Source organism: Bactrocera tryoni, chromosome 1, assembly GCF_016617805.1.
Source record: "Bactrocera tryoni isolate S06 chromosome 1, CSIRO_BtryS06_freeze2, whole genome shotgun sequence".
Classification (NCBI taxonomy): domain Eukaryota; kingdom Metazoa; phylum Arthropoda; class Insecta; order Diptera; family Tephritidae; genus Bactrocera; species Bactrocera tryoni.
Window position 1 is genome coordinate 6854556 of NC_052499.1, and position 144179 is coordinate 6998734.

At 36.7% G+C, this 144179-nt stretch overlaps 1 protein-coding gene across 2 annotated transcripts; it reads left to right on the forward strand.

Annotated features, from left to right (window-relative positions):
• The first annotated feature begins 30793 nt into the window (after positions 1–30793).
• Positions 30794–97615, forward strand: LOC120782526. 2 transcript variants are annotated; one of them, XM_040114836.1, is made up of 8 exons: positions 30794–31179; positions 60394–60430; positions 80301–80389; positions 89857–90062; positions 90129–90606; positions 90665–91332; positions 95680–96453; positions 96522–97615. In XM_040114836.1, the coding sequence occupies exons 1-8, from the start codon at positions 30912–30914 to the stop codon at positions 97377–97379; spliced, it is 3378 nt and encodes a 1125-aa protein (XP_039970770.1). In that variant the 5' UTR covers positions 30794–30911; the 3' UTR covers positions 97380–97615. The 2 variants fall into 2 exon arrangements, with proteins under 2 accessions (XP_039970770.1, XP_039970771.1); XM_040114837.1 differs by lacking the exon at positions 30794–31179 and adding an exon at positions 40620–41076.
• Positions 97616–144179: the final 46564 nt, after the last annotated feature.

Genomic DNA, 144179 nt, shown 5'->3' on the forward strand with positions numbered 1-144179 from the left:
TTGTAGGCAATAAAACCCTTTCAGCGCGCACAAAAGTATGCCGAAATGTCTTTATAGATAGGATATGGAATAACCAATTGTTTTTTTTTTACATTTTGGGTGAGCGCAAGCAACGCCCGAAAGTGAGACTTGTTAGTGACGGGCGGGGGCGGTTAGAGAAGGCAAAGCGTATTTTACAATCGGCTATGCAGTGAAGGCGCTGTGGAGATGGACTTGTTCGGTCGCCGCCGCGTGCTACGGATACCATAATCAAATCGCTGACAGCTCATACAAGCGGAATGGCACTTTTATTACGCAATCGCCCATTGTGTGCATTTTGTCGTACAAATAAGCGTCGAGCATAACACGGTCCGACGGCTGCGGCGCTGTGACGCATAGAAATTGAGTCATTCGCGAAAGCAGCGAAAGGCGGAGAATATGCATAGAACACAACACTATCGGCATACAAAAATCGAATTATGTCAGTGCAAAGGAAAGGTTGAGGCAAACACACACACACACACGCATGACATGCATACTTACCTCGTGTGTGTGGCTGTGTAGCACGCTTTTACGACCATTGGTGTGGCAGAGCGCTCAAAATTTAAAAAAATGCTCTGTAAGTGCGTTGTTGTGAGGAAGCAACAACAACGTGAAGTCAACGTGTGCGTGCGAGTTGGATTGTATTGAAATCAGCACCAAATATGACAGCAGGAAACGTTAATAAATGTTGCCATTTTATTGCAGCGGCCTTTTAGGCGCAGCAGCAGGCAGACGTTGTCAGTTTTCAGATTCGCTTTTTAGCAGCGTTTATTTAAAATGTCGGTAAGGGTATTTGAGATTTATGGTGGATATTTGGTGTGCAGCAGCTGTTGCTAGTCATTTGTTGTGTTGTTGTAACAACAACAAGTCATCCACTGGAAATACACATGTCTTGAGCTGAATGTATATGCATACTTGAGGGTGTAAATGTGCGAAGCAATTTCGCAAAAATAAAAACGCCATTACGTTTGTAAAAATTGTGTTTCTATTGTTAGTTTCCGGAATATCAATTGGTTCTCTAAAGGAGTTTTATTTGCCTTGTCCGTTAGGAGTGGGTTAATCTAATAGAAACACACATAAAATTGGCTGGTTTTAGTGTCTTCCGCTTTATGTTACATATTTTTGCAAATCAATTTCAGTTTTTTGAGTTCACATATGCTTATTAGTGTATAAAAATATTCCTTTCAATTACTTTCTTCAATTATCTGGTTTGTTCTCTGAATTCTTATTATCTTAGAAAGTAGAAAAATTATACCCAATCTCAAGAAAATATGATTTCTCTACTTTCCAGCGAATTTCGCGAAACGATCTAGACCACCAGAATTGTTGTACATATGTTCGTGAATTGGGCTGAGCAAAAACTTGGTGCTTTCGCAACATGTTGCTACGGAGTGAAAGAGTTTTGTTCACCTAAATATTTAAATGTTCAGGCTGACGGCATACTTTCTCTATTTTAATATATCCTCTTCCTTTTCCTGAGCTCAGATCGCCTGTAAATTATTTTTACTTTAATAATTATTATTTACCTTTAGTTTCTGATGGGTTTCATCTTGTAATGATTTTTTTTTTTGGTTTCAAAAAAAGCTACCTTGATCTGAAATGAGTTTTCGGAGAGAGTAAACTCGACACGTTACTAATTTAACAACTGTGTTTGCGCTTTACGGTATTAACCAGTTAAGCGAAAGTTACAGGGTAACTATATATAATATAGACTTTTCACCGACTTTGATCTCTCATATGAACAGTGCATGCTGTAACAATACATGGTAAGCACAGTTATTATATTGTTTTTAATAATATCATCATTTTTAAACCTTATAGAATATCGAGACCTACAACTCCTCCAACATTTTTACACGTTTTTACAAAATAAGAGATCTGCAAATCAAAATTGCTGCATCTTAACGACAAAGTTCATTATTGACTTCCAATTCTTTCGTTTGCTATGCACACAATCCATCACTTGGCAGGCGTGCGAGTGGAAAGTGAAATAAAAGTCGCGAACTTACGCGCTCAACGCCACACAAATACCCCCACGCCCACACACATATCTCGCTGCGAGATGAAAAGTTTAGCGTCTTGGTATGAAATCCGATATTTTTAAAAGTCTTAAATGTGAAAATAATATGAGTTTGTGTGTATGTGTACGTGTGCGTTTGAAAATTCACCTCGGTTTGATATCATACACCAATGTTGGTGGCGCTCACAGTGAAGGCATTTTGGGTAAGTGGGTCACGGCGAAGTTGGTTTAATTGAAGAATTTGCTAAAGGCATTTTCCATTTCTTAATTAAATTAATTTGTATACAAAGAAAAATGTAGCATAAATGCAGTTACATGCACACATACATAAACACATATACATATATATACATATATTTTTATGTATATTTATTTATATTACATTGCTGTATTCGACAGAGCGTGCTTGTGAGTGGAAGTTCAAAGGAAAATATGGATAGGCAAAAATCCGCACCTTGGCGAGGGAATGCAACCATGCCTGGAGACGAGCGGTTAATAACGACATTCACGTGGACATATTCGTTGATTTAACAATGAAATATGGAAAATAATCTGTAATTTCATTTTAAATGTCTAAAATCGTTACACAATTGGGCCGAAACGCCGTTGTTGAGATGTGTTAACAACTCTAATTCTTTTGAGTGGAATATGTAGAGCTCTGGTTACTGATATCCGCTATAGATCTGTTGATTCAAAAATAATACATGGACCACATTTATGTGATCTGTGCGAATTCACTTTTATAGCTAAATTTCCTAAAACCTCAAGTACAAAAAGGAACGAAAAGTGCAATGCCGATTTTCTTGAGGTTCCAACCACTTTTGTCCGATTAAATTTTACAATTCCTTAGTGCGAATTTCTAACCTTTTTCCTGAGTTCTGACTTTTCGAGAGAAAGGTTCTGTGCAAGATTTATGGTCTGAGATATACGACGACATTGACATAGTTCAGCGAATTAAAAGACGGCGGCTACGATGGCTAAGTCGTATCTGCCGAATGGACAAAATACTCTAGCTCTAAAGGAATTCGACGCAGTACCCGGAAAAGGAGACTTCCACTCTGATGGAAAGACGAGGTAGAGAAGGACCTGGCTCCCCTTGAAATCTCCAATTGGCGCCACATCGCGAAAAGAAGATACGACTGGCGCACTATTGTTGACTCGGCGGTATCTACGCCAGAAAAGAAGCAGAAGATCTATTCTTTAATAGGCGAGAATTCGGGTTTTTCTCTCATTGTGGGTTAATATAAGAGCTGATCTGATCACGGCTTGCACAAGAACACATAAATGTGTGCTCTGAGATCTTCGTTCTTATTTGAGTTTAAGTTGATTACAGTCCTGTTGATCAACAGCAAGCTTAAATAAATGTTGTAGCTTAGGAAAACCAAGGATTCCAGCGAGTCTTTTGTGTGACAGATGAAGAACGTAGTACTTTTGTTAACCTTTTGAGGTAACTCTTTGCAAACCCTTGCTTATATCAAAAAGAGGTCAGTCTAATACAAAATCTCTAAGGTCTTTGCTCTTCTTGAGTAGCAGTCCGGCTGTGAGACTCACCTCTTTGCTATTCCCATGATAGTTGGGTCTATATAACCGTATGGAATTCGCTTTAAGTCAAGAAGACAGCATTCTCCAAAACTCTTTAAAAATTTTGTTTGCCTTTGAATTCACACAAGTTCTAGTTGGTAAATAGAAGTATAAGTTAGTTCTAATTATACCCTCTAATTAAATAAATACAAGTATAAGTTCTAATTAATTAGTTACCACTTTACTAATTCCATTTAATATTTCCTTAAGTAAACTTTGCCACACGCTTCTGGAAGAACAATACTGCGCATAAGTCAAATATAGGGCAAATATAGTGGCAACAGTGTTGCACTTGTACGAAAGAGCAATAAGTGCAATGCAGGTCACATGACCCAGAACGAGCATGCAACTATGCAACTCTTAGTAACCAGCTCAACTACACACATTACCAGTGAGGGATTAAGCAGTGCAGAGCATGCTGAAAGGCAGCAATATGAGTGTTTGTGCATGTATGTATGTGCGGGCGTGTGTCGGCTGTGCTTGTTGCAGCGCGCCAGAAATTTCAGAATGCAGCTAACAGCAGTAAAAGCATAAATGCTTTGTTGGTACGAAAATATGATGGTAATGAAAAGGTTTTAAAATTTTAGCCATAAACTTCGGGTGCTGGCGCTGCTGGGAAAAATATTAAAACCCATGAGACGAATTTTACAGCCACACAGTTGGTTACTGTGCCATTTCATAACAGATTTCGTTATTTTTGATTTGGTTTGGGAACTTGCTGATGGTTCTTTATTTTTCACGTATAAAAGTGAATAGAGCAGGGGGCTTTCGGCCACAGCGAATTAATAATTAACTCATAAAATTAAAGATTCGTTTTACGCTAATCTGTGGAACACAAAGTTCGACTCTTGGTTTTTAAGTCACGACTTGAACATGCTTTGTCAAATGAATACAGTATGTCTAGATAAAGAAGCTTGGGAGATTACAGATCCCATGTTGAATAGAATATAGTTTAAATGAGGTTGCCTATTATGTCCTCTTTTCTATTACACAAACTCAGAAAGGCCCATTACTCTAAGGAATTCTAGGAACTTCGTTGGTGTTATTGGGGTGTTGTGATCCCTATCCGTACTATATACATATATACGAATCCAAAGGTCTTAAGCCCCCGTCTGCAGATTCATGTGTAATTTACAATCAAGTGCTCAGGAAAGGTTTATCATGCTTGTAAAACCTTGCTAGGTTATAACCTCCCATTAACTTATTATTTTCTTTCCACCTTTGTCCTCCGTACGGAGCAGCTCCTTATGGTGTGGGACTCCTTTATGACCCGGGAGTTAAACTACGAATACACAGTGCCTAACTTAAAGACTGTTCAGTAGTTCTGGGCTCCAACATGACTTCAAGTTTTAAAGTCTCAGAAGCTCATACGAATGCTGGTCTTTGAAGCTTCGAAAGTTGAAGTTCTATCGAAGTCCGCGATGCCCAAGCAACCGCTTCATAAGTAACAATCGGTCGGTAAACGATTATGGTATACATCCATCTTATGATGCTTGGCTTAGAGCCCTAAGCGTCTGCATACCATGAGTTCTTTTGTGGCCTTATATAGTGTTAGTTCCAGCTGTCTGTTGCTTGCCGCCAAGAGTTAGGCTTCTTAAGCTTGTCAGGAAACTTCTTTTGGCAAAAGGGACTCCGGTTGATTTTGACAAATTAATATTTAAACCAGTGGTATTGCTTCATCCAGGATTGAGCTTCTTTTTTAATACAAAGGAGAGTGAGTATTCTCCGATTCTCCTCTTGCCATTATAAAAATGTTATCAGTTACTCTTGACACCGAATCCCACGACTTGTGAGCAGATCAAGAAACCGTTATGCAATAAATATTGACTTTTTTTTAAATTTATTGTAAGCTTGTGAACTTTACAGGCGATTTGTAAAAAAGTAGCAGTAAAAAACTCGAGAAAGAAAGTGTGAGTTAGAGCGATACAGAGAAAGAGTTGGAAGTGGAATACAATTTTGGGTCCAAAGAAAATAAGATTATGTACAGGGGGTGTCCTAAAAACGCATTGATTTTTTATATCGTCTATAAGAATGTTCTTTTCACATCTTCACTCTGGTTACGACTAATGCCTGAGTTATCATAAGTTTCAGTTTCGGAGATAAAAAATTAGCACATAGTGATAGATCAGGTGAACATGGAAAGTAGTTGATGAGAGGAAATCTAGATTTTGGTCGTTATTTAAATCTCCAGGAATATTTTTAAATCGTGTAAACTTATATTTTGGCTTGAATTGCTTCACTATTAACTCAAGTCGGCAAATGGTTGCATATTTCAAAGTTTTTGCAAAATAAAATAGCTTTCAAATATTTAATTTTGAAAGCATTTTTTTATTGGCCACAATGTATTACATTTCATCTTTTTATAGAACATGGCAACACCATGTCAGCAAGTCAGCTGTGCCTGGTTTGCAAAGAACGCTGAAACAAATACGAAACAAAACGGAACAGTGACTATATAGTCAAGAGTTAGGCTCGAGGAGGCATGCTGATATTATATAGGACTTCTTCTTCTTTACTGGCGTATACACTGCTTACGAGGTTATAGACGAGCTAACAATAGCGCGCCAACCGTTTCTTCTTTGCAATGTGGCGCCAGCTTGAGACTCCAAGCGAAGCCAAGTCTTTCTCCGTCTGGTCTTTCCAACGGCGTGGAGATCTTCCTCTTTCTCTGTTTCCCTCGGCGGGTACTGCGTCGAATACTTTCAAATCTGGAGTGTTTTCATCGATGCCGACGACATGACTTAAGCAGCAACCACCAAATTTTTATACTCATTTTTGCTTCCTAAATATTTTGTTTTCCATTTTTAATGATTTTTGTATATTTTAATTAAAAGCATATACATATTCTTTACTTAAAAAACGAAGTCTTTACTTGTAGACATAAACTGCATATAATTTCTAGTGATGATAGTGCCATCTTTGCTTAATGCTCCGTGCAATTTCAATTTGGCCAGCAATTAGTTCGCTTTTGTAATTTCCGGTATAGAAGTTAAACAGTCTATCCGGTGTAACTGCTTCTGGCAGGCCTTTATCATTTTGCGACGATACTTTACACTGTTTTTGCCAAACAGTTACGAAATAAATTGTCCCGCGCACAGCACTCACTAGTGAAGACTGCCTCCAACCACACGAAAACGAAAATTTCATCAGACATATTATTACCTTCAACAATTTCCAGCCAATGCGCCAGATAAGGAGGAATTCAAAGCTAAGTAAACTACGCGCATAAGCTTATTTTCAGCGCATCGCAGTCGGCAGTACTTCGCCTTTGAGTGCTTAACGCAACAATTTCCGCTGCTTCTCAAAGAAAGCAAGCACTTAATTGCAATTAAGACTACTTGTTCGATGCATTTTTCGCATTTCCACATCTTTCCCATTCATCCACTCCGCTTAGCGCTGCGTGGTATAGTGGAGCGCGCGCGCGATGGTAGCGCGATTCTCGGTTGGTTCTTTTTAAACTGTTGTATCTTTCAGTAACTCGAGGTTTTCGTACGGTTGGCGCAAATAGCGTTCAAGGCAACATTGCATTCACTGCGACGCACCGTACCACCAACCGACCAACCGACCGAGCGGCCAACCGTCACTGAACAGCGAAACAAATAATGCCGAGTAATTGAGTTGGGCGGCTGGGTTGGTGTGGCGGAGTGGCTGGTTGTGTGCGGTAGCGGGTGCAACAGCTGCCACTGAATGGCTGTGTAAATGCTTGTCGCTGTGTGGGCACTTCGTTAGGAGTCTGAATGATGAGCTTCATGGTCGCTGCGAGCGTTTTTCCAGCAGGCTTTGCAGTCGTCACTTGTTGCCCGCCATCAGCTGCTGTTGTTGCACGCCTTTTCATCCACATTGATTTTGCTGCATCTCATCTATATACACGCATATTCACTCGCCTTGCAACATGCTTTAGCGCTTTCGCTTGATTGACACGCTGACTGACAAATTAATTGGATTCGTGGCAAAGGCGTAAATTTTGTTACTACATAGTCCAAGAAACGACTAAAACAGCTGCAAAAACAACAGCGATCACAACAACAAGCGCCTAGCAACAAAATGCCGGTAAATTACGATGTTTAGCTAACGGTGTATTTGATTTTTACCTTCCTTGTTGTTGTTTTTTTTCTATTTGCCTTTCGCCGTAAAGCATACAAATACGCCACTTGCCACTTGTTACCGTTATGTTCGTGTTTTTATTCAATGCTACGCGCATGAATTCGGCGTAAATTTGCCAATTCGCGTTTTCCAATTAATTGAAATACCTAAATCTAATTAAACATTGAGCTTATTTCGTATTTTTACGCTTGTTTAGCAAGAATAATTAAAGGCTAAAAAATATAAATTATTTCACGTCTACGTCGATATGCAGCTGAGATTAAAAACAAAATGGCCGAGCAACCTTTGGGCTATTTGTGTTTCCATTTCAAGTGCTCTCGTTATTCACACTCAGATACATACATACATACATACATGCCTAGACATATACGCACAAACAATTTTTAATTGAATACTCAATGAAATCGAAATTTGCGATAATTTAAAAATAATTGAAATGTTACATACCCTTAAGCAATTACATCTGTACAGGTAGGGTTTACACACAATTTTTGGTCTATGAAGGGGTTACAAAGGTTTCCTCGAGTAAACAGTATTTTTTAAAAAAATTTTTCTCCAATAAACATGCACTAATAACAAATAAATTCTGAAATTTTTGGAAAAAAATATTTTAAACTCGGCCACTTCCGGTGACCCCACGGAAAAAAGGGTTAAGGGAGTTCATAAGCTCAAGTTATTACCTGTTTTTATCCGGACCTTGGTATATCCATCAGGGCTGTCTTCAATGTTTCTCTTACTATATTACCTATTGGCTACTAAAACATGTGTTTCGAAACGGTCAGCTGTTGGAAAAAATTATAGCTCATCGTAAATTTCATCAGAAAACTCGAAAAAATTATTTGTGACAAAGGTCTGCATACACAAGTTATGGTCTTTGTCTTTACCCACAACATAGGCTCATAATTTTTTTCTGTAGGAATCCCACCTCAGATCGCCCGCAAATTATTTTGCCCTTAATGCTTGTTATTTTATCTATCATCTCCGATGGGTTTCATCTTACTTTGAGTTTTTTGCAGCCTGGTCTAAATACTAATCAGTGGAATCAATGGGCCTTCGTTTCTGTTCTGCATTCTCATCGAACGGTTTGGGATCTTAGTAAAATGTTAGGCCAGGGAGTTTTCATAATTTTTCTTGCATCTTTTAACTACTTGAAACATCTAGCATATCTTTTGAGACATTCACAGTAAAATGGAGAATGGTGTCAAAAGTTTTATAAATCAATTGATGTTTTCGAGTCCCTTAAACTTTTGTTCTTTGGGTGAGAATTGGCAAAATAGTAAGGAAAACGAGTCTGGGTTTTATGCTCTAGTAAAGTAAGAACTATCTTCTTATCTTATCTTGCCGCGACCTTCCCTTCCCCTCAAGCTATGAACCAAAAATATCCTTTTTCAGTAGATCACTTCAGATACTATACTTGCTTAATGTCAGGTTATATCCAGTACTTACAATTTAGAAGCTTTATATCATCGACAGGGTTGTAACATTATGGGATCCAAAATCATTGAAAGTAAAATTAAGCTATTTCAACATTAATAAATTTCACTTATATATAGTAATTAACACTTCAAACCATTTTCAATAAATTTTTCGAAACCATTGCATTAGTAATATACCCATCAAAGAATATACAATTCTAAGTCTACCCATTTTTAGAATAAAATCATTCAAAACGGTCAACTATACTCATATATTTACCTATATATTGACATACTTGTATACTACGTGACAAGTTCACATAAAATTTCACACATTTTCAATATGTTTGCCAAATTTAATTTTACGTGCAGGCATCAAAGGCAGTAAAGGGTGACTGCGTCTGAGTGCAGCGGTGACAGGTGAGTGTTGGCGAGACATGAATATTTGGGTTAAAGACATATACATATGTACGTTTGCTAATATATATTAGTATATAGTATTTGTAACAAATTTTTGCTAATTCATGGAATTGTACTATATTAATTTACGAGGGCGCCATGATAACAATTTAGGGTATAAAGGATATTTCTCAGCATTGCCTCCTTTTACCTTGAACCCAGCCAAACTGCAATTTCTTTGCTCCATCTGCATGCCTGCAAAGTTAGCCGCCACTGTCAATAACCTCAAACAAACAAAACAAGTAGCACGGAGCCAAATCTAAATATGAATGGGGCAGCATACCCTAGCCGTATCGACGATGGAAGTCGGTGAGTCGGTGCGCTTTTAAGGGTACAGTAATTTTTCTTTAACAAATGAGTCTGTTTTTCTTCAATTCGGAGACGAATCAAATATAATAACTTGCATTACTCTTTTTCACCTAGTTGAAATAGATGCAACTTATGAGTCCCAGAAAAAGATGGGAGTACCTTTTCGGCACACATAACATTCTTCGCCTTTTTTGAAACAAGTCATTCAGATAATCTCTACTATTTTAACTGTTTCTCAAGTGTATCTTAGTACAATCTGATGGAGTTTCTAAGCGCAATTCCGAAGGGGTCGACATAATCTAGAGGACCTATATTCGCTTAAAAATTGCATCCGATTGTACTAAGATACCGTCAGACACTATCGTGATGTGGGTTTTCATGCAAGCTGTGACTCATATGATTTTTTTGTCAAGTTATCCTCCGTGGTAGTTTAGAAAAAACGGCGTGGGACGTTGTTGAGCTCGCTAAACCAAATTTAAGTGAAGGAGAAATATCAACGTATACAGCATCCCGGAGCTTTCCAGAAACAAGGGAACTCCTATATTTATGATGGATTGTTGTACTCATAGGAAGTACCTATCGGACTTCCCTGGAACATAAATGTTCATATTTACCTATGTACAACTGAAGTAGCTCACATACACTTGAGTAGTAAACACCTACATATAATTCACATATTCAAAAAGCTTGCACCGAATAAACTCTGCCGATGGCTATCTAGAATTTAGCAAATGAAGACAGCGTTATGCGTTCACTTTGGGTTTGTTTTGTCTAGGCAAAAACCAGACGTTACTGTTGCTTTGTTGTTGTCTTGTTTTTGCTGAGCAATTATAATTTAAACGTTATTTAAGCTTGTTATGGTGCAAGTAATTGTGTTGATTCGACTTTGACCTTGAACGCCTTCAAGTCATCAACACAGCCTTTTGCAACATTTCGCTGTCATCGTTTGGCAGATTCTTCGTCCGGCAGTCAGATAAAGTAATGCTTAAACATGTATATACACACTTGTATTTTTCTCCAGTGAGATTAGCTTTTTTCTGAAACAACAACAATTGACAAGTCGTTACTAAGTAGTGGTGGGTGATCGGCACATTGTATTGGTTGTAGTTTAAGTGGAGTGTTGTTATTAGTAATTAATGCGAGGCTTAGCAAATTAGCTTACTCGAAGTATTTATTTTTTACTTCTGTTATTTATAAGTATGCTTAAATTATGCGCTGTTTGTGTTGCTTACAGTAACTTAAAATATTCTTCTCGACCAAAAAGTGGAATTAAGTCACGAACAAATGTTCGCGCGATTACCGGTACTTTTCACCATTTTCGACGTGGATTATCTCAGCCGCAGTGCATAGATGAACTTAATTAAAATTTTGGCGATGAAGCTCCATCAATGGCCAGTGTTTACTGATGATATGGTGATTTTAATCGAGGTCATATATCATTCAAAGGCGAATTTCGGGAAGGTCGCCTAAAATTAGTTGTTGTTCCGGAAACTATTGGTGTTGTGCACAAACTGTTATTGCAAGATCGACCTATTGTTGATTGAGAAAGCTATGGACGTTAGTAAGACTAGCAAACATTCAATATTGCATGAAAACTTGACTGTCGAAAATATTTGTTCACGTTGGATCCCACAGCATTTGTCGATCGCTCAAAGGCTTGTATCGATTGGTCGAGAGAAGTGTTAAAACATGGAAGATGGCCCAATAATTCCACTTAGAATAGTGAATTTATAGTGGTACAGAACAATTTGTAGCCAGCCGTATTTAAAAAATCTGGAAAATCTGCCACCTAAAATGGTTCAATCTTAACTATGATAATGTGAGCTCTCAATAATGGACTGAAACAATTGCATTTTTGATAACTTAAAACATCGATTTGATGAGTTATCCACCGTATAGTCCTGAATTAGGACTGTTTTCCGTACGAAAAAGATAAACCAATACTATAGGTCAACGTTTTTCGACACCTGCAAAGGTGGTTGATGCATTCAGAACGCATGTTTTTGATATATAGTACCTCAAAAAACTTAGATTATTTTTAAAAGAGAATTAAGCAAAAAAAAAAATCAATTTTTTGAAGCTTCTAAATCAGGCTCCCCCCTTAAGTGGTAAGGTTCGGGTTGGCTGTCATCGAAGTCATCTAACGATAAACCCAGGAACCGTGCTGTTATGACGAGTTCGGATAATAGGGTGGTTAGAGTCGGTGACTCATTGCACGCTGGACATATATTTGGTGTGTCGGAGTCGATTTTGGATAAATAGGACCTGATTATTGATAAGTACACCTACTACAGTATATAGAGGGAAGTTGGCCTGGGGTTACTCTAGACTTTTGGGGCTAACCAAAGTCTTTGTCTGCAATGGAACAAGGAAATACTACAAGTTCTCAATAGATATTTGAAGCCATGCCCGTCTATATACGCGAACTAGTTCGTTCGACGAGATATTCTCACGAAATTTAGTATAGGTTTTTGTTTATTGATGCGACTGTCGAAGAAATTATTCAAATTAAATATAATCAAGTGCCTATTTAAAAAGTGTTTGAATATTGTGGAGATGGCTTCACTATATTTGGAATGGGTCATTGTCTAAGACAATAGTGCAATCTGCGAAGAAATTGTTCAGATCGAGTCACTATAGCATATATCTGCCATACAAACCGATCAAAGTCAAGTTCTTCTAAGGAATCTTTTGATCTTGTGAAGGATATCTTAGCTGGCGAGGGGAGTGGCTTAAAAACTAGTTCAATTATAACTTTCTTTTATAAATCGAATATTTGGAATATTTTGTAGACAATAATGCTTCAATTTATTAATAAATATTTCTTTAAAACATTTCCCCTCTGTTGATGTTCAGCTACTTTTTATTGCAACATTTGGAACTCCCTTGCTGCACAATAAAAACAACAAAAACATAACATAAAGTATCAATAAACGGCTTTACAGTTATTTTTCGCTCATACGTTGCTGCCATTTTTAAAGCGTTAAATTATTACAAGCAAGTGTTGAATGGAACCATTCGATTTGCTCGGATTGGCAATTTTACAAGCATAATTCCGGGCGCAGACCGACTTGAACTGGCAGACGAACAGCGAAGACAACGCAAATCGAATAAAGTAAACGAAATTAAGTATTGTAAAATAAAATTTTATGGTCCTATTTATACTTCCTTTCGTTTTTTTTCCGCTTCACTTTCGCACCAAATTGAATTCGGCTACATTGTATGGCTGCGCAGGAAATGCGCGCGTATGTGTGTGCTTTTATGCTTCGTTGTGTGTGTGTGTGCATGTGAGTGAGCAAGTCAACATGCTTGACGCCTTCAATAGCAAGTCAAATGCACTTTACGTAAAAGCAACAACAATTGCGCTGAGTTTACTTTGCACAACAGATGTTGCAAGCAGCTCGTCGCTACCACGAATTGTGGCAATTCAGCGCAGGAGCGAAAGGTTTTTGTGGACAGTCGGCGTGGCAATTGTTGTACGATTGTTGCTACATATGTGAGTATATGTATGTGTTCGTAAACAGTTGTGCGTGTATTTGTGTGTGTGTGTCATTGCAAGTCTGAGTCTTGCTACAGAAACAAATGACAGTGACAGCTGTTTACACTTCCGCTAATACACAACTATACCTTTTAAATGTACAATATGTGTGGATATGTTGTGTGCATGTGTGTGTGTGCGATTGGCGTGCATGTTTAGTGCTTACATTTATACTCGCTTGTACCTCAACAACAAATACTGGCAAGTGCCAATTTGATGTGGCAATCAAAATCGAATGAAATCCAATCAATATCTGCTTACTTATACTCACACATACACTCACGCACCTATGTACCTTTCCACACGCACGCACAAACACGCTCCATTGCCCACTCTGTGGTCCTTTCATAGCCAGTTTGACTTGATTTCACCTCAACGGTGTTGGTGCTTTAATCCTGGCGAAGTTCGCGCTCAGTGATTTTCCGTGCGCCTCATATGGTGGGCCCGTTCTTCCCTTTGTCCCTTTCCGTGCGCTTTCGTAACTGTCATTTTGTTTATGCCGAAATGGCATTGAAGTACGCTTTTCGAGGTTAAGGTTCGTCACATCTGTGATGAAGTGCCATGTGCTTATGTGCCAGCATAAGCTCAATTAAGCGTATACACGTATATACTCACCCACGCACACATTCAAATATGAATTTTGACCGAGAATCTGTTTGTTATGTCTGTCATTTAGTGCTATGAGTATTTAAGATTCGTTCTAAAAATAGGCTTTTTGTGTTGGAGATGCTAGAATTGCTTAGAAAATATTTTATAAATACCAAGTCTTCAATTTCAATTGTTCTGAAGGATGGGCTTAGAAGTGGTACACTTGTTAGCCTTGTTTGCCTAGTCCTTCAGTTTTTGAGATATCGATCGGAGGTTTTGCATACACCACTTTTTTCAAGAGAAACTGTTTGTTTGTTGGAGCCATCGATATCGGACCACTATAAAATGTAGCTGCCTTACAAACTGATTGATCAAAGTTCTTCCAAGGAATCTTTTGTATTTGTGAACAGTTTCGGTGCAACCGGGGTTAACATGTTGTCCTGTTTTTATACTCTTAATGACGAACTTAAGGCTACTTTCTCAGTTAGGCTAACAGCATCTGTCAGTTCTATTAAAAAAACGTTCTTTACCGAAAGAAGGAATCTTGGTTAAGTTTATCAGAACTTAACTAACAAATGGTTGCTAACCAAACATTGAGAACATGGCTCTTAAGATGTGGAATTTTACTAAAAACTATAATTACAGTTGAACTTTCCTAATTCAAATCGAAAAAAATCGAGTTATGGCAGGAAATTTCTAAACAATGTGAATACTGTTGCTAATTCAAGAGTTCGAGTTATGGAAAACTTCGAGTTATAGAAGTTTGAGTTATGGATGTTCAACTGTATTATATTTTTTTGGGGATTGTGAATACATGCGTATGTTTAGAAATATGTACAGTGAAATATTCCATAAACAGACACTGACGAACCAGCCTTTCAGTCCAATTATTAGAGTTGTCCGCTTAATAGATTGTACTTAATAATTATCAACAAATTGTGGGACCGGTCAATATGTTAATGGAGAAGTAAGCTTAATAGAGCGTCCACTTAATAAAGCGTTCATTTAATGCAGCTTTCACTGTACTTATTTTTTATCAAAATAAAAACTGAACGATCGGCGTGACACCGCTCACTTTTAGGTGAGATCACATACGGCCGTTGATAGCTAATTAGAAACGCTCACTTTTTTGTAGATGGCTGATGAGTATAATGATAAAAAGTTTTGATATACCGTTATTTATATTCCTAAAAGTCTTGCATTGTTCGTGTTACTCTATTTAATACTAAATTCACTCCCTTTTGTAGTTGTGAAGTTAAAGTTCTTTTAATTTCTTCTCAAATAGTAAATGCGTTACGATATAGACGGTGCATTAAGTGCGACAGCTAATTAGAAACAGTTGTTTAAAGAATTAAAATTCCTCAAGGTGTTAATTTTTGTTAATAATATTATTGATTTCTGGTAAGGGTTTATTTCGAAGTTGTGGTTTAAAATATAAACATGTATTATTGAAGCTTTTTAATGAGCAAACGCTGCAGCTGTACACCAACCCTTCGCAGCTACAGTTTTGACCTTCGTCGGTCTAGAAAGATGTGCAAAGAAATTTCGAATAAGGTTAAATGCTGAAACAATTTTTTTTTGAAAGCCCTTAAGAATATACAGAATTTTAAAACTATTTTCAATTTTGCACGCAAACAAAAAATCCGAAAAACTTCAACAGAAAAATATCGCAGAACTAACACTATCTCCCGAAGCGAACCAAAAATAGAGTTCCACTGACATTCTACGTTAAATGCAAGATGAATATAATGGCCAACTATTCAAGAAAACAATTTCCCGGTGTTTGGTCGTATCTGGACTTCACGGCAGGAAAGCACGCAGGAACCCACTTCTGACTAAATATCGTAGAAACGACGCGTAGGCTTTGCCAACTATAATTGGTGTTGGAAAACAAATCAATGTAGTTATGTCGTTGGGAACGATGTAACAAAAATTAATCGCTTAGGTCCTGATGGTCGAAGGTATATTCGCCGTCCAATAATTCAATAATTTGATCCTCGCTATGTTCTACGCGTAGTTGAGTATAGTGAAGGATCAATCATGTTGTGGGAATTTTTTGCCTGGAATGGTGTTGGTCCATTCATAAGATTAATGGAATTTTAAACAAGAAGAAATGCGTCGACATCCTAAACAATGCCATGTTGCCATGAGCTGAGGAACATTTGCCTGTTGTAAGGAAGATAACAATTCAAAGCATACGTCTAAGTTGACACAAACATTTTTTAATGAAAATTCTATCAATGTTTTGGATTGGGAATTGTCCAGCCCAGACATAAACCCTATAGAACATCTCTGGGTGATGTAAAAAAAGCGATACGCTCCAAAAATATCCCAAATATTGATGTTTTTTGCGATGAAATTAGAAGGGCATGGCAAGCTACACCATTGGTGCGCTGTCAGAATCTTATAACGTACATTTGGAATCGATGTGAAGCAATATTAAAGTAAAAGAGATAACAAACAAAATACTAACTGAAAATAAGCAAGTTTTTGTAATATCATTATTTTTTGTTGATAAAATATTGAGATCAGGCCGACTGATTTCAACCAAATTAAGTACGTGCGAAATGGAGCGAAATCGGACTGCAACCATGCCTACATCCCATGTAACACAATTTTAAATCCCATTTGATTATTTCACTTTCTAGTACACAAATCAAGCCTAAATTGATATAACGGGTTAAACTTTCCACGTTATGACCAAAAATTGTTAAAATCCAATCAAAACTTTGCAAGCCACCAAATAGCAGAAAAAGGGACTCCGGTATCGATAGTTGTCTTTTGACTAAAATATCGGTCTATATATGGTATATACATTTGAAATTCATATCCTCTCCTGGTAATACAAGGAGCGTTCCAAAGTAAACAGGACTTTTTGAATCTAGCGCCCCTTGGTGGCGCCATCTACATATATGTCGACTGTTGCGTTAGAATCTGCTATCTTTATCGATTGTCCAGTGAGAATTTCATGACATTTTATAAATTGGAAGTGAGGTTATTGCGTTTTAAGTGTCAGTATGTTTGTGTTATCGGTGCGATTTTGTTTTAAAATTGGTAAAACTTTTACCGAAACGTTTCAATTGATGAAACAAGTTTATGGCGGTGATAGTCTATCCCGTAGCAGAGGGCATGAGTGGTTTCAACGTTTTCAAAGTGGTCGTGAAAACACAAATGACGACCAACATGTGGGCCAATCAAAATTCGTGACCACCGGAAATTCCATCGAAACTGTGCGAAATCATCATTGGAATTCATGAAAATGGAATTAAACATCTCTAAAACATCGATTTATCGCATTTTGACCAAACATTTGGGCTTACGAAAGGTGTGTGCACGGTTTGTGCCGCACAAATTGACTGACGATCAGAAATTGCTCAGAATTCAACATTCGAAGGATATCATTGAAGAGGTTTATTTCACCAAAAATCACATTTTAACCATTAACCACTCCCCGTATTCACTTGATATGGTACCGTGTGACTTCTTCCTTTTCGGAAAAATGGAATTGCCCATGAAAAGAAAGCGTTTTGCAGACGCAGAGGCAATTAAAAAGGCTTGCACCGGCATACTGGCGGCCATACCGGCCAACGAGCCAAAACGCTTGTTCATCATGCTTTTGGACCGTGCAAAAAGCTGTACTGAAGCAGAAGGAGACTATTTTGAATAAAATAAATTGATTTTGCCTAAAAAACTATTTTTGTTTTACTTTGAAAACCACCTTGTAGTATCTGTGTGTATGAAAAATGGTTTGGAAACTATCAATACTTCCCTGTGCCACCCATACACTTGATATAGAGATTTTCAACTTCCGTGTGACTTTGCACCGCATATAGACCAATATGTGAGTTATCTCAATAAAAATGAGAAAGCGTGTTCATAACTTATCAGTGTATCTTGTGCCTAAATATAAAAAAATGTGGGAAAACTTGACCCAGCTCCTATAAATTAAATATCAAAATTTTCGAACATCTGCTTGACTTTACTCCATATGATTGGTGGTTGTATGTGAGATACGTTAATGAAATTCAGGGAATATTTTTTTAGTCTGTTGCATGTTATTAGTATATGTTACCGGCAAAAATAGATTAAATCGGATCAAAACTATCCCAATTCCGAAATTTTCCTGATGCTTGTAAGTTGCAAGAACATAAAATCTTCGGTTACACCCGAACTTAGCCCTTCTTTACTTCAATTTATTAAAAATGCATATATTTCATATATAGTCCTCTTCACAAAATAGCAAATTATTAAAAAAATTATATATTAAATTAAATAAAATTATATATAAAATTATATACAACTGCTTGAACCACTCAGTGCTGTTGTTGATGTTGTTTTTGTTGTACAAAAATATTGGTTATTGCTCTAAAAAATGGTAAGTAGTTGGCACACTACTGCGTATACGTGATGTCTGCTGTATCAGTTTTCAATTTGTATGCAAAATAACATTTAAAAAATCCAAATATTTCCTTTAACCGCTCAGTCAGATGGACAACTAGCTTGGAATTGAGTGGCTTAAATGAAACAAAAAAGCACAAAAAAGTGTGTATGTGGCATTATTTAATTGATAGTCAGATTGCTGTATGACCAAAATAGTCGTAAACGAAAGTGCACATTCATATAGTTACAAACATTTGTGATTACATACAGAAATAGCTATATTTGGGCAAAAACAGCCGCACAAAATTGTTTGTTATCATAATTTTCCTCTTTTCTGGCACGCTGCCAAGTGAATTGTATGTGAAAGCTCAATGTTTAAATACAAAAACTACAAGTAAACAAAAAAAAAATGTACGATATAATATACTTTGAACTGATGCGGCATGTAAACAATATATTGCTATAAGTGGCGAGTGAAAACTTGTTGTTTAGGCGCACAAAGTTGTTTGCGTCCATAAATCCATGCAAATGTTGTCACTGCTAAAATTATTGTGTTGTGATTGGAGCAAGTAATATATGTATAGTAAATAAATAAACAGGCGAACAATGTGTACGCTAATATTTTCGCTTATTTTAGTATTTTTTAGCATGCAATATGAGTATGAATGCTATTGGCCCGCTGTGTAATTTACGCCCTAAATTTAGCATGAAATCATTTTGTATGCTATTAATGGCAGGTATGCTAATTGTATTGCGGAAATTAAGAAAATCATTGTCATTCATATTTACTGTAACGGTGTATGAAAGTTAATTGCCGCCATATTTTACGTAAATTAATAAACATAAATGAATTAAGTGCAAGCGAAAACTTGCAAAAGTACGCCTATCACACAGATATGCACATACACAAGCAATATGTGCTCGTGCTGTCACTAGCGTATGCTGTCGTGTGTGTGTGTGTGTCGGCAGTTGAATTAATATTCACAGCTGGCCATATGTGCGCATTTGCGTTTTTCCGCACATTACGGCACTGATTAATTTGCATTGAAATTTCGCGCACAATTTTTGTTTTCAATACTTTTCCACGTGAGTGCTCCGGGCCATTCAAGTGCTAGCAAGCATATGAAAAAAATTCCACCAAATGCCAATGGAAATGCGGTCGTCATCACCCTAACGCGCTCAGCCAGTTTTCCATGCAAACTCTCTGCTTTCCAACTTTCCTTCGGTCTCTTAGTGCTTGCGCTCTTTGTTGCTCAGCGTTTGCCTGTCATGCTCTTTAAAGTAAAATACACGAGGTATGTTATGTGATGGACGCTTTGTATTTACTTCTGAGAGCTTTTGATGTTTGACATAGCAATTTCCAGCCAAAAAGCTTGCCTTTTATTACTGCACATTTTTGCCGTTTGTTTTTGAAATTTGTTGTTAGTGGTTTATAAAATGTGAGAAGGTACTAAACATTTTGAAGATCTCAGCTAAAAAGTATGCTATATTTTGAACTTAACTATGGCATTTCTGTACATAAACGAATCGTTCTGCACTGCGTTCGTATAAGGGTACAGTGGACGTATGCATTTCTTTGGCGACAAATGTAGTGTTGTTTTCTTATACATATCAATACATTTGAAAATGAAAATTATAAATGTTGTATCATTTGTTTTCGATTATAAGCACACAAAAATTACACTATTTATTAAAGGCGCACTAATAATCAATGCTACCACTGCGTATACGTGACCTATCGTTTATTAATTTGAAAGTCGGAAATATGACTGCTGGCACTTTTATGAAAATATTCTTCAATTGTTCAACTAGGCCGTGCGTAAGCATGTAATGCTACTGCTTATATGACAAAATGTGGGTGAAGTGGGTGTGGTTGTTTGAAAAAGTAAATGGGTGTGTTGATCAAAATAGCATTCTTTAGCAGAAATATTTTTTCTTATAACGATGAGAAGCGTTTGGAGAAGGTCCATAAATACATAATTATTCCTGGAAATTATTTCTCGGAAAAAAAAATATTTGGAGCAATTTTTTTCTTTAAGATGTTTAACGTCGATTCTAGGAATACAAAGCTTATTGAATATGATGCTTCATCTCCTCTGGAAGCGGTTAGATGCATACTGAATATTCTGAATTCACGCCACATCGGTTTGTTGTTTATCTAAACCAAACATACCGATAAATAAAATAAGTTTTCCGTTGTAAGAAGGAAAAATATATAGTATGTGCTACTGCCTGCCCATAAAGGGCTGACTTTAGAAAATATTTATGCTGAACAGAGTATATTCAGTTTGCCACGAAATTTGTAACACTCGAAGTGCGAGTAGAACTGAATTGAGCTAGCCCTTCAGTTTTTGAGATATCGTCTAGTAAATTTGGACTTGTCTCTTTCTCTCAGAAATTCTCCCAGAATTGCCGATATCGAGTCACAATGCTATATGCTATATATGCTAAGCTATACAAGCTGAACGATCAAAATCAAGTTCTTGTTAGGAAATCTTTTTTATTTGATGATATATGTATATTCACCAAATTAAAAAAAATATATATTGTCAGACAATGCTACAATATCTGTGGAAATTTTGCAGATCTTGCCATATCATATAGCTGCCATATAAACTGAATGATCAAAATCAGGTCCTTATATGACCACTTCTTTATTTGTGAAAAGTATTCTGCAACTTATGGAAGCATTTTGTCGCTCAAATAAATATTTTTTTACCATAAATTTATCTTGCAAATAACATCTTAAGTATTGTTGGCATTGGTAAGTCATAGCTAGTTAATTGGCACAGATTACTGACTTTGTGTAACCAAACCAAAAAAAAATATCAATATAGTCATCCCCAGTGACCTGGAACTTCAGAAGACAAACTCACTTTTTCTCGCACTTTCGTACTTCGTATCTTTAAATTGATGCCTTCACCCAAAGTAAGGCTTGTTACAACTTCCTCGTTAACATTGCCTACCTAGTTATTTAAGTGACTGATTATCCTTTAGCGTACTAAAAACTAGCAATGTCCTTCACCATTGAACATAAAGGTGAATCCTAATAATGCCTTCGGCATGTAAACCACATCAATCACATAGGGAATTTGAATATTTCCATTACGTTTTTTGATTATGTACGTACTCATTAAGCTAAAAAAAAACATGTTATGTTGTGCGAAATGCTATGTTAGATTTACAGAAAATTACATGATTGCTAAAAGTTGTTTCAGTTTAAGGTAAAATTTTACTTAGAAATTGACTAAAGTCCACTGAACCTAAATGTTAAAAACATATGCCTGCTTGGAAAGCTAGTTTCATATAAAACCCTCTATGAATTTCCATATCTCTAAAAAGATCTGGTACTAAACCTGCCACATATAGACCTCTTCAATAAAAACTGCGCAGCAAAATCGGCGGGACGACTACTGGCTGCAGAAGAATTTACGCACAAAATTTGGGCATAGTTCGTAGGTAATGGCGGTTGGGTCAACACTGACTACATGACCTCACTTTGCAACTGGGGAATGACGTTCAGTTAAATATAGAAAAATATGCCTGGCGAAAATCTATGTTAGCTACACACAACACTCTAAACATTTATACTGATGGCTCGAAAATTAACGATGGAGTTGGTGCGGGAATATACTGTCCAGAGTTAAGTATAAGGCAACATTTTAAGTTGCCGGATTACTCGCAGAGCTGACCTCTAATGCACCTGCAGGATTACATCTATGTATACAGCCAAGCAGCATTCAAGGCAGTAACCCCGTATCGCATATCGGCCAGAATTGTCTTGGGAAGCAGGACAGCAGTGGAAGGTGTTGCCAGGAGTAAGCAACTTAACTTCTTGTGGGTGCCAGACTGCAAAAGCATCGAGGGCAATGAAATAGTGGAGGAGACTGCCAAGAATAGTGTGCGTCTAACATCCGAAAACGTCATAAATATTGAAAAACCCATGCATTGTTTATACGACGATCTTGACAGAAACATGCCAATTAAAATCTAAGCCCGATGGAACGAGTTACCTGTGTGCAAAATTGCCAAAAGGTAGATCGGAAGGACACAAAGTTCCTATTGGCACTCGATAGAAGAGACTGTAGGAACATGATGGGAATACTAACTGGCCACTGTCTGGTAGCGACATACGCCCATAGGATGGGGCTGACAGATCGAGATGACTCCAGGAAATGTCCAGAGCAGGGCATCAGGGAAACAATGCAGCATCTTTTGTGCACTTGGCCCGCATTGGCAAGACTACACTGTAACCATCTGGTACACTGGAGGAAGTATCTATAGTGAGACTGCAGAGCCTGTTAAAATTCGCGCAGGCATTCTGAACGATAATTACTCCTCTTGGACTTAGCAACTAAACTCCATCTGGTAACTCAAAGGACCAAACTAGTCTATGCGTGGCTTATTGGCTTACCAGATTAACCTAAATTAACATACTAAACCCCACAAGGCTTAGCCCTATATTTTGGTGCTTTAGTCATTGTAAACATACAAAGCTTTTCTAACATTGATTATGCAACGTACAAACTGTCCTATAAATTAAAATTTACGTGCTCACTTGAACTTGAGCTCCAATGCATTAACTATATTATTTCAAGTGCTGTGTTTAAAGAAGAAGTAGGCGTTCATCATTTTCTCATTGCATTAAACTTACAATAATTTTAATTAAATCTTAACTATTACAAGTTACATTTAAACGGCTCACGTTTAGAAGAAAAACAATTTCTTTGCAATACAAAAATTGTAAAATCAAACAACAACTACATGCACACATCCTTTCAACTTTTTCTATCTTCTTTTTGCAGACTTTCACTATCAACTTGTTTAAGGTGACACTAACTGCATGCACGTGCGTGTACATGTATATGTGATGAGTGTGTATATGTGTTGGAGTGTGCGTGTATAGATTTCCTTCTAGGCGCACTTGTTAGTTACTTGCATAAATTAAAGTGTCTGAAACATTTTCTGTTAGACAACTATTTAAACATTTTATTATTATGTTGCTACGTAACGGTAGATGTGAACTTTTGCCGTGCAACAGAACAACAAAATACTGTTGCTTACACTATCAGAGTTTACAAAGTTAGTCTGGTTACCTTACATGGAAGCTGAGTTGAGGTTTTGCAATTTATGCTCACAAATAACTTCATAGACATACACATACACATACACAGAGGTGTTCCAATGGATGTGTGTGTGCAAAGTGTAAGATTAGCTTGTAGATATACAGTTATTAAGCTTGAACTTAGAACTTTAACTACTAAAATTGGTCGATGTTCTTTGAAAGGATTTAAATTGTGTTTAATGAAAGACAAAAACGGAATATTGCCAATATATGGCATGTATTATGTGGATGGGTTAGACATTTGCTTTTCGAATATTAGAGAAAAGGTTAGTAACTTTCGATAAAAGCAATGAATTGTATTTGTTGAAGTGTAGAAAGAAGGTTCGTGAGCTTAAGCATTGTAAAAATGGTGATTTATTTCACAATTTAGTTACATTTCGGCTAGAACTGTTGCTCCAACTTTTTTAACTCATCTGAAAATGGTTTTTGGGAAATCTTCAACACGTCAATAAAATAAAGGAATTGGTGCTTGCTTATCGACGATTAACAACCAGAGATCTTATTGGCATTATTGGAATATCGGAAGGATCAGTGAAATCCATTTCGAAAGCTTGTTTGGGTCTAAGAAAAGTGAAAGTACGATTGATTTCTAAATCGCTGAATTTTTTCGAAAAACATATTCGCGTTAACGTCTGTAAAACAATGCTTTCGAACTACCAGGATGTCATGAAATGTATTATTACTGGTGATAAGTCTTGGATCTATGCTTACGACCCGGAAACAGACGATCAATCGGCCAAATATCTTGGCAAAGGTGGGCCGAAGCTGAGAAAAATCATACGTATTCAAATCTGTAGAATAAAATGGATTTCAAAGCAGTTCATGACATAAGTCGACTAAATTGACAGTGGCGACGGCAGAGGTCTGCGTAGGTGTGTTATCATGGTGGAAGAGTACTTATTCCTTCGGGCCGTTTTGGCATTAAATAGACGGAAAAAATCGGTATATCGGAGCTCTGTGACCGTTTTGCACTTCAAAAATCCGTTTTTTACACTCTGGAAAACATAAGAAAAAACAAAATAAATTACAACTCATTTGTTATTTTGATCCTATCTATGTAATAAGACTCAAATACCTTCTCGGTTTCAAAATGTAGGCAAAAGTTACAACTCCTTAATAATGAGAATAACGCTGTTGGAGTCACCTACGCAACATACTTCTATATACTTGTAGGTATCTCAATTTTTTCGATGAAATAACTCTTGCAGGCTGATTGGACCTCTCAGTATTTAATACACATGGGATGTCTTACAATGTATTGACATTATCCAAGTAGACATAAACTTTATAGAGTCCATTAAATTATATATAATATTTTAAGATTTTCTTGATTTTGTTAAGGACTCTTTAAATTAGTCAATTAACTTCTTAATTTAGTTAAGTGTCTCAAAAATATAGTCCACTAGTTCCTAAATTGCGTTAATTAACTCCATGATTTAGTCAATTAAGGTCTTAATTTGGTTACTTAAATCTTAATTTAGTAAATTCCCTAAATAAATTAACTAACTTTTTAATTTGGTTAATTTACTCCATCATAAGGCAATTAGCTTTTCGGTTAATTTACTCCATAATTTAGTAAATTAATTTCTTAATTTGGTTAATTAATTAAATTTTTTAATTTTGTTAATTAACTCTCAAATTTCGTCTATAACCTGCTTAACTCGGTTAATTGACTTCTTAATTTAGTAATTTAGTTGCATAATTTAGTTAATTGGCTCGTTGATTGAGTCAATTGATTCAATAATTTTGTTAATTAACCTCCTAACTTGGTTTTGTTAATTTACTCCTTAATTTACCTAGTTAGTCAATTTAATACTTAATTTGGTGAATTAACTCCTTTATTTAGTTAATTGACTCCCAAATTTAGTCAATTAACTTCTTAATTTAGTAATTTAGTTATTTAATTTCGTTAATTGGCTCGTTGATGTAGTCAACAAATTCATTATTTTGTTTAAATAATTTCTTAATTTGGGCAATTAGTTATAAGCTGTTACTAATGCCAATATCTTTAATGTTTAAAACACGTCAATGAGGTTCAAATCATGTATATGGTAGCTCAAGTGTCGATGAAGCTTCGAGCATCGAAAGACGCTTACATAATAAACACTCAATTCTTTGCTTGTTAAATACTCATATAGTTCCGTAAAATGCCCATTGAATCTACTTGTGTATTTAACGTTTAATTTTTTTGAATTCTTTCCGAAAAATCTTCATTTGATGACCTCAATTAATATTACTATTATTTACTGCTAATATTTTAAGGTTTTAATCGACTATTAAATTTGAATTTCATTAGTATCCATTATGTCGAAAGAATGCAAATTTTCCAGCTGAACTGTTCGATCGAAAAAAGTTTCACTTTCATCTACAAAATACAATTTAGTTGTACAGTCCTCTGGTATACAGATTTGTAGGTATTTGTGCGTGTCAATTCCACTACGTGCCACAAATGTATTTTTTGTGGTTATTTAACAAGAATACCCGTGATTTAATTTAAGCAATAAATTCCAGATTGTTGCCAAAGTGCACTTTACTGCATGCAGCACGTAAACTTGTACATTGTAGGATAGTGAAAGTGAGGGAGAGAGAGAGAGAGAGGGTCGAAGTGAAAAACAAATATACCAGAAAAAGTGAGCTTGAAGTACAAAAAAATCGCCAGTTGCAGGAGGGGGAGAAGGGTAAGTGAAATTACTTTCGAACACGACACGCACACCTGTTGCAACATTTGCGCCAAAGAATCGCTGCATTTCGGATTGCTACCCTCTAGTACCTTCTGCCTTACCGTGCCGTCTACACACACCTACACATATATACGCGATTAGCCCGTACAAACTTGCATACACGACGAGTACGAGCACTCGTGCTTTGCACCAGGGGCAACTACAAGTCAGTTGGGGTAAATAGAAACCAATAAATCAAAATTATTTGTAAGTGAAGAGCGAAATGACTCGAAGTGTTGCCACTTTTTCCTATGGCTAGCACTTGCTACCCCCCACGTTAACGCTATGCTGGCGCTGCAACGCAGCCACCAATGCAGCTTGTTAATATTTTAGTTTTTGTTGTTGTTTCATTTTGTTCTGCTTTTACTTTTCATTTTTTCGCTTATTGACGGCTCGAGTTACAATTTTATTATGCTCGTTGTTGTTGTTGTGTTTTTTGTTGCTGCAGACAAGTGGAAAATTGTTGCAAATGCATGACTGAAAAAGTTCAGAAATAAAGTGTTGCTGCGAAGAAAAAGCTACCCAAGAAATGATTGAGCGTTTTCGCCGTCGCGGCATGAGGGAGGAGCGTCAAAATTTGTTGCAAATTGAATTAAATTGATAATTGATGAGGGGTAGCGGGCATGCCATGATGTTGCATGCAAGCAGCAAGTGTTGGCTGGAGTGTCGCTTACAGTGACTTGCCGGCTGACAAAGTGCTAATAAGTTGAAGCGCGCGCAATCGTCTGGCGTACGTTTGATGACGGGTCGCTTTTCGAGCGCTGACAGCGGATTTCAACTTTTTAATAATGCACGAGTTTATGGTAAATAATGTTGTGAAGCACATATATGTTAAATATACATTTATACAGTAATGCGATTATGACCTCAAATAAATATACGTATGTTCCGCTTAAATTGTTGCGTATACGCCATGCTGTGCTTTGATTGAATTTTGCTCTCGCGTCTTTATTTTAGCTGCATGCTTTGCTTTTGGTTTTAGTGCAGCATAAAGCATGCAAATATAATCAATAAATCTAAATAAGCATTCTTGGTAGCCTCACCAAACAAAATACAGGTCCTCCGCTTCCTTGGGTTATGCTGAGTATAATACATAAAATTTGTATATTATATAAACACATCATCTTCGCATATATTTGCATACAGAGGCGTGTAAGGAAATTATTTTAAGGGGACTCCATTTCATATATCAATCCAATACTATAGGGGATTATTATAGACCAGTGAGCTTTGTTAACTCTGATCGCAATGTTCTTTTCGGAAAACTTTGGAAACTAAGATAAGAATACGTTTGTTTGTATTATACTTAAATTTTGTTGGCTTTTGAGTTCAAGTGGGTAATGAAGTTCTTTTTGCTTGCCACTCTATGTCATAAACATAAGTCAATGACTCATAAGGTCCTCTAAAATATTTGGTATAAGTAAAGCCTATGTTAAAATTTTCCTCCTCTTTACATTAATACCAGATACTTTTGCTTTTATTTTTGCTGAAAATTACTTTTAACAAATCATATTTTTTCGATATTAGTTTTCCTGAAATGCTGCTAGACTTACGTCACTATTCTAAGTTTTCGTTTTGAAGCTTAGAATAATGGAAACGCGCTCTATTCGAAGAGGAAAATGTTAATTTATCCCACTAAATATTGCTTAAAATGAACCTTATGCATGGTGCTTCTTCTTTGAGTTGCTATAAAACTTGTAACATGTTTTTTTGATTTATTTGAAATTAACCCGGAATAAATATTGGGTAGTCGAAAAAGTCTTTTCGTATTTTGTGTGTAGATGTCGTTGCAGTCGTATATCTGCAGTGCTAAAAATCACATTGTGTCATACTATATAGTAATGGAAAGGTAAGATTTAAAGCTTCTTTTGACTAAACTAAAATTAAATTCAGGGAAGTTGAAAAAAAAGTTACAGCCTTTCAAAAATTTGTGAAAATAATGAAGAAATTCGCTATATTTTGAATTTTTTGTATAAAAAGAAAAGAATTCCACGCAAGCCACCAAAGAAATTTGTGAAGTTTACGGAGACGATGAATTGCTGAAATAATGTCTCTAGCGGAAAAATGGCAAAAAGTTGAAGTTTGATTAGAAATACGAAAAGACTTCTTCGACTATCCAGTATTTAACAGTTGCTAATCGCTTTCCCTTGATGTTTAAGTTCCATTTATATAATAGGTTGTCAAAAAAGTCTTGCGGTATTTTCGCTAGTTGGCGCTGAAAGCGCGTAGTTCTAATTTTATTCGTCGCATCGGGTCATGCTATACCTTTTTGGAAAGCTCATTTCACGCGCTAACACGTCGTTTCTTTTAAGTCGTTCGTGAGTTATAGCGTCGCAAACATGGAGCAAAATAAAGAGAAAATACGGCATATTTTACAGTACTACTACGATAAAGGCAAAAAATGCATCTCAAGCCGCCAATAAAATTTGTGCAGTTTATGGACCCGATACAGTTTCCATTTCCACCGCACAACGATGGTTTCAACGTTTTCGTTCTAGTGTAGAGGTGGTCGAAGATGCGCCACTCTCCGGAAGGCCTGTCGTCGAAAATTGCGATAAAATCACTCAATTGGTCAAAAGAGACCGCATAGTAGCAGTCGTAGCATCGGTCAAGAGCTGGGCATGAGTCATCAAAAATTCATTTCGATTTCAATAAAAAAATAAAAAAAATTTAATAAAAATACCGCAAGACTTTTTTGACAACCCATAATTTAAATGTTTTCAACATCATTGTTTAGCTTTTTACGCAAGGATATTCATTCCTCAATCTCCCAAAAGCCAAACGCCCCTAATCCCCCATTATAAATACATACGTCGCCTGCACACTAGCATGCCGCTGCATCCGGCTTGTATATGTACGTAATATCTTTGCTTACTTCCATATGGACTTTCACAAATATTTACATATCTTGCTGGATTCCAATATGCGAGCTAATCGTTTCAATAACATCAATGGCATTCACTTGCGCGTGTATATTATATGTGTGTTCGTATATTTACCTAAGACGGCGCATACTCACTACTATATACATGCCGTGCCATACTGTTCTTGTGCACATCTTAACACACACACACACTCTTGAGCTGTGCCTCCTTCGATCGTTTTCCGCTTAGGTGGAGTCCTTATGCACTTTAAGTGCCTTTGAATGCCAGCATCATTGTAATCGCCAACGGCGGCGTCGTCAACATCGGCATACTTGCAGCCAACGCTCCAGTCCTGCTACTCCCTGTTCGATTTCACGTCCTCCCTGCGCCATCACAATATCGTTAGGTCTATTCAGCTATACAAAGTAATTTTGTCTAGTCGCCGTGTGGCAGTTAGCTGAAGGGCTCATGCAACAACTGCAACATGCGTCAGCTTTGCTGAGTGAAATGCGGGCGGCTGTGGGTGTATGGCGGAAAATTGGCGCTAAATAGCTTTTCGATAGATACTCGTTGAAAAGATGTACAAATCGTATGAGCGTGTGTGTGTGTGTGTGAATGGATTATCGCAAGCTCGAGTTGCCACCTTAAGTGTAATTAAGTAAATAGTCGTTTATGTGGTAATACTTGCAGTATTTTATTTATGAAGCTTAGATTTCGCGTCTGCAGTTGTTAGATTTACGCTAAAATCTTCGTTAAAAGGAGTGTTCTGCAATATTTTATTTTGCACACATTCTTTTCTGCTCGAAAAGCTGTTCATTTGTCGGCATCGGCGATATCGCGTCACTATAGTGTAATAGAAACAAGTGTTTGCATAGAAGATTCTCTAATTTGAAGAGTATTAGTATTATTGCCTAAGGAAATTATCTCCGAAGAAACTATTCAGATCGGATCATTATAACATATAGCTGGCTTACAAACTGAACGACTGTATTTCTTGTAAGGAATCTTTTGTATTTGTGAGGGGTATTTTAGCTTCGGTGCAACCAAATTTAACGGAATGAGAATTACGCTAGCTGATATAAATTCCTAGATTCTTGCAGCTTAAGATGCCATTCGCGATTGTGTTAAAGTCACTTAAATTGTGCGACTGTAAGGGAATTTAAGTTTTTCATGCAACATGGCAACCCTGCTAATGCTATTTAATTTCCACTTCATTGTGCCAAAACAGCGATACAACTAAGTAAGGCACACGCACACACAAACGACACGCGAACCGAACTTTAAGCTGCAGCGCTACTGTGTAAGACAACGTGTAACCCGCACACCAGCAACCATACATACAGTTGGCCCACCCCCCACATACACATACCGAGAACGGTGCCAACGACACCAGCTGCCTTAGCATAGCCACGCTGTAAGGCAACATGCAACAGCACAAATCCAACGGCGGCAAGCGCCAACGCATGCAACGCGGGTGTGTTTTCATCTCAAACTACAATTAAATGCACAAATACGCCTAAACACGAGCATTTAGCCTACACGTGTGCGCGCGCCCACACGCCTATATGCGTGCATATGCCTATATACATGCATGCATGCACAATTCACTGTGCGCCCACAGTTTCGGAACGCTTTGTAGCAGTTTACAAGCGGTGCGCTAATGGTCGGCCGCACGGTCGCTCGGTCGGTCGATTGTTATTGTTTCGCCTGCGTGTCTGTGTTCAGTGCATTCGTGCAATGCTTGTTAGCCAACATATTTCTTTGTTGCAATTCGAGTTGCCAGTGAAATGTTGCCGGCTGGCCGCCTAGAACGTTGCGCGCCATCGTCTCGGTCTACAGCCGCCTCCGCCGCCGCTGCTGCCTCAGCCACGGGCGATTGCAACTTCGGTGCGCTTTGGTGGTTCTGGTGGTCGACGCTACACTTTGCCGCCATACTTGATGCGCTGCGGCCGGCCAGTGAGCGGCGTTTACGTTTGCGCCAACGTCAGCGCGCACGCCAGCGGCAGCGTCATCAAGGGCGCCAGCATTGTCTCTCAATTAAGTCCGCCATATGCAGTAAGTTACAAATTGCTGGCGCTTTATTAGGTTATTATTGTTGGTAGTAGACCGGTCATTGCCGCTGCGGCGCGTACGCCACTTCAAAACGACTCCACTGCGCGTTGCACTGCCAAGTAAGTGAAGAGTGTTTGCGCGTTGTTTTGTTTGCCGCCAGTGCTTTGTCGCCTTTGTCGTTATCGCTGTCGTTGCCGTCGAGAATCGACGTTATCGACTCGCAATTTTCCGCCTGCAGTTTTCCAGTTGAATTTCCATTTTCAATTTTCAGTTTCGGTTTTGGTTTCGGTTTCGTTGAATCGCTGGCGCATTACACGCTTGAATGCTTCGTCCGTCCAATTGACGTGTAACGGAATTTCGCTGTCATATGCTATGTTTGCTTCACATACGGCCACGCTGCGTTTTTGTGTCTAATTCGTGCGCGCAGTGCGTTTAGTAGATGTCGTCGAACTGTGCGCGTGTGGTGAGTTGTTGTTTCAAAACGCTTCAATTTGTTCGCGTTTATATGACGCTCGTGTTCTTTTATTACTCTGCGTAAATAAACTGTGTATCCGGCTGAATATACTTGCAGATAAAACGTGTGATTTACGGCTATAATTTTGGTTTGATTTTTAAACTCGAAATATTTGCGAAATGCATTCATCGATTTGTATATATTCGGATGTGCGTGCGTATGTGTTAGTTGATATTAGTATTTGCATTGTTTTATCAAAATATACAAGCGTTCACGCCAATAAGCTGAGTCACAACGGAATTTTCAACCATTGTCGGTTATTTGGCTTGTATCGCATAGCATCACATCGCATCGCATCACTTCAAACGCTCAAAATCAACGACTTCCTGTTTGTTCTCTAAACATCGGCTGCATCGTAAATGTTTTAATAACAGAAAAAGTATGACACAGTCGTCTCGTCACCGCTATTGTTGTTGCTGTTGTGTATCATATATTTTTTGTATGATTTCTGACATTCGTGCTAAGTTTAGGTTTCGTCATTGCTGGGGATCGTCACCATCCGAACAAATGGCGGCCACAAAAATTCAAAATAAATTACATCTGAAAAGTACGGTATGACCTCACCTACCTTTAATTAAAACTTCTCATGAAAGTAATTTTCAAACAGCGCTTTTAAAGGGTAAACGTAAATATAACTAACAGCTGGTACTTCGCTGGAAGTTTTGACGAAGTTCTACTCTTAATTGATGTATATTATTTCATAAAAAGTGGCATTAGAACAGAGCTTTAGCAAATTGCACTTTTTTGTTCCAAAATTGTTAGATTACCCACCGATTTTTGAATAGACATTACCCTTCTACATACATTCCTCGTTTTTGTGCAGCATTTGGGAGACATTTTTAAGGCCTAGTACTTTTGGTTCCGTTGGATCGGAAAGTTCGAGTAGTTTTGCAACTGAAACGAAAAATTGCTTTATACAACTTGAACCGCCCGTTTTTGGTGCTAAAAATGCTCTATGTATACCCTTTACTCTCGTTTCATACACACCGAGACCTTTTGAGAAAATGAGAGGAAGATGTGTAGTTGCTCAGAGAACATCACTGCTTCTATAACAGATCATTTTAGGCCAGAGGGTGCTTATTGAATTTCAAATCAGAGTTTAATTCTTAAATGCCCTGAGACAGTTTGAAGCAAGCAAAGTAAGGTGTCTAGTTGCTGAGATGGAGCGTTTTGCACTAGCATGTGCTAATTGAGGAACCAGCCGTCTCCTTCGCTAGAATTTGTATTGTTATCGTCCGTATTCTCATATGAATCATATATTGGAACATGACGAGTGCTTAAAACAACGCGAATTTTCATTGAGAAAGGTCTTCAACTTTCACCTTGCTTCTTGCTTCTTATTAGCATATATGCGTGTATACTATACTTTATTTCTACAAATTTGTAATATACTTTATAATTTTTTATTTAAAAACCAAGAATTGGCATTTATTCATAAAGAAAATAAATATTTAAGTTAGAGTCAACCGGAAAATTTTGAAACTTACTCGCGACATTTAAATGGTTTTGCTGAAACAGACAATTTATTATCTTGCATCCTACATTGTATTCTTGCCATTAGTTATTAACGAAAAATAAATAAATAAAAACTATACGGTTGCGTTGGTTAAAAGCATTGCTTAGTCAGCAAAGTACCATTTTGTTTATTTTCTTAAAGACACGAGTATTAATGTTTCGAAATTGTTTTCCCGCTTGGCTACCTGCGCTGCATTTTGTCATTCTAAAATATTGCATAAATAAATACAAATGCCCAATAAATCTTCAATAGCTGCAGTGTCTGGTATTTTCAAGTCTAAAATGGGCAGCTGACAAACATATGAGTCTAAAATATACAAATTGCATTCTTTAGTATATATAGTACTTATAGATAAATAAATTTCCAAATATTTTTCCTAAACAATTTCTACTGAGAATTACATCTTAGGAGCCCAAAGATGATTAAGTAGACCCCAGCGTTCCAGTATTGTTGCCGAAATGCATTGAAATATGCAGATAAGAAGAAATAATAGGTATATTTAGCTTGTGTCCTTGAATCCAGCACAATCTTCGCAATGACAGTAAAAATTAATTTTTTTAACTGTAGGCTTAACTCAACTCCTTCTTTTTGGCTCCAAGCCGGAATTGATGTTTTTTATTTTAATTTGAAAGCAAACTAAATAATGAAGAGCTCTTTGTAAGTAAGTAGCTAAGATTTGTTGTATACCGAAAAGCAAAACTTTTGACATCTAAAGCGCATGCAGCAGTCGATTCCTCACCTCTATGCACGTTAAGTTTGGGCCCTGCTCTTTTGTCGAAAATTTAGTTATGAGTACCACAACAAAGTTTTACAGTTGATTTGAATATATGAGAGTATGTGTATGATAATAAAGTGTTGCAACTGTTTGCCATTTTGGCTCCAATTGATTATACCAGTTTATGTGGTTTGTACCAGTAGCTTGTTCGATTCATTCCTCTTGTGTACGGTTAATGTGAATGTAATAAGATATTGGATATCTCAGTAAAGTTAAGTAACCGTGTGCTTTCTGTCTACATTTGTTTATACCAGTTCAAGGGGCTTAGACCAGCTGTTTGTTCGTTTCATTATTCTTCAAAAATTCAAAAATTTAGTAGTGCTTTCTAAATGTTTGAAACTTCATATCTTCGTGCTATTCTCTTACAGTCTCCGTGAAAAAGCCGTTTCTAATGTCGCTGAATAAAACACTAGGATCACTCGTATTTCCGATCTGATGATTGTCTTATGCCACATGTGTGAGAAATGTGACACTATTTATTTCTCAAATTCACAATGAGGAAATATTGCGAATATATTTTTCTATAATATACTCTCCTTTCGGTGCAATACCCGAAAGGCATGTGAAAATACATCCATATTGCGTTTTACTTTAAAAATTATTGTATTTTATATTTATTGCCGTTTATAAATGAGCATTTAATTCCTTTGTTTTTATATTGCTTTTTTCTGTTGCGAACGTTTAAAATTTAATTAGGACTATTTAATGCGGTCGCAATTCAATTTGGCAGCCGAAATATGAGCAACCATTAAAAATTTTCCACGAGCACATGAATCGTTAACACTAAGTGCGTGGCAATGGAGTTATGAGCCGTTGAATGGGTTTTTGATTGGTTTGTAATTTGCATAAACATGCAAAGGAATTGCTGTAATTTAGGGAAACGAATATAACTTATTGCACCTTTGTTTCAAGGTTATGTACTAATTCTGATAATCGATAATGGAAATGAATGGCACAAATACGAAAATATGTGCTCTATTTTATAGGATAAGCCGTCTAGTATTATGTAAGATTAGTGTGTTTGGCGTAAGCACCCATAGAGGATCTTTTGATGGTGTTTTTCAATTATATACAATAAATTAATCAAATCGTTTTGATAACTAGAATTTTCTATTATTTACGCTTTTGGAAGGATATATGTATGTATACAATCTTCTCACATAATTTATGCGATTTTTCTGGTTTTTATTTCACAAATAGAAGTAGTTTCACTTAAAATGTTGGTTCCTTTATTAGTAAAATGTTGAAGACATTTTTTTAGATAAAAAAGTTAGAAAGATTAAGTTTAGGTAAAACTTTCAGTGCTTCAGTAACTCTGAGTTTGATTTGATATTTATTTAGACATGTAAATTATATTTAAGGGAGTGTTCTGCCACAGCAGACAATAATGTGGCCAATTTTTTGCTAATTGTGTTGCCTGATTTCGTTGTAAAATTGGATTATTTGTCTATAAACACAAAGTGATAGAGTTGAAAGCATGCTAAGATTATATTTGGTTGTTGACGGTTGGTTAAAAAGGGAAGCGCCGATCGCCAGACCGCAGACGGTCGCACTTAGGCTATCATTGTGAACGCGTGTGCTAACCAAATCAAGCTTTATCTAGCAACTCAGTGGGTGAAGATTATATGTTATGGTAGCGTTTACACCAAACAGGAAAACTAATCGATAAACTCGAGTTTGTGAAAAAACTTGAAGGCACTTCTTACAATGCTTCGAACTATTTAGAGATACTAGTATTTTTTAACATTCAGTTTCTAACATTAAAATTTCTAAAATTAATGTTAATTAAGTGCAATGAGGATCGGCATGTCAATGGTTGCGATAATAGCCACATCTTTCGTCTTTTAGCGTATTTTTATTATTGCACGCGTATTTAGTTATGCACGTTTATTAAGTGTTTAAAGTTGGCTGTGTTTATGCAAAATTCTTTTCGCACATTTCTTCAAATTAAGCTCACATATTCGCACAATAGCTGGAGTGAAAGAAATAAGAGAAAACTGAATGAAATGCTCACATTTTCCAAGCGCTTAAAGCGTATACGAGATTTTGCGCAAACAAAATCCATAGAAATTAAAAGCGACTAAAAAACACGCTCACAAACAAAATAAAAACAGAACAAGAGAAATGCATGAATAATAAATATATTGCCATAGTAGAGAAAACATAAGTGAAAGCGAAAACATTTTCAAAGCAATCGAATTCAAGTGAAATGAACTCAAATGGACGCGCAAAGCGAGTGGAACGAACCAACAGAACGATAGGGCAAGGTAGCGGCGATATGGTAGTGGAAAATCATTGGCTGTTGCCGGTGCAATAAACAAAATTAAAGCCAAAATATACATACGTTCCTCAGTCTGTGAGTATGTAGCAGTATGCAGGCAATATGACTATGAATATATTAGGGTGGTCCGTTGGTGAGGAGAAAATAGAATTTGCTGACTCCCTACAGTGTGTCTATCAAACCTAAGAGACTTATGCAAGTTTACAGTTGAAAATATTTTTTGGAGTGTTGCCACCTGTTTGGAAATTTAAAAATGTTATTGTTAATTTGTTGATACTAGTGAAATGTTTCGTTGTGAGCAGCGAATTAGAAATACTTACTTAAAAAAGTTAAACTATTTTTAATAGCGTTACCACCTGTTAATAATTGTTATGATCAATAAAACACTGCATATACATACATATATACGAGCAACCGAATAAATAGATAAAAGAAAAAATTTCTGTCAGAACTATTTATCTTTGTTATACAATTTTTTTTAAAGCTTTGCCACCTGTTATTAATTTCTGCCAGAGTTATTTATCGATGTTATACTATTTTTTTAAAGGTTGTTGGCATTTGATAAGATTAATAAAGTATCCACATATGAGCATCAAAATAAATAAGAAACAGAATTTTTTTGTTTGGCCATTATTTACCAATGAGGGTTGCCACCTGTTAGAAAATTTTTTGTTGTTATAGGCTTCGCGGTCGGTAACAAATATCTAGTGAAAGCAACTTAAAATTGTTATCAAAATTTTTTTTCTGTTTCGGTCTACCCTAAGCCAAAAACATATTTGTAAAGAACAGAGGAACAAGAAGAAGAAAAAAATTCCTGGATGAGTGATTCGTCTACAAAAGAAATAGGCTGAAAAAACATTTCACTTCGACCAACTGACTGACTGACTGAGTGACTGATTGACAAGCCGGCAGACGGACGCCCAGTAAATGTCAGTCAAGTGGGCTTGATATTTGTATTATATTGAAGATACATTGAAATGGAAAAATAACAGCCTCGGTGGGCGCAGATCAACGCCAACAGACGATCAGTGACGGATAAGTGAAAATGCCAAACGCGTAATGAGTTTGACGGCTGCAAGCTTTGCAATTAAGAATAATAAAAAAAGTACAGTAAACACTGCCTAAACGCCATTGTTGGAAATGAAGAATTTGCAATAAATTCTGGCATACTTGAAAGTATACACACGCAGTTAGACAAAGTGTCTGCTAATGATAAAACTTACGAACACTAATAATAACTAATAATACCAACAACAACCGAAGCAATGACAGCAAGTGGCAAAACTCGCGAATGCTGCTTAGTAAACAACATTACAACAGCGCCCAAGCAGCGCACAGAAGATATACCGTGTGGCACTGGTTGGGGGTCATTCGGTGTTGGGCGCAGTTGGGCCAACGCGTTCATTGGCTTTAGTGGCTGTCAGCCAGTGCGCGCACAGCTGATTGAGTTCATGTGGCGCGGAAGGTTTACGAGCGCGCGCTTCTGTGTGTGCGTGCTTGCGGTGGCGTTCATATATTATATAATGTTGTCGGGTCGATGTTGCGCCATGTATGGGTTGCTGTCAGCGCTATTAAAGCCCCCCTGTCTCCGACACCTTTGTGTGCCGCCCATGCGCTGCCAATACAAATCGATAGGAATTAACGAATTCGTTCGAAATTTTCAATTTTTCAAAACAAAAAAAAAGTAAAATAAACGCGCACACACAAGAGAATCCAAAACAAAGAAAAGTGTGTAAAAGAAAACGGTATAGAAAAAGCACAAGACGACGCGCCAAGCAATGGCGGCGAGTTGGAGAGTCGCGGGAAAGGGGCGCGCTAAACGCGCTGAACGCGCATTGTTAACGCTTTGCGACGCTGAAGTAACGAGCGCACTACGCGCCACAACTAGACACAAACGCCATTCAACACCACAGCCGAGAGCAGTGCACGCGTCAGCAAGTTTGTTTGTTGACGAAGCACCCACCGTATGGTGACTGCCAATATCAGTGGTATCGGCCAAATCGATGGCGACAGCACTGGCGTTGCAGTGTGCTATTGATGTTGAATTTGATGATGCCGTCACCCGCGTTGTGGTGACGATGACTACAGCAACAACACGAAAACATAACAGCAGCAATAGTGGCAGTGCAGTGACAGCAACAGCATCGACGACGGCGACTGTGACGGCACCAAGCGGATTCCGGCTTAACTAACTGCCGGGCAGCGGTGCTCTAAATACGCGAGTGACACGCGATGCAAGCTGGAAAAGTGCATTGATTAATTGAGAAAATTGTGTAGCAAGTTTTTTAGTGAATTACCAAAGAATTGTGCAATAAGTACGTTATCGTGCGAGAGCTAGAGCGCTGCCATGAAAAGTCTTGAAGAATAATTAAAAATATTTGTTATAGAAAATTCAATAAAATTCATGTGTGTGTGTATAACAACATTAATATTGGGTAATGAAATTGGAGTGGCGTTCAGTGAAAAAATTTCAATTGAAATTCCTTGCAAATCCATTAAAAAAATTAAAAGAAAAATTTAAAAAAAAAGAAGTTAATTGTGTGAAACATATAAATATAGTTAGTGTCATATGATGTGCTTTCAGCTTTTTGCCGTGTCACCAATTTAATTTGAAAAACTCATAATATTCGCTGTTATAAGAAATTCGCTTTTTAATAAGGAAGCTGCAGTTTTAAATTAACAAGCCAATTACGAGTGATTGTGAAGTGAACTTTTTTTATTAACGCCTCGTGAAATAAAAATTCTATAAAAAGTAAAAAAAATAATGTCAATGTAATAAAATAATATATATTAGCTTAAATTAAAATAAAATTTAATAAACTAAAATAAAGTGAAAGGAGATGAAATAAAAATATAATAAAATAAGTTAAAATAAAATAAAAGTATGAAAGCCATAGCAACGTTCTTTAAAATGAAGTGAAAGCGGGTTATGCTGTTATATATAAGAACTCCCTTTTTATTGGCATAAACCATTTCAATATTACACAATTTAGCCGGTCAATTTATAAAGCAGAGACCAGATAAATCAAAATAAATGTACTGTGAACCATCACCTGTCTTAAAAAATTAATGTTGCTAAAAAAATTTGTAAGAATTTTTTCATATCCGTAAAGCTCTTCCACGTATTTAAGGCATTGAGATTGTGAGATCGTAACATTTTTGTGGTCTTCGGCGATTCTCACCAACTACTTTAGTCACTAAGAGAAGAAATAATTTTCCAGCTTTTTGTTGTTATTGTTAATTTTGAGACATTTTATATGTTTCAAAATATTTTTCAGTATGTTGCATATGCTTTTACAGTTTTCTGCGGATAAAAGTCCGTGTGCCTCCATTTCTTTAAGCAGCTTCAGTCTTCGTTAAAGAGAAGAGTCTCGAGAAACAAAACGGAGTTCTGATTAAGTTGAGATATATACTTGCATGTACTTATATTAGGCTGGGTCAAAAAACGAATTATTTTTTTTTGCTACTTACTGTAAAAAATGGTTTTGCAGTAAATTTCTTACAAATTTATGAGTTCTCAGATTTACAGAAATTTTTTTCTTCATTGAGTTATGAATTTCTTTGGAAAAATATGCTATTTGTGTGCTAGGTATTTTAGATCTTCAAAGTTTTGCTTCAGTTACAGTCGATTAGCAGGATTTCAGAAACCGCTTACTGCACGCTTCTTATTTTTTATGTAGAAAAAATAAAGCCAGTCCGAGTCCAAAATAGTTTTTATATAATATTTTTAGATCAAAAAAATAAAAAATTATGTTTAACAAAATTAAGAAAAAACTTACAGATCTATAATTATATATTTTTTAGAAACTCCGCAAAGCTAAACGAGCTGAGTTTTATAAAAAAATATCTTCAAAAACTACAAAAAATATTTTGATGAAGCTCAATTGCTTGGAAAATAGTTAATGAAAAAAAAAACTATATAAAAAAGTGAGAAAATAATAAAAATTCTCAGTGTAATCTAAAGCAAAAACATTAAAAAACAGGAAAGTAAATAAATATTAATTTAAAATAAAAAAAATTTAGAGGAAATGTGAGAATTGATCGCTAAGAATTGGAAAGTTAATTGTGTGTGTAAGTTAATGCTTTAATCCAAAAAAGCATGCAAAATATTTAATTAAAATATTTAGAAATAAAGATATTTTTTTAATAAATATGTACGATATTAAATAATATACAATTTCCTAATTACAAACCAAAAAATAAGTGAACTTTAATTATAATAATGAGCTCTAATTATAACAAAAAAGTACGCAGTAAAAAATTAATAATAAATAAATTTCAAAAAAAATACGTTATTAAAGAACTTAAGTTGCAAACAGGCTGCTTAAATTCTGTGAATTGTTATTTAACAACACATTGTGTAAAAAAATTAAAAGCTGTGATGTGTGGTTATTGAAGTGATGCGATCACGCGATGTATGTAGGTGTTTAAAACATCATTTGCGAATTCAATTAATGTTATAAAATTTAAAATGTTTTCATGCAATTAATCCCAAGTGAGGTGACAGCCTAACACAATTGATTGTTTAACTAAGTGACATACAAAAATATATACCTACATATATGTAAAGTGCCGCCCACATACGCTCGCCCCTTGGAGTGCAAACACTTCACACAGCGCAACAGCGGGGACACACGGTGGCGACAAAGCGGACGACGCGGCATAGCGGAGCGACAGTTGGTGGTGAAAACGTGTCATGCATTGGCTCGATGGCAGCATTTCGCTGGATGAAAATTTAATTAGTGGACGCGTCAGCGGCGGCAGTAACGGTGAAAATAGCGACAGCAATCAAAGTAAAACATCATTGAAAGCAAGTAGGTTGCGTTGCGCGTCGGTGACATTTTAGGGGTGCCGATTGTGTAACGAACTCCCTCCACGCATTGTGGGTTTTGCATTTCAATTTCGATTTCGTTTTCGATTTCAATTACACTCAACTTATTTACATATGTAACACTTGTTTACATGCCATTTTCAAATGTGTACATATGTATGCCGATATGTGCGTGCATTTGTAATGACAATGCAAATTGCCAGCGTAGCGAACTCACGTCTATTCGACTTTGTATATAATTTAAATATATATGCCATGTGTATGGTTTTTAGAGCGGGTTGATTTAGCGGAAGCCAGAAAAAAAACGAGAAAATCGTACGGATCATTCTGAACCACTTTGCCTGAGAAACTATGAGTTTAAAGCTTGTTTCGAGCCAGCGATTTCGAAAGTTAAGGTTTTTAGTGATCATAAAGTTTTTTGTCCATTTTTGAGACATCGTTTGCATCGGACAACTATATCACATATCTTCCGCACAACCGAATATTAATAAATATTATTTAAACTTCGCCTTAAAAATCGCTGGCTCGAAACTGGTTTTAGACCCATAGTCCCTTAGGCTAAATTTTTCAGAATAATCCGTAGAACATTTCTCGCATACGCAATTTTATGAACAAAAACGACCCGCCGTAATGATTTTCCAGTTTATTTCATAAAATCTGTTCAGGTAATTTAGCGTCAGTTTGCAATGCTCTACTCTGCGTGTGCTATTTAACGGAATATGCCGCCTGATATCCTGCGAGTATTTATCTGATTGTCCCATCGATAAAATATGAAAATTTATGGCAGTTGTTGCGTACTTGCTATGTGTGTGTGTAAATCATTTATGCATAGATAAGTTCTTCCAGAAAAAAGTCATCAATTAATAAATAAAATATAATTAAATTCATTATGTGAAAATAATTAAATATTAAATAATTAAAATCGTTATACATGAATTGTTAAATAACAAGAGCGGTGACTTACTAACTTTACTTTTTCAAAAAATATACGTTTACATTTCACCAACAAAATATACTTATATCAATTAGCAAACAGAAGATGTAATTATCTTCATTAATTCATATGACCTGGCGGCATGCTAACAACACGGCTGAACACGAAGTTGCTATAAAGCGAGGCTCAACTTCGTCTTCTCAATGTGATTCCGATTCTCAAAAAGTTTAATCATATTGAAATAATTGAGAGTTAAGAGATACAAATATTGATACTTTTCCTTTTCTTACTCATGAAATTTACCGCTTTTGATTGCTGTTATTAATTCACATACATCACATCACTGAAATCACATCACCTTATTCATATGCTATAAGCTCAAGCATAAATGTTATTGTTTTACTACACTATTGCTTATACAAAGTGATTCATATCAATTCATTATAGCCCAACGCATCTTTTTACCAATCACAAAGTTTTATTGAAAAATATGACATCACCACATGACATAATATCACATCGCATTTATTTTTAAAGCAATTCTATTATTCCCTATTCAAAAGCACGTCAACTTCACATCAAATAGTTTAAGTTATAACAAAACATTGCCACATCGTATCGTTTAAGTCGTAGTAGTATCGAAAAATGTCACATCACCACATAACATAATATCACTTCTCATTCATTTTTAAAGCAATTCTATTATTCCCTATTCAAAAGCCCGTCAATTTTGATTTGAAGTAAATCGTTTAAATTATATCACATCATTACCATTGCATCAGATCGTTTAAATCATGGCATGTCAAATCATCACATCTTATTTAAATATAAAGCAATTTGCTTATTCTCTTTTCATTTAAAAGCATGCCATCTTCGTATCAGTTCCTTTAAATTATATCACGTAATTTCCACATCTCATCGTTTAAATAATAACGAAAAATGTCACATCACCACTTGACATAATATCACCTCTCAATTCAAAAATCAATTGCTTATTCCCTTTTCGTTTTAAAAGCACGTCAACTTCACATCAGATCGTTTGAATTATATCACATCCACATCATATGGTTTAAATCATAGCAAGTGAAATCATCATATCACATCTACGAAATCAGATTTTCCACAATATATCAATCTAATTTGTTTTACATAATTTCTTTAAAAAAATTAAATCAATTCACACAATCTTCATTTTCTACCCCATATCTTTGTATCATAAGGTATTATACATACCTTAACCCCACATCACAACTCTCAACTGATATTTTTCTACAATTCGATTATGATATAAAAGGTACGCTCTGTGTATCTTTTCTACAATTTTTCTAATTAACAACTTATATTACTTCCTCTTGCCATTGTCAAACGTTCAACACATTACTCATTCACATAATATTAAAGCATTTTGTCACTTCATCATCAGCAGATCGAAATCATATTATCTCGCAGTATTATATCATAGGACATTAACTTAAATTAATAAAAATTTTGTCAAATTGTAATATAAAACATCATTTACCTTCTTCCAACACATGATATCACATCACGCAAATAACATTCACCTTTAGCGCATCACATCATAGTTTGCTAACTTATGTATATCAAATTCCAATATAACGACACATCATTAAGAGAGTTTTTATAGTTTTACAAGTTATTTGTTATAAATTATAACATCACTCATTTTTCCTTTCAACAAAACTCATTAAGACAGCACATCACAAATCACATGCGACTCATATGATATTTTTCATACCATTTCCAAATATACAAACTATTACTAATTACGTTTTTATTCAATGTATGCATCACAAATCACACTCAAGTTTAATATAATGCAAATGAAATCATTCAAATTACATCATATGATGTCAATCACAACACAGCGTCTGATATCACATCATACCTATAATGACATTATCTTATATCGTTTTAAATAAAATAACATCACTTCATGCCATCTCAAAAGGCTCATCATAATCTTATCACTTCACATAAGATATCTCACACGCTTTCTAATGTGATAATCTCACAACAGGTGACATAATAACACACGAACTAAAAGTATTTTGAAAGTAAGTGAGAATATTTATGGAATTCATATGTGCACAATGTTGCGCTCATGCATCAAATCGTCTATTGAAGTGCTTTTTCCAGTTAAAATCAACTGAATTGTTTTAAACTGACTACAATGTGCAATGAAATACAGTTAAATATTTATAATGTATTTTATAATTAGAAATTGCGTTAGGTGCTGCGCAACCGTTGTACTCACACGTTGCCACACTAAATGAAAAAAAAAACGTAATAATATCATTGCTTTTGCTTTTTGTTTGCTTAAATACACACCAACATCATATTGTGCTCATTTATAAAACAATCAAGTCGCGCCTTTGATATGCGTTCGAGTATGAAAGGCAATTGTTCGGTTATTTAAAGATCTTTCAAGTGAACATTTAATTAGGAATATTCAATTTTAAATGAAATAAAACGTTCGTTGAATAACTTTAAAAAGCCAAACAAAAAATTAATAATTAATGAAGCAATGACTTGTGAGCTAAAATGTGCACGTGAATACATATTTATATATGAGATTTAATATATATTTATGTATATGTATATGTGTATGTGCGTGCCTGCGTGCATGTACTGCACATTATATTTGTCGTAAATAAGTATACGAAAGTCAATAAAATATTTATATTGTTTTGCTTTGTCAGACACAGGGTGCATTCTCAGTGTCTCTTGAAATGATTGAGCTGGCGTGAAAGTGTTGTGATACGCCAATATTTGCATTATACTATTTTTCCATTTCAAAAAATGCTTTCGCATAGTTTCAAAAACCAACAGAAATATATAAATCTCAAGCAAAACTTTCTTACTAGAACTAATTTAGTTAAAATGTCTCACCCTGTACTTTACAAGTCGAAATATGTTGCTCTTAGTTCGAACATCTTCTCGCCGATTCCCCAGGCCGCATTGAATTAAGTACCATTTCCGTGCTTTAATGAAACAATAATTTTTTTCTTTTCATTATTCTTTCTTTTCTGTGTACTTACCGGTTCCAACATACATACATATAAATATATATAAGCACGAGCAACCACACAAATGCGTGGAATATTTCAATGGATATTTTTATTTGGCCATAACGCATATTGATCGAAATATTTATTTACATAAGCTGTTTGCAAAAAACCAAAAACAAAAAAAAAAAAATAAATAAATAAATGTAAATAAAATTGTGCTCTGTTAAGCCTCTAGAATTTGATAATTTTATTTTTATGGTTTACCGAAAATTGGTATATTATTTTTGTTTGCTTTTTCCCAATAACGTTTTTCACACGCGATTACTTTTTTTTATATGCGCCGCGTTTGTTCTGTGTGATTTGAAGGATTTGATGAGTTGAGTTGAAGGTTTAAGGTGAAAAAAATTGGTGAATTTGTGTTTATTGTTTTACGTAGTGTTTAAAATTGGCTGTGACTTTGACCACAAGATTCATGTAGACAATATAATTCTGTTTTGCAGGCATCTGCTTGGAATATTTGGAAGATTAGTAGCAGCGATACTTTGGCACAGCTGCCGCAAGGCGATATTTAGCCTTCTGCAGAGGAATTTATATGTTTTTAGATAGATCGCAAAGGTCGTAAAATATATCCGAGGCCAAAAAGTCAAAATTTAGCCTTCTGAAAAAAATCATATGCTCTTAGACAGGTCACGAAGACCTTTTTCAATAAAGTATACCCCTTACACAATGTTTATATAACTTAATTTTCTCTTGTTAGCTAGCTATATTCTCCATTTTCATTATAATTATCGCTCAAATTTATAGTCCTCTTGTTGGTTTAACCACACACCACTCTTGATCAGGAACTTGTTTTTAGTTACAAAAATGTTTCAGCTTTGTTTCAAAAATATATTTATATTAGTATAAGGTTGTCAATTATCTCCCTTCCGCTTTTTTGCTCTTTATTCAATGCTTTATAAAAAGTGTTACAGTGATCGGATTTAGTTCAAATATGCGCCGTTTCGTTCGATAATCTGTTTCCATCTAGACGGCAACTTCATAGCACCCCCCTCGTAGAAGCCCCCTTCTTATTTGCGAAGTACTCGGACAGCCACTTTTCACAAGCATCTTTTGAGTTAAACTTTACACCAACAAGGGCCATCGCCATGGACAGGAACAGGTGGTAATCACTTGACGCTGGTGGATGTGATAAAACCTTCCATCCGACCTCCCGTAGCTTCTGACGAGTCATCAACGAAGTGTGTGGTCTAGCGTTGTCCTGGTGGAACACTACACCCTTCCTGTTGGACAATTCTGAACGCTTCTGATCGATCGCCGGTTTCAATCGGTCCAGTTGTTCGCAGTAGATGGTAGAGTTAAGCGTCTGTCTATATGGGAGCAGCTCATAGTGGATGATTCCTTTCCAATCCCACCAAACACACAGCAAAACCTTCCTGGCCGTCAATCCCGGCTTGGCCACTGTTTGGGATGATTCACCGGCCTTCGACCACGATCGTTTTCGCTTGATATGGTCATATGTGATCCATTTTTCGTCACTTCAAAAATCGGTCGAGTTCGTTCCGTTTCAGCAGCATTTCGCCGGCGTTGATTCATTCCAGAAGGTTAATCTCACGGAACGTTTCTCTAGCGGATTTACTTTCAACGAAAGAAAACTTCATGTTTACACGTCTATAACTATTGAACGCAATATCCAAACTAATCATGCAAAGCGTCGTTTTGTAGGTTATGCCAAGACCTTTCAAAGATGTATAGTATTGCCAGATACGAGCTCTTTAGCGCTTTGTATATAGCCACGAATTTCAAACGACAAAAAGGCGGAAGGGGGATATTTGACAACCTGATTCACCAAATATATGAGAGTATCGAATCGAACAACCAGCTGATATAAGTAAATCACACAAAATGGTATAAGCAACTATAAGTTCATTGTTTTGTATTTTATCATGCACAACATCAAAAATGACAGTTTGTGTAATATATTTGCGAATTTCACAGTTGCTGGAGTTGGCACCCACCATTCAACAATTACTGACTTTTCAAAATGCCCTCGTAATGAGAAAATACATACATAGCTAAACTCTACACCATTCAACATCCGTGTGTTATTCAATTGTAGGAAAATCCAAATCGCAAAAATCGGTTTACGTACAAGTATATCACACCTTCTCAATCAGTGTTTAGTCTATTTATTTAGCGGCTACAATTGTTTTTCGCGAACAATAAAAACTTTCCCAAATTCCCAAGCATTATAATGATTCATTGCATTTTTTATTTATTTCTGGCTTAATAGCGCTATTCGCACGTTTTCGTAAATATTTACAATAAAATTCGATAGGTTAGTGTGGAAGTTAAATAATTGCTTAAAATAAAAAAGTAATAATCCACAAAAATTTGCGAAAATAATTCAAAAGAATTTCAACGCTGAGTTGAAACCGCCGCAAAGCTATATTTGGCCGTACAAAGCGCGCATCTCAGGTTTCCAAAAAAAAAAAAGAAAAATTGGAAAAGTTTTGTATTTCACGAAATTTTCACTCCAGCAATCGGTGTCAATTATTTGGTATTTACATGCGAAATTATGTGTGTACTATGTATGTATATAGCGCTCCTTTACACCGCTGCTGTGGTGTTGATGACTACTCAATCATTTCTTGTGTGTTATTTATTCAATTAATTTGTTTTTGTACACATGCCTGTGTGTGCAAGTGTGTGTAATGAATGTGGTCCGTCACTCCTAAAATAGTTTATTTTACATTTTTTTGGTCACTTTGTGTTTGTTTATTAGACTTTCGGCGCGTCACAGCCCGGCGGTGTGGTCGCGTTGCAAGCGTTTCGTCGCTCTTTCTGAATTCGTATGCATTCCGTTCTAGGTGCAGGCGAAAATCGATTTTGATTTTTGACACATTAAAAAATGCGTTTAAATATAAACATGGCACACAAAAACAGCCAGTACTTTGAGTAGCGGAGAAGAGAGGCGCTTGAGTGTGCGACCAAATAATTACTTTGTAGTCAGTTGGGTACACTGAGTGAAATATTCAGGTGTATACGGACAACTTTAAAAATAAAAATAAATTATTAGGTGCATGATGGCGAGACGTTCTTCGAAGAGGACTCTGGCGTTTTTGATACTAGCAACCGGAAGTCACACGCCAAGCCTTTTCAAGTCGACTACATGCGCTAGGAATGCTTCAAACCAACAAATAAGTGCTGGATGACAACGTTTGACCTCACGTTTCCAAACCCTTTAAAACCTACCTGGAAGTGTTTAAATGGGATGTCCTTCCCCTTTCGCCATATTCCCAAGATATTGTACCGTACGCTTATTATTTGTTCCGTTCTCTGTCACATGGTCTGGCTCATAATTAGTTCTACTCACAAGACGACGAAGAAAAATGGCTTGATTCTTGCATAGCATCACAAGATGAACGATTTTCCTGTAATGATTTTCGAGCTTTGCCAGAAATATGGCAAAAGGTTGTGACTAGCGTTGGGCAAAACCTCGAACAATTCTTTTGTAACCGTTTCCTTACAATAACATTGCATTTGCATTACGAAAAAAAAAATCAGAATTTAGTTGAGCACATAATATCATTAAAATAAAATAAAATGAAATCAATATTATTCTAGGAGTTAAAAGTAAATGTTTTTTCTACTCTCAACTATGGTTCATTTAATTTGAGCGGTTTTTCAATAAATGTTTATAGCGAAGTAATTTTATGAGACCTATGTCGAGATTCTTTCCTGCTGATGGCAATTTTTTGTTACTCTTCATTATCCTTGCCCCCTTTCAAGCTCAATGAGGAGCTGTATGGAACGATCTTTTTTGTGCGCCCAATTTGGTTGTTCATATATGTATATTATATATATGTCTTTATTTCTTCGATTCGCTGGAGAGTAACGCTTGGCCAATCGAAGACAGCTATTAATGCCTTCTAACTCTCCGTAATTTTTCACCATGATCTTCTTAACTGAATATCTCAGCTAAAATCGTTCAATGGAATAAAAAGAATATTTTATTTTATTTCATATTAGTCTCCGCTTCCAACATAGCATCTCTTTTACCTCATGGTCCAAGTTTTTAAATATTTGTATTTTATTTTTCTAATTTCAAGCATTTACGAATTTTCTGAAGGTGGAAAGACAGTACGGATACCATCAATATTAATTAACTTTTTTAGTAATTGAACTCCATACAATCGTGTATTTCAGATTATTATTATATAATTTGTAACACCCAAAAGAAAACGTCAGCAGCTGAGTCAATTTTGCTGTGTCCATAAATCCAGTATATATGTAAATGAGCTAGTTCCTCAGTTTTTGAGATATCGGTCTGAAAGCTTGCACTCGTGTTTTTCTTAACAAGAGACTCATTTGTTGAAACCATTGATTTCGGACCATTATAGCATATAGCTGTCATACAAACTGAACGATCGGCATCTAGTCCTTGTATGGGAAATTTTTTCATTTGATGAGATGTCTTCACAAAATTTGGCTTCGGTTATTGTCTAAGACATTAATGCAATCTTCGAAGAAATTGTTCAAACCGTAACACTTTAGCATATAGCTGTAATACAAACTGAACGATCGGAATCAAGTTCTCATAAGGAATCATTTGTATTTGTGATGGGTATTGTAGTTTCGGTGCAACCGAATTTATCGTTTTTTTCTCATTTTTTTTATCTGTAGCTTTTTTATCTGTAGCTTAATAAAAATGCTTGAAGCTTTTTTATTTTCTTCAGTGTACATCACAAAGTAAAAAATTCAGCCAGCGAAATTAATTTGGATATTACCAATGATACAATTTCTCTGAACGACTAAAGATGCACATAAAATGTCCAATAAATTATTCTAAAACACATAAATGTGCAAGAGAACATACATACATACATAGTAGCTATTTGCATATAAAGTTAGTTCAACATGAAAAACACATTAAGTACTGTTCGCGGGTAAAATCTTTGCTCTAAATTTTGAATTAATTTAGTTTTTTAAAAAAAAAAAAAAAAAAAAAATTGGAAAATCATATGTTAGAAGTGTATACAAGCTATACTTATATTTTCATTCTAGATAAATTGTCGACTTTAAATTTCAAATGAGTTACAAAATGTTTAACCACTACTTACCATCAGACAAAGCCATTTTTAAAGAAGATATGTTTTTTATCTAAAAATACTTTATTCAGTCAAATCATGATGATTTGACGCGCTAAGAGGCTTTATATCAAATTTTTATAATTTAAAATTTAACATTAAAATATCTTGAATAATTACGAAGTGGACTTAATGTGTTTTTCATGTCAGCGAGTGACGAGCTCTAAAGCACATAGCAATAAAGCAAGGCAATGAGTTATAATTCAGCTTGCATGTAGATAAATAATATATACGCACACTTGCATATACATATGTACGTACATAAATAATATGTAATATTAGAACCAGCAAATAAAGAAAGAACGAAATGTGCTTGTATGTATGTCTACTGGCTTAAGTGTACCACAATTGCTTACAAAGCAGATGCGAGTGATGTGCAAGCAACACCTAACAGCAAATACTCACGAGTATGCAAGGCAAAAACCACAGCAACAATATCGTGCTGAGACCACAACAACAATATTAATAGCAAGAATTGCAGTGAGGTGAATTGCAGCGCCTGCTGATGAATTTTATATAAGTATGTACATATACATATATAAACAATAGCAAATGATTTAATTACGCACACATACTTACATACATTCACGCATATAAATATACACACATATGCATATATGTGTTTATTTAAATAAACGTTGCATATTCTGCTTATTTTGTCGAACTCTGCAGCCGCCAACGTTTATATGCCGCTGTCGGCGTCGCTGCAGTTGTGGGCGTTGCAGCCTTTTCCGTTAGTAATTAGATACGCTCTCATTTTTTCATCGAGTTTTTGAGTTTTATGCTTTGTCTTTAGCCTTTAATGTGGTTTCTTTACATCTGAATGTCTCTCCTTTCTCCAGCATATTGGATATAAGACTATGAAAAATCTTAGCTCAAACTAGTCTCTAACTAGTTTTCTTAAAGGGTCACAAGGGTTTTGTCGGGTAAAAAACAGCTTTTTTCCTAAAATTTTTTTCTATTAGATTTTTTTATTTATTTTTCTAAATAGATTTTTTGAAACCCGTAAGCCCAAGTAACCTTTTAAAAACAGGTAAATTCAGTGGAAAAGTGCTGATTGAAGATTTTGGAAGTGCCAGGCAATATTAAGTATTCTACGAGTATAGTACTATATGTTATTGTAATTGTAATAAGAAACATATCCTAGAAAGAAATGTAATAAGTTTCTCCGCTTTCAATCATAGTTCCCCAGCTCTTTCGCCATAATTATTTTTAATCGCTTAAGATTCCTTTATAGTCTTTTTGAGGAACGTCAAGTTAATTACCTTACCTTTAAGTTAGCCACTTTCTCTGCTAACTTCACCAATGTTTCGTGGTAACAAAAGTGCTCATACTTTAACTTAAGTATGCTTTGGTAATAAGTTACTGTTTATTATCGGCCTAAAGTCAGACTTTTTAATTGAATCAGGATGACTAAACTTTCGTTTTGGTTTTCACTGAATAAACGCTTTCAATAAAAATTAAGTTGAAAATTATTTTCTGATAACGAGTATCTTCTTTATGTTAATATATTCTATCTGTACTATAATTATTTATTTTTTTAATATATGCATTCAATTCCAATCTTACGTTTTTTTTGGGACACCCCTTATATAAGCTTCGTCAACAGAGTTGATCGAATCACCTTGGAATCATTTCCTAACGCAATAATTAATCTGTGCAAATACTTGTTTTTAGAGTAATCTTTGAATTTCAATTACTTGAGAGGGTGATAAATAGTATAATTTACACTACTTAACAAATCTGAAAGAAAAATTTGCGACTGATGTGCTAATTTGTATGTGGGATCCTGATATACGTAATCAGGACACCTCATAAAAGGTAAAACATTACCAACACGTGAAGCTATTTTTGTTATTTTAGTAAATTGTGTTCGTTTGACCCCTACAATCCTTGACAACAGCACAAAAATATTATGCAATAGGAAATTTGTACTATTATTTTTGGTCTTAGCAATTCAAAATTAGCAAGAAATAACCCCTAAAAGACTATTAACTAATGTTAGTAGGTTTTTAATCGATTGGACTGTGCCGGAATAATTTTGAGTCTCGATCTGCTAAAGTAAAAAATTACTTTCATTTATAAGGAAAAATGCATGTAAAAAGTATACAGCAATTAGAAAAAAAAACTAACAGTTTTTGTAACAGTGAACTACTATTCTTTATTTATAGTCAATTGTGCTTTTGCCATGCGGCAACGCGAGTTGGGCTATGGCTACAGATAACCGAAAACGTTGCCTACATTTTGGCGATGAGTTGTAAATCATCACTTTTCGATACAGTTTAGCTTTTTTTTTTGTCAAAAATGTCTCTTAGAAACTAATACAGATTTTGTTTAATAAATCGCGTTACTTCTCAATAACTATTTTATTATTTTGCGAACCGACAAACCATTTTGAAACACTTCGAATTGTTTACGCTGTTCGGTGACTCACAATAGCAGTGCGTTTTGGGTATTAATATAATCAAATTGAAATTCTTTACGCACTAATTTATCATAATTTTTCTGGAACATGATAGTTCAATAGAAAATTCTGTTATAAATTAAACAAATTCGTGAAAAGGCGATAAAAGTAGGCTACAGCTGAGCGCAAATAAATTGTAGACAACAGCTAGGCGAGTGCCGAGAGCAACAACATAGCACAGCGAACTATTAAAAACAAATATAACAACAAAGTATTAATAGCTGGGGAGTCGCTGAGGAGCGCGAGATCTCTGCTGCCATCGGTGCGCATGTACTCAAGTGGTTGCGACTGTAGAGCGACTGAAGAATGCAATCTACGCACATGCAAGATTTCACCAAACACCTTGGCAGAAAACACTAAACTAGCACAGCAACAACAATAATCACAATCAAAATTAAGCAATCAACAGTTTGGAGATCTACAAATAACATTGAGAATTTATTAGCGCTACACACAGCATCGCTGCGTGTTGTTGTTTTATTGCATTTTTATTAAAATTGTTGAGATTATCGTTGCTGTTGTTCCACAAGCTGCTGCGTCTGCCGTTTTTAGTATTACTGCGCAGCATTGCTCTCTTCTGTTTTCTGTAGTTTTGTTCAGTCATTTCGTTTAGAACGCGCGCCTATTTGACCAATGCCGCGCGCTGTCACAATCGCCGGGGCGTATGCGTATTGCCACGCGGTCGCCCGGCTGCAGTTGAAAGTGGTGCGCGTTGGTGCTTGCACGCGAACACACATCGCACATACGATTTGGGAAACGCGCGCGTCAACACTTTTTCTCTAGTTTGCATGTGGGCGTTGATAGACAGGGCGTATGCGCGCTTAAAGGTACGCTAACCTTTTGCATGCTGTGACCGCGCGTTGAACTTTCGGTCGCTTTTTGCGCGTGTTTATCGCTCCTCCCAGCGAATTGTTTGCAATTTTCCAATAAAATATAATTTGTTTGCTTTCATTATTACTTTTGTAATGAAATTTTGTATTTATTTATGTCTGAGTATGCTTTTGTTGAGCTATTAAAAAAGTAAACGAAGTAAACAAGCTAAAAAAATATGTGAAATAAATTTCGCTACTCACTAAATATATACAGACATACATAGGTATATATGTAGCCACGCGCCACTTGGGCGTACGCCGGTGGAATGCCTCGTGAAGCGCCAGCATCCCGCAGTCTGCGCGCGCCCACCGAACGACACGCTTACACGGCAGGCGTTTAGTTCATGTAGGCTTTTTGTCTGTCAGCCAGCCAGTCGCGTTATAAATGTCGCGAAAAAGCAGCGTGTTCTAGGCAAATTACCATTGCGTTGCAGCACATGGTCACACACACACACACATACAAAGATATATGCGTAGCCAAAAATACGCTCTCACATAGTTAATAAAATCGTAAAAAAAGCCTAAACGCCTAGTGAAAGTGACAGCTAAGTGAGTGTGCAAGTAGTGCGCGTCGTCGCGGGCGCAGCGCGTATGCGAACACAAATAGCATAGACGAACGAAGTGTGTTTCAGCAAATAATATCTCCTTATGAGCTACTTTTACGACTCGGAGTAAGTTAATGATAAATATAGATATTAAAAAAAAATAAAATAATTTATAATTAACGAGTTGAGGCTAAAAGGTGCTTGTACGAGTTGCCTCGTTGCAGATTTACCGACTTATCAGCAATATCTGTGTGTTTCTTATATTCTCTGCGTTTGTTGTCGGGGAATTTTCTTTAGTCTTAGAAGAGATTGTGTGCAGTTACTGAATGTATTTTGTGATTTAAAAATGTTTCAAGAGTTTCAAAAAGCGATTAATATTGAAATGCTATGTATTGCTTTTGTTGTTCTCATGGCACAGTGTCTCCTGCGTAGTGATGCTGAGATACTTAACTCTTTTATTCTTGAAATCAAGGAGTACAAATGATTTTCGCGCGTTGGTATCATAGTATCATATATTATAAACCAATAATTGGTTGTGAAGTGTTCCTTGTACGATCTGCTATTATAAGATTCCGTTAGAAGTTTAAAGTGCAATAAAAGGGCTTATCAACATCATTCAACGCCAGCAGTGGAATATATTATGCAGTATTGAATGTATGTATATATATTGTGTGACGTCATTTTAGCGTTGCTCCGAGCGTGCATAAATTTTGTAAATTTTCCGCGGAGTCGTCAAAAGATCCTTAATAAATATGTATTATATCAGTTAGAGCCGTTTGAATGTTGGACAAGAAGTCAAAACTAATTTTTTCTATATTTTAAAAGTAAATATTTATATACTCTCTCTCTCTCTCTCTCTAAACAATCCGAGAATGATTAAATGAGGATGAGGATATACAGATAACTACCACTGAAAGCTTTGTTATTTATAATATTTTTAGACCAGTTGTAGTAACATTTAGGTTATTTAAAGCCAAAAAGCCTCAGAATAAAAAAAAAAATAATTCTTTAGTTTCAGTTTTTCAATTCTTTAATTTTAATCTTTCAATTCTTTAAATTTCCAAAAATTTAAAATTTCCTAAATTTTTGTTCAAAAAATTTATGCACACAAAACCTTCAAAACCGTCAAACCGTCAAAAAGCACAATCGATCAGTGCAACGTCAAGCGTTTGGAGAAAAAGCAAATGCAAATTTTCAAGTTCAATTTGAAAACCTCTATCATATCTTACAAGCAATTATTTTTCCATAAATATTTTGGATTAAGGCCAACATTGCGAAGCGATAACCACAAGCCGTTGTGAGAAATTTTTTTTCTTCACACCTAAGAGCGATTTCCGGTTGTCATAAAGAGGAAAACACTTACGGAGAAATCTTCAAACAAAACGAAAAGTATGAAAACACTGCATGAACTGTAAATGTTTAGATGCAATTCAAAAATGATATTTGCATATATTGGCCTCCAGAAATGACCTTGATTTGTATACATTTCATTTTAGAAAACAATGAAATATACCAAAAACATTTTGAATTTATTATGGAATTGTCAGTTTTGTATTACTGTATTATACCATTTCCTAATTTTCGATTGTATATATAGTATAATGTTGTTTGATTCAATTGGGTTATAGAACTTCGGTAGAGATGGCTTGGTGTACGGTTAATTGCTTAAATAAAACTTTTTGATACTTTATGATTGAATTGAAAGTTTCGGTACTTATTAAGGTTATTTAACACCGGAAGATACTCTGGTTGGGGATCCATCTATTGTATTGCTGCGTTCGTAACTCTTAGGGACTAGTTTAAATAAAATTTAAGCAAGGCTTTAGCTTTCATATAGGAAATATTGGGTAGTCGAAAAAGTCTCTTCGTATTTCCAATCAAATTTCAATTAATTTTTTTTTTATATTTATAATAACAAATAAATAAGCAAATATATACTATTTTGGTCGACTACTCAACATTTCGGAAGCGACCGAACCATTGTTGTGCTGCACGAACTGTGATCGGTAGCAACCCAGATATACGACTGTAACGACATCTATTGACAAAATACGAAAAGACTTTTTCGACCGCTCTACAGTTTCGAGAAGTCAAATATATACATTCTTTAACATTTATGCTCAAAATATAGTCAAAACAGTCGGGTCTGTGAAATGGAAACCATTTGAATCTTAAGCAACCTGAGGGAATTGGTTTAAATCTTGCTTCTTGATACAAATCATTGAAAAATATCAGTACTCTCTTCTCTTCTAAGAAACACAAACAAGAGCAATTATGGTTAGATTAGGTTTTTGAATTATAAATATAAAAAAAATGAAGTTTGATTAGAAATACGAAAAGAAAAGAAAATAAAGAAATACGACTACAAATATATGCACCAAGGGTGTTCAAGGATCGTGCTGTTAGGCGCATAAAGTTTCTTCTTCTTTTTCATCTTATATAATCTATAATATTTACTAATATGGTCGTTACGTAAATCTTCAGGGACTGATGAAACCATCTTTCGTTTGCATCACGCTTTCATGCAAATATGCTTCAAGGAAGAGGGAGAGAGAGAGGGGAGATAGAGGTGCTGACAATCAGCCAGATATGCAGCTCCGGTGTACAGAGTAGTTAATGCTTTTTGTGTGAACGCCTGTGGCGGCCTCGTTCTGCTTGCACGTTGCCTTTATGTAATCACAATACAATGCCCACATCGGCAACACCAGTGATGTTCGTGTTGTCAGCGGCAACAACACAGATATTGTCATCGCCTGCCACACGTACATGTGTTGCACATGTAAGCGTGCATTAGTGAAGTAAATCTTGTTGACAACGCTCACACACACAAACACGCACACGCACACATATGAATATGTGTGCAGAGGAAGGCGTTAGCTGATTATTTGGTAGATACTTGATGATTTAATCGATAATCAATGAAACATGTGCAAGTGTGCGCTTGTTTGTGCGTGTGAGTGTGTTAGTGCTAGAAATTGAACTCGTGCACGCTTTCAGTCATAATTAAATGAGTATGTTGCATGTGGCTGGGCCGGGTTCAAGGAAGCACACACATTGATGCGGATGTGGTAAAGGATGCACGGCGCTGTGTCTGATGCAGCTTCTGCTGTCAGAAATGTCATTGAACATCCGCAATGTAGCAAACAATGGGATTTAAATATGTACATGCTGGTGATATGTAATGATTACAGTTCAGTGTATGTGTGCTTGTGTTTTCACATGGGCTGGTGTGTGTTCGTTGTTTGTAGTTTGTGTAAATATATGTAAGTTATGTCATGTGTGTGGAATTAGGCGGAAGGACACTTTTTGTCAGCGAAATTCTGTCCTCAAAATGATTTGCTGAGAACTTGGCTGTCGCCATGCATTTTTTGAAGGCTTTAATACATTTTTAATTTTTAAATAATAAGACAGCTTTAAGTTTTGTCCTCGGGTAAAAAACAGCCTTTTTCAACATTTTTCTCATATAAAAAATAAAATATTTTATTAGAATTTTTGATTGCTACAAACATACACTATTAACAAAAAAATTCTGAAATTAAAAAAAAAATATATATTTTAAACTCGCCCATTGGGACGCCGTTTCCGGTAACCCCTCGAAAATAAATGCGCCTGCGTTGGCAGGGTAACTCCTTACAGGATAATCTAAAGTGAAAAAATACGTGTTTTAGTTAAAACCTTATATTAGAACTTGGACGAAGGATAAAAACTGAAAATTGGATTTTTGGCAGACATTTTTATAAAAAAAATTAAAATTTAATTTTTTTTATCAAATAGTTGTAATCGAAAAAAAATCCTTCGTCCGAGTTTTTAAGAATTGTACTTCGCAGACCCGTGTAAAATTTTATGAAGATCGGTTGCGTAGTTCTCGAGAAATCTTGCCAACCGACTTCAAAAAGACAGTTTCGAAAAAAACGCGTTTAAAGACGGCGAACTTAGCCTAGCTAGTCTCAAGCATACAAGTTCTCAGGGCTGTATCTCCGAAACTATTACCCGGATTAACTTGAAAATTAAGGTCAATATTCTAGAGGTGTTGTAGAATTTAATAAAAAAATATAAAAAATCGCTATTTTGAAACCTGTGAACCCATGTGACCTTGCAGTGATTTTGGTCTCACTCTTCTTCTGATGCTTCTTATCGGCTATGTTCGCTATATCCTGAATGCTTCAGCTCAGGATGAAACTAAGATGCATTGGAAACGGGTTTTCAAGGGTAGAGAATATCTGCATTTTTGTTGGCTGGCGACAATAAATGTTTTTTGAGGAGTTCAAGTGTCTAAATCTGCTTTTCTTCTTCTTCTGTGGCGCTACAACCGTGGTGAGTCATGAACACATAACTTCGTCAGTTGCCTCAATCCTTTGCCTGCTCTTGCTAATTGAACATCCAAAGTGTAGACATGTCGCTATGCACTTGGTCTCTCTATGGGATGCGTGGGCGCTCTTGCTTCCATTGTCCACCCATGGGTATCCAATCGAAGGAGTTTTTACCTGGAGCATCGTTTTCCATGCGCACAGTAGGGCCTAACCAGCGCATTCTTTGGATTATTAACCTCTTAAAAAAGCCCGTGTCGCCGTAGAGCTCATACGGTTTTTGGTTCCATTTTTTTCGATATTCACCGCTCATGCCGACGGCTCCAAAGATCTTGCGAAGAACAGTTCTCTCGAATGCTCCAAGTGCTTTCTCATTTCGGTTCGTCATGGTCCGTGCTTTTGCGCTGTATAATAGGATGGAAATAATTAGAGGCTTATAGAGTGTAAGTTTTGTTTGTCGTGATTGTCCACGGATCTTTAGTAGCACCTGTTGGCAAGAGTTATTCTGCACTTGATCTCCAAATTTAGAATATTGGTGGAGACTAAACTGGTTCCGAGATATAGAGAGTGTCTAAATCTACTCGAGCGATATATCTGAGCTATCATTTTGTCTGCTTACGTGAGATTTAAGAATGTTATATCTTCAAAAAGTACGACAAACAAATTTTTTCATGTTACTTGCTAGTTTTCTCTTATCTCTGTAAATGACATATGAGACTATGTGATTTCCACTGCAGTCGGGTCTAACCGGTGCGTATTCCGTTTTATAACAATAAAAAGCAATCAACTTGGTAGCATTAACCAAAACTATTTGAGACAAGCTTTACATATAGCCACAGACAATCAAAACGTTTTAAAAGTCTTGGAACTAAATCTATGTACTTTTCGTTTAAGAAAGCAACACATTTAGGTTTGAAAACAGAGAATATATGAAATACTTGGATATATTTTTTATGAATACGCAAAGAGTGAGGGCAATACTATAATGCATATCAACACATGAGGAAGTCTACAATTGTGCTTATGCTTTCATTTCATGTTTAGTGCGACCGTTTCTTTAACTTCCGGTTCAACAGTCTTATGTGACAGATTCCTTAAAAAATAGCTCGACTTTATTAATTATGTATCTGTATCCTTTTCTGGGTAAATTATGGGCAAAACTTTGGCTATACTGAGTCACGTGAGAAGATCTGAGGTGAGGTTCTCAATGAAATTTAATAAACTTTATGAAAATGACAAAAATTTTTGGTATTGAGTTACTATATTATTTAAAATCTAGTATGATGGTTCTGAGTAGATGTTTTCCTACAAAACGATTTCAGGATTTGTTTGAAATGAGCTGTGATGTGATGTTTATTTCATTTGAAGTCAGTTTGTTGGGTTTAAATAAAGGTTAAAAGTAGCAACGGCAACTGAAAATATGAACTTACACAAATCTCATCCACGATACGACAATCGATAAATACTCAAAGGGACATGTCAAAATTGAATGTCTTTGATAAAGAGCAATATACCGTAAAATCGACGCTAAGAATATGCTAAGCAGAAAATAAACAAAAACAAAAAGCATACACAACTCTTAAAACAATAAACAATTTAAGCATTTGGAAACAGTTTTCTATATCCAAAAAAAAAAAAACAAAAAAACAAAAAAGAAAGTAAAAAATCTTGTGCTCAAATTAAATTTTCTTATTTCTTTCTTTTCACCCAACGCTGCACCATGTACGTATTTGCCGCTGCGCTCACCCTAATGTTTATTTGGATTTACTATTGTTATTTATTTCTGTCCCAATTTCTTGCGAACTACCAATTGTTCATGCTCATTCGTTTGGCTATTTGATTTTTTCTTTCGTTGTTGTTGCTTGTACTCTTTACGTTTTTGTTTTGTTTTCCCCATTTCTTTTCAATATTCTTTTCTTCTTTCGGTTGCTATTGGTTTCTGTCCATTTTGTTTTTATTCGTACATTTTGTGGGGGAACCTAACGCAACAATATGCTCCGAGAACGAAGACGCCTCGCTCATTACAAGCTCAGCAGCAGGTAACTTTTAAACATATACTTACAAATATATATATATCCATATATCTTTATCTTTTAGATTTACAACTATATATTTTTATATTTCTCTTTGTATACATTTTTGCAGTGTAAATATTTATTTAAGATTTACATTAATGCCGTTGCCATTTGATAAAACCTGAGGGAAATTTTAGGAACGCAAAAACACATAACCGACCACGCTTACGAAAGCCAGTGCAAACACCTGCCCACATCGCCGATTTATTAGCTTTCGAATTTTCAGCTTTATTTAGTGCGATGTATATTGGTTCCGTGTGAATTATACCGTAAAATTATAATACTTAATTTTCATTTTATTGGTGCCTTAAATGTCGACTTATGACTTTCTTGTTTAAAAACGGCGCCAAAAAAGCAATTTCGGGGGATTCAAAAACCACATAAATGCGATTTGGCAATTATGAAATTGAAACATTCCGTAGTGTGAGAGCATTTACCATTTTCTGTCTAAACATGAGCATATTTGTTTACCAATTTTTATTTTTTTTTAATCTGACCTCAAGAGGTTTCAAATCATATATTGTCATTATTTTTGCTTTCAAAAGATGACAGTAGATTTTATTGTCGAGTATGTTTTGGAACCTTAAGCCCTCAAACGCTGATAATATTGCAATTTGTTTTGAAAAATCTGAAAAAATAGTTGTTAAAAGTTACGGAGTTCCACAAAAGTATGCGTCCATAAACTATGGTTTTACATTGTGCCTTGAGCCGATTTCAGCAGCCATATTTGTGGTAAATGATTCCTTTCCATAAATTCTAGAAACAGCATATTCAGGTTGAGATATCAACATTATCTCAGAATCTAGTCGCTCGGAAGTCGTGATGTGTTTTCCCACAAAAAATTTAGATGAAAATTTTAGAGTTCCTCATAACAAATATTTTTTTAGCATATAAAGAAAATATTAGACTTCTTTAGAGTATGACATATTAAACTATAAACTATAAAAACTGTAATACAAATCGAATAGTGGTGTTTTCTTAGCAGGCAGTGTAGTGTTAATTAGTTATGGTTACCTCTCGCTAATTCTTCTTCATTTATTTATTCGAAATTTTGGCCACCTCTACGTCTTAAATATTATATTTTCTGATCACTGCTTGGTTAATGAATTGTAATGGGATCTTAAAAGCTGCATTGTTATTATTATCCATCATTAGTTTTTCGAAAATAATCTCGAGAAGAATGGCATCCCTTAAATTGATGTGTTGAGTTTAGAGATTTGAGAGCAAAATTCAAATATCAATACACTGTTCGATAACTGTTAAACTTGATAGTATGTGTTGTTGCTTACACTTAAATGATTGTGGAATGAGCTTTCAAAAGTTTTGAAAATTTATGTTTGAAATTATAAATTTTGTCCACAGTATTGTGCTTTAAAAGCTCTCAAAGAAATATGAGAGCATAATTCAAATATCAATACACTGTTAAATAGTTTTTAATCTTGATAAATTATGTTGTTGCATGGGTTAAAGAATGAGCTTTGAAAATTTATTTTTGAAATTAAAAATTTTGCCCATAGTGTTGTGCTTAAAAAGTTCGCTAACAAGATCGCAACGCATCTCCGATTTTGTACATAATGAAAAGCTAGCAAATAAAGCTTTTAAGGCTTTTAGCATATTTAGTTGGCAGTCGAAAATATTTTTAGGCCAATAAAGCTTTGCAAGCTTTATTTAGTTAGCAAAACGCCTAAAAGCACGCAGTGATTATTGTACGAAAGCATAACTTATCAACGCTTTAAAGACTCAATGATGTATGCCATAGTGAAAATATGGCAACACTGCCGGCTTACATATATATGTATATGAAATAAGCAGACCCAAATTTACAGCAAAATAAAACAAAAACCATCGCTTTCCATTAACAAATGACAGACAACTTGTAGCAGATTTATATGCATTTTGACGAGCGCGCCGCATTTTAATGCCATAATTCAAGCGTAAATGGCATGTAATCTCCCATTTGACATTTTTACAAGTTCTCATTAATGCTTTAAATCCAATAGAAAGTGGCCAAAATAAACAAAAGAGGGGCATAAAGGATTTCCAAAGAATATTACAAATAAACACGTGTTTAAAATCAAATAAATAAATGTGTTTAATACCGTCAACCGCAATTTGGTGCTTGTATGTGTTTCTACAAATCCATATTATAAATTATGTACTTATACAATTTTCATTTCCGCTTTATTTTGTTGGTATTTACAACAATGAGCTAGCATTGCTGTCAAATTTGCGTCAAGCAAGTGATAATTATTTAAGAAAAATTTAGCCACTGTATTTTGGAGCCTTAATTGAAATATGTAGATGTGTATGTGAAGCAAATTTCACACGATTTTTTGGCACGTGGCACGAAGGCTGTAACAATTGTCAAAATTATGTCACAACAAGCACAATCTAAACATTGCAGTTGTGGTTTGGTGTACAAGCACCGTTACAGTTTTCGAAATAAGGCCATGAACAGCAAGTGTCGCAGAGCTTTCATTACAGAACACATACACACACATATGTATGTGTGTATATGTCACTTTAATTATTCTGGTTTGCTGTTATTTGGCAACTTTTGAGCATGAAAACAATCAGTACGGGTTATTATTTTAATTAGAGGCACTTGTGACAGTAAAATATAAAAAGAATTTACAGTCACTATGATTTTAGGGTAGAAGACACCTACCGATGCTCGTTGTTATTGTATTTTTTCAAATGAAATTAGAAATCGTTTCCAACAGTTAAGCTGTAATATTGCAAATTACTCATTGAGTATTTAACTAGTGCTAATTTAACCAACAATTACTTTCAAATACCTCCGGTAAAGGAAGCAGTTTCATCAGCTGATAGCTAGCAGACAATGAAGGCTATTATAATGCTAAACATTTATTAAATTCTTACGAGCTGAAATTACCTCTGATATTTTCCCTTTGCATATGAATATAAGTGAAATCCTTTTAAAAGCGAACTAACTTAAGTAGGCAGGGATAAAGTATAGCAAACGTGAAAAACGATTATGACTAAGAGACTAAGCTATTACAATGAAGTGTAACTTTGTATGCCAGTACCAAAAGAGGGCTCAAAGCAGCCCATATCGTCATCAGAGAGTTTTTAAAACATATATGTATATAGATCGGCAGAAGAGTTGAAGATAAACAATGATACCTGAACACGTAGGAGTTCTCCTCAATGGCTTGTGGCGTGACGAGAGAGACTAAATAGTTACATTGATTCTTCACCTTTTTGTTGACGGTGGTCTCTATTTGGGCAGAAAATTTCGTGTACGACTTCTCTGATTTTATTCCACACGAAAGTGTCCCATCTTTCCGTTAAAGAAAAGCCCATAGTGAAGGAAATATCGCAGCCGTTCAGGCCAATGCGAATCAATCCCTTCAACGTCGTGCTGCAGAGTTGTATCTCTCTCCGATGACAAGATCGTTTTGTGGTTGTATTTGGCTCTGTACGCAATATGATTGTTTTGGTACAAGAGCTGGAGCCGACAGACCATTTGAAGTGTCGTAGCTTTGCCGTTTGGTCGCTGGAAATGATAGATAACGATTTTCATCGAAAAAGCTTCTCAGATCAGGCCCATTTTCTTCAGCCATGAGGCAGGAAATGCAGCTATCCTTAATAGCGAGCATTAAAGCACGAAGTTGCCTGACTTTTTTTCCCTCGGAATTTGTCGAAATCGAAGCGTACGATCTCTATTTCTAGCAAAACGGTGCGCCGCCTCATGTTTTCCGCTGTTAACGAGTCAATGTCGAGAAATGGCACAGTCAAATGGCCGTCAGAATCATGCAATTAACAACTCGGTATAATTTTTTCTGGAAGTGTGTTAAATCAAATTAAAATTTTAAAACTAAGGGAAAGGCTTACGTCAATAAACCAATAACCTCACGGCGTTTTAATGGTATAATTCAAGGAGAATCCACGGCAGATAGCTCCTTATTGGTTAAATACTGATATTTTCGTTTGACATCGAACCATCGATGAAAATTCTTAGTTTTTAGTATATTTTCCTTAAGGTTATTTTGAAAATAAAGTATGGACCTTTGACAATCTCAAGATAAACCTTGTGTGAAATATCGGACATGTTGAAAAAGTAATGAAAAGTGGACACGACGACAATCATATACAACCAAAGTGATACTTGTATATTCTTTAAGCCTTTCTTTAGACTAATTTTATATTTTTAATTGTAAATCAAGTTACGTCGAATTCGTCGTAAATATGAAGTAACACAAATAAATATATAGCATACCTGTATGCAAATCACACTATACATACATACATTGTATTCGTTTGTTTACTTTGGTATGTACACAAATAAATAACAATCAAATTATAATGCAACTTTAAACTACTTGAACCATGAGTTTGTATAATAACTCACATATTTACTTTAATTAGTAGCGTTAACTTTGTAATTACGATGTTGCACATTGCTATCTATACCCACACACACCTACATACATATTACAACTCAAGTGAATATATGTTATTTGATGCAAAACTCCACTTGAACTTCTTTACTAGTGTATTAATGTACACACTTTACGCAATAAATTGATTCTCATAACACTTAACAGTGAGTATTTCAGTGAAAATATCGCTTTTGAGGATAATTAAATTTTAATGCGATTACAAAAGTCTTTTTTTATTGTTGTTGTAAAAGTAAAAATAGCAAAAATAGCAAAACTTGCAAAAAAATGTAAATTGTATTGTTAAGCATAGTTTTCAAGTGTGTGGGTTTTTGCATTTTTAATGGGGTTACGCCGTGGCGGCGTGAGTTTTTCACTTTAATGATGAAGCGTTTTAAATATGTCGATATTTATTTATTTATATTCATTATGAATTTGACGCTGAAGCCAAATGGAACTTTTTATAATTTGTGGCATATGTGTTTGTAAAAAAATATTATTTATAGAATTAAATTGACTATAAGTGTTTTTTTTATAAATTTAATTCCCTTGTATTATCACTTTACTGAGATGCAAATTCATTTGCGGTTAGGTAAGGTAACAACAAACACGCGTGGCGTCCAAAATAGAGAGAGTTTTATAAATACACTAATGTTTTGAGATATTAAACTGTAGAGTTTAACATCCAGTATTCATATATATAGATTATACATAGATATTTGATTAATATGCATAAGCCGACAAATGGTCTCTAATGATGCTTTAGCTCTTCTAAACACTAGCTTTAAACATTTCATCTTCTTTACTGGCATACACACCGCTTAGGCGGTTATAGCCGAGTTAACAACAGCGTGCCAGCCCTTTCTGCTTTTCGCTATCTGGCGCCAATTCGAAATACCAAGTGCACTGTTCTTCTTCATCTGATCTCGCGAAAGGAGTTTCGGTCTTTCTCTTCCTCTGTTTCCACGGGCGAGTACTGAATCGAAAACCTTCAAAACTGGGGTGTTATCATCCATCCGGACAACATGTCCTAGCCAGCGCAGCCGCTGCCTCTTGAGTCGCTGAGCTATGTCAACGTCGCCGTATATCTCGTACGGCTCATCATTTCATCGATTTGACGATGCCAATGTGCAAAGGACCATGAATCTTGAGCGGATGGTAACTGGCGACGAAAAGTGGATCACATACGAGCATATCAAGCGAAAACGGTCATGGTCGAAGGCCGGTGAATCGTCCCAAACAGTGGCCAAGTCGGGATTGACGGCTATGAAGGTTTTGCTGTGTGTTTGGTGGGAGCGGAAGGGAATCATCCACTATGAGCTACTCCCATATGGCCAGACGCTTAATTCTACGATCTACTGCTAACAACTGGACCGCTTGAAGCAGGTGATCAACCAGAAGCATTCAGAATTGGCCAACAGGAAGGGTGTAGTGTTCCACAAGGACAACCCTAGACCACACACTTCGTTGATGACTCGTTAGAAGCTACGGGAGCTCGGATGGCAGATTTTATCGCAACCACCATGTAGCCCGGACATAGCGTCAAGTGATTACCACCTGTTCCTCCATGTCCATGGCGAACGCCCTTGTTGGTGTAAAGTTGAACTCAAAAGAGGCTTCTGAAAAGTGGCTGTCCGAGTTCTTCGCAAATAAGGAGGGAGGCTTATACGAGGGGGGTATTATGAAGTTGCCGTCTAGATGCAAACAGATTATCGAACGAAACGGCGCATATTTGAACTAAATCCGATAACTGTAACACTTTTTATAAAGCATTGAATAAGAGCAAAAAAGCGGAGGGGAGATATTTGTATGTATGGAAGGTTTAATACAGCGCCATGCATATATTGTTATATGTGACCTGGTCTACGGAAAGGGGGCTTAGGTGTCAAAAAATCAATTTTCACTTTTTAGTTGATTCGGATGGAAGATGAGATGCTTTTTCACGTGATAGAATCACTAGTTTTCGCACGTTAGCTCCCTTTTCGTAGACCAGGTCACATATATTGAAAGTTACAAGCCAAGAACGAGGAATAGTGTGCTAGAATAAAGTACCTAAAAGTATCATGGCATAGGCATAGTTACCGTTATTGCAATTACTAGTAGTAAGAGAGAGTCAAAGGTGTTATCAACTCATACAAACATTAATGGAAGGTTGCTCCATTAATGAAAGGTAAATTTAATTATACAAGATTTTTCCGTTTCAAAAATTCAAAAACATTAAGGATTTTATGAAATTAATTAGTCGAGTCGTTAAATATTCACCGCCTACTGCGATAAAAAAAAATTTAGTGAATATGAAATAATTCAAATGTTATGACATATGTATATTTAAAATGCAGTATTTATGGACGCCAATTTTTCCAAGAAAAACATGAAATTAGGCGGTGGCTTTATAAATATTTCGCTTGGTGTATAGTACTAATAATATTTCTGCTCTCAAACCTACGCTCCATACTCTACTGTTAATAATGTTTTGAGAGACGCCGTTGAGAATTTATTGCTGATGTTATTAATTTTGTTATTTTAGCGAGTGTTCTTTTCGCACTTACTTGAAAGTGAGCGTGACAAAAAGCAACCGTCCTCGTCAATATGAACATATTTTCGATCTCATGCGCTGCTGTTGGAAACCAGTTTCGGAACAAAATTTGTCCTATAGTGTAATTACTGTTATATAGTTAATTTCTATACTAAATTTTAAACTAAATTTGTTATTGACTTGGTGTTGGGCTTTATGCTAATAAAAATACAATTTAAGGAGTAAATAGTTTGGCGACTTTCCGCTCATTGGAAATGCGCTCAAATAAAAAAGCTCAAAACGAAAAAGAGCAGCCGCTGCAAACGCCAATGATTTGTTGCTTTATTGAGCGTTATTAAAATATTTTCATTAGCACAAACAAATAAATACATAATGAGCGCGCACCATATTTTTCGTCTACAAAACGCTTCCGTCCACGCTCTACGCAGCACATACGCGCGTTTACCATATATATCTCAGATCGATTTGAGCTAATGAATTTTTGTTGGCCTTTGATTTTATTTTATTTTTCGATCTGCCACCATTTATTCTATACAATAGTAGAAACAACAAACGAACGCGCGACCGCTCACTGCCGCTATTCAGCGAAATCGTGTCCAATGGCAAAGCGATCGTTGAAACCACATCGAAATGCTTAATAATTTACGGTTGCGGCTGCCCTGTTGGTAATGACGACGACGTCAGCCGCGTACACCGCTGCCAAGCGCATTGGCCAAAAAGTGATCCCGCACAAATGTCAGTTTTTCGAAACTGTCAGTTGGCGGCAACACGGCATTTGTGGCGCGTATGTGTTTGTTAATAACGGCATTTGGACGCGCCTGCTCGGATATTGGTTTCAGTTGTCATGATAACCAGATCGAAAAATTGGTAATTCATATGCGGACGTGGACCCGAGGACGTGGTAATTATAGCAACGTTGTGTTGCATTGAAATTCGATGCAAGTGTGTGTGACAAGTGTGGCAAAATATGTACAAAACGCCAGCAAATATTTATGAATTTGTGTAGAAAATTGTGAAGCTCAACTAAATAGTTTATGCCATATTTTTAACGGTATAAAGTGTGTAGGAAATATAAAAAAAAATGTTGAATATACTCGCTGGAATTGCTCATTGCTCATTGATTGTCTGATTTACTGAATTCGGGCAAATTGAATTCAATTTCACTTGTAAAAAGTGAAATAAACGAAAGAATATTGATTTTCTGTGCAACGAGCAAGTTTAATGAAAAGTTCGAAAAATCGCCAACAGCAATATGGAAATTCCAGTCGGAAAGGTGGCAGCAGCAAACGTGAAAAGGGTTCAAAGTATGAGCGTATTTGTGTGTTTATTTATATATTATATAAGTGTACTTATGTGCATATGTATGCAAGTAACTAAAATGATTTCAAGCTTATATGAATTGTGACGCGCTAAAATAAGTTTAAACATCAACTACAATAGCAATATTTTTGCAATTCATTCGAAACAAAAATAAACGAAAAATAATTCATATGCACAGTAAGGCTATTTGGATAGCATTATTGCTTTTTAGATTGTTTTATTAGTTTTGGTAACAAACAAATCCGCTTATTAATTCGTATATAACTGCAGTTGTGCAATATGTCCGCCATCACACACACACATACACATAAATATACAACTACAACGGATTTGATATAAATATACATATGCATACATAAAGATATGTATGTATGTAAGGCTTTCGTGGATTGGCGTCCACTTTAGAAAAAAGTTCTTTGTATTTGATTTGCTCTTGAACTCGGTCTAAGTGATTTATTTCTGCTTCTTGTGCTTTCAATGAAATGAAACAATTTTAAGTGGTTGTTGCTGGCTTGTTTCACATGGTCATTAGCATATAAAAATATACTCATAATCTTCATACATACAGACGCTGACACGCATGCATTCATAAAATATGCGGCACTCATCAAGTAATGCAGAGGATTTCTCAAAAAACAGCCTTGCAAAAGATACCCTTTAGGGAAGTTAACAAACTTTTTTTAATTTGAACTCTACAGTTGCGTCAGTAGAAAGCTTAAAGTGTTCAAATAAATATAACTGTTATATTTTGCCTTAAAATTGGAACTAAAACACTGTATGAAGAATTACGAACTTTAAAATTTTGTCCCGAAGTTTTAATAATTCGTACAAGTATTGAAAGCTGAGCGCATGAAGCACAGAACCAGTGCACCTCTTCATATAATATATGTGACCTGGTCTACGAAAAGGGAGCTAACGTGCGAAAACTAGTTTTCTGGAAAACAGCTGTTAAAAATAAACAGCTCGTTTCGTTAGTTTCTCGTTATCTCATTAATTGTTCTCCTTTCCAGAGGCTTCAAGGACGTCCAGTAAGTGTTGTTTTTGGTCGGAATATTATTAAAGTTCATCGTGTAAGTTGCTAGTCTGGAACATTTAAAAAAGTAACACTGAAGAAGTGACGTTTACTCTAATACCGCGCAGCTACTGTTGTCTTGTTTTCATTCGTCTCTCTTTCCGGATTTTCTGTTATCACATTTGTGTAAGTGTTTCTTTTCTTTTTAGATTCTATCACGTGAAAAAGCATCTCATCTTCCATACGAATCAACTAAAAAGTGAAAATTGATTTTTTGACACCTAAGCCCCCTTTTCGTAGACCAGGTCACATATGATATTTTTCGTCTGGAGATTTACCTTATGTTTGAAAAGCTTCTAAGTACTGAAAAAATTTGATAAAACCAAAGCAAAAGCAACGAAAAACCACTTACCCACAATGCATTGGTATTTTAAAATATTTATGTGAAGTAACGTTGAAAAGACTGCTCCAACTATACAGAAAAAGGCTTAAAAATAGTGTTTATGTATATTACTGACAACAGCAAACGAGATTCTTTGAAAACTTGTGCGAAATTGGTTTATATTAAATATGGAATCTCTTGATTATTCGCTTAAATGCATTGCAACACTGTGTTAGATGTTTCAACATTTTTAATTTTTATAAGTGAGCCATCTGGGAACACATTTCTCAACTAGTTATAACAGTAGTCAGATAAAAAGATTTCCATCATCTCAAGGCAAGCCAATTTTATTAATAAAGTTTACACATTTACGTCTAACTTACAGAGCACTTTTAATAAGAATTCCCTTGGTTTGCACCAGTTAATAATACCAGACAATCGGCGGCGATTTATTCATTGATTAGTTTTCTTATGAACGCCTTTTACCTATAAAAATGCAATAATTGTTTCTGTGACGCTGGAAATCTACTTAAAACTGTTCTATCCAAGAGGTTCCATAACTTTTTTAAATAAGACAGGCTTATTGCCAGTCACACAGTTATACAAAGATCCAGCTGTTTCTCGAATATTGTTGACTAGTTTCTAATCTGAGACATTATTTACTTATCTGATTATTCGAACGGAACCGAAGAGTTCTTAGAAAGATCTAACCGACATTCGATGAAATTAAGTAGGAACAAGAAAAAACGTTAACTTCGGTTGCACCGAAGCTAAATACCCTTCCCAGGTGCATTTCTGTTAGTAACTATATTGTTCAGTTTCCAGGGCGCATGAAGCTATATGCTAAAGGTTAACCGATCTCAATCCCAATTTCTTCGGAGATTACATTGTTGCCTTAGAAAATAACATATACCAAATTTCGTGAATAAATCTTGTCAAATGTAAAAGTTGTGGGTACAAGAACTTGATTCCGATCGTTCACTTTGTATGGCAGCTATATTTTATAGTGGTCCGATATCGGCCGTTCCGACAAATGAGCAGCTTCTTGAAGAGAAAATGACGTTTGTAAAATTTTAAAACGATATCTTAAAAACTGAGGGACTAGTTCGTATATATACAGACAGACAGAAAGACAGACAGACAGACGGACAGACAGACGGACATGGCTAAATCGACTCAACTCAACATACTGATCATTTATATATATACTTTTTGGGTCTCCGACGATTCCTTCTGGGTGTTACAAACTTCGTGACAAACTTAATATACCCTGTTTAGGGTATAAAAAAATATCATGTATAAACTGTTTCCCTAATGGTGACCTCATTGACCCAAGTGGGAATGTAGAAAACACTGGTTTCTATGCTTTTTCAGCAAACCCATCCATCAAAAAGTTGTTCCACATTGGGTCATACTTTCCAATAGAGAACTACGGCTTATTAAAATGTTAATTGAAAAGGTTTCAAATGGCCGGTGTATTAATTTGATAGCTGTTTCCAACAGTTTGTTAGTTACACAATATTGAGTGAAGCAGCTTTTGTTATTGTGAAAAAATGGATAAAAAGAAATTTCGCGTGTTGATAAAATATTGTTTTTTGTAGGAAAAAATAGAGTTAAACCAAAGTCTTGGCTTGGTGATTAGTTTCCGAATACTGCACAAAGAAAATTAAATATCAGGGATTGGTATGCTAAGCTTAGACGTGGCGAAATGACCCCCGAAGTCGGTGAGCGTCGAGGAGGCTCAAAAGAGGTTGTTACCGACGAAAACATCAGAAAAGTTCACAAAAGAATTTTACATAGATGAGCGTAAAGTGAAGTTATTCGAGATAGCAGGCACTATTAAGATATCAACTGAACGTGTACATCATATCATTCACAAATACTTGGGTACGAGGAAGCTCTATGCAGTGCGAGCTCATTTTTGTCCAAAAACAGCGACAGTTTAATGATACAGAGTCGTGTTTAAAGATGCTCAAGCGTAATAAACCTAAATTTTCTGCATCGATCTGTAACAATTGCTAAAACAAGGCTCCATCATTTCACTCCAAAGTCCAATCAACAGTCATTTGAATGGACTGCACAAGATGAACGCGCTTCTAAGAGGACAATACCATACCAATCGACAGGCAAGGTTATGGCGTCTGTATCTCGGAATACGCATGAGATAATTTCTACTGACTATCTTGAAAAATGTAGGACCATCAACAGCGACTATAACATAGCATTACTGGACGGTTTGAAGGACGAAATCGCCGAATATCTTCAAATTTGAAGAGAACGAAAGTGCTTTTTCACCGAGACAATCCATCGTCTCACAAATAAGGAAAACGATGACAAAAATCGGTGAATTTGGCTTCGAATTCCTTCTACATAAACCATATTCTCTAGTTCCATTGATTATTTCCTGTTTTCAGAGCTCAAAAGAGTGCGCACCGGGAAGAAATTTTCGTCGCATAAAGATAAGAGTGCCGAAAATGAAGCATATTTTGAAGCAAAGGTCAAATTGTGCTACAAAAATGACATCGAAAGATTAGAGGGTCGCTATAAGCAGTATATCACCCTTAAAGAGAACTATATAAAAAAAAAAAAAAATTTTACAAAAAAAGAAAATCTTTTACTATCATAGGCCGCGGACTTTTCAATTGACCTGTCATTTTGATAATGGGCATGAATTCTGAGTCTAAATATGCACGTCTAAACTTTTTGTGATGGGTCTTCAAAGCCTCTATTCTCTGGAAATACAAAAGTATTGTACTATCTCATAGTTGAAAGGACCAAACGCGTTGAAAAGATCGCGAAAAGTTACGAAAGACTGCTTTAAGGCCATAATTCACATTTTTCTTAATGGGGTTTAGAACTTTTCCTATTAAAAAAACAATTCTATATGCTTGTAATGATCGGACTGACATTATAATTATATCGATTAATTCGAGTGAAGAGCCAACTAAGTCAATGAGTCTGAACATTTTATTTCTTTTTTGTACATCAGCAACTGTTTATGGTTAGGCAAAAATGGGGCTTGTAACAAGGGTTTGAAAAGTATAAGGATGTGTCACCAATCACTGCACCCCGGCGACCAAAACGAATGCATGAAAAGTTGTACGAGATATTTGCTGTCACAGAGGAAATAAATAAATAAAATCGAAAATCAAGGTGTGACCAGTACCTTTTTCAAAACTTCTAATAATTTCTCATATATAAGTACGTTAAATTTCTGCCATGTCCTTTCTGCTAGTCCAAATTGTAAGTAAGCAAATTACTTACTTCAAAATTAGTGGGTTTTCAATTCCAGCACGCAATTAATTATATTTAGAATTAGATGTAATTAATTAAAAGGGCATGTGCAAAGTAGATTTGTTTATGGTAAATATGAAATTAATTAATATTAGTAATGTTATTGTGAAAAAAAAGAAAAATACTATTATCTAAGCGCCTGGAATGCTCAGCAAGCGTATATGCGCACATACTTGTACATACAATTTCGCCAGGTACTAAGTGGAAAATTGTTTATTTGGAAATCAGCGAAAATTAATACGAATTAGCGTGATAAAAGTTGGTTACACAACTTCCAGCAGGGTATACTTGCGCCAACATTCAACCACACATATATTCGTACACAACTACATACATATAGTCGCATATTTTAGATATGAATATTTGGTATTAAGTAAGAGCTTAATATTCGTGTGTATATTTTTTCAAGGGCTTTATAAATAGCCACAAATGAAACAAATTATAGCGGCCGTTCGAAATCGTGTTGAGTTGGAAATTAAAATAAAATTTATTTCATCAATTTGTTTGTTTGCTTTATTATACGATTTGCTTTTATTTTTCGCTTCGTAACATTCTTCGTATTCAGATACACACGTGCGCTTACGTAGAAATGCAAATAAATAAGTTTAATTTACTTTAAAATCGTCGCAATTTTTCAAAAAAAATTATATTCTTGTGGGAATTATCAAATCTACAGCTGTTGTGCTAAACATGTTAATCTTATAATGCTAGCCAATTTGTCTATTAATCCGAGCCAAATTAATCAGCTTTGGAGGAAATTTAAATTGTTTATCTCTATTTTATTTGCATAGAAGACAAAAGAGTAAAAATATTATTATGAGTTAATATTTATGAAAATAAAGCTTAGTTTTCATATTTCTGCGTATAACGTCAAGAATTAGAAGCCAAAGCACAAATGTTTAGCTCCTTGCAATACAAGTGTAGACTAACACTCTATGCACAGATATACTTTTCGCCGATCAATTTTTCCGAAGAATTATGTTGAATAAAGCTCTATACTTTTATTTTCTTAACGAAAGTCGATAAATTTGATCCTCTGCAAGTTTTCCCTATTATATCCGAAAAATTATGAAACGAGGTCTCAACATCTATTTATTACATTTTGTCAACACACCCGCAGCTTTATTCACTTTTTTATGTATTAAAGACTGCTTACAATTCCTGTTTGAATAATATGAAAACAATAATACAGATTTATTTATGAGATTGTTAGAATACAGGAATTCAAACAGGTGGCAACGCTTCTCAAAAATATTTCTGAATAAAGCTTTGGCCAACTTTTTTATGATTACTTATGTTGCCTTTTGAGAACAAAAAGAAAATATTAATCATCGAAAATCGCTGTATTGTTTTTCAAAAGAATCTCCATGAATATCTACAAGGTGTGTTCCAAAGCAAACACATACATGGTGACTGATGTGTTAGAATCTGCTATCTTCAACGATTGTTCAGTGAGAACTTCATAGATTGGAAGTGAAGTTATTGCGTTTTAAGTGTCAGTAAGTTTGTGTTATCGGTGCGAAAAATTGTTAAAGCAAAAATAGACTATTTTGAATAAAATAAATTTATTTTGCGGAAAAAATTTTTTTTTAAGTCCTGTTTACTTTGCAACGCACCTTGTATATACTTTTGCATTCGTTTGGACCAATTGTCGAAGCCCTTTTTGCTCTCTGATTGAATTATGCACATGCGTTCTGGACGCATCAACCGCCTCCTTAGGTGTCGGAAAACGTTGACTTATTACTTAATTTTTTTTCGTCCGAAAAAAAAAGAAGTCATTCGGTGCCAAGTCAGGACCATATGGTGGACGACTCCTTAAATCGATGTTCCGAATGCTCAAAATGCAGTTGTTTCATTCAATGTGTGAAAGCTCGCGTTTTGGTGGTAAAGAATGCGTTTTGAAACACCCATACAGGCTGCTGCTTACTTTCGAGCTCTTCGTATAAACCCATGATTCATGATCTGTCACGTTGTCGGATACGTGATTCGAAGCAACGTTATCGTATTTTTTTTAAATTTCTCTCGACCAATCGCCACAGGCCGATTCTCTTCAATCAAATGTTCATGCCATTTTGAATCTATGCTGTTCCCATTAATGTCTATAGTTGGTTCAATATCACGAGAGGTCAGAAGATTTTGCAATATCAGCTTACACACACTATCAATAACTTCCGAAAGAACAATTAATTTTGAACGACCATCACTAAATTCGTTTTGGTGTGATCTATGACCTCGATTGAATTTACAATACCACTGATAAACGCTGGTCCTTGATGGAGCTTCATAGTCAAAAATTTAATAGAGTTCATCGACCAACTGTCAACTGTTGCTCAGTTAATTAGGCGTCACACGAAAATGTTCTCGATTTTGTTCCATTTTTTAGTCGAGATGTATATTTTAAGTTACTGTAAAAGAAACTAATAATAATTACGCTTCGGCGTAACCGACGTTAACGTTCTTTCTTGTTTTGACATAATATTTGTAAACTTGCGGCGGTCTTGTAAGTTTATTTTTTAAGTCAATCCAGAATTTTATTAAACCATTTCAAAACTTCAAATATTCGTAAGCAAGTACTCTTTTAATTGAGACTCAGACTCAGAAATAAAATTGATGCTGATCAAACCCGAGCGTCAAATTATAAACTCAGGTTTTTTCTGCAATATTCCACAAAAGTACTTAACATTTTCTAGGATGGCTTCAGCAAACCTTAAATCCGAATCCTCTACTTCCATCCTCCACATAATAAAAAAGACACAGTGCGTCCTCAGTTACCGTCCTGGACAGTTAGTGTTCTTTAGTCAAAGTCTTGCCCAATATATATACGAGTACATACAATCTGACAATCGGTTTTTTGATTACTTTTTTTGTAGTTGGTGTTAAACATAAGCTCCAACATTTTGTATTCTTTATAGTTTCGAATAAAATTTTCGTCGTAGATATTACTATACTCATTGTTAAGCACCCTGTATTTGCCAAATAGTGATTGTTTTGTCTATTTTTTACGCGTATCGTATAAATTATGCCTTTAAGCCATTTAGTGTAGTGGCAGTTGGCAATTAATTGAGTTGGACGCAAAGGCATACTTTCGATGCTTTTACCATTGGACACTCGCACCCCTCGCCCAGCGAAGCAAACATTTGTATACATAAATATGTCTGTACCAGCTAACTGGGTACACACGTCGGCGTCGCTCCAAAATAAAGTGCCAGTGAATTGTGTTCGACGCACATTAGTTGGCCATTCGGCGCTTCGTTCGTCGCCATTTGATATACGCGGCGAGCAGCACACCTTTGGCAGCACAGCATTTTCCTTTGTTGCTATTTTATTTATACTTCACACATTTTGTTTGTATGTATATGTTTTTCTTTGTTGTTGGTTGTTTTCGTTTTTTAATTCGTATTTTTTGCCAAACGTAGACAGCAGCCCCCTCGAACCTAACGCCAAAGCGTTGGCAAATTAAATGTTGATGATAATTATTGGCAGCAACAACAATAATAACATTAACAATAACATTAATAACAGCAACAAAAGTAGCGGAAGACAGCAATAAAAATTGGCGATACAACAATAACAAACACATTGGCAGCACAAAAATCAAGCAGAAAAAAATCAACTAATCTTCAATATCGGACTAGGTGGCTTATTTAGTCTACTTACAGAATCCGCTGGAGCACGGTTGATTTCGGTTTTTAGCTTCTTCGAAACGCCAAATGCTTAACGCTGGAATTTAGAGGGATTAATTTGTCATATAGAGAAACAATTAAATATAAACAAGCACGTGTTTTGTGATTAAAGAAAAACTCGTAAAAAACTCAAAAAGTGGAGCAAGTTTGTATGCGGAGATGATGGTGATCCGAAATAGTCAATGGGACTATTTTAAAAATAAAAGGCAAACAACACTAAAAACATAGTTAAGAAAAAAGTGGTCCCTGAATTTTTGTCAGAACAAATTTGTGGTGCTGAAATGAATCACTTGAGCGAAAAATAGAAAAACAAGAGATTGCAATTTAATTAGTAACACTATTTTGTTGAAGCAAGTAACAACAAGAAATAACATTCCGTGTTCCATAAATACAATAAAAGTTGTATGAATAATAAAATTGTCATTATATCTTCATATTGTTGATACTGTAATAATATTAAACAACTCTGATCCTTCGGAAGATTCAATCAAGTGTGACTGAGCTCAACGTCCATATAACAGTATTTCAGAGTTCTAATTACATACTGTTTAAAAGGCATAAATAGGGTGCGGCTAAACACCTTGTCGGGACTCAGTTTTATGGAGGTAGACAGATTCGTCCAGATTTCGCTAGACTGAGGTTGAAGTATCTCGATGGGCATACGAGTATACGAAGTGTATTCGACAAGCTTAGCAGATTGGTGTTAGCTGCTTTAACAGAGTTGTGATTGGTTCAAATACTTCGTCGATACATAACTATCATTTCATCTATATCTAAGAGTACTTAGCATCACAAATGTCGCGCTCTCAGTTGTTTGAGTTGGATACTTTGCGACCTTTGGCGCGTGGATTAGGACCGTAACGTAACCTGACTCATATGTAAGCCGAATTAATCAGCTTAGATTCGCAGTTGAACAATGGTTCGTAACCTCAATGCCATGTTGAACAGAACGTAACATCTGCAGCCGTTTATGAATTCTCCAATTCTTTGGGAGTTTATATAATATTATGAACCAACCTTGTATTGGTTTTGAAAGAAAAGTTATTCCTCATATTTATCATTTCGAGTGTCTCTGATGTATCGCAAACTGTAATTTTTTCCCTGGTATTGGTGAATTTTTTTTGTGCCATCTATCGGGTTCGCGATGACCCTACACCGGTCTGGTTAGAGAACGCGGCGCGTAACCGATAGTTTGTGAAATGTTCCACTGTCCTGCTGAAATGAATTTACTAAACACCTATATTTTTCATGTTTGACTGCAAATATGTTCCTATTAATCGGTGATCCATTTTGAAGTTCCCTACTTTTTTGCAGAAAAAACACAGAAACTTCAAATTTAATGGGAAATGTTTATAATCATCAAGACTATCTCTTTCAAATCGTAGCCGTTGAGTCCAATTTTCGATGACTCGTTTGTGCATTTCAACTGGTAGCTAGCGAATGACACGCGTGCTGTTTTGCTCCAAGGACTGAAAGGAAGCGAAATTATCCGCATAGACTTCAGACTTTATATATCCCCACAGCATAAAGCCTAACGGTGTGACATCATACGATCTCGGTGGCCAATCGACTGGTGCAAATTGTGAAATTATCAGCTCAACGAAGTGTTCTCTCAATAAATTTATTGATTGTTGCGATATGTGGGAAGCGGCGCCGTCAAATGTTGCCGAGTACACAATCTTCAATTTCAGGCATCAAATAAAACTTTTTTGAATAAATATGGATCGATGATTCCAACGGCTCACAAACCACATTACAAATTTTTTTTTTTGGTTGAAATGACATCTCTTGAATCTTTCTTTCCTTGTCCCAAATGCGGCAATTTGGTTAGTTTACCTACCCATTGAGCCAGAAATGGGCCTCATCGCTGAACAAAATTTGTCCCGAAAATGACGTATATTTTTGGAATTTTTCACGTGCCCATGGAGCTAAGCGATATCGCTTGGAAAGGTCGAGCGGTTTCAGTTGTTGCACAAGCTATATCTTGTACGATTTCAATTTAAGATATCGACATAAAATACGGCGAGTCGTTCCATAGGTTAGTTCGTGTTGCTACGAACGGCTTCGAAACGACTTTTCTTCGTCTTCTTGTACACTCTCAGCTACGGCTGCCATATGTTCTTCACTGCGTGTTAAACGTGGTCTATTCGGTCGAATATTATTCAATAATGGATGCTGGGTCTCAAGATTAATTAAGTCTGTGCAGTTTTGACATATTTTGATCGGTTTTTGGGGTCTAAAATCGGGTGAAATAAATGTGTATTCATCTATGTATGATACTTACAGATTAATTAATTCTTTGCTTCGGACAATTTAGTTTTTCTGCTTTTCAGCATCCTTTTGAAAATTATAGACTCAAAACCGAAAATGAGTTACAAAGATATTGAAATATTTATCAGAAACCCGAATCGTAGTGTAAAGCAAAAGTAAAAGGAAAATAGCAAGCGTTTAGATCAATTATTCCCAATCGTTCCTCTGTTTGACGGTACAAGTTCGTCGCCTCATTTCCTACATACGCACATATAAATGTTTGTATATATGTGTACGAGTATATATGTAAATACTCTGAAAAATTGTCATAACAATTAAGCGCTGCAAATGCAATGGAAAAACTGTAATTAATTTATAATAGTGGTTTCATTATGTCCTTTAGAAAACAGTTATTTATCGAAAGCGATTGCCTGAAAAATTGCGACCAACAATAAACAACCAATTAGTTAAACAATGTTTGCATAAATAATTGAGAGCGGAATGCATCAAGCATGACACAATGCAAATTAATTGACTTGCCATACATATATGCATATTATGATGTACCGTTATTTAAATAGGTAGCAATTTCTTTGTGATGAACCGATTTCATAACATCTACACAAATATAATAGTAATAAAATATATATGTTTAAATGAAATGAAAATCTCAAATCATTTTGTATTGAAAATGGAGAGTTGAAGTTCTCGTCATAAATTTGCCATTTAAGGATACTATGGGATATGAGACCCTGCCATTATGCGTATGTGGCGGCAACGGACAGTTTGGGATGCCTACTCTTCGTAAGCGTGTTTGGTTGTTGTGCTTAGCGTAATTTAGCATATTTTAAGATATTTTGAATAATAATAATTTAAATTATACGCAGGCATTTTTGTAACTTTTAATTGCACAATGCCATCATTAATGCTCATTATTCTATTGCACACTTGCAGATTGGATCGAAAGTCATCACGTGGCATGATCTATGAGAATGAGGAACTGAGGCTGCGTACCATCAATATAAATGCTGAGGTCGAAAGAGGTAAATACCAACGAATTATGCATATTTCTTAGGGAAGAGGCAATTAACTGCAGCATAAATGCTGTTTGTGCTCATTAGTAAGGTTCAAAACTAAAAATCGCTTTTGACAGAACACCATTTGCGTACTGGCATGTGGATGCCACATGCGCTGAAATGTGTTTTTGCGTATTTGACGATTTTTACTTCTTTTTTTTTTAATTTACAGACGTTGTTTTAAAAAGTAAAATAAATAAAATGAGAAAAATATTCATAATAAAAAAGACACAAACGAATCATTGAAAACGCTGCGAAAAAGTTAAAAATAATTATCAGTTCTGCCTGTCTATTTAGCAGCAAACCAGAAACTGACAATGCGTGAAAAACTGTCTGAGAATGTAAGAAAAATCAAGTATAATATGTATTATTGGAAAAGCTGTTCACATTGCAGATAAAGCTGTCAGCCACTTGTTCCTTTGAGTCTCTTGTAGTGTCCATTCAAAATTAATTTATTAATAGCGGACTAGCTGTTGACGTTTCTACGTATACTTATGTCAAGCCACCCAGCAAGAACTGCTGAACAGAGAACAATGCTTTCAAAGATGCCATATTTAGTTTGGTTTTTATGTTAATGGAAAGGAACTTAACCAAACTAGATTTGGTTAGGATTTAAGGTTGATTTCAGCAATTCGGATGAATAAGTGTGATAAAGTGACTGTTTTAGGCGAGTTCTTTCTACAGTCAAAAGCTCTTTAGTATGTAACTAAAACCTCTTGTGTCCACAAAGCTATTTGAGCCAGTCGCAGATCCATTAAGGTGATTAATTTAGATTCCAACTAAATCGCATCGTGGCTGAAAATGCCAGTCAAGTCTTTTTCCAAGCAACTTTGGTATATTGAGTAATTTTCAGCTTTCCCGCATGGGTAACTATGGATCAGTTAACTGTTAGTACCGTAAAAATGTCCTTGCGACCGTCCTCTTGTCTAAGAATGGCTCACCAAGTGCAAAAGTCGTCCTTTAGTAGTTAAGGTTAGGTAAATAGGCTGATTTCTCGTGAAGTCACGATTAATTCTACTTGGACTTTTACAGCTAGTTGTCCGTAGAGATGCCCAGAAATCCCAGGTATGGATCAAAAACACTGTCGCTTATCGAAAAAATGTCTTGAGCCACAAATTTACTGAGTCGGCCATTGTTATGCCCAGAAATACTAGGCATGCACCAAAAAAAAACTGTCGCTTGTCGACAAAATGCCTGGGAACACAAATTTACTAACATAAATTTCAGCCAATTCGCCAGGAACCGAGAAAATTCTACCTTAGTCTATTTGGAGAGTGGAGAAGAAAGTGTCTAGGTATTTCCAACTCACCTTCCTCACTGAAAAATTGACAAGTTGCAATTTTCAATATCTTTAGTCTCACTTAGGATACCTATCGATGCGGCGAAGTGGCCGTGCCTTGAGCTAACAGTTCAGTGGACCTTTTACGTTCTACACTGTGCCTAAAAGCTTTCGCAACGATCCGTAGCAAACCACAAAAGAAGGAAGCTAGTCTGACTCGTGCCCAGTCTGATGGTTTTGAAATAGAATTATTTTCCCTATCTTCGAACTATATATCTCCTTTCCTTTCGCGCCCATAAACTGTGACATCGAGCACGTAAATGTCATACTCTTAGCGTAAATGACTGTCTCCTTTGTCGTAGTTTAGATAATCGGAAATAAAGCAAACATCAATTGAAAGGTTTTGAAAAGTTTGATCACTCAAAAGACAACTGACACATATTTTTAGTGAATACTTGGTTTGGCGAAAATCTCAGTATTTTCTTCTTGGGTATCTCCACGTCAAGTTGTTGTACGCAGTTTACACCTTCCTGATCCAGACAACAGATGATGCCAGATGTGCGAATGTCGAACCATACGCACCTGGAAAAGACTGCACATGAAAGAAAAACACAAAAAAAAAATGAACAAAAAAAAAAATCCTCGCATTTTTTAGCCTGAATAACAAGCTTATTTATTTACAATGTTATAAACGCATTTAAGAGTATGTCTGTATATGTGAAAGCGTTTTTATCTACCCACACTGGCAGCTCCGAAACGAAATCATTAATCGTGTTACGTGTTTTGGCATATCGCAAGACAGCTAAAAAGGAAAAAACTCAAAAATGTAAACAAACCGCAGAATGATGTATAAAAAATTAATCTTATTTTTCAACTCAACTTTTTTCGCACACTAATTTATTTGCTACCATTTGCACGAGTTTTCGTGTTGTCATTCAGTCGAAAATAAAATGAAATTGTACTTTTTCAGCAATGCTCTCGTTGAGAAACTACTCATTTTAGGCGCTCCGCTGAGTAGTTCAATACAGCTGTAAGCTCTTTTAAGATCGCCTCAGCATTGAGAAAAATATTATTTCGAGAGTAGCTTTTCAGCTCCTGCACTCCTGCAAGTGGGACGTTCTCTCACAAGAGCTGTGTGTATTTGCTCAGCATTTCAATTAATTTTTTTCGTGTGTGTTCTCAGGCTGATTTTGGTTGTGTTTATCTTTTGCTTATTGTCAGTGTCATAGTAATTGCCGTCGACGTTTTTGAAAAATTTTAATTTTGCCAGTCCACAGATGCTCACTATTACATACTCAAAGGTAATGGGATATATGTGTGTGTATATGACAGTAGGCAATTGTACTCGTTCCTGTTTTCAAACTAGTTCGTTTGTAATATTTAAGTGGAAGTGCCCTCTGTAGACATAAATGGATCATTTATCTCGGCAATAATAAAGAAGATATAATTATTTCTTAATTCTTTCATCTTAGTATTTATTTGTAGTAAAAGTGAGAGCGAGAAAAACTGCTGAGAGATGAGCTAGATAAAGGTAGGACGATGAAAAGAAAGAAAAGGATATTTTTGAAGTTTTTGATACTGAGTTTTTGACTTAACGACTTTCGTATCTACATATATACGCTCGAGCTTTTATTTTCATAATATGCTTTATTTATATATTTGAATGAGTAAATTTTTATATGTTTTAAAACTGATTCACCTAAAATAATATGGGAGAGAGAGAGAGAGAGAGCAGGAAGTGGGTGAACCGCAAATAAAAAAATTGAAATTTGGTGAGGTTAACTGTTGCGACATTTCACTTGAAAGACGGTACATTACAGTGGATTAACTCTATTAGTTAAGGTCTTTAAGCCTGCCGTAAAAGCAGCTGCTAACACTAAGTTGTCTTTATTATTCATAGACACCCTGTAAGCCAAATATCAGTTAAGTTACTAGTTAGTTATTTACTAGTTAAAGCGTTACCACAGCTTTCTGTTAAAGTTACCAAAATAGCGATTCAGTAACGTGTCGTGTTAACTTTCGCCTAAAATTCATTTTAGATCAGGGTAGATAATTTTTGAAAACAAGAAAATCATAGTATAATGAAATCTATCTGAAAAGAAAGTTGAAATAAGAAACATTAAAGCAAAAATAATTTACGGGTGATCCGAGTCTGGTAAAATAAAGGAGATTGGCTTGGTTAAAAACGGTTTGTCTTGATTTCCGGCAAAACTAAGCATTTTATAAAAAAAAAAGTTTTGTGGTAATAGTATTGTAGGCAATGAAAAGCTCTATAACTTTTGCATACAGACTTTTTCACATAACCTCAAAATTTAGATGAAAATTTCAAATAACCGTGTTTTTGGGTTTTATTTTTTATTTTGAACAAACATTTTTGTGTTGTCACGAAATTTGATATAATCTTACCTACTTATGATCAGGAAAAACACTTCTTAACTAGTGACTTTTGCAACTAGTACTTGAATTTCCTACCGGGTATATACAAATACACATGCACATAAATATATTTTCGCATACGTCTATGTGTCTGTAATGCATACGAATACAAGTGAACGCCAAATATTAAAGCTTATGAATTTTTGTGATTTCATTGAATTTTCTGAAATTTTGGGCAAATCTGCAAAATGTCCAACCAGTCAGCGTTGACTTTTTAAATATGTTCGAACGAACGAACAAGCCAACGCAAGCGGCACGTGTGTTTTATTCTTAAATATACATATACGTTGGCATATACTAATATTGTATTAATTATAGCCATTTTAACGGTATCTAAATAAGCGCAAACGAATGACAGTTGACTGTGTTCGCAAGCAAATTTTTGTAATTTTAAAATTGCTTTGTTTTGTGATTTTGTTTTGCTAGCATTCGCATAGTTATGAGTTTAGTGTTGTTGTTGTTGTGTTCTGCAATTTTCACATAATTAACGGAAAAGTGTATATGTGTTTTTGTGTATGCCTGTGCATAAATGTAGTAATTTTGTTTAGCAAATACCTTCGAAAAATGATTTTGAAAAGAAGACGCTAGCTACTTTAATGTTGTGATGTCTCGGCTGTTTGTTATTGTTGTTGCTGTCAATTGAAAATAATGGATTGCAATGCAGAAAATCATTTAAATGAAACGTTGAGTATTTGCTCGTGTCATTTAAATCACAATATTTTGTGTGTGTGTGTGTGTATGCTAAGTTTGAGTATGTGTTCTAAAGTGCATTTAGCTAATTGCATATATTTTTATTTGAACTTGAGTATGTACATATGTGTGTGGTTTAAGGACACTCTAGTCATGCACTAATAAATGTCGTATAATATACCGCATTTACTGTGGAGGTCGTCAAACTGTCGCCAGTTGTAAAAATATTTGAGAATATTATGTCAGCACTCAATAAAATGCAATGAACAATAGTTGCGGTATTCATGAAAACTATTGGGTTTTGAATGTGGATATTAATAATAATAATAATAATAATAATAACAATAATAATAATATTAATAATAGTAATAATAACAACAATAACAACAACAATAATAATAATAATAGCAATAATAACAACAATTATAGCAATAATAGGAAAACATTGTCTTAAACAGGCCTCGGAAATTGAATTGTTACCCCAGAGAACATTTTATGGGCACTTCTAGTGGATATACTTGTATAAACATACAAATTTGATGAAATGCGATTTTTATTGTAGAGTTATGCCTTTTTCAGTATACATACATATTTACAAATCAGTCAATTAATAAAGTAAATTGTCTTGCACTTTTTTGGTCGGGAAGGTTATTTTCGGTGTTATGTTTAACTAAAACGCGTGCTAGTTATACTCTCGCAACAAAGTTGCTAAGGAGATTCCTTGGCTCCATAAGAAGGTAAAGTTCGAAGATGGGCAAAATCGGCCCACTGCCACGCCCACAAAATGGCGGAAACCGAAAACCTATAAAGTGTCATAACTAAACCATAAATAAAGATATTAAAGTGAAATTTGGCACAAAGCATCGCATTAGGGAGGGGCATATTTGGACGTAATTTTTTTGGAAAACTGGGCATGCCCCGCCCCCTACTAAGTTTTTTGTTCATATCTCGGAAACTACTATAGCTATGTCAACCAAATTCTATAGAGTCGTTTCCTTCAGGCATCTCCATATACAGTTCAAAAATGGAACGGATAATAACCTCGTCCACCTCCCATACAAAGGTTATGTTGAAAATCACTAAAAGTGCGTTAACCGACTAACAAAAAACGTCAGAAACACTAAATTTTACGAAAGAAATGACAGAAGGAAGCTGCACCCAGGTTTTTTTTTTTAAATTGAAAATGGACGTGGCATCGCCCACTTATGGACCAAAATCCATATGTCGGGAACTACTCGACCGATTTCAATGAAATCACAACCACGCCTTCTTCCAATATAACGCTATTGAATTCCATCAGATGCCTAATCTGTATAATACGAGTATATACATTAGGAACCAATGATGATAGCGGAATAAAACTTTACACAAATACGGTATTTGAAAAATATGTAAATGACTGATAATGAAATCTCGATTATCACTTTATAGTGCCAGAGTATAAAAAGTTCGGTGATACCCGAACTTAGCCCTTCCTTACTTGTTTTCGTTATAGTTTACTATAAGAGGTTTTATTGACATATAGTACTCTTGTTATGTTTAAAAATTAGTATTCATTAAATTATAACAACAAAATGTAATATAAATAATAAAAAATTGTAAAACCCTTATTTAATTTAGCCTTTGCAAATGCCTAAAAAACAATTACCAAAAGTCGTTTATTTAGTATTAAAATCAATAAAAACATTATTATGCAATATAGTCTTGAAAAATAACGAAATTTTACCACAATATCACTTAGCGCAAGATTATGATAAAAAACACTTCAGTAATTCATTTCTTGATTTAATATATCACTATACTGCACCATATCTTATTACAATATTTCCATTAGTTTAGTCAAGATTGAAAAAAAAAACAGGACAAATTCGGGCCCGATATGGTTAACTTCATGTTTTTGTTATCAACCTGCCATCATTTTTTATTAGACACGAGACCATTAATTAAATTCTTTAAATAACCGTTAAAATAAGTTAAACTACCAAAGTACAAAAATAGTAAGACTTTGTTAATTTTTGTTCATAATTTTTTATTAATTTATTTTTCAGAACCTTTGTCGTCCCCTTCAAAGTAATCCTCACAGGCCCTAATACATTTGTGCCAAAAAGAAAATTGTCCACATATCTCTGATTTCCGAGCTGCTTTGGCGTGTTTTTTTTTTTTGCTTCGTCTGTTTCCGGGTCACAAGCACATGTCCAGGACTCACCGTCAGAAATATTTCGTTTCTCGAGATTTCGCTTGTCAGAAAGCATTGTTTCACAGACGTTAACGCGACGCTGTTTTTTTCAAAAAAAAATTTAGTGTTTTTGAAACTAATGGTGCTTTTACTTTTCTTAGACCTAAATGTTCTTTCAAAGTGGTTTTCACTAATCTTTCCGATATACCAACGATGCCAAAACGATCTCTGACTTTTAATCGTCGATTTTTAGCACCGATTCTTTTATTTTATTGACGTGGTTCGTTGTCAACGTGTTCTCGACCCTCTTTGAATAATTTGCAATTATTTTTATCGGATAATACACAATTTGTTGCTGCTTATCTGGTACAACTGTATTAGTATATTGAAACATTATGTAATATATTGTGCTTAGCTTAATCTTTATCTACATTCAAATCCTCGAAGATCGTTTAAACATTGCACGAAATTAGGTTTCCTGTTATGCGATAGTGCGTATACGTATCGTATTAATGTTTTATAACTGCTGTACGAATTTCGGTAGGTAGTGGCGAAGGTTTTTACCCGTTAATGATGCTGAAAGACGCTTATATTCGCTATGGAGCAAGCTTTAGGCGTGTCAATTCCAATGAGACAGCTGAAATGATCTAGACACATCTTTATATCAACTAGGGGGAAGATATTGTAAATCGATCTAAAAAAAAAAACAAGAAAAAACGTTAACTTCGGCTGCACCGAAGCTAATATACCCTTCACAGGTGCATTTCTTTTAGTAACTATGTGTTCAGTTTGTATTGTAGCTATAAGCTATAGTCATCCGATCTGAACATTTTTTTCGCAGATAACATTGCTGCCTTAGAAAACAATCTATACCAAAATTGGTGAAGATACATTGTCAAATGTGAAAGTTTTCCATACAAGAACTTGATTCCGATCGTTCAGTTTGTATGGTAGCTTATGCTATATTGAGCCGATCTCAACAATTTCTTCGGAGTTTACATTGTTGCCTTGGAAAATAATCTATACCAAATTTGGTGAAGATACATTGTCAAATGTGAAAGTTTTCCATAAAAGAACTTGATTCCGATCGTTCAGTTTATATGGAAGCTATATGTTATAATCGTCCGATATAACCCGTTCCTACAAATGAGCAGCTTCTTGAAGAGAAAATGACGTTTGCAAAATTTCAAAAGGATATCTTAAAAACTGAGGGACTAGTTAGTATATATACAAACGGACGGACGGACAATGTTAAATCGACTAAGTTCAACATACTGATCATTTATATATATACTTTATAGGGTCTCCGATGCTTCTTTCTGGGTGTTACAAACATCGTGACAAACTTAATATACCCTGTTATAAAAAAAAAAGAAACGATGAAAAAGTCAAAAGTCAAAACTAAGCAATCGAATATATTTTTATGGTATTTTGAAGGTTTTAGATAAGAGTAGTGTTGTATTCCGATTAAGATTACGATTTTTTTTATATTAAGACCTCATATCATTGTTTTATGGGGCAAAGCAGAAATTCATCAGAAGGAAATGCTGGAAATCATTAAGTGATTTCAAGTTTTTGGCAACTGTTTTTCTATTAATAGCTAATTTAGACACTAACTGTTGAGCTTTCAAATTCAACCTGGATCTGTAATGATTTCGGCTGTATCGTTATTTATAAACTGGTTTCAAGTGCGTTTTTTTCTTCAAATTACAATTAAAGTTAAGAAGAACAAAATTTCTAGAGCTGGTTGACATTTTATTTGAATAATCAAATCTTTTTATTATTAATGGAACACTTTTCCAACCAATTTGTTACCATAAAGCTTTCTTTTTATCAAGCGATCACATAAGCGAATTCTACAAAGACCCAAGTGTATGATTACAAACCAATCTTAAGCATGGTTTGCGTGATTCTGCTCAAGAGATTGAGCCTTTAAGGCTACTTATTAGCAATATATCGTTCTGTGTGACCTTGAAAAACTGTTATAATAACCTTACGGTGTTAAATCACTGTGCAGAGGAGGGCTTCAGAGCTGACGAATGTCTCAATTCATAAGCTTTTGCGGGAAAAATGAGTTCTGGCGCCAGATGTGTGAATTAGCGGCTCTGTTTCAAAGGGTGTTGCTTGTTAAAGAAATTATGAGCCAGAAAAATGTTGTAACTCTGTTTTAATCATTTGTGACATGTTTTGAAAATTTTCCCAACTTTTTATAATTTTTGATTTGTTTGAAATTTTCCAAAGACTGGCTCACTTTTTATTGCAAAATCAGTGGTATATTATTTAATGTCACACAAACTCAAATAATATCAACATTTTTTATAATAAATAAAATTTTTATATTGCTGTCTAAAAATGAATAAAAAAGACATTATTCCCATTCAGACACCACATTAACAGTTAATTTTATATATTTAGAAATGTTATTTTAATGTTCTCAATAAATAAGACATTCAAAATTATTGCTGGAAGTTAGCACATTCATAAAGTAAACAATTGTTTTACTACTAGTACATTACAACAATCACAAGGAGCGTGAAAAATCAGCTGGTACCGAAGACATCTATTTTAAATTCTCTCACATTCACATACACATATACAGTAGTACGCAAGCATATACGTATAAATATATTACTTAACATGCAGACGTTTATTTTTATAAGTACACAAATTGGGGTTTTCCTGTGCATCACAAAGCCGCCTTCAAAAATATTATTAACGGCCTTAATGGCCATCATAAAAGTTAATATACTCGCTGATTCGTACTTTTCTCATAACGAATTAACAAGTGAAAATTATTTTTGCTAAATTTGTAACTAAATTAAATGTAATGTCATTCCTTTTTCACACTTTCAGGGCAATCGGACATCAAACGTTTGCGTAGAGAGAATGAGCAGTTGCGCCGCGAGATTTGGACGCTACGCGATGAGTGCGATCGCTTGAATAAGCGCTTCAAGGCGAAGCTGTTGGATCACGATCATGCTTGCAACGCGCGGCATAGCGTTTGCAGTGGCGGCGGGCGCGGTAGTGGGCACATCTGTGACAGTAACTGCAACAGTGATGTGAGTCACAAAACGTTAAGAAATCAATAATATTGCTTCTATGCTTTCGTTTCACTCTTCCCGCAGGATTCAGATTCCTGTGATACCTGCAAAGGCAACGATGACCAATGCAGTGATGAGTGCTGCACGGGCGGCAGCTGTCCACAGCTGGCGACAAAGCAGCCGATTATTGAGTTCGCGCCTGATACGCCCACAACAACGACAGCAACGCGCTCAGACATGGCCAATTTTGTGGTTAAATCTGCGGGTGCTAATTCGGAAAGTGTGCCGAATTTACATCAAGCATTCGATCATTTGTCCGTGGTGTCGGAGGAAACGATGAGTAATGCCGACCAGCATACGCATGTGCCGCACAATGAGTTGCTGCACATATATACGTCCGACGGTGGTGGCTCGCAGATGACATTGCCCAGCTTAGTTGGGCCGTTGACACCGTTGACGCCCATCGAACAGGTGGCCAATCAGCTGAACGACCTGCAAGCGGTTGTGCCGCCCCTATCTTATTTCGAGAATGTGTTGCAAGATCATATGGGCTCTAATATAGGTGAGTGAACATTTCACTTAACAGTGCACTAGTTATAATGTGGTTAATACTTTTTCAGGTAATACGCCCAATACGAGCTCGCCCACGTCGAAACTAATGCGCCACACCAATGGCTGGGACTACAAGTTGCAATCGCCTTTCGCGCACAGAAAGATTTCAACAGGCGCTTCGCCGCCGGCACTGCAAATTGCCACACCGCTTACGCAGAATTCTACGCAACAACAACAACAACAACAACAACAACAACAGAGACTAGCACCACCCCAACTGTTAACCACATTTGTGCCAACAATAGTTGCGCCGCCGGCGAGTAATGAGTCGACGGCAAACCCCTCAAGTCACACCGTGTCAGCGCCGAGCGCTCAACAATCGAATGCGACTGTTATAGAGACAGTTGCAATTACAACGACGCCATCGAACGCGTTACCAGCGCTTAACAGTCCAAGACATTTCTTTGCGCCACTAAAGCCACGGCTGAAAATCAATACAACTTTAGCTAATAAAGCACTGACAGGTGATGCCAATGTGCCTGCGGAGTCCACACCAATATCAACGCCAACCACGTTAGCTGCGGATGCCGAAAGCAGCAGCTGTCATAATTGTGAGCCGCCCGACCTTTATGTACACAACGGCTTGGCCTCACCCTATCAGCATCAGGCCTTGACGGCGACGGGCGCCGACAACGCTGTGCCACCACCAATACCACAACGCGGCAGCTCCTCCCAAGTAAGTCCACAACATCGCGCACGCGTGCAACGCCAACAACAACAACAGCTGTTGGCGCCGCAGCAGCAATATTTGCAGCCACATCAGCACACGCATCAGCATCAGCAGCAGCACCAGCGGCTGCCACAACAGCAACAACACCAACAGCAGTCACCACCTGCACTGTCGCAGTCATCGTTGATAACCATCACAGTGACCGTGGACGATGCTGATGAGGTTGCCGCCGGTGTTGATGCTGCTGCCGCTTGCGGTGAGGATGCGGCAATTGCCGCCGATATCCCGCTTAACACGCACGCTTCGACCGCGGCATTAATTAACACGCCACAAAGGCTGCAGGCGCCGTTTCAGGCTGTGCCGAAATTGGCGGCGCTGCAATCGCTCGCCGCATTGCCGACTGTTTTCGTCGCACAGCCAAATGCTGTCATAACAAAATTAAGCGAACCCATTTATGCTACCGCACAAAAACGCTGTAAAAATCTTTTAATTGCGCCGGCCGTGACCAAGCCGCTAATGGCGGCCGCCATTAACACCAATAAACGCCTAACACCAACAACATCGAATCGTAGCAGTGCGACTGCCACGCCAGTACACTCACCGTTACTGCAGTCGACACCAACATCGATGTCAAAAGCAATTCTGGTGGATAGTCAAAGCCAGGTGAACATTAGATCAAACTCCTTTCGGAGGCTATTGGTGTTGGTTGTTGTATGTAGTGGGTAGCGAAGTGTATTCGAATAGTGTTGGTATTACATGTTAGTGTGTATCTCTTGTCATGCTTTCTTGCAGTTATTAACCCCACCTTTTGTTTACTTGTTATAGTTATAGAAAAAGTTCAAGACAACAAATAAGGAAGCTCTACGTTCAGGTGTAACCGAATAGTTCAAACTCTTGCAACTTGCCAGGATCAAAGCAGGCAAATATTTTTGGCAAAATTTTATTTTAAAAACGCTGCGGAAAAAACACTTTTCGTTGAAATGTTTTGTCTTATGTTATCTTCTTAACTTAAGCCAAATTAGTTCAATACTAATTATGTTAAACTTTCTACTAGCGAAAACTCTAAGTGATATTACATACCGAATTTAAAATCGGTCGAGTAGTCCCCGAGATATGGTCTTTCACGTAAATGTGGTCGGTGCCACGCTCATCGTCTAAATTTGACACAAGGACCCATAAGGACTTCTCTTACGGTTTCGGCTGTAAAATGTCATGTTTCTGAAGCACAAGCCTTGTTATTTATTTATTAGACTTATAGTAGTGTTTAACAAAACCGATATATGGGGAGAGGGCTATATTCCCATGTCATCCATTTTCGCAAAGTCGATAGGAGTAAAAGAATTTGTCCTAAGCGTACTTGGTTATTGTAGCCGATTAGGTGATATATTGGGTAGTCGGAAAGCTCTTTTCGTATTCTCGGATCAAACTACAACTTATTTTTTTTTATATTTATAATAATATAATAAATAAATAAAATATTATATACCGAATTTCATTGAAATCGGTCTAGCAGTTCCTGTGATATGGTTTTTGGTCCATAAGTGGGCGAGGCCACGCCCATTTTCAATTTTTTAAAAAAGCCTGGGTGCAGCTTCCTTCTGCAATTTCTTTCGTAAAATTTAGTGTTTCTGACTTTTTTGTTAGTCGGTTAACGCACTTTTAGTGATTTTCAACATAACCTTTGTGTGTGAGGTGGGCGTGGTTATTATCCGATTTCTTCCATTTTTGAACTGTATATGGAAATGCCTGAAGAAAACGACTCTGTAGAGTTTGGTAGACATAGCTATAGTAGTTTCCGAGATATGTACAAAAAACTTAGTAGGGGGCGGGACCACGCCCACTTTTTAAAAAAAACTGCGTCCAAATATGCCCCTCCCTACATTTCAGATCCCTGTGCCAACATTTCACGCGAGCGAACCACTGTTGTGCTACACGAACTGACACAGCATCATCTCCGTAAAATTCAAACGTTTCATTGGTGGCTTGCGTGGCATTCTTCTTTTGTATACAAAAATTTCAAAATATAGCAAATTTCTTCATTATTTTCACTCATTTCTGAACAGTTGTAACTTTTTCTCAAATTCCCCGAATTTAATTTTTTTGTTCTTTTGGTTAAACGAAACTTAAGATCTTACCTTTCCAACACTATATGGTATGAAACAATATTATTGGTAGCACTGGAGATATACGACTGCAACGGCATTTATTGACAAAATACGAAAAGACTACCAAATATGTACCTTTAGAGGGTGGAGCCACGCCTATTTTTTCTGAATTTTTAGCCTATAGGTGTTCCTTGCTACTGCGCTCCTCTGTACCAAATTATAGTTTTATTTCTTATTTTAGAGCTATATTTATGGTTTTGTATAGGATATTGATTAATTTGACCGTTAGGTGAATAAAACTATTATATTCCCTATAAATTACATTGCTTCACAAAATTACATATGCCAATTATTTTTTTTTTCTTCGAAAACTATAAACATTTATGTATACCTGTATATAATATACGAAGTATAAACTCTCGACATCTCATCGATTGTTTATGTATATAACCTCAAAAATTGCAATGTTTGTTTATATGCCTTATGGTGGCATTCTTGTAGCTCTACAAAATACGTGATATATTTCCTTCTTTAATACCCGTATATAGGCTATGTATTGACGTAATCCGAGAAAATGGTCCGATGGTTATCAATTTCATTCCGGTAAACCTTTGCATTCGTAGATCGGCAATTGATATACTTAACACCCTCTTCAGCTATTATTGTTTATAGAAAGTTTATTACCCTTTCCTTTGCTCTACTAAGGCAATACAAGGTGGGTTCCAAAGTAAACAGGACTTCCTGAATCTAGCGCCTCTGGTGGCGCCATCTGTATGTCGACTAGTGCTTTAGAATCTGCTATCTTTATCGATTGTCCAGTGAGACTTTCATGACATTTTATAGAATGGAAGTGAAGTTATTGCGTTCTAAGTGCCAGTATGTTTGTGTTATCGGTGCGAAAATGAGCTCCGAACAAAGAGCGAACCTTTGGGCTTACGAAAGATGTGTGCATGATTTGTTCCGCTCAAATTGACTGACGACCAAAAATGGCTCTCATCGATCGACGCTTGTGGTCGACTATTTGACCAAAAATCACATTTTAAACATTAATCACTCCCCGTAGTATGCACCTGATATGGCACCGTGCGACTTCTCTCTTTTCGGAAAAATACATTTTCTCATGAAAGGAAAGCGTTATGCAGACGTAGAGGCCATTCAAAAGGCTGGACCTGGCATACTGGCCAACGAGCTAAAACACTCGTTCGACATGCTTTTGGACCGTGCAGAAAGCTGTATTGAAGCAGAAGGAGACTATTTTGAATAAAATAAATTGATCTTGCCGAAAAAAAAATTTGTTTTTTGTTTTTTTAAGTCCTGTTTACTTTGGAACACACCTTGTATTTTCATAATTTTTCTAATCCATATTGATCCGATTGAAAAAAGATTTGAACTTTGTTAGCCAACATCTTTTGGCTGATCTGCTTACCGAAATCTCTTGAAATTGTTGCACAATATTGTTAAAAACGGTACATTACAGTTTCGCTTATTTTTCGTTTCCTTCGGACTTAATTTAACCTAAGTTAACTGACTGACGGCCGTGCTTTGATGTTCTCAATAATCATCTTAAAGAATTCTGGAGTTATGTACGTTGTAAAATCCTAGGCTATGCACATAGTGGCGCGTATACTAAAGTGAAGTTCATTTGAACGAAGAAAGCGATAAATCGATTTAGGTCCTTTAAGTCCTGTATTCAAAAGTTCTTAAGTTAGCTTGGTTCAAAGTCTTGAACAAAAATAAGGGATATAAAGGAAATTTCAAACGATTTGGAATAATACTTGTACTTGTGAATCTAGCAGCCATTGCGTTTTCTTTTGATAAAAAACAACCACAAAAGAACTTTTCGAACATTTGAACTTTGTAAAAATTATAATAGTTTACGGAGCATCTACCATATTTTTTTTTTGATAACTTGCATCTCTGTTCACAACTGTAAACAGAAGACACAACACTTGTGTTAGATTTCCTTAACCATTGGAGCACATTTCATTATGCTTCGTAATCTAGCTATACTGACTATACTCTAACCATAATATTCCCGAATATAATGCAAAATTAATGTTTCATGTTTTTGGCAAATATTCATTCGAAATGCCGTATACACGTAGCGTAGAAAGCACATAGCTAATCCTTTTGCGAACTAATATCTACGCACACGTTTAAAAAGTTTTTAGTCCCTTATAACATGCTTACAATGGAGCAAATCTGACTAAACTAATTTAATAATAAAACTAACTGTACTGTGCACTAGACGGAGTCTGTGAACCTGGAAACCATACTTAATGACATCCAAGCCATATCGGAGGATATCTTAGCTATTCAACTGGACAAACGTAGAGAGAATGACAACGTTATCAACAAATCGCTGGAGCAGGAAGACAAAAATAAGAAACCGTACCGCTCAGAAATGAATTTAACACTACAATATGATGGCGCGAATCAAGTGGCAGTGGCCGCCAATACAACAGCGACTGCCACACAAACATCCTTCAGCAGCAATGGCAAAGGCAATAATCGCTGCACGCGTTCACTAGAACGCGAGCATACAGACAGCCCATCGCCGCATATACCCGACGCTATGGTGCCTTTCCCAGATAAGCGCACTTATATTGGCTTTGATCAGCTGAATAATGAGGCGTGCCTGGAGCTGCCACCTACGAGTGTTGCAAATATGCAGCGACCACCGTTGCCGCCTGTCGCTGGTGTGGCCAAGCAGACGCAGCCACCGACGCCGCCAGCGCGTGGATTTCCATCACCATTAAATATACGCTGCGCAGGTGTAGCGCGCGCCACACCTGTAGCAATACCACAACCGCCTACAGATGAAACAGCTGGAGCGCAGCTTATCAAGCCCATGACGCTCGGTTTTGCGCCCAATAAAAGTCAGCTGTATGCCGCTGTGGCGAACGCGGCGGCTAAGCGTGCACAATATCGCGCGGCAATGACGCATTCGTTGGACGCGGAGTTGAATGCGGCAGGTGCAACGGCGTTAAGCGAGACAAGCTCTGCTGATGCTGCAAATGAGGTAAGTTTGTGCTGTTGTAATTACAAAGTCAGATTTTTCAATAAATTTTACTTGTTTTTCTGATTTAGGCACTCGCTACAGAGGTGGCGCGTCGGAAAGCGCGTCGCGTTTCAATCGTGTGCGGTGATTCAAGTACGCCAGACTCACCTGATCCGCTGAACAATACGCAACTAGTTCGATCTCAAGCACAAATAAATCTAAGCGGTATGCAGGATGGTGGCACAACAAATGTCAATACCAACAACTCCAACATAGCGAGCGCAACGAGCCAACCAAACAATGGTAGCTGCACAGATTTGCAGGCCGTGCTGCTCAATCCGGCGTTGCGTAATCTCAAGCAAACCAGCCACAGCACTCCCAACTCACCACATTCCGTACGGCGCCGTAGCAACAGTAATACGATGAGCCCGAATAATGGCGTTGCTGATCCTACACAACCGCAATCTCTATCGGCGAATACGTCGCCGAAGCACGCCGCCAACGCGCACCATCGCCATACAAATAGCAGCTGCAGCAATATAGCGGTGGCGCATCAACGTAAATCCAGCCAAGACTCGACACGCACCAATGCCGGTGAGGGCGCCACTGTCGAAGCGGTTACAGGGCGCTCGCGCTGTTCTCGTCGCCACTCTGATGGCACCGTAGCGAGTAATGCACAGCGTGTCAGCGGCACGTCCGGCCATCACCACCATCATCATCATCATCACCCGCATACATCGTCGTTGCTGAGCAATAATCTGCATCACAGTCACCACTCGCACCAGGATAGCACTTCGTATTCGGAGCACGGTTCGAATAGTTCGGCATCGTCGCGGGAGTCATCAACTTCGTTCAGCGTGCGCTCGCATCGGCGAAAGATTTCCATCAGTTCGCATACTGGTGGTAAAATACCATGGTGCGGGTGCTGGGGCAACGGCTGCTTGTAGGTTATGTTAGAAAATTGTGTGTGCATGCTAGGAAATCGCATAATGTATAAATACGAATGACGAACTGGCTGTAGTAAATAATTTTAGTTAATAAAGTATAAATAATTAATTCTATTATATATTATTGTTAGTGTAATCGCTTTAATTTTATTGTAAACTAGTAAATTAACTGTACTTTGTTACGCTTTCGGTTAGTCAAAAGGCTCTTTGATTGTATGCAGCTTACAAATATTAAACAGAAAATTAAATATATATATAAAATATAACTATAATTATCAAGTAAATTTACGAAAATGTCTGGTGTAATTTTTAAAATGGTTTAGACTTCCATCATCGTCCATAGATTGAACTGTGACTGCCAGAAACAGTCCTTTGTAAAGTCGGCAAACTCACATAGTTGTGGGTTCACATCGATATATCTCCCTTGGGCCAGTGAAACACCTAAAGAAAATCATTGCTAAAATAAGACCATGCAAACATCTTAGAGGATGGAGTCATGTGTAGAAGTTCACTCAAGTGAGGAAGATCTTTGATTGCCATTCACTTGGGAGTGACCAGAAACGATTCTTTTACATACGACTCAAGCAGCCCATGACTTCCGGTCCTAGACCAAGTATCCTCTGGGAAGGCGAGGTAAAGTGAGAAGGCGAAACATATCCCCCCCAAGTGAAAAATGCCCTCAATGAAAAATTTCCAACAGCCTCTTATGAGAGACCCCCTTTTTCATGACGCCCATGGCAAACGAATTAAAGATAAAGATTTAAGGGCATGCACCTGGAATGTCCGGTTCCTTAACTGGAAAGGTGCCGCTGCCCAGGTGGATGATGTCTTCGTTAGAGTGAATGTCAATCACCGCCATCCAAGAAATGCGATGGACGGAACAAGGACTGAGGCGAGTAGGTCCTTGTGGCATTAACTACTATGGCTTTATAAAGGAGCGCAAATTCGTATTGAGAGGGAGACTCCGTCGCCTATTACTGTCATTCACGTTGAATGTACGCCCAGCCACAATCTGCATTAAAGCGAAGTTCTTCAACATATCGCTGATTTGCTTCCACGCCCCGACGGAAGAGAGGGACGATGTGACCAAAAATGCTTTCTAAGAGCGCTTGGAGCGCACCTATGAGAGCTGCCATCGCCACGATTTTAAAATCGTGCTTGGCGACTTTAACGCCATGGTGGGCAAGGAAGGTATATTTGCACAACAGCAGTAAATTTAGCCTACGCGAGGGTTGATGCTGATCGATTTCGCCGGAGCCCGAAATATGGTTATCTGTAGTACTAGATTACAGAAATGAAAAACTCATCAAGCTACCTGGCTGTTTTCGGATCGAAAAGCCACCAACCAGGTCGTTCATGTTGTGATAGACGGAAGGCACGTCTCCAGTATTTTGTACATGCGTACGCTGCGAGGCCATTACATCGACTCGAACCACTATCTTGTTGCAGCCAATATAAGCACCCGCCTCTGTGCAGCAAAAAACGCACGCCAACAAACACAAGGAAGGTTCGACGTCGAGAAGCTGCAATCACAACAGACAGCCGAACGATTTTCTACTCGGCTTGCACTACTGCGCTCTGAGAGCACCCATCAACAACTCTTTATAATTATATGTATATACAATTATTTATTAAATACTTGATTTTAAAATTAGCTTGAATAAAATGCATATGTCGGCCGAAATATTCTTGATTACAGTGTTATTTTCTTGAACTGTGGCAAACAAACTTCTTGTTGAAACACTTACATTGTCGATGAGTCTAACTCCTCTGATTGTTTGTAAGAAACTGACTTTAAACATTCCGCATAACTCTATATTTTCCATAGTTCACTTAGACAAGTATATCTGAATGCTTCTTTCTATGCTTCGTTCTTTAGGTCTGATTTATCAGCGCCACTATGATCACCCCTAACTTAGCAGCAGAGCCTTTTTATGTCTCTGGTACCAGATTTTGTACTCAATTGCGTTATCCAGGAATGAATACAATAATATTATCGAAACTACAGCAATACATCGCGACCTATAGGCGCCATAGAATTTCATCTGAAACAGCGATCCGAACATTTTTGACACAAATTTCTATGAAACTGCGTTAAGGATAGTCGTTGCGGAAATTAATGTGGAACAGCGGTGCCAACATTCGAGATGGAAATTCGTAAAATTCGTAAGAAACTTCGACAGCTGCATATAGCAATATTCAATTGAAGTTCTCCACCGCGTATACGTAACATTACTCGTAGTTTTAAAGATAACATTTTATACTAGCGTATTTTAGAGGAAGCTTTATAACAATTTTAAACAAAACAAAAAAAAAAAAAAATTTGCTCATCTTCGGTACTTTTTTATGCTTAACTTAGTGGAATACTCTTTTCGACGAGAGCTTTATGGCTTAAAAATATGTGGAATCATCTTTTCCATCTTCATCCTATATCCACTAATGAGCATTTTTACCAAATTACATGCTTTATGTTAGATTTAATTGCCTGAAACTGCCTACTAATATTCTCTTTTGTGCCAGTATAGAGTTTTTAAAGTATTGAAGTAAAGTATAAGACGTTATGATTAAAAGGTGACGAGATCCTATTGAACAACAGGATTACAAATTTGATTCTTTTCAATTGACAATATAAATAAATCCATAATACTATAAACCGTAATAAATTCTAGCACCATATGATGTGCTCAAGGTTAAACAAACCCAAAGTGCATTTTCTAACTACATTTAATGCCATTAGTGCAATGCTTCAAACCTATATTTAAAGTACAGCGCAGCATAAATAATAAGAGAAAAACTTTTACGCATTTTAGCCGTTATTTTTGCCCTCACGCTGTACATATGACTTCTGAAATAAAATACAATTGCATGTTTATTCTAAAATATTTAATGTTTATTGCATTTGTCGACCACATTGAAATTTGCGCACACAAACGCACAACATATTTAGTTATACTTTTTTGCTCATGTAAGTAATGCCTATGAGTGCTAGCTTCTGCTATGTATTGAACATTTATTTTGCGAGTTTATTTTTAATTACTGTTGCAATAATCATTACTTGTGAACTTGTTTGTTTATTGCTATTGCTATTTATTCTGTAAGCAAGCCATTGATTTCCATTTCATTTATATAAGTACACATATTTGAACAAGCAAGTGCGGATTTTCGTAATTAAATATATTTTATATGACAAGTTTATAGCTTATATAGAAATTATATTTATATATACCATATGTTTATATATAATGTGTATGTGCTCGTAAAGGTTATTAGTAGCATCTTAAGTTGAAATAAACCTTTAATTCTTATAAAACTTTAATGCTTGAAATGGTTGAGATCTGTTGGGCTGGCTATAGGCATTCTTATTCAAAAATATTCAAATTACATGCTCCACTGCGTATACGTAACACCAGTGTTAGGTATAGGAAACAACATTTCTAAAGAACTTGGCTGAAATTTTAAATGCGCATAATAAAATTCTCATCCTATATACTTAGATAAGCTAAAACTTAAAGAGATCAGTTACAAATAAAGTAGCTTGCGTGTTTCTAGTATAGCAAATGTCAAAGCTTGAGAGTAAATCAAATATGTGACAAAGCCGTTTTTAATTATTTAACAAACTATCATAAAACGTTTTAAAATCATTGCCAATTTACAGTATTTATCCATTGAAGAGACGTGTATTAATTTTCAATGAGTAAAATTTTACTTTGCAGAATAAAGCTAGAAAATATGTGTTAATTGAAAATATATAGTAATACAAGTACTTGTAAGTATTTTATGAAAATCATTGTACGCTAAATATGCACACATTCGATATCTGCAAATATATACACTGTTGTGCAAAATGAAGCCATAAAGGGAGCGATATGTAAGGATTAACTGAATGCTTTCAATACACTGCCATGCCAAACCTGCCTACTTCGATTGATAAATTGAGATAATGAAGTAAGTCGAAAATATATTCTGTAACATTTATCAACTCAGCTGTGACTGAAGTATAATTTTTAATATTTATTTTTATTGTATGTCCTTTGAAATTGCGATTTTATTGACAGCCACGTTAATACATCCTCTGCATTTAAATAGGCACATTGGGACTTGAAAACAAATTCTCTTATTATTTTTTAATTTAATAAATATTTATTATTCTATTTGTTGAAGTTGATTACAGAATACTTCCTTTGTAAGTACTAGTAACTAAAATATTTTGCTGCTTAATAATTTTGCTATATTCTTCTCCTTTACTAGCGCAGACACCGCTTACGCGGTTATAGCTGAGTTAACAACAGCGCGCCAGTCGTTTCTTCTTTTCGCTACGTGGCGCCAATTGGAAATTCCGAGCGTAGCCAGGTCCTTCTCCACCTGGTCCTTTCAACGGACTGGAGGTCTTCCTCTTCCTCTGCTTCCCCCGGCGGGTACTGCGTCGAATGCTTTCAGAGCTGGAGTGTTTTCGTCCATTCGGACAACATGACTTAGCCAGCGTAGCCATTGTCTTTTAATTCGCTGAACTATGTCAATGTCGTCGTAGATCTCATACAGCTCAGCGTTCCATCGAATGTCATATTCGCCGTGGCCAACGCGCAAAGGACCATAAATCTTTCGCAGAACTTTTCTCTCGAAAACTCGCAACGCCGACTCATCAGTTGTTGACATCGTCCAAGCCTCTGCACCATATAGCAGGACGGGAATAATGAGTGACTTATAGAGTTTGATTCTTGTTCGTCGAGAGAGGACTCTAGTTCTCAATTGTCTACTCAGTCCGAAGTAGCACCTGTTGGAAAGAGTTATTCTGCGTTGGATTTTGAGACTGACATTGTTGGTGGTGTTTATACTAGTTCCAAGATAGACGAGATTATCTACGACTGTCAACAGTGACGTGGGTGCGACAACTGTTTGTTTGATGACAGGTGATATTTCGTTTTGCCCTCGTTCACTGAAAGCAGAACTAACGGCGCGGGTGTTGAGGCCAATGATATCAATATCATCGGCATACGCCAGCAGCTGTACACTCTTATAAAAGATGCTCGATTAAGTTCTGCAGTTCGAATTATTGTCTCCAGCAGCAGATTGAAGAAGCCACACAATAGGGAGTCGCCTTGTCTGAAACCTCGTTTGGTATCGAACAGCTCGAAGAGGTTCCTCCCGATTTTGGCGGAACGTTTGGTTTGGTTCAACGTCAGTTTACACAGCCGTATTAGTTTTGTGGGGATACCAAATTCAGACATCGCGGCATAAAGGCAGCTCCTTTTCGTGCTGTCGAAAGCAGCTTGGAAATCGACGAAGAGGTGGTGTGTGTCGATGCTCCTTTCACGTGCCTTTTCCAAGATTTCGCGCATGGTGAATATCTGGTCGGTTGTTGATTTGCCAGGTCTAAAACCACACTGATAAGGTCCAATCAGTTTGTTGACGGTGGGCTTTAATCTTTCACACAATACGCTCGATAGAACCTTATATGCGATGTTGAGGAGGCTTACCCACGGTAGTTGGCGCAGATTGAAGGGTCTCCTTTTTTGTGGATTGGGCAGAGCACACTTAAATTCCAATCGTTGGGCATGCTTTCGTCCGACTATATTTCACAAAGCAGCTGATGCATGCTCCTTATCAGTTCTTCGCCGCCGTGTTTGATTAGCTCGGCCGGCAGTCCATCGGCCCCCGCCGCTTTGTTGTTCTTCAGGCGGGTAATTGCTATTCGAACTTCTTGATGGAACGTCTTCTCCATCGTCATCGATTGAGAAATCGGGTTCAGCATCTCCTGGTGTTATGCTTTCATTGCCATACAGCAGGCTGTAGAAGTGTTCCCTTCATAATTTTAGATGTTTTGGGCATCGGTCACTAAATCAAGTTTGCTATATTGCTTTACATGTATTAAAGTATGGTGACTCCACTGCGTATACGTAATATAAGTGGGGAAAAATAATCGATATTTCGACACTTAAACAACCGTGTTAATGCCGAGAGATAGAGAGAAGAATTGAGATGAGAGAAAAAAGCGAAAGAAGGTTCGGTCCAGCTTTTATCTTAGAGGAAGTGGCAGGTGGGGTTTATCAATGATTGTGATGCACTTTAAGATGGAACATTTAAAGCTTTAATACGATATGAATTTAGTATTCTTAAGACTTAATAAGTAAATTCAATGAGTTAAGAAAATTGTGAAAACAAAGAGTACTCCCTACGGCACTCTATTTTGTCGGCTATTGATGCCAAGAAAGCGTGAGAGTATACAGCACTGCTTCTTTCAAATTAAATGGGTCAGTCTTCACTTCAAGTCAAGGCCTCACTTGTTACTAAGAACGGACGGCTTCCAATGAAATGCAATTTATTAAGGAGAAAGACACAAGTAGTTAGAGAAGGAGAAAGTAAGCTCAAAAACAATAGCAATAACAAAATTAAAAGAAAATTCCTGCTCGCTATAATTTATTTCACGCATTTTAATGTAATAACCTACATACATACAGTGTATTACATAACTAATCTAGCGACTTTATTTAATGGTCCAATAATATAGTTGGAAGCTCTGAAGTGTAATCGTTCGTTTTCGTTCGCATCAAGTTGGCAATAAATCTAAAATGTGACAGTGAAAGCTGCGAACGAAGTACTAGCAAGGAAATCAGTTGTCGGCTAAGAGACATATCCTGCATGGTGGCGTCTTCTATAGTCCATTTGCTGAGAAAACCAACCGCAATTGCCGCAAACAAAAAGTGTTTGCGCAAAATATGTGCAAACGCGCACCCACACGCCCACGTGCATGTATGTGTGTAATTTTCTGAAAGCGCGCACCAAGTACTAGGGTGATCCCCAGACAAATTACTTATACTTAACGTTGTTTTAGCTCTGGTTACAAATATATGATAATTTTGTCTGATCGAAATTTTATTTTCCCGCATTTAAGTGCCACCCTTATGAACACGGATGTATACTCACATTTCTAATAGACTAAGCATGCAATAGTATTATAAGAAGAAATGCGAATATTTTTGTCGCCGCTGTCGTGCTGGCAAATGTAACGGTCCGCAACGAAGTGCGCCATAAGTGCAAGAATGTGGAAGCCATGTGTGTATGTGTGTGTGTCTTTGTGTTTGTGGCTGTGGTAAGTGCGTGAGACGACGCAAGTGCTATTAAGGAAGTGCAGCAGCGAAGACTGTGGAGAATTTCATGTGTCATGCCAGCAATGCAACGGAAAATGCACTTGACATTAACGTACAAACGTGGGTATACTCACTTACACATATGTGATGATGTATGTATGTATGTACATACAAGCATATATGAAATGCCTGCATATGACAACAGCAACGCCATTATGTGCTTGTGAATAGGTGCAATTTTGCTTAGAATGCGCGCTGCGGTTGCCTTGGGGAAACTCATGAAATAATTATGTGGTCGAGCTATTAAATGGAGTTGCAAGCAATTGACGCTTACGTTTAAGTTACTAACATTTCTCCTATCGTTATGTGACAACTTAATTGATTCAGCTATTACTTTTGAAAGATTTTTGTGTCATATATTTTCAATAACGGGTTTATAGCCATATCTAACCTTGTTTAACAGGCCAATTGAAAGTGCCTGGTCTACTAACAAAGTTCCCTTGAAAGGTGATACACATTATAGCGATCCTCAAACTTTTCGATACCATATTTGTAGTAAAATTTGTTCTTTGCGTCAAAGTATGCCTCAGTTTCAGCGCTAACCTTTTCGTTTGAAGAACATTTCTTCCCAGTGAGCATTGTTTTGAGCTCTGAGAACAGAAAATAGTCACTAGGGGCCAGATCTGGAGCATACGATGCATGTGGAAGCGATTCGAAGTCTAATTCGCGGATTTTTGCTATCACTTTCACTGACTTGTGACACGGTTTTGGTCTTGATGGCTTGATGGGCAACACTTTCTTTTTCTTGGAATGTATCCATTTTTCACCGATTTCGTTCCTAAAATGGTCCAATATCGATGTATAAGTAATAGTCTTTGTTGATGGTTCTTAATTTTTGAAAGTAGTCAATAAAAATTATTCCATGCGCATCCCAAAAACAGACGCCATGACGTTGCCAACCGACTGCTGCGTTTTTTCCACGTTCTGGAACGGGTTCATCGTGTGCAGTTCATTTCGATGATTGTCGTTTGGGCTTCGGAGGAAATGGTGGGGTCGTGACTCATTCATTCTCACACATCGACGCAAAAACTTCTTTTTACTAACTTAAATATCTCCAAATACTGTTTTCACCGCCGTTGCTTTGGACAAAAGTGAGCTCGTGCGGCACCCACCATACACAGAGCTTTCTCATACCCAAATATTCGGGAATAATATTAGGTACATGCTCAGTTCATATCTTTAGAGTGCCTGTGGACTCTTTTGATGTTTTCGTTGGTAACAATCTCTTTTGGGCGTCCAGTGCGTTCACCATCTTCGCGCCTATCAAATGTTAAGGATAACTTATAATCGTATGGAGCTAACTGTAGTAGCGCCATCTATGCGTCAGGTCGGGTACTTGTTAAATGAAAATTTAATTATTTTCCTCTTATTTTATAAAATATTATTTTCAAATTAGTTTTGTGCGTTCAGATTAGGTCCTTCACGCTTTCTCGGGAAGTTCGTAGTTTGGAACCGTCGTTTGGTGTTTGATCTCTTGAAATTTGGCATTTACTAGTTTCTAGATTTAAAAAGTATTATCGAACTCTTATAATTTTCTTGGTTCTGTGCCTCTAAGTTTAAGCTCACAACTGGTGTGTTCAAGGTTTATGTTGTTGTTTTCGCCATACTTGTATTATTGTATACTATTACGAAAAAAATCTTCCTTTCAAATAATAAACCTACATTCGAGTTAATAATAGATATAATTGTGAGTTCATCGTGGAAAGGGTGTCATCGCTTACTTTTCATTATGCGCTCCTCCATTCCACACAGTAAATGTCGCTAACAATTTCATTTAATGTGCAATCAACATAAGTACCACACGATGAAGTATTGGCATAAAAAGCGACGCTACCGCGCTCCCACCAATGTCCAGCGTATGCTCAGTAGCAGCGAAGAACTTACAGCTGACATTTCAGCAGAAGCGTTTGCGATAAAATTTATTGCCACAGCGTTGTATCACCAAAAACATGCACACACACTTTACACATATACTCGTACACTTGCAAGTAACTGTGCATACATCTCAAGTTAATGCTCTCCAGTTGAAGCTGGCTCACAATCTCTCTAGTGTGAGTACACACGCTTGAAACAAGCCTCTGTCACATATAATGTTTCTGCGAGTATCTACAATTGATATTGTTATGGTTGTTGTTTTTGTGCTCATGCACTGTTGGTATGCTGAGTACTTAGCCCACATGCCACTGAGGTTAGCCGTCAGTGCCAGGGTCGTTGCCGGTGTGTGTGTCCACCTATTGCCTCCACCGCGGTTCAGGCTAAGAATTTTTACCTCAACCAACCTGTCCTGGTCACTTGCTACACTGCCACAACTCAAGTTGTGGTTACCAAATACCATTAACTGCGATGACTGCTGTAAACGAGCAGGCGGCGGTCGGCTGCCGCTGATGGCGGCGTTCATCGTATTTATATTAAAGGCTGGCGTTGTTACGCTTGTCATAGTACAACGGTATAATACTTGTAGCGCTGATGTTGTTGTTGTTTGATATAATGCTCGGCGCAAGAAATTGCTGTTGCGTGCTCTATTTGTTTGTGTGGCATACAAATATCGCACATCTAATATGATGAGTTGCAGTTAGTTTATTATTGTTTGCTTATGTGCACGTGTGTGTGTGTGTGTGTGTGTTTGTGATGTTGATTTATGTGTGTAATTGCACAAACATTAGCCATGCTCTCTTCGCAAGGTCACATTTGGAAATTATGCTAAGCAATCTGGACGTTTAATTAATTAATTGCTCTACTTCTCAACTTTGATTGAGTTACTAATTTGTATACTGTCAAGTAATTTACATACATCTGAGGTAGGCGCGCCTTAATACATACATGCATACGCATGCACATTTATATGCACGCGTCACAATCAGTTATATATGTATTTGTATGCATGTATGTATATCTGTTTGAGATTTGAATAATTTATTAGCCGCCGTGTAGTAACTTGAGCCCAAGCGCAAGCTCACGCACATGGTAATGAAAGCGTATTGCAGAGTTGCCTTTAGGAAGCGTGTTGCATGCAGCACCTGATTTTGAGATGTGAATACCTTTAATAATTACTGAAAACGAATTTGGTTAGCCAAATAACATATTTAATGCATTTGTATGTGTAGAAGGAAGATTTCGATAGTTTTGTTTGAGCCTTTTAATGCAAGAATCTATGTTCTTCTTGAAATTTTTGAAGTAAAGAATATTTTTAAGATATGTGATTTTCAAGCAGGTGTTAGAAGCACGCAATTTAATGCTCTTGTCAAGATTTTAGATTTTTTTTATAGAGATAAAGGTTTGCTTTTATGTTTCAAAAATTATTTCAGGCAGATGATCAACGCGGCCTGCTCCAATCAATTCCATCCTTAAAGCTAGTTGCAGTATGCCAGCAAAAATTCATGTTCGGCTTATCTGCGTAGATTAGCAACTTCTCATACCACAACTCTACACAAAATAGTTCAGGAATGTTCAATGGGACGATCTTGGGGTGCACACAATGGGCTTATGACGCGAGATAATGCGCATACCAAAAGTTTCTTTTAATAAATTGCTTTGCGACTGTATAACATACGGCGTCCTCTTTTTGGAACCAAAGATCGTCTACATCAACACGCTCCGATTCAGGCAAGAAATAAGGCTTAATGATACACTCTGTCTACCGCTGAACAAAAATTTCTTGTGAAAATCGGAATGGTTGGTCATCTCGTTTTGAGCCCATTCACCGAACGTGCGTTTAATGGTCGTCCAGCTTCAATTCTTGCACGATCTGGGTTTTGTAAGTCCGCAAACCAAGTTGTGATAAAGTGGTTGGTCCAATTGTTGCGTACAATGGCGGATTGATTTATTGCCCGGGGGATTTTAAATTCTCGGGTGAGTCGGCAGGTCTCCGATAGATGGACGGTCTGTTGTAGCGGGTTGGTTGCGAAATAAGTTTTAATGAATAAACAATTCCCGACGGTAAGCGGCGAGTGTGGAGGGTGCAGTGTAAAAGCCAGCGTGACCGTTGAAAATGGGTGAATCGCCACCGCAAGATGCTAGGGCATGTTTTGTAATAAAAAAAAAAAAAACAAAACGCGAGCACTATGAACCCGTAATGGGCGGCTTTTCTGGTCCGCGTCTATTCACCATGTTAGGTATGTACAACTGATTAAATCTACCTGACGGTACACGACGCAGTATACTGAGAGTCTTTTGACTTTTCGCCAGCGACTTCTCCGCTCACGAAATGGAGAGAGTGATGTGAGCTAGACCCTGTCGAAGTTTCAACTGCGGGTGTACCAATAAGCAGCCACTTCGGTCCTTCGTCAAGCAGCGTGGATTGGCCTATGTTGCCTCGGGTGAGCGCATAGCGGAGAAATGCCCTCAGCGAACTGGGGTGGGGGCGTACAAACTAATCGCAGATGTGCAGTCATGCGTGGAGAGAAAGCACGGCTAGACTGATTATTACTTGACGTAAAATTTGACTTGACAATATCTCTATAAATATGGTTAAGATAACGGAACAGACTGTTAATTCTGCGGTAATGGCAGCGAAAGCGCGAAGAGAAATTCGAAATAGAGAGAAGCGGCTATTATCAATGAATGAGTGACTTCAAAGAATGTTGTGCACCACTTGATACAATGCAAATTAGTGTGGAATAAACTGAAGAACTGGTCCGCGATTACTCTATAGGAAGTGTGAAGTAGTGAAAACAGAAGAATTATATAAGATTAAAATAAAATCTGAACAGCAGTTAAAGTTGTAGTTTAGTATGTTGGTATACCGTTACCCAAGTTTAGCATGATATGACAATCGATCCTGGGCGTGGTTACGTAAAAGCACCTTTAGCGTGCAGTACGATTAGTGAATGCCTTCTAAAACTGACGGTATTTATGAAAGATTCCCCTTCGAAACCAAACAAAAATTCGGGATCGAGCCATGGTTGCTCGTATTCCGCCATTGAAAACCACACGTTTAAAAAAACACTTGTTGGACATATAATGTTTTAATAGTAATTTCATTAGGCAAGTGCATCGTTATCAGGATCATATTTCTACATCCTTCCATTAATACTGTCGAAGAGGTTTGAGCTCTTCAAGCACTGAATTCTTCATATTCGGTATCTGGGGGCTTGAAATATTTAATCCGATCTCGAAAATTCTTAGACTGAAATTGCCATACACTGGCAATATCTTTATTGATTTATCTACTTCAAAGTGGTAGAACTTGAAGCAACTAAACATGAGTTAGACGAGTTCTGGTCCCATTTCGCTTATTTAAGGCTTTGGAGGCTTAAAAAATTCGATTTATTGAGGATTTTTTTAGGAGGGAAAGAAATAATAAATTAAAGTTAAATTTCCAGGGCTTATAGTTATATGTTTGGACATCATTCATAAATTTTTTGGATACGAAATGTCTGATATTCTGTCTTTGGGAAGCAATTGCCCGATGCATCTCGCATGCATATTTGTCGGACGGCGGGCAGGATGCTGGTCCCAGTTTCTATCGAAAACCTAAAATTCAAAAAGATTCATATTTTTTAATAATTTATCTTCTAGTTAGACTAAAAAATTTAAAAAAAAAAAATGTAAAATTTTATAAATTTTTTAAAAATTGAAAAAAGGTGGTTTTTGACCAAGAAAATTGTACTTTATGTTATTTAAAAATATGTTCAAGCTTTTAGTTTATTTTTTTTTAGTGTAAATAGAAGATAATTTAATGCCAAAGATAATAAACTTTGCGCCAATTCTATACGAAGTTAAGTTTTTTTCTATCCTGCCCGCCAATTAAGAAAAATCGTAAAAATGAAAAACCGAGAAATCGCGCGTCAAAGTTTTCGCTTTCTGCCCAAGCTCTCAGATATATAAGCTAGATATAGCGACACCAAAAGTTAGTGTGTAATTTAAGCGCTCAAAGAGAGCAAGCTTTGTACAAGCTTGTCATCCTGCAGTGCAACGCTGTTTTCGCATGCTCTTAAGTTCAAACTTTGAAGATGCGCAATTGCTCTTTTAAAAATGGGAGGAAAAATAAGTGCATTCTCTTTCGTGTACGCGACGTTTGAAAAATATTTCTGCAGTTTAAATGTTTAATTTATGATTTTGGAAGCATTATGTATTGCAAGAGTATATAGTGGGAGTGTGACGGTGTATATAAATAGAACGGTTCGAAAACTAGTTGTTCGATAAAAGAAAACGTAAATTCCGAAAAATAGAGATTAGCTCGATAGGTTTGACCCAATGAGCAGCCTATTTATTTCTTCTAAAAATTATGTTGTTTGAGGCTTGTAAAAAGCCTCTTTTCATGGTTGTCTACTCACTCGACTTACATTTTCCAAGATTACCCTTTTTTATGAAAGAGCAATTTGTGTTTGTCAAAAGGGATCTTTTTTTCTGCAATCCGAATTCTGGATGAAATTGCCCGAATAATTCAGCATAGTAGTTTCGCTAATGGGTTGCTCTTCTCTTAGCAGTTGGCCTATATGACACTTTTTTGAATCAAGAAAGCAATGGTCATCAGCTTTCTGGTCGATGAATTGGTGTGTAACTACTTCGGAGCAGCTTCGCCTGTTGAAGTTGGCTGTTTTGACTATTTCTTGGCGCACAAAATACCTTCAGATTGCTAACTTTTTAGACTGCTGAAAAGTGGTCCCACAGTTGCATTTCATGACCGGAGGAAGAAAACAAGGTAAGCATCATTCCGAGAGTTTCCACAAACCCATTTTTTTATGTAGGCTATAAACAGAGGTGTTTCCTTATTTGGCTATTATATAAGGTTGTCAAATATCTACCTTCTGCTTTTTTACTCTTTATTCAATGCTTTATAAAAAGTGTTCCAGTGATCGAATTTAGTTCAAATAAATATGCGCTGTTTCGTTCGATAATCTGTTTGCATCTAGACAGCAACTTCATAAAAACCCCCTCGTATAAGCCTCCCTCCTTATATGCGAAGAACGCGGACTGCCACTTTTCACAAGCCTCTTTTGAGTTCAACTTTACACCAACTAGGGCGTTCGCCATGGACAGGAACAGGTGGTAATCAGTTCGCGCTATGTCCGGGCTATATGGTGGATGCGATAAAACCTCCAATCCGAGCTTCCGTAGCTTCTGACGAGTCATTAACGAACTGTGTGGTCTAGCGTTGTCCTGGTGGAACACTACACCTTTCCTGTTGGCCAATTCTGGACGCTTCTGGTCGATCGCCTCCTTCAAGCGGTCCAGTTGTTGGCAGTAGATGGTGGAATTAAGCGTCAGTCCATATGGGAGCAGCTTATAATAGATTATTACCTTTTTCGTTTTCGCTTAATATTGACTTATGTGATCCATTTTTCGTCGCCAATCACCATCCGCTTCAAAAATGGGTCGAGTTCGTTCCATTTCAGGAGCATATCGCAGGCGTTGATTCGGTCCGGAAAGTTTTTTGCGTAAAATCATGCGGCACCCAAACATCAAGCTTTTTTGTGTATCCAGCCTACTGTAGATGGTTTAAAATGGTTTGATGACTAACTCCCTTTTCCTGGGCGATGTCACGAGATACCACATGCCGGTCTAACTCGATGTTTTCCTGTTTGATCTGTATTTGTCGTCGCAGGTCTTCCGCTGGCTGGCCTATCCATGGTGTCGTTTTCACCCGCTCTGAATCGTCGAAACCATTCCTCCGCAGGTCGAAGTGGTAGAGTACCATCCTCCAAAATACCATTAATCTCACGGTACGTTTCTCTAGCGGATTTGCCTTTAACGAAGGAAAATTTTAAAATAGCGTGAATTTCGGCGTTAGTGAACTCCATGTTAACACGTCTATGACTGTTAAACGCAATATCCATAATGCAAAGCGTCATTTTGTAGGTTATGTCAACACCTTTAAAGATGTATAGTATTGCCAGATACGACCTCTGTAGCGCTCTATACATAGCCGCGAAATTCAAAAGACAAAAACGCGGAAGGGAGATATTTGACAACCTAATATTAACTTTCTTGCGCACTTTCAATCGGTGATCTGTCAATAATGCTTTTTATTTGTTATAATTTGACTTTTGTCACGTGATCTTTCGCGGTAGGCTTCGTGGAGTATCCGGGCGTGGGCACCTAATTTTAAAGTACGACCACTTGAGAGCTCGTTAAAACACTACTCATCTTCCAAAAGTGTAACGGTGTAATGAATACAAATGAAGAGAGAAACCTTCTTTGAGCTTCAGAGTAGACACAAAATATAAAAATAAAATTTGCTAACAGTAAATTTAAACCTTGTTTTTTATTTGTATCGGTGTCAACTATTTTCAATGGTTTGCTTTTCAAAATTCTTCAGCACTTTTTATTCTTCCCTTGCAACAGCTCTCACGCAGAACTTCGCGTAAAATACTCGCTTCAATTCGCCCCTTATTGTGCTTGCAACCTGCAAAGTTAGACAGATAGCAAACGTTAAATTATAAACTCCATATTTAATCTAAACAATTTGAAACTTATTAAATTTTCTATGAATATTTTCATGTAAACAAATGTTTTTTTTTTACCGCTCAAACTCGCTTTTCTAACTTATTTTTTACCGTTATTTGCGGTAGTTATTATTTTCGTTTTTTTATATTTATTTGTTGTTGTTGTTGTTGGCATTTTAAGCGCTTTAACGAAGTTGGAGCAGAGCATGCTGAAAAACGTGGACGAAACTAGAAAACAATTTATGCATAATAAACTGATAAATAAACACCTCCGAGGCATTCACGAAACAAATTAAATTTCCACCTGTAGCCCTGCTCGCAACACAACAACACTACAATCAAAGCGCCAAGCAAGTGCAACAAGCCACGCCAGCAACAAAAATGCACAAATGTAAACACAAAACAACAACAACAACAACAATAACGAAAACGGTAAAAACGAAGTGAAGCAGCAGGTAAAAGCAACAGTGTCAACAACAGCGCACAACAACAACTGGCAACTGGCGGATTGAGTGCCGCAAATACTGTGGCGTATCGTGGCTGACAGCATCGAGCGTCCGCCACAAAGGGCCAGCTGGCGCTGGCAGGCTACCACCGCCATGACCGCCTGTAGAAGTGCGTGTGTGTGGAGAGTGGTGCCGATCTGCAGGTGCCAGCGTTGTTGTCGTTGCAGCTTTGCCACCGCAGCTATGGCTTTGTGCGCGTCGACTGGATTTTGCCACCAAAGTTGCGAGAGAAATTAAAGTGTGCAACTGCGGCAACTTTGTGTGGAAATCACGCAACCGACTGCAATGCGTTGCAACACGCGGCAAAGCGGTGTAACGGCGATAGCGTTGCACTGTTGGGGTGTTGGCGCAGTGGGACGCAAGGAATATTAAAAAACTTTTGCGAAAAGTATTACACTGTGTCGCTGCAATTCGGTGGCGAGTTGTGCCGATGTGCACGTGTGTGTTCGAGAGAATGTGTAAGTTTGCGTTTGCTGGCACACGCTTACTACGCGGCTGCCCGTTGCGCGTATATTAGCGTAGTTAATGTCACGGCTGACACCTGCTGCCACTTAATTGCTCGACTAGTCACATAAAAATTAAGTACGAAATTTATTTTCACATTCAAAAGCGTAGTTTACACTAGCATGGCTGTATGTGCCGTTGAGCTTGTTTAAGCGTTGTGGCAGAAGGATTAGAACATGTATATATGAGAAATTAATTTTCACCCGAAGCTTAACGATTTTGTGTGGGTAAAATAATTAAAATAAAATATTTTTGATGTCTTTAGTCTTTAGCCGAAACTTGTGAGCGTGCAGTTCGAAGAGAAATTGCCTGCCTACTAAGTCATATTTGAATCTAACAGTATTCTACGAAAACCTCTGAAAAAAAACACTGCAATTGGTAGTAACTATATGTATTGGAGGTCGCTCCTAATATAAAAGTACATACAATAGCAATAAAGAGCCTCAAGAAGGTATAAACGGAATGCTAAAGGACATAAAGTAGTCAATCAATGTTCTAATTTTATCATGTTTCACATTTGCAAGACTCATATTCAATACTTTTTGGCATAGCTGAACTATACGGAAGATGATAAAAAAATAACGGGAATTTTCTTTTTTTTTTGAAAGCTATATTATTTATGGAGACGAATGACCTCAAATGTTGTCGGCTTCAAATTAATTTGCATTCGATATTATCTTTAAACCAGCGTTGAAACACTTCTCAGAATCGATTTTTGCGATAAATTTTCGAAATATTCGAAATAACTGAAAATTCTATTGAATTCGAGCGGTACGTATTTTCCATTGAAAAAAATCAACTCAAGAAAGCCTCTCTCAGAATTGTATTTTTTGCTTTAAGTGCAATTTCCAGCCATTTTTTCTGTTTGCTTAGCAAATCCTTGGAGACAGTAATTTGCTGAAGAAAATTGCGTTCCCAGCAAATTATGAGAAAAAAATCACTCCGAATAAATTTACAAATAATGCGCACTTGCAAAGCTCTCGAAGGGAATTCACCTGTCTTAGCGACACAATGGACGTCAGTTGAATAATTTGTCTGCAAAATGGCAGCTTATTGAACTGAGAAATTACAAATCAACAGCAAGGTCAAGTACGCAGTTATTATGATTTTATATATAAATATATATAGTATATACATATATATATATATATTTGTGCTTTCCTTTGCAGCTAAACATTCAGCAATTTCCAGAATTCATGGCACATTCAGTGCCTTGTTTGTATTCCCTTGACGTCTGCGGACACTTCACGCCATTTTCACATCTATCTTCGTTTGTACTATCATTTCATTACAATTGTGCTGCCGCAATTGGGGCGCCGAGCATAAAGTTTATCATATCAATACAAATAGAAAGCATAATGAAAGTGCTGACGGTTTTGACAACCGACGGCTTTTCAACGCGCGCCGACAAACGGTAGCTATTATACTACACAATATATTTAAATATATAAATGTGTACTCGTATATACATATGTATGTGGTAATTGTGTGTACAATGCTAGCGCCAATTATCGCCTGATAGCGCTGTAGCAGCGTCATCAAAATACTCGTAGCGGCAGTGAAGCCATCAAACTGTTGGCGGATAGCAATTATTTCAAGTAATTTGCAATTAAGCACAATTGGGAATACATCAATTCACACTTCGCATTGCTGGTGCGCGCTGCGGCACACTTGTCAACACACCCATTTCATTATATTCCGTACCCACCAGTATTTCTTACCTACCCCCCACACAGTCGCACTCTTCTAGTTTATCGTTGTGTTGGCCATTAAATTTTGATTAAATGAATGAATAGCTCCCCATTGCAATTTTAGCTTTATTGGTGGCATAGTATTTGTTTCTGTGTGTGTGTGTTTGCATTGATGACAACTTGACGTTCTTTCACCGCTACGGGTCGGATATCCATATTTTTATACACTCGCAACTTGTTGTATGGTTGGTATAATAGTTTTGTTCAGAGTCCATAAAAATGATATATTTCATGCATATTAGTTTGTTTATAAGAAAGTAGTCAGGCTGGCGATTAATTTTTGAAAACTCTTTGTGATTTTCTCTAGACAAAAACGGGCAAATGACACGTCCACAAAATGCCGCTGATAAAATATAAAACTAATAATAATAATCTTTAAAGTGCTGTACAGGGTTTGTCCGGAAATAAAAGGATCGAGTCGATAAAAAAAAATGTTTTGAACCAATCGTTAAAATTCTTTAAAAACTTTCAAAATAGGCTCCTTCTGCTTTGATGCAACGCTGCCAGCGCGATTACCAAGCATTGAAGGCGTCACGGAAGGCATTCTACGAAATGGCCTTGGCCTATTCTGCTTGGATCCTCGCTGTCGTCTCAAAATACTTGCCTTTCATCGACCTTTTGAGTCTCTTGAGAACTTCCACGTAAAACTTGGCATTGACGGTTTGTTCGGGGGGAACAAATTCATGGTAGACGATGCCTTTGATGTAAAACACACCACTTATTGCTAAACCAACATTTGGGTAAGCCTGCTTGATCATATCAATTGTCTCTGTTGCAGATTTACCGAGTTTCACATAGAATTTAATCGCGTACCCCTGCTTTAACGAACGCTGCATTTTCGCCTTGCACCACTCACAGAAACACGTCGCCCGAAAATGTTTGTCCTGACTCTTCATTTCTCTTTAGCACCTAATGGTAGAGAGAAAAAAGATATTATTTATTGAGTTTGAGAACCTTCGCGCTTATGTCCAACTTTATATAGAAAAGGGTGTGCTCGGCATCGGAAATGGAAGAAACTCTTCCACAACTGCTCCCAAGCCTCATAAACTGTAAGCCCGTTCGTTTGGCCGGCATTACATCGTATAACGATGGCATTACATTTTCCAGTTGATACCAACATTGACATTAAAGTGAATATCGAAGATAGTAAGCAATAACTAAGTATACGTCTGAACGAATATTGATTGATGCAGAAAAAAGGGCGTAATCGGTTTACGAATTCGACCAAAAACAAATACTTGCTTCAGAAGACGCTATTTAATATTGCAGAAATGTGTTACACAGTGTCTAAGAGAGTTCAGGGGTATTCTAGTCTAGCAATTTGAAAACAAAATCTAATTTGTTTTTTATTTTATTTCGGTAGTTTATATATTGAAATATTTCACTAAAAGGATTTTCAAAAATTTTTGAATTTATAGCCATTTTAGGACGTGGCAACTGAACCGTAACTGGACCGGTAAACGTGTTTTTCTCTAAACTACTTTTTTTTTTGATTTTTGACATGATAACAACTCAACTTATTATTTAACCGATTCCTTGAATTTTGATAAAAAAAACTTTGCTTTGAATCTCTCTATCGTGCCTACCTCGGACGTTTGAATATTTAAACCTTTAGTATATAAATGAAACAAAATCGAAATTTTTATACTCTCGCAACAAAGTTGCTAAGGAGAGTATTATAGTTTTGTTCACATAACGGTTGTTTGTAAGTCCTAAAACTAAAAGAGTCAGATACATATAAGGTTATATATGTATACCAAAGTGATCAGGGTGACGAGTAGAGTTGAAATCCGGATGTCTGTCTGTCCGTCCGTCTGTACGTCCGTCCGTCCGTGCAAGCTGTAACTTGAGTAAAAATCATCATCATCATATCATGATGAAACTTGGTCCACGTATTCTTGGCTCCATAAGAAGGTTAAGTTCGAAGATGGGCAAAATCTGCCCACTGCCACGCCCACAAAATGGCGTAAGCCGAAAACCTATAAAGTGTCATAACTAAGTTATAAATGAAGATATTAAAGTGAAATTTTGCACAAAGGATCGCATTAGAGAGGGGCATATTTGGACGTAATTTTTTTGGAAAAGTGGGCGTGGCCCCGCCCCCTACTAAGTTTTTTGTAAATATCTCGGAAACTACTATGGCTATGTCAACCAAACTCTACAGAGTCGTTTTCTTCAGGCATTTCCATATACAGTTCCAAAATGGAAGAAATCGGATAATAACCACGCCCACCTCCCATACAAAGGTTATGTTGAAAATCACTAAAAGTGCGTTAACGGACTAACAAAAACGTCAGAAACACAAAATTTTACGGAAGAAATTGCAGAAGGAAGCTGCACCCAGGCGTTTTAAAAATTGAAAATGGGCGTGGCCTCGCCCACTTATGGACCAAAAACCATATCTCAGGAACTACTCTACCGATTTCAATGAAATTCGGTATATAACATTTTCTTAACACCCTGATGACATGTACAAAATATATGTGAAATCGGTTCACAACCACGCCTTCTTCCAATATAACAATATTTTGAATTCCATCTGATGCCTTTTCTGTATAATACGAGTACATACATTAGGAACCAATGATGATAGCGGAATAAAACTTTACAAAAATACGGTATTTGAAAAATATGTAAATGACGTATAATGAAATCTCGATTATCACTTTATCATGCGAGAGTATAAAATGTTCGGTGACACCCGAACTTAGCCCTTCCTTACTTGTTAATTTTAAAATGTAATTTGCAGTGTGTTTTTTTTTAATTTAAAATTTAATAAATTTTTTTTTCAAGTCGTCGGCATTTTGTTAAATGTCAATCCGATAGCAACATTTTCTATAGCAGAATTTTTCCAATTTGTTTGGTTAGACCGCTACAAGGGTTGGAATCGTGTCAACCAGGATACAACCCTGTTTTTGCAGTACCTACTCCACCGACCTGTAATTAAAAGTTTTTTTAATTTTTTATTATTTATTATTTTAAATTTTTTAATATTCTTTAAATATCAATAAAAGTCGCATAAAAAATGAATAGTAAAAATGTTTTTTAATTTTTTCTTAATATGAAAACTGCTGAAAATTTAGGTGTCTAGGCGCTCTTACAATAGTTTTTTTGCAGAACTCTTCATATGCTTCAGGCTTCTCCTTGACAAGCATATTTAAACTCGATATCGTGCTGCACTTACCCTGCCTTACGTGCATTTTTATTATTGTTGCTGCCGGTGGCAGCACTTAAGATTGCGTGTATTTACAGAATATACACAAACACACACATACACAAACACACACTTATAAGTACATAAATATAAATATACAAAAGCAGTTTTTCTCCCGCTGCTGGCAACCATTTTGCTATTTCAATTTATTTGCTTTAATGCAATCTTTTATTGCTGGCGTTATTAAAAATTTTACTGCCCAATAAAGTGTCAATTGTTGGGCGATAATAACTATTTTTATTATTTAATTGATTAACGATTTGCAACATAAAATGTGGCATGGTGGCCGAGGGACGGCGATGGTGGTGATGGCGCGTGTTGCTGGTGCTGGTCAAAGTGCATTGAATGGCCATTTGAGGGCGAGATAAATTCCCGAGATGTGCTCGTAAATTGCCAACGGCATCAAGATGGCGGCAATTATGTGCCGTTCTACGCTCCACACCAACACCAACACCAACACCAATGCCAACAACAATGGCAGTAATAGTGTAATATTGCTTTGGCGCGGTAGCCGGACATTAACCTTAGGAATACAATCGCCAAATTGCCATCATCAAAGTGGCAACAAGAGCGGGTCGGGTCTGGCAGCAGCGCAGCACAAACGGAAACATCAACAATACGGTATTACGTTAATCACTTGCCTGTCGATGCGCTTACCTTTCTTGCTCTCTCGCATTCTCACTTGCTTCGCTATCATTATCGTTCGTAATTGTCTCTCACAACTCGCCCACAGCCGCCCGCCAGCCACTGGCCGCTGGTTGCAAGTTCTAACCAGGCTGCTCTGTGCTGCGAGGCGGCAGCTGGCGTTCAGTATCTTGTTATCTCGGTTGCCTTGTGGCTATTTGCCAGCAAAAGTTTAGTTGGAAATTAAAATTTATAGCCGCCTTATTTAATTCATTTGCGCGTTTGCAATTGCCAAAACAGCCGGTTGCATTGTGTCGTTGGAGATTGATTTTTGCCACTTGCTTTTTAAGACGAATCACTTGATTTGGCAGCAGTTTGCGCTCACGACTCGCAGCGCCACACGCTGGACAGTTGGCAGCCACTAAATTGCAAATTAACACTATTTATTACTTTTTATGGAGGAGCGCGTTTCATTGCCAAGTAATTGTAAGCGGCGCTATGGGAAATCAATTTAGTGATTTTGTTTTTGCATTTGCTTTGAACACGACTTCGCACGAATAATAAGTGGCAACAGCCATGAGATATGAGTTAAGGAAAGGCAGTCAGAAAGTTAAACACAATATGTATATTTAAAACGGTATTTTACTTTACCAGATTTCTTGCAGTTTCTGACGCCGTGTAAATGGCCTGTATACGAGTATTATATATTGCCACCAGTAGCCCTACTTTATTTATTGAGAAGCAGATTAGGTGTTTAAAGTTGTTCTTATTTTCAAATTTCAAATCGAACAAGTTACAAAGTGCAGAATTGGGTATAATCGTACATTTTATACTGTTGCAACATGCAGGGATTAAAGCCGGGCAAGTATCTTCAGTTACCAAAGGCTTGTTAGTTATATGGGGTCTAGTGGGAGTTTTCACCCGGTTTTATTCGTTCTAAGCGCAAAGATGCAATGTTATAAGAACAAGTAAGGAAGGGCTAAGTTCGGGTGTCACCGAACATTTTATACTCTCGCACGATAAAGTGATAATCGAGATTTTATTATCAGTTATTTACATGTTTTTCAAATACCGTATTTGTGTAAAGTTTTATTCCGCTATCATCATTGGTTCCTAATGTATATATTATACAGAGAAGGCATCAGATGGAATTCAATAGCGTTATATTGGAAGAAGGCGTGGTTGTGATTTCATTGAAATCGGTCCAGTAGTTCCCGAGATATGGATTTTGGTCCATAAGTGGGCGAGGCCACGTCCATTTTCAATTTAAAAAAAAAAAAGCCTGGGTGCAGCTTCCTTCTGCAATTTCTTTCGTAAAATTTTGTGTTTCTGACGTTTTTTGTTAGTCCGTTAACGCACTTTTAGTGATTTTCAACATAACCTTTGTATGGGAGGTGGGCGTGGTTAATATCCGATTTCTTCCATTTTTGAACTGTATATGGAAATGCCTGAAGAAAACGACTCTATAGAGTTTGGTTCACATAGCTACATTAGTTTCCGAGATACGTGCAAAAAACTTAGTAGGGGGCGGGGCCACGCCCACTTTTCCAAAAAGATTACGTCCAAATATGCCCCTCCCTAATGCGATCCTTTGTGCCAAATTAAACTTTAATATCTTTATTTATGGCTTAGTTATGACACTTTATAGGTTTTCGGTTTCCGCCATTTTGTGGGCGTGGCAGTGGGCCGATTTTTCCCATCTTCGAACTTGACCTTCTTATGGAGCCAAGAAATACGTGTACCAAGTTTCATCATGATATCTCAATTTTTACTCAAGTTACAGCTTGCACGGACGGACGGACAGACGGACGGACGGACTGACAGACGGACGGACGGACAGACAGACATCCGGATTTCAACTCTACTCGTCACCCTGATCACTTTGGTATATATAACTCTATATCTGACTCTTTTAGTTTTAGGACTTACAAACAACCGTTATGTGAATAAAACTATAATACTCTCCTTAGCAACTTTGATGCGAGAGTATAAAAAGTGAAAGTTTCAAATGCAATTTAAAATTGTGTTATATGGAGAGTAAGCGTGGCTGTAGTTCGATTTCGCCATTTTCACACTGTAATATAGGAATGTCACGTACCGAATATGTGACTTCACTTAAAAGTGGGCGATGCCCAGCCCATCGTCCAATTTTGACCCCGGTCTATTTAGAGCCCTCTCACATCATCTCGGAGGTAAAAGTTAATGTTTCTGGCATATCTAATTATTGATTCATTACAATTTTAACAGATTTTAACAGTACCGTTATATGGGGAGCGGGCGCGGTTATCTTCCGATTTGGTCCATTTTTACACTATCAGCAGAAATTTTATTTATTTTATTTTTTTGCGCTAGGCGAATTTGGTTGTTGTAGCTTTAGTGGTTTAAGAGACAAGTACATTAAACTTATCAGAGGGCCAGGCACGCCCACTTCTACAAAATTTCATTCAGTCCCAAGTCACAGTGGTGAAGAGAGATCCGCCTTCAGCAGTTGTTTTTCCTTATTTCTTGGAAGACAACTCGCAAAGAAATAATTGTACTTCAGCAAATACTGTTCTGCTATGTTTTGATCGCAGCGGCAGAAAACATCCCGGTTCCATTGGTGCCGAGTTGATAGCCTTGGCCGGATAAAAGTTCGGACCCGTTCCGGTTACTTAGGCTTTTCCAAAAAAAGAGGCAACTATTTGCTTAAACTTCGACTGGTATTTTATTTATCATATGTCAGGGTATTATTGAAGAGTCGAAGCACCACAATCGTTTTTTTGTTAGTTTCCTCCCGATCAATCGACACGAGCAGGTTTTGAGTGATTGAAAAGTTGGGTGGAATCCAACGTGAATAAAAATTTTTTCAATAATCAATAATATACTTGTCTCACTCGCACACGCACAGCTTTAATAGTTTCCGCAACAGCCTCAATTTCTCGAGCAATAACTGATTTTTGAGGATTTCATTTTGGACTAATCAACGACGTCAATTGAATTTACCATACCATCCATAAACACTGACTGGTCTTAGATGTTGCTTCATCGCCATAAATAGTATTAAGTTCATCCAAACACTGTTACTGAGTTAATTTTTGGTCGAGATGAATATTTTAAGTTACTGTAAAAAACACATATAGCGTTCAAAGTCAAAACGGTCTGAGTAGGTACAACATCAAAAATGTCAAAATTAACGATAAAGTGGCGAGTTGCCAGATTCAAACAATGAGTATTCGAATTAGCTTCACTGTCGTGAAAATTTTTGAAATTTTCTTAGTACATAAGCGAGTGTATGAATATGACGTAGCCGAAAGTAATCAGGTCCGACATCGGTGACCGCGCAGGATATTAAAACCAGCTTTTATGGTATTCTTGAAGGGTTAGTTTCGACAAATGATTAAATATTTCGATATACATATGTATGTGCCTTGAAACTGATTTTCTGTTGGGTGTCTCTAAAATTAACAAACCACTTCGTATTTTAAACCACCGATCCGACGGGTATAGTCAACTAATTTCAATTAGCGTTTCCTATTTGGGATTTTCGGTTTCGGTTTTCAGTGTCTTGCTTACCTCTTGGCACAGGCTTCTAAATTAGCTCAACAAGCGCATTTGTCCTTGTATTCCCAGTACATTCTTAAATGCTTGTTAGCTAACATATTATAAAATTGAGAAAAAAAAATCACTCTTTTTTGCTTTTTTTCTGCAACGCTTGCAGTTGACTCGCAAAACTTCCAGCAACAGCTGCACGAAATGGGTAAAATTTGAAATTATACCATTTATTTAGAGGCTTTTTCGCAAGACTACATCTTTTTATTGCGTTGCAACATGAACTAAGTTTTAATGTGAAAAGACAATTGTATGTTCGCTCATATACTTACCCATGAAAGTAATTATTTTCATTGTCCTCGTTGTGCTTTGACATACGCACAATGACTAATTACTGAGCGCAAGGCAATTTGCGCTTGTGTGTGTGCGTTTCTAGGATTTTATGTGTGTGTGTGTGTTTGTGTGGAATTTATTTGTCAAGATTTGTGACAATTTTATGCATTAAAATGAATGGCAGTTGTTGAGTTAATTTTTATGTATTTTAATTCCTCAGCCCTAACATATTAAATGTGCGTTTGTTTGCACTTTGTGCAAGTGCCCGCCCATACATATACATACATACATACATACATATGGACATATTTCTATTAGCGCCCAACTGCAACTGATAAATGAAAACAATATATTATGTTGAGCACATTATTACTTTTCGATGTGAAAAATAGTGTCGTAGTTAGCAATAATGAAAAGCGGAGGGAAAGAAAAGTGAATAGAAATTTTGTTGGCAAAAAATTGCAATGACAATACAAAAAGTGCAACAACAACATTTGTATGCGCTGATGCGTTGCGCGTAGTTTGTCCGAAGTTTCTTTTGCTGACTGGAGCATAATTGTTGTTGTTGTTGTTATTTTCAACGGTGTTGTTGTTGTTGTATTTTTGCAATTTTTGTTGTAATTTCTTGTCATTGTTGTTGCAAATTTTTGTTATTGTTGTATTGTTTGTTGTAATTTGTTTTGTTACTGTTGTTGTTGTTGCTGTTGCTGTTCATGTAGTACTAAATAACAAGGGCAGCGTGTGCTATAAATCTTTTGTTTCACAATAAAACTCTGACACAACAACAAAGTCAAGGCAACAGCAACAATAACAACAACAATAACAATATGCAAGCGTTTGTAGCAATATTGCAGAAATTCACATGTCACATAGAAATGAAAAATTACCAAAGTGAGTATTTAGCTCAAAGATACTCCGGCACTAGTGTTATGTATTTACTAACGAACAGCTATGCAAACACACACACACGCACACATAGAAACAAATACATATAGAGGATTATGTGTGAGTGTGGGCCGCCAGCTTCAAGTTTATGCAACTACATTAGCATTCGCACTAAGTTTGCTAGTGTGGGCGCATGTACGTATGTGTGAGTGTGTGTGTTACATAAAGATTGAATGTGGTAAATACTCAGTGCCCCGATTATACACTCTGCCCCCAAAAAGACCAAAACACATAAATGAAGTTACCACATACAAGTACATACATACATAAGATCCTTTGTGTGTGTGTGTTTACACACTGACTGCCAGCGAGGGCATACAAGACAAATGCATCATCTTGTTGCACATGTGACCAGTTTCGTAGGTAAGTATTACGCTGCAGCACGACTTCTTCTCCAGCCAAAAAAAGTTGCTTGTACAAAGCGTTAACTTTTTTGTTGCGCAAAAGTCTTTCCTACTTTTGTTGTTGAACCAATAATTATTTATATTCATATTTATTAAACCTTCAGCTGTGTCCTGCAGCATTTTATTAATGATAGTTCAAATTCTCGTTGTAGTTCTGATGCGCTATTGCTTCAGCGGGTTGCAATTGTTCCAGTAATGGATTCATAAATATTTCTATTGTGAAAAAATGTCATCTAGTCAGAAATTCAGAAACCAAAATTTCGAAATATTTTAGTTGTTGCTAGGTCAGTATATTATATACACGTATCGAAAATCAGTTGGACAGCAAACTTCCTATTTGGACCAGATTTGAGTACTATCTACATTCAGAAAGTAGAAACCATTATAATAGCATCCTCAACATATGCCTTTCGGTTATTGATACATTTTTCAGTCAACACCTTAATTTCACCTCTCTTCAGATCACAATTTAAACAATATTGATAGGGTTCTAGTTTTTTGACCCACATCGACACTGTATTCCACACAAGGAGACAACAAACAGGCTTGTGAAATGTCTGGTATTAATTTTGATGATGCTTGACATATGGGTTCCCCATGTTCTTGCAGGAAAAAATTTGTTTCGTCATTCGTTATGAATTTTCGAAATGCATTGCTACCAAAACCAGGCTATTTACAAGAATGTAAAGCGCAAGAGATCATGGTCTGAAAATAATGAACCAGTTTAAAGCACTTCGAAAGCTGATAGTCAGCAAAAAAAGGTTATTGTATCTGTTTGTTGAGATTTCAAAATAATTTGTTATTTTGAGCTTTTGCCCGACAAGAGCACTAATAATTCTAAAGTGTTTTGTGATCAGTTGGACAAATTGAGTGATGCACTCCAACAGAAGAGGCCAAAATTGATCCTTAGGACTTTGCATTTTTGGACTGTTACTTTTTCCGGTCTTCGAACATTTTTTGGATGGGTGAACTCAAATCAGAACGTCAAAAACCATTTGGACTAATTCATTGTCTGTATGGAACACGTGGATGCAAAATCTTGCCCGAAAATTGGCAAAAAGTATTGGAACAAAATGGAAAATATAGCATATCATAACATAAACATATTTTCAATTCTAAATCGAAATTTTCAAAATATAGGCTCGCTTTATAAGTGGTTCTCAATATGTGGGTATATAGATTCTTAAAATAAATCGAAAGAAGAGAAAAATTTTACACATTAATTCCCTGAAATCAACCATTGGTTGAGCTTCTTTACAAAAGATGTAGCATTTTCTCCCTAAATTCGGTGTTGAGTAACCTCCTTATTTTGCAAGCTCGCTAAAGTGAAGTAAAACCAAAAAAAAGCAAGTGAAATAAAACATAAAAATCACCATCTGATAAATGGTTCAGCACAAAAATGTTGCACTGTCACTGTCATGTCAGCAGCAACCAAAAGCAAGTAAAAAAGATGCGTGAAGTCCATATGACGAAGAACAAAAACAAAAGTAAAAAAAATTAAAATTACAACAAAAACCGAAGAACGAAAAGCAGAAGTAATAAAATAGAAACCAAAACAAAAGCTTGTAACTACCGCGCGTTGTTGTTGTTGTGATGAGCTTAATAAAAACTTTGTTGTTGGAGCCGCTGTAAAAAGTTTGCCGTCGCCTGACGACATTCTTATGACAAACGCAGCTGTTGGCAACTTGATATGTTGCACAAGTGTTTGCATGTATCCTTTGACTTTAATCCTTCAGCGCTAAGTTAAAGGCCGCCTTATGTGCATTCCCGTATGTAATAAAGTATTATGAACCTAAAGATTACATAAAGTCATTTATTTTCGTATTATCATCAAAAAGTACTTTGCAACCCACATAATTACTACGCATTTCACTCTGGCGACCATATGTTGCTGCATGCAGATTTAAGTTGGAAGGGAAATATGTCTTCAGTTTTATACAGAAAATACTATTGGTCAGAATGGTTGATAGATAATGAAATAAAATTATTCCAGTTTATTACAAAGTGCTTATTTGCTTTGAAAACAAACTGAGTTTGATTGGCCTTTGATTGGGTCCAAGAACTAAGCCATTTGTGTTTTTTGAAGAGATTTGTTTGTTTTCATATAAATTAGTCTTGTGTCAATCAGTAAAGGTGCTCATCTTCTCTTTTATATCTATAATTTATTTTCCACGGTATATTTGGATCTTTTGTAGGTGTTTGAAAAATAAACGAAAATGCTGCAAAATCGTTCAAGTTGCCGTATTTGCACAGATAGCAGTGGAATTACTGATTGATAGGTTACTTTTCAGTAGACTATTTATGAGAATAGCCAACGGCGCTTTAGCATTAAATTCTGTTAAAAAATAACAAATACTACTAATGATTTAAAATAAAGTTGGGCAGAAGAAAGATCAAAGATTAAGCTAAGTAAATATTACTTAATATGAGAAATTTTTAAAATTTTGAATATGAGCTTAGCTCAAGTGAATTGACAAGTTTTAATTATCGCAGTTCCGTTCTGGTTGCAATGAGCGGAACGAGCTGATCGGACATATTTTCGATGTGAATATTTGCCCAAATGAACCAGTTGTTTTTTTCTCTGCAATTAGATTCTGGATAGCTTGTTTCTATACTTTGTAAGCATATTGCCATATAAAGCTGCCAATTAGCCACAATTTTATTACCTTTTTCATCATAAACCACTCCACAATCAAACGCCAGCACGCGTCTCCTCAAGTATTTGTCTTCCGAGTTGGAGTTGACGGCTTGTTTTGATCTTTTCCACATCAGCATATGAAAAGTAAATAAAAGAGTAAAATATGTATAGCATTTCGACGCCTTTACCCTTCCGTTTGGCGGTGCCTCGTGGCAACAAAGCCCTTGTAAGCCATTCAGCATGGCAATTCAGGCGTAAATTTCAACATTACGAGTAACTTAAACCCCCCTCGTGCTCCGCTAATGGCTTCCGCTATTAAAAACCACACTTACATACACATCGATAGTGTCGTAACAAAAAACAACGGGTTTATTTCAAGTTTCATTGTTTTGAACGGAGTTGTAAAATATAAAGTAAAAAGTCAGGTGATTAAAAATTTGTTAAAATGCGCGTGTTATTGTTGTTGGAGAGCGATTAGAAGTTGCAAGTGTTGCTAACAATTGTGAAAGTATTTGATGGTGGATTTTGTGTTTGGTGGCTTGGAAAATTTTTGATGCCAATGCAAATTTGTGCTTGACTTTTTAGGTGTTAGTTCCGGCTTATCAAAAATTGCCGTTGAGTAACTCCAAAGAACATGAGCTGCGCGCAATTAATCATGCGAATATACTAAGTACACATGGATGAATATATGTATAAAAAATTAGATGATTCAAATATTTTTATTTTTAATCACGCTTTTAAGTTAGAAAGCTTTATCAGACCAGTTTTTATAAGTTCACGTACATATAAAATCCAAAGATGATACAAAGAGATATTTCAATGAAACCGGACTAGTCTTTCAGGTAACAAAAAGGATTGTCCGCGGTTTGAATGTGTATATTTAGAACTTAAATCACATGTATCAATAATCTCACCGATTATCTGATTGTTTACAACTATATGAATCGATTTCTTAACAATTTTTACATCGATTACTATAGCCTTTAAGTTTCCTCAGAGTTGAAAAAAAAAAACACTATTTGTGGGTTAAATAACATTAATTTTTGGTGGATTTGTAATGATAGTCGAAAATAGAGCATTTCAAATTGTTATCACGTCATAGCAGGTCAAAAATCAGGGTTATGTTGATAGTTTTCTTCAATTATCGTGTTGTACTCGGAATTCCTTCCAACCGGCCAAACTGTCAACAAGGAATACTACTCGAAGCTATTCGTAAAACGGGGTCGGAATTTTGGGTCGACAACTCTTGGTTTTTGCACCACGGTAATGCATCGTTGCATACTGTATTCATTCTTCGTGAGTTTTTCGCCAAATTTTCAACCAATATCCTGCCATTTTCGCCTGATATAGCTCTGTGTGACTTCTGGCTATTCAGCAAACTCCAAAAACCGCTCCGAAGAAACTCTTTTAAGGCAATTGAAGATAGTAAACAGGCATCGCTACGCCCATGGAAGGATATTTCGGAAATCGACTTTAACAACTATTTCGGGGATGGAAAATAACGTTGGCATAACTGTATTAAGGCCAAGTGGGATTACTTTGAGGTGTAAGATCCAAAGGCTATATTCGGAGATTGCAGCACGGTTTTCGAAGGTATTTTGTAAAATATATAAAAGTTTTCCACACAGGACTGTATTTTGATTGTTCAGTTTGTGCGACAGTTAAATCCTATAGTGGGCCGAGATCAAATTTCAGATCAATATCTCAAAAAGTGAGGCACTATTTTGCGTATATACAAACGAAAAGACGGACATGTCGAAATCTACTCAGTACGAGTTCTGATCTGGATGTATTCTGTTACATCAAGAAAGCCTGTCTACTCTAAAAGCTAGAAAATGCTTGCATTTAGCGTACATTTTAGATACTTTATTCAGTTTGTGGAAGCAAAAAATCTCAAAACTGATCAAAACTGTTAAAAGTCTAAGAACCCAAAATGCTTTATGCCCTTTACATCATAATTTTTGCAAATTCAGTTGATTCGTTAATATATGTATATCCTGATATATTAGAACATCAAAATCTCACAAGTAAGCATTTGCACAACTTTGACACTGACTTTTTCACCAAAACTGGTGCTGAGTTTGCCCGAGTGCAACCTTCGACGTCTACTGGGTCCAATACGTCTACTTCGGTTAGTGCCCATCGGCGCTTGCCTGTTTGCATGTATGTATGTGAGCGCTCGTATTTGTGCATGGGCAATTACTTAAACGTGAATTTATGGATATCGTTTTTATTGTTGGAACGGCATTGCTGGCGAAAGTGTCGAACCGGTTTTTTATCAGCGTAATTTAATGCGCGTAACGCGTAGTGGGTTCCATACAACTTACCATGTATGTATGTATATTTAGCTGTACACCAGGGTACATGTGAATGATACCATAATAAGAAAATAACAACAACAATACATATGCATTTGTAAATGAATGTAGTCTCTCGAGCTTTGATTCATGTGCTTGCATTTGTATGCATTAGCGAGAGCTCAGCAAATGTTGGCAATTATACTGTATTGCATACATATAGGCGCATAAAAGTGACGCCTCACAAAATCTGTGCAACGGCGTGTAAAGAATTCTGCTTCTCGCTGACTCCGTAAGCATTAGCTAATTTCGAGTAATTTAGAGTGCAATGGTGTGACGGTGTTGTTGGTGCTGAATGCTTAACATAGCATTCGTGTATTGTCTATTGGAGTAATAAATAAACATGCCTGAATTGAACACAGAGTGGTATTGTAATCAGTTTGCTATGTGATGAGTCATAAAAAGGGCGCTTTCCAATTCTTTTGAGATTCGATTTCGGCCGATGAACCTGCTCCGATGCTTTGAATTCTGGGAGAAAGTTTGGTTACTGGATATAACTGTTGCTGTTAGACCTAGCAGTTTTGGTGAAAGATTCATCGGTGGCAATTTCTATATAGAAAGTAACTTCAACCTCTATTATTATAACTGCGACTTTCAATCTGAGTTTGCGGACCTGAATAGTCGGTTCACTTATAGTAACCGTAGTCTATCCAACACCGTTCATGTTGTTTATGTCTTTGATCCTCCTATCGGAAATTCAGTAAGGAGACAAAGGTGCTATTCTATTGGTAGATCAAAGGTTATACTTTGATTTACCAATCACAGATTTTGGCTTCTTGGCCTACCTTCAAATATTGGGTAGTCGAAAAAGTCTTATCGTATTACCAGTCTCATTGTGTCATAGCATATAGTGTTGGAAAAGTGAGATTTTAAGCTTCACTTAACAAAAAAAATTCAGTTAGGGGAAGTTGAAAAAAAGTTACAGCTGTTCAAAAATGAGTGAAAATATTTAAGAAACTCCACGCAAGCCAGCAATGCAATTTGTGAAGTTTACGAAGACGATGCTGTAGCACAACAGCGCTTGGCTCGTTTTTGTTCTGGAAATTTCGATGTGAAAGGTGCACCTCGCTCTGGTCGACCTATCGTTAAAAAAGTCGATGAAATTATGGAAAAGATTGACCAGAACCGCCAAAACGGCCAAAACTGATCAACATAAAGGCCTTCGACTTCCATTAGGACAATGCTAGGCCATACATATTTTTGATGACTCGACAAAAACTGGAAGAGCTTGGCTGGGAAGTTTTTTTGCATCGACCATATAGCCCTGACTTTGCATCATCGGACTATCATTTGTTTCGGTCAATGCAGAACTCTCTTAATGGAGTTAAGTTGGCTTCAAGAGAAGTCTGTGAAAATTACCTGTCGCAGTTTTTCGCCGAAATCTCCTTTTGCGCTTTAGGCCTCGTAATTTTCGCGACAGTTAAAAAGATCTGAGAGAATTATACAAACTTAAAACACAGTTTAAATGCAAAAAGTGAGGCGCAGAAAAATGAAATTTATAAGTAGGTAAAATAATGACGCAGAAAACTTTCCCCCATTAGTTACAGTTAGAGTTACAGCTTTTCCGTCACACTTGTTTGTGCTCTAACACCCATTTAAGTACCTACACGGCTATAGCACATATACGAGTATACATGTATGTATAGTGTGTGCGTATTAGCAGAGTTTATGTGGAGCGCGTATCCGCATCTGAATGCAACTTCTTCTTCCCGCTGAGTAAATTCGTAATTCATTTGCCGCTGCAGTGAGCCGATTTGCCACACGCAGTCAGAAGTGCCGCAAGTGCGTTAGTTCGTTCTACAAACTGCACAAAAACAAGTAAAAAAAAGTGGACTCTGAAAGTGACGCAACGCCGCTGCAACTTTGAAAGCTTTTAGGTCATCTCCAACTTTAGCTCTGCAACGCGCTAAGTCGTCTGTTGGCCCCCAAAACCGATAAGGCGTGACGCTAATAGTGTTTTAGACGCCAAGCTTACTTTTTCCGGCAAATCAGAAATGAAAGCAAAAGCAAAAAGTCGCACAGCTAGCATTTGAATTAGTGCGCTACTCTTCGATCGGACTTGCTCATAAAACCGCTGGCGTACCAGTTAATGGCCGCGCGTATGTTGTCCAAAAACTTTGTCCGTTTGCCGTCGCGTATTCGCGCCAGCGGAAATTGTTAGTGAATTGAAAAGAAATGTGGTAACATTCACGGAAAAGTGACATTACTTATGCGCTTTATCGCAGCTTAGATTCTGCGTTTGCTTAAGCTAACGCTGTTGGCGAGGTGGTGCACGAAAAGATGCTCGTGTTACAAACCAATGACGCAGTTATACTTCTGCAACCATGGAAGGTCTATGTGACGTACGTAAAGACTTTAAAACTAGTATATGAGGAACTCAAAAGACATATTACGCCGGAAAAATCAGAAAAAAGTTGCTATCTCGTGGTTTGCGGTTGAACTCTAACTTTTTTGTTTTTTGCCGAAATCGAATATATGTATATGTGACGAAGCGATTGCAAATAGCTTTATTTACTATCTTTTCCAATTTAGATACTACATATTCCCGTACTTGAGTCGAGTAAATACTACTTTGTCAGTGCTTTTGGTAATGAATTTGTTATATGGACTTTTGGAATACCCAATTACTCAACGTTTTCATTGGAACAATACTTATTTTTAAAATGTTTCTACTTTTTCCTTCCTGTTTTTTTTTATTTTACCTTATTTTTTAAGGTGTTGCGTTTCAAATCCTTAATCTATATTGAATATTTAAGTTAAATAATATAGTTCAAATAAGCCACCCGATAGCATTCGTAAGGCCAACGCTTCAAATGTAACCGTAAGGGAAGCATATATAGAGCATATAGGCAGATAAATCGGATAAACATATATCTGCTTGTGATATATAATATTCCAAGAACAGCAAAGGTCTTCCCAGTAGAGGGAAGCTATAGGCTACATGGTGAGGAAAGAAATCAAATCAATATCGATTGAACTTAACTGCATGTATCAGAAGGGAAGACCAAAGAGCCATTATCTGAAGATAAATAAAGCTTTTAAAAATTCATAGTCAAAAATATTCTTCGTTATAGTAGTGATGTTAAATTGATTTGACTAACCTATAGATAAAAATTTAGGAAGTATATCATAGTTTGCTAACCTCACAGTTGTGTATAGATCCATATACAGCTGCGGAATATTCTTATTATTCATTTACTCAAGATGTGCGCTTGAAGTTAGTTAAGAAGTGTCCTCAACAGAAACCATTAGATTAGTTTGGGTGCCTTACAACCTCACAACGGAGTGAGAGTGATTCGGATTTCCGTTGGCAACTTTCGCTTTAGCAGCGGATCTATGGATCTCGTGTGCGCTTAGCAGAAATTGCTAGATGAGCAGCCACTGTGCGACTGCGAGGTTCTTCTGGCTTACAGTAGCATGCAGAAGATCTACTGAACTGGTTGCCAATAGCTAAGTTCATCATGCAATAATAGCAGGACCTCTGACTGGACATTGTCCAAAAGTTTAATTTTGTAAGTTTAAAAATCCTGTCGGACGCAAATTGTCAAAGTTGTATGGAAAAACGTGCGGAAAACATCCAGACACTTTCTCCATCACCGCACAGTCTTCGCAAGACTGAGGTTGAAATCTTGTCAGTCATACTTTCGGCGAACTAGGAGACATAGAAGAAACTGACATTGACTGCCCCAACAAATTTCTGATCGGCTCAAAGCGCTTTGTCGATATATGAAGGTCTTTATGATAAAAGTTGTATAGGAGTTATAGCTTTCCCAACGATCCGGCGTTTTACGCTGTTCAAATGAGATCGCTTTTGTCATCGACCTAACCAGTGCCACTTATTATGGGAAATAATAGTTTTCGGACAGTAAATAAGCTCGGTAATACCTGAATTAGTAGAAATTCCGAAGTTTTTTTTTGTTCCATTAAAAGATTATATTTATCTTAAGCAGGAAAATTTAGACTAATTAAGCAATAGACAGGAAGGCGTCAGTTTTTAGATAAAAGTTGCAGTCGTGCACTTCTTTTGACTTGGTGATAGGCATATATACCAGCATATACTTATATGTATATGAAAGGTCTTCTTAAAAAGTTTATATGACACATCCAAATATCTTAAAAAGGAGTCCTGAGTATCGCTGACCAGTATTAAAACAAAAAGCTCTGGCCGATTTTTCCTTTCAATACGCCGCAGTTATTTTTGTTTTTTTGAATTTTACAACATTTCTAGAAAAATGTCCCAAGTTTTCAGATTTATCCGAATAATAGTTTCCGAGATACAGTCTTGAGAACTTGTGCGCACGAGGCTAGCTAGGCTAAGTGCGCAGTCTTTAAACGCGTTTTTCTTGAAATTGTGTTTTTGCAGTCGGTTGGCAAGGTTTCTCGAGAACTACTTGTTCGATCTTCATCTTCATGCACAGGTCCTTGAAATACAATTCTTAAAGACTTGGACTGTGGACGATCCTGTTAAGAGCGGGTGCATATTTTTTTGGAGTGGTCACCGGAAATGGCATCGCAATGGCTGAAAATACTTTTTTCCAAAAATTTCAGGTTTTTTTTTTTGTTAATAGTGTATGTTTGTAACAATAAAAAATTCTAAGGAAATATTTCATTTTTTATATGAGAAAAAAATTTTTCAAAAAATGCTGTTTTTTAACCAAGGAAATCCATTTAACTTTTTAAGGTGGTTTGAGCGTTTCGATCATTTATACTTATTTCTTCTTTCACCATCTACGAGACAAATTGTAGATATAATCTATTTTAGTTGGTTAGAGATCTAAGCGAGCTTTGTGAGGTAACCTATTTTATAGTGGTGGGTTCGAAAATTACGCAAATATTTCAACTCTTAGCAATTGATATCGTTATCATAGCACGAAATATTTGCTGTGCCTCTCCCTCATGGATTTATATCTCATCACTACCCGACTGCAGGACGTTAGCCGCAATATGCTCAATGTGAACCAGAAATTAGTTTTCATAGTTGTTGTTTGCTTTAGAGAAATATCGAATATATGCATTTCTGTGCATTGGTATACGTTGATATGTGTGTGAATTAGATATTACATTTCTTGCTGCAAATGCGATAACCCACATACAGCATTTACAAATATTTAGGTATGCATAAATGAATAAAAACATGGAAACATGAGAATGAATAGCGGCGGGTGTTTGAGCAAGAAATAAATACGCTCGTGTGCAAATATTTGGGGGAAATACATTTGCATATTCGAAAATTTAGTTTCAATGCCTTTATAGGCCACATATGCTAGGATTAAAATACACACACAAATGTATATACATATATATAATCTACACATATGTCTCTATATATGTGTGTTAGTTTGAGTGCATGCTTCACCACGCACTGTCTGCCTCGCGGAAAATAACAAAGAGGATCATGGCATCAGCGAGTGCACGGTGTGAGGGTGCTAGGGAAAAGGGTTGCCACACTTACTGGAGTGCCCTTGGTATGTTGTTTTAAATTTGCACAAATTAAAACAAACAACGCATAACCAAAAGCGAAAGCGAACTGAGAAGCATAAAAAAAGAAAGCGAAAAATCAACGCGCCAAAATGCAAGTGTGCGAATATTTGCAACTGCCACTGCCATATAAGCCCATATAAATGGTGCTTTATTTACTCACACGATATTCATTTTAAAAATTAAAAATTGCTGGTTTTCTTTGTGTTGTATATATAAAACATTTCGCATATGATTAAGAAGATATATTTACGCGTAACGTACTCGACATGAAGGCAATGAGAGAAAACGATGCGAACAAAGCAAAAAACGCGCGCATAAATATTGAATACTGTAATTAATATGGCGCTTTTAACCATATATGGCATGCATGCATTTTCGGTTTAAAAATTATACATTTTTATATACAAATTCGCTTGTACATATGCTTATAATTGAGCGTACATTAGGGTTGAGTGCTTTTTAGTAGCCAATTTATTATGTTCTAGTTAAGTTCGCAGTAAAAAAAGTCATATTCTTCGCTATCTAGTTGAGCTTAGTAAAGATAAATCGAAGTTATTCAGAAAAAGTTTAGGTAATTATATTTTATTTCAACAGTCCGAGGAATGAGGAGAGTGAAAGTGTAAGCAAATGTCTACGAAGCACACAACTTTATAAAATTCAATAAATTAACTTTCCACCTGTGGCCTATGAGGAAATAGGATAAGCTAACTAGAAGATAACAAACTGAAATGCAACTTGCTCCATCAGAACTTGGAAGCGCTCATTTAAGCCATTTCCTACAAAAGGCGGTTTTATTAAAAGCGATAGCATTTTGTTTAATTTAATAAAATAAAAGTTTATGAATGCTTATAATATAAAAAAAAATCTATTTATAGCTTTTAATTATTTATATTACCTACTTCTCAATCAAGAGTATTTAAGAGTATTTACTTTTGCTCGCGTACTCACAGCCAGAGAATATAAAGACGATCGCCCTTACGCACCGAGTGCTTGTTTATATACTCCCGTAATTTTCGCAGATAATTCATAATGGCCGTCGCCTTTATTATGAAATGCCACAGCAAACGCGTCGTACATAGCGCGAGTGCTGCATGGGCTTAACATTATTGCACGTTGCGTATACGCCATGACGTGGGTGCTTGCTGGTAGGCATTCATTGCTGCATTTCATATAAGCGTGCGCTTTCAATAAATGTTTGCCACAAAAACCTCGTCATTCTATAACGGTTCGTCTCTTCGGTTTGTGTTGTGCATTTATCTTCAACATTTTGCGCCTCTTAAGAGAAATTTTGTTGTTATTTTCATGTGTGCGCATTTCATTTTGATTAATAAATTTTTTTTTGGCTCAGCTCTGTATACACATGCTTTGCGCGTAACATACAAATATCATCGCGACCTCAAAGCGTGCTCTATTGTTGGTTTAAAACCGGTTTACAACCCCACCTGCGTAGCTTTTTAGTGACCCTTAGCCATTTTGAAGCCCTTCTCTTGCTGTGGTCGCTTTTCTTTTGGTGTTGACCTTGCAGTGCACTTCAGGCAACATGTTGGTTGCCATTAACGCTTGGGGGGGCACGAAAAAACGGTAGATTTCTTTTCGCTTAAACTTTAGCTTCTATAGCAAAGGAGTAGTAAATTTGCTTTAATTAATATATTTACTGAATGTTTGTAATGATATCAATAATAAGAAATAAATATATGTTTTGGCTTTTACCATAGAAAGGCAAGTTAGCTGCTAAAATCACGTGTTGAATTTAGTCAATACAGTGGCTGAACATGCACATAAAATTTGTTATGGGTTATTAATAATTTAAAAGTGAAAGCAGTGACTTTTGAAGAAAAAAATTAATTTAAAAAAATACAATTATTTACTAAGATGTTAGATTAATGGACGATTAATATTTATTTTTCTTTAATTTTTTCTCGACAAATGACAGTGTTTCTTAAAGACTCAAAATTTTGTTGGATAATTGAAAAAAAAAACACTTCTATAACATTAAGCTTGATATGATAGCCTAGAATTCAGCTAGAATATCAGTAATGGGTTTATAAATAGACTGAATATGATGGTGGCTGTATCAATGTTATTTCTCAATCATTTACTGACGCAAAATGCCAATTAAATCTTGAACTACTTCTTCAAAAGAGTTTCGACATTTTTCCCAGAATTTTTTATTAATTTCTTTAACGCCGTCGTCGGTTGTAGTCCTGCTGAAGTTGCCAAGGCAATGTTTCTTCTCAATAGTCTTAATATTTTGCCGAAAATATTTATTGCATTTTTCCTACACAGTCCTACTGTGCATCCTATATACAGGTGCATACGCTGTAAGCAGCATAGTTGCCACCTCATCTAGTCAAGCGTATATAAAAATATAGGTGTCACTGCACAAATACCACTTCACACCATCACACGCTTATCCAAACATTGCGGACGCTTATGTTTTGTAACAGAAAATTAAAATGTTTACCCAGCTGAGCGCAGTTATTTTCATTTTGCTAACATTTTTCAAAAGCCAGCGCCTGCCTTAGCACCCACCTAGGACACAATGAAAAACAAAACGTGGAAATCTACAACAACACTGCATGCGGACTCAAGCACACAAGCAAGGAGCAGTCAACGGCACGTTGCAAGGCACAGCTGCAGTGGCAGAAACGACGTCAGTGTCAGTGCAGTTGCATACTTGCAGGCTGAAAAGCCTCATTTGCATGCGCTTCATTGCATGTACGTGTTTGTAGATGTGTGCGCGTGTGTCTGTGTATGCGATGTGTTTCTGCTCTGCTATAGAAATGTTTCTGTCAGCTTTTTTGTTTTTGTTTCTCCTGCCTGTCTGCAGCTTGCGCCTCCGCCCGCCTGTCATTTCAGCAAATGTCATTACGCATTTGCATAATAAGTCTAAAGGCGGTGATACAAAAAATGTCAGCGGCTGTCGTTAGCATTTATAAGCGCATTTATTCAAACACGCTTTCACACACACATACACATGCGCCCATGCAAGCAGTCACTATCATAAAGGGTAGCTCCATAGAGTATATTTTATTGCGCTGCGACTCCTTCGGTCTCTACAACAAGTCCGCTTACAGTGTTGTTGCTATTTGCAGTTGTAGTTACATATATTTTTATGGCTGTTATTGCTATTTTTGTTGTGTTAGCAACTATCAGGCCAGCGCCAGTTGCCAAATCCTTCATGAACGCTGATGATTATAATGATAATTGCGTCGAGTGTGTTGATGTTGCTGATGATGAGGGCGTCTGTGCTGCCATTTTGTTGCACAAACCCGTCACAGTGTGAGTGTGTGTGTGTGTGCATGTGTATATGAGAAGGTAAATACTTTACATGCATAAGCAATGTGTAATGGCAGCTGAGTAATATTGGCAACGATATCAACCGTGGCAACTATTTAGTCATAAGGATGACGATGTGAGCTACACACAGCGACACATATACAGCTGCATTCTCATGCATTTCTCTGCTGCTTGTGTCTGCATATGTATTTGCGGAAAATAAACATTATAATATTTTTCTACTGCCTCTGTTTATATTCCTTTTACTTTTTTTTTATTTTTTAATGACTTTCTTTCGATTTTCATTGCAATCATTCACTTGTCTCGCCAATTGTTGTTGCCCACACTCATGTATTTATTCACGCACATATACCATGCTTTACATATACAGGCACACATGTAGCCATATGCAGCATTTTGCACAATCGAAGGATCTTCTCATAGTTATGACACATTTATTTGAGCGAAATTAATTTCAGACTTCTTTTAAATGTAATTTAATACCAACCAAGGAAACAGCTACTTTGCATGCTGCTAGCCTGCAACTTCTTCTGCTTTTCGAGTGAGATCGGAGATAGAGAATGTGGAGTTAGATGAGTATATTTCAGGGTTTGAAAAGACGTGACTGGTGTATTGCGTTGGCTCATTCAGTTGCAGCTGTACGTGAGGAGATTTAAATGCCGTCCCACAGTTCCCTCATACCGAGTTGTTGACGAGTGCCCTCAGAGAGAGCAGGAGTGCAAGTCGAATAGAAAATCGTTCGGCTGTCTGTTGTGATAAATCAACGATATGTTGAAGAACTTCGCTTTGATGCGGATTGTGGCTAGACATTCATCCACCGGGCTGAATGACAGTACTCGGCGACCCAGTCTCTCCCACCACGAGTCCCACACTAAATTTGTTATCCTTCATATGGCCATTATAGTAAATGCCACAAGAACCTACTCGCCTCGGTTCTTGTCCCGGTAGTGATGTCATCTTTTATGCTAAGGAGGCCATCAACCAGCTGGAGAGCGGTAGCTGCCCAATTATGGGACCGGACATTCCAGGTGCATGCCCTTAAACATTTATCCTTAATGCGTTTGCCATGGTCGTCATCAAAAAGGGGAGATTTCTCTTCCAAAGCGGTTGGTAATTTTTCATTGAGAGCATTTTTTAAGTGGCGGGTCCCAAACCCAGCGCACAACTCATAGGAGGGATGATTCGCCTTCTCACTTTAGCTCGCTTGCATACGGATGGTTTTTGGCTACCGAGAGGATACTTGATTTAGGACTGGAAGTCACGAACTGCTTGAGCCATATGTAAAAGAATCGTTTCTGGCCACTCCCAAGTGAATGGCAATCACATGACTCTATTCTACCATCTATTGATATATCAGCTTTAAAATTGGGCTCCAAAAAGATATCAAGCCCAGCATACAAGTAGCTTCACCATTCATCCGCAAAATTATAAAGCGAAATCATAGTTCGTACCGAAGCTGTTACGTATTATTTTGACCTCTTCTTTTATCGTATATATTCCATGGTGACATTGTTCTTTTACATATTCTCCCTTCTTGTAAAGGATATTCAATGAGGTACGTTTCTTGAGAGTCTTTCTATAAGGCTTATGTAGGTTTGCCACGAAGTTTGAACAGAACAGAAGAATACGTCGAAGAATCTGTAAGAAATATATATAAATTATCAGCGAACTAGTCCTACAATTGAGATATCGACCTGAAATTTCAAACACGTTTTTCTCTCTCTGAGGAACTATTCACTTGTCAGTACCGCCAATATCGAGCCACTATAGCATATAGCTGCCATACAAACTGAACAATTGAAAGCAAATGCTGGTAAGGGAAACTTTTTCATTTGATGAGGTATCAACACAAAACTTTGCACAGACAATAACCCAAGATAATGCAATAATATTCGAGCAAATTTTTCAGAATCGGACCACTATAACATATAGCTGCCTTACAAACCGACCCAACAAAATCCATTTTATTTTATAAAAAGTTGCTTACTCACTAGACACCTAAAAAAAATACAACCTATTTCTTCGGTATTTCGCATTTGGAGAGATCTAATTTTTTTCATTGTGTTGCGGCAATATGCCGCTATAAAGAAGTAATAAAATAGAAAATGCAAAAATACAACAACAGCAATGAAGCAACACCATTAGCTGCATTACATCAACTTCTTAACACTCCAAGCTAAAGTGCAGCTGAATATTTCAACAACCAAAGTCCGCTTGAACTATTGTTACTACTTGTGAGTGGCTCAGAAGCTTTATGTGGAATTTCCCCACGTAAAACAGAACGCAAATTCCAAGCGAACAGCGACGGTGGAAACCCTATTGGAATTTTGAAAGTTGCCCAATATGATTTGTTTGGTATGAAATGTAATCGATGACTCCATGGTTTTATATGAGAGATTGTCTGGGATGCTTAATGGTTTTATTACCTCATAAACCATGGTTTGAATAACTTTGGTAAGAGCCGGACATTTACTGTTTTCATTGGCTGAAGTTGAAGGGATGCCATTGCCAAAGCTCAGTGAATTTAATTTTCTATAGAAATAAAGAAAATGAGGCTCGTATATCTTTCAACGAGAAGTTCCTAACATGACTAGTAGATTTTTCTTTCAAGGCATGTGACCCAACCTCACATTTTGCAATGTCCGATGGAGAACATTGGCAAAGCAGAAGAGCAACAAAGATTTCTTCGAGTACGGCAATTGTATCTGTGCAGCCACTACTGCTAAGTCTAACCAAGCATTTAGCACTCACACAACGGTGAAGGTGAAAAGTGTGCGACGAAGTCAGCACGAAGGCAGTTTGCCGTTGAAACGCAGCAATAAACCTGCAGCTGGAATACATCAACTGTCATTTCCGCTAAATACATAAATAAATAAACAAACAATTCTCTAAAATGTATACATAGTGGCAAAATTACCACTCAGCGAGTGGCACGATATTCGTCATCGTAGGCATAAATGTTACATTGCTGCGCCGGGGGCTGTTTACGTTGGGCGCTCTGCTCTTCTCAAACATTGACTTAGCCGCCGGCAGTGCAATGAGTCTTGTTGCATCTACAGCAGTTCATGTCGCGCTGCGCTACTTAATTCTTAGTAGCGGATACCCACTTCATATTGGCTTTAGTCGTCAGTTGGGGAAGAGTGTGTGGGGTTTTCGGTTTTATTAAAGTAATAAGCAACATTAAAAAAAGCAAGAAATTTCATTATGACTGGATAACTGCGTTTATAGAAATAAGAAAGGCATTATAAAATGAGAGGAGATATGCATTTCATTAAAAAAAGTGAAGTAGGCAAAAATAGGTTTTTATCTTTTAAGAAGTTCATGTTCTTACAAGTGGAATAAAGTTTCGATCTGTGAGATACTTAGAGATATGCATCCAAATAATTAAACTTTCAAAAAGTTGACGTATTCTCATTGAGTACTGCATTATTCAGGGTTATGATTACCCTTCTGGCATGTCGAGCATTACAAAGTGTAATTTAATAAAACTGAGTAAAACTCTGCTTTCTGCAGACTGCCTAAGAAAGCAGGCAAACTTGTCACTTAGCTACTGCGTTCCTGATGACAGACATAACTTCGCGTAGAAATATCGTCTACCTTGGAACTAGCATTAACGCGAACAACAACGTCAGCCTCGAAATCGCACTGAGTAGGCAATTGAGAAGTAAAGTCCTTTCTCAACGGAAAAAGACTAATAAACTATACTGCTATATGGTGCAGAGGCATGAACGATGAGAACATCTTATGAGTCGACGTTACGAGTTTTCGAAAGAAAGGTTCTGCGGAAGATTTATGGTTCTTTGCGCATTGGCCACGGCGATTACCGCAGCCGATGAATCAATGAGCTGTACGAGATATACGACGGCATTGATATAAATAGTTCAGCGAATTAAGAGACTACGTCATGTCATCCCATTGGATGAAACACTCCATCTCTGAGAGTATTCGGCGCAGTACCCGCCGAGGGAAGCAGAGGAAGAGAAAGACCTCCACTCCGTTGAAAAGACTAGGTGGAGAAGGACCAAGCTAGACTTAGACTCTGCAATTGGGGATAAACAGCGAAAAGGTAGAACGACTCAGCACTTGCATACGCCAGTAAAGAAGAAGAAAATGCCAAGATTTTGGTTTTCAGAGCAGTATTATATCAATTCAAAAATCATCCCCTGAATCATCCTCGATGGTGCGAATGGTAGTAGATACCAAACACATATTACGACGATGGCAGGGACGGGTTGAAAGCAGTTCACCCCTGTTTTGGTTGAGACATATCTAGCTAGGATCTGATTTTATAGTTGGGTGGTACAAAAATAAGTCAGATCGAGGATTTGTCTACCGGTGGGTCGAATAAATGAATGAATAGTGCAGTCTTGAAGGTGGCTTAAGAATAACTGACAACGTCCGTTATATGCTTTAGTTGCGTGGGGACTATTTTTTTCCCTACACTCGTGGGTCCAAAATATTAACCAGAACACTAATAAAAAACAATAATAATAATAAATAATAATGATACTAAGACAGGAACTAAGTTTGGTCTAGCTGCAAGGGATGGTACTAATTCTTAACCTGAAGATAAGCCTAGCTCCTGGAAGGCAACAACATTAGCGACAGCTGGTACCAAACCTTGTAGCAGCAAGCAGCTTAAATACAAAGTCAGCTCCTAAGGCTAAGCCGTCATCCAAAAGGTCGAAGACAAATCGTTTCCTGGTGTGGTCCGGAACCGTGGTATTATTCGCATGAAAAATGAGTACCATCTCGAAAGATAATTGCAAGAAATTGAAGCAATCCGAGTCTGCCACCGTCATGCACAGATGCCGGAGCCAAATAAAATTGATTGCATGCGACGGCAAAAGATCGAATCAACTGTATAAAGCCGTTATAGCGAAGGCTGGTGAGGTAAACCGCAGACTTAGGTAGGTAGCGGTCGATAACAAGTACATTCCATTCAACGTAAGAGCAAGGGTTAGGATCCCGGCTAAACCATCGAAGTCAGATGAGACAATGCAGCTGATTACAGCTTTTAATCCAAAATTTTCAACTGCTAAAAGGCCTTATAAGAAATGAAACATTTTCTTAAATATTTCATCTATAACCGAAGTCCAATGAGCCTAAATGAAAATGAAAACTATCAAAGGATATATAAGGAGTAGTTAAAATTCCCTTTTCGCGATTGTCGGATCTATGTAAACGAAGCGTACCTGGATTTTTATCTGTCCAAGCACTGTCAAGCCGTCAGCATTCCTCGAAATTAGTTCAGGAATGATTTCTGCAGCTACAACATACAAAACAACAGTTGTTAAAACTCCATTAATCGTTAATATGTTTGCTCACTCCAAACCTAAAAAAAATCAATATTTCGTAAGACAAAAAAATTGGAACCCGATCGTGAATAGTACTTTGCCAACAATAGTTTTTACCCTCATAGATAAGTGAGAGTAAGTATAGCAGCCATTAAATACTCTTTAATTAATTTAACAACACAATGCTTTGCCAAAAAAGCACATGTTGCCCCACAAACTCATGATAAATGCACATAAACCTTAAACTTTCGCCACAAACAAAAAACAAAAAAAAAAAATTGCCAAATGGCTACAGGCACTCTTCGACAGAAAAATGTAAATCAATATTTCAACAAATAAATATCATTATTAGAATCAGCCGCAATATAATTTCTCCGGCTATTGGA

What these genes read in the sequence shown, in the direction of transcription:
- LOC120782526 (XM_040114836.1), top strand. Translation starts at nt 30,912, where the DNA reads ATGTTGCCGGCTGGCCGCCTAGAACGTTGCGCGCCATCGTCTCGGTCT. An exon ending in AATTAAGTCCGCCATATGCA is followed by an intron (nt 31,180 to 60,393) that starts GTAAGTTACAAA and finishes ATATGCTCCGAG; the next exon opens with AACGAAGACGCCTCGCTCAT. An exon ending in AACGCGGCAGCTCCTCCCAA is followed by an intron (nt 91,333 to 95,679) that starts GTAAGTCCACAA and finishes ACTGTGCACTAG; the next exon opens with ACGGAGTCTGTGAACCTGGA.